General features: G+C 40.6%; 4 protein-coding genes across 6 annotated transcripts in view; 2 read left to right on the forward strand and 2 right to left on the reverse strand.

Moving 5' to 3' along the window:
- LOC131687583 (uncharacterized) overlaps window positions 1–2,347 on the reverse strand; it is a 5,418-nt gene extending 3,071 nt beyond the window's left edge. Inside the window, exon 1 of the mRNA XM_058971673.1 lies at window positions 1–2,347. This exon is cut by the window's left edge and continues 3,071 nt beyond it. Coding sequence (XP_058827656.1) covers window positions 1–2,347 — 2,347 coding nt within the window.
- Window positions 2,348–26,093: 23,746 nt separating this feature from the next.
- Window positions 26,094–75,884, reverse strand: LOC131687922 (uncharacterized). Of its 3 annotated transcripts, XM_058972018.1 has the most exons (6): window positions 74,060–75,884; window positions 73,710–73,856; window positions 72,351–72,532; window positions 71,418–71,911; window positions 68,223–68,493; window positions 26,094–26,480 (listed from the first exon to the last, which is right to left on the reverse strand). In XM_058972018.1, exons 4-6 carry the CDS (start codon window positions 71,653–71,655, stop codon window positions 26,453–26,455), a joined length of 537 nt encoding a protein of 178 aa, XP_058828001.1. In that variant the 5' UTR covers window positions 71,656–71,911; window positions 72,351–72,532; window positions 73,710–73,856; window positions 74,060–75,884; the 3' UTR covers window positions 26,094–26,452. The 3 variants fall into 3 exon arrangements, with proteins under 3 accessions (XP_058828001.1, XP_058828000.1, XP_058827999.1); XM_058972017.1 differs by lacking the exons at window positions 68,223–68,493; window positions 71,418–71,911; window positions 72,351–72,532; window positions 73,710–73,856; window positions 74,060–75,884 and adding exons at window positions 26,770–27,779; window positions 53,337–53,362; XM_058972016.1 differs by lacking the exons at window positions 68,223–68,493; window positions 71,418–71,911; window positions 72,351–72,532; window positions 73,710–73,856; window positions 74,060–75,884 and adding exons at window positions 26,770–27,779; window positions 37,287–37,745.
- Window positions 75,885–81,722: 5,838 nt separating this feature from the next.
- Window positions 81,723–83,288, forward strand: LOC131687584 (uncharacterized). Its single transcript, XM_058971674.1, has one exon. The coding sequence runs from the start codon at window positions 81,723–81,725 to the stop codon at window positions 83,286–83,288; it is 1,566 nt and encodes a 521-aa protein (XP_058827657.1).
- A 14,249-nt stretch (window positions 83,289–97,537) lies between these two features.
- Window positions 97,538–98,798, forward strand: LOC131687586 (uncharacterized protein K02A2.6-like). Its single transcript, XM_058971675.1, has one exon. The coding sequence runs from the start codon at window positions 97,581–97,583 to the stop codon at window positions 98,796–98,798; it is 1,218 nt and encodes a 405-aa protein (XP_058827658.1). The 5' UTR covers window positions 97,538–97,580.
- Window positions 98,799–110,402: the final 11,604 nt, after the last annotated feature.

Genomic DNA, 110,402 nt, shown 5'->3' on the forward strand with positions numbered 1-110,402 from the left:
CAGAATCGGCAATATCATTAATCAGCTTCATATGCCCGAGCTGGGCGTACTCGTGAATGAATTCAGAATAAGCTTCTTTCAGTACAGGATTTGCAGTAAGGCGACGTTCGAGGGAAAGAAAGCGACGAGTAGCAATGGCCTTTGAGTTTCCTAGCTCTGCGATCACTGAACTTCTCTTTGGCAAGGCGACGACGAAACGACCTGAAGAATTTCGAATAGTATTGGTTGCGAAATGTTCTTCACAAGCAGACTTCTCTAACGATAATGTGCTTTTCGAATGACAAGCTTCAATCTCCCAGAAGCGTGTTAATTGTTCTTCTAATGACGGTGTACTACACATATGTGCGAAGCTCGTGAACGACGGTAAAGCAACTACGTTGACTCGGCCTGACACCACCCACCCAAGAGCGGTACTCTGCAATAGAGGTTCCTCATGACTATTTTTGATCTGTCCCTCCCGCAACAGATCGTAGAAATTTTCCACTCCAAATATTAGATCGATAGGACCGGGTTGATGGAAAGTTGGGTCTGCTAAGACGATGTTAAGTGGCCAGTTCAGTCGGGACATGTCAACTGCTTGGGATGGTAGTTCCATTGTAATTTTTGAAAGTACGTGGAATTTCCAGCATGCTTCGAAATCAGCGCGATGGGACTGAAGGCGAACGATAGTAGAATGTTTGGATGCTGTAGACGAGAGTCCAACGCCGCTGATTGGAACGAATTCTCGTACACGTTTGAGTCCTAATTTCTGGATCAGTTGCTCCGATACGAAATTTAGTTGCGATCCTGAGTCGAGAAGAGCACGGGCCCAGATGAACCTTCCGCAAGAGTCAAACACTTTCACGAGCGCCGTCGAGAGTAACACAGTCGAAGGAAGTTGTCCACGAATAATGTCGGAAGGTGACGACAAGTGGTTGGTTGAGAGAGCGGAGACTGTGGGGACTTGGTTCTCAGTAGATTGTGGCAGGTTGCGTGACTGCGAAGGTATTGAGAGCTTGGTCGGAGTGGATGACGAAGGAGATGGTTGCATTCCGGACAAAGAGGGTTTGTTAGGCTGGGTATGGTTAATTTGGCTATTTGACGAATTAGTCTGTTGATGCAGCATTGTATGGTGTTTCTGGTTGCACACACGACAGGCTCCACTTGTGCAGTTTCTCACTAGATGCGCCGGCGAAAGACAGTTTATGCATAATGCGTTCTTTTTTGCAGCTTCGAATCGTTGGATTGCCGTCATCTTGCGAAATGCTTCACCATTAAATGAAGAATGGAAAGAATGTTTGCAGAATGGACAGGTCTTTTGAGGAGGCGAGATTGCAGGATGAGCGGAGTTCAATTTAGTAAATGTGCTTCGAAGTGAAGAGGAAAATGATCGAGGAGTATCAACCGTGCGAGTTTTGGACGCCGCGACAGATTGTAGAACAAGACTATGACTACGCAAAAAATCAGTCAGTTCGTAGTAGGTTGGGACATTTTTTGATTTGCGGTGAGATTCCCAATGACGCATGGTAACTGGATCGAGTCGTGAGCTCAACATAAAAATTAGCAATGTACTCCAATTTTCCGTTTCTTCTCCTACCCTTTCTAGCATCATCAAATTTCTCTCATATTCGTCGATAAGATGGTTCAGTGATTCGTGACACTCTTTTTTCATAGGCTCTACCGCAAACAGGGAATCGACGTAGGACTTAACAATCAAATATTTGTTCTCGTACCGTCTTTGAAGCATCTCCCAAGCCACATAATAATTTTCTGACGTCACATCGATAACCTCAACCACACGTTTAGCTTCCTTGGAAAGCGCCGAAATTAAATATGAAAATTTATCTATGCTGCTGAGTTGAGGAGCGGAATCGATCAATGACTTGAATGAATCTCTAAAAGTTGGCCATTCCTTAACAGACCCATCGAAAAGAGGAAGTCTAATCTCCGGCAGTTTCACTCGGAATTGAGCTGGTTGGGATATGGGTGCCTGCTCAGCATGGCTAACATTTGCTTGGTCGGAGGCACACGAGCGTTTCCGCATTTCTGATTGGAGAAAAGCTTTTAATCTCAAATAGGCTACTTCAAATTCCTCCCGAGAAGTCTGAATTTGATCTCCGGCAATCGTAACATCATTCACGTTAACACTATCCGAGCGTTTCAGCGCAACCTCACTATCGTCTAATAAATCCATCTCAAGCCTAATTTCCTCATACTGACTAAATATCGATTCTAACCTGTCCATCCAAGTGTCCAATTTGTCCCTGTCTGTTTCATCTGAATAATTTGCAACCATGCGCTCGATAATGTTCAAAGAATCTGTACAGTAACGCTCCTTTTTAGAAAGCCTTTTGAGATTTTTCGCCATCCTGATAAAAGACAGCACTAAAATAATACGTTTGATTCGTTCTCGCACACGTGTGTGCCAATATGCCAACCAACCCAAAAATATCTTACGTCAAGCGACTCTATCACACAGAAATGCGGAACACCATTAAGCCAGATGAATTTAATCTTTGATATCTCCGTATATTCAGGTTAGAAGAAGCATGCATTTGTACTTACAGTCTTTACGCTGAACAATGAGAAACCAAGCCACACCACGCTGCGACGCTACAACGCTCGGACCACGCGTTCAACCACGCCACGTTGGGCTAACAATAGCGGGCGCTGACAAAAGGAACAGTAGCCACTCGTTTCGATGACGCCGATATATCCCGCTTATGACAATCACACTTTACATTTGCAATTTAATTATATCACAATCGGTTTTATTTAACTGGCTTTAATTGCTCATATCTATTCACTGCCAGTTTTTATTATCTAGCACCTTTTGCACACCACGAGTTCGTTCGAAGATTTCAGATTTGGCGCATTGGCCAACACAAGTAATAGTCTCACGAAAATCACACCGACCCGCGTAAATCGCGAACACTGTTCTTAACGGTCCTTGATCCGGCTCGAAGGACCAATTTATGATGCCGCGATCAAGTCCTTCGGATTAAGAAGCAGTGCTCTTGATTTTGGAGTTAGAAACGACAAGACTATTTATTGGCTCCGTCGAATATATGACAACGATATTCGATGTGATGCTATCAGTAGTTTATTCGAGACTGACTCGTTTGCTTCGCTTCTAGCAAGTTTTATCAGAGATAGGTAGAAACCCGATCGGTCTGTTCGATCGGATGCTGAGATAGCCTGATAAGGAAACGGTAAAAGAAAGGGTAAACCGTATGTGTCTGATTCGAGCAGATTGCCGTCCCTAATCTACGAAATGCATGAACAGCGTCCATGTTGTTAATTGAATCGTAGGCTTTAAGCTGATCAATCTTATTTTCTACGGATTCACTAACTGTATTTTGTGTCGTAATTGGGGTTTTTGATCTTGTCTGTATTGGAAAGATTGACATGTTTTTAAGGTCTTCAGAATTGATTTCCACACGTGAAAGAGCATCGGCGCCGACGTTGTCTTTTCCTTTCACATGTTCGATATCAAAATTAAATTCATCCAAATCAAGTCTCATTCGTGTCAGTTTTGATGCTGGGTCTTTCATGGAAAATAAATGTACTAGTGGATTATGGTCAGTTTTGACGGTAAATTTTCTTCCGTAAAGATAAGGTTTAAAATGTAGTATTGCCCAATGAATTGCAGTAAGTTCTTGTTCTATTGTGGATTTGTTACTTTCGCCTTTTGTAAATTTTTTGCTTGCGTAAGCGATGGGTAGTCTGATTCCGTTATGTTCTTGTTCGAGTACAGCACCACAAGCTATTTTTGAAGCGTCTGTACTGAGAATAAATGGTTTTTTAAAGTCTGGAAATTGTAAAATTTTTGGGCATAAAAGTTCATTTTTTAAAGTTTCGAAACAATTTATGCATTCATTTGTCCAAATAAACTTAGCATTTTTTATTAGTATAGTAATAGCAAAATGCGACGAAACGTCTAACGTCATCAGCATTTTGGGGTTGAGGATAATTTAAAATTGCTGAGTATTTGGTCTTGTCGGGTTGTATTCCTTGGTCTGATATATGATGTCCTAAGAAAGTTGCGTCTGCACAAAAGAAATTACATTTAGCTGGATTTAATTTTAAGTTGTAATGTCTTAGATTTTGGAAAACTTTTTCTAAATTACTCAAATGGTGTTTAATGGAACAACCAATGACGATTATGTCGTCGATATATAAAAATGCGCTTTCTGGCGGTAGTCCACTAAGGGCTATCGTCATCATGCGTTGGAAACTATTCGGTGAGATATTAAGACCGAATGGTAATCTATTGAATTCGTAATGTCCTGAATTTGTTGAAAAGGCTGTAAAATGTTTTGAATTTTCTTCTATCTCGATTTGATGAAATCCTGACATTAAGTCGAGCGTAGAGAAATATTTAGCTCTGCCTAATTGATCTAGGCTGTCATCAATTCGTGGTAGTGGGAATTTATCTGCAACTACTTTTTTGTTTAATTGTCTGAAATCTACTACAAGACGCCATTTTTTGTCGTTATTCGTAGATTTCTTGGGAACTAATAATACTGGGGAATTGTAAGGGGATGTTGAAGGTTGTATTATGTTATTGTCTAGCATTTTCTTAACATGTTTGTCAATTTCCGTTCTGTGTACTTCTGGTATTCTATAATTTTTTATGTATACGGGTGTTTGGTCATTTAAGTTAATCTTTTGTTTGTAGAAATTGTTGTGAGTTAAGGTGTTATTTTCCAAAGTGAAAATATCGTTTTTTTTTGTGCATAAGTCTTTAAGTTTTTCTTTTGCAAAAGTGGGAGTATTGTCTAACTTAAGTTCTGATATACATTTTTCTTTTCTGTTAGTTTGAGCTGCTTGATTAAGCGTAAAAATATTATAGTTTTATAAGGGTTGAATGAAATCTGTGAAATCTTTACGAATTTTAACGGTATGATTTGTAGTGTTAATGAGTTTAATCATAGGATTACTAGTGTTAAGAATTGAATTTGCACAAAAAGCTCCTGGTTGAATTCCTTTTGATAGTATTACATAGTCTTGGTGTGAGTTTTGTATTGTAATTTGTCTGTATACTTCACAACGTGGTGGTATTAAAATCTCTTCATTTATAGTGTCTTGTATAGGAATTTCAATTTGATGTGAGTTAATAAAACTTGATAGAGTCCATGTATCGTAGTCTATTATGCAATGAAATTTGGTTAAGAAATCACGACCTAATATTCCGTCGGTAGGTATTGGTAAGTTTTCTGGAATGATATGAAACTGATGGGATACTATACAATCCGTAGTTAAATTTAAAGGGTTTTCTATACATCCTAGTGTATCTATAGCTTGTTGATGTATGCCTGTAATAGAGCATTTTTGATTATTGTTGATTTTTTTCTGTGCTTTTTAATTTTGAAGGTTTCAGAACAGATATTTCTGCTCCTGAGTCAATGAGGAATGTACATTCATTGCTAAAATTTTGGGAATCTAAAGTTATAAAATTTGATAGGGCAGTACTTATGTTGAAAACATGTTTTATTGCTGTGTATGCTGAATATTTGCTATTTGATATTGGTGTTGCTGTAGTTGTCTGTCGGTTTGTCGAGCAGTTTGGTATTGAAAATTTTCTTGTCCCCCAACTGGTTCCTGTTGAGGGACCAGCTGGTTTTCCGGAGTCAAGTAATAAACGTTAGGTCCTCGGTTCTTGTTGTAGCTTTGAGGTCTAAAATTATTTTGGTAAAAATTATTATTTCTTTGACCATGGTTCCTGTAATAATTACGATTTTGTCCACGGTTGTAATTTCGATTGTCATTTCGATTTCGATTGTCATTCTCGCGATTGAAATATCGATTGTTATTAGTATTTTGGACATTGTTCCTATGAAAAGAATTATGTCCTCTTTGTGGTCTGCTATCGTTTCTTCTATTATATTGGAAAACGTTAGCTGTGCTCTGTGAACCCTTTTCAGCTTCATTTTCAGCTGCCTTTTCTACGGCTTTGGACAATGTGTCAAATTGTCCTGCCTTTAGCAGTAATTTTGTGTCTTCATGCTTAGTACCACTTGTAAGCGCTTTTATTCCCGCACTTGTGGCTAATTTTGATGCGGTTTCTAAAGGAACGTTTTCGTTAATATAGGCGCGTTCCAATTCTAGCGTAAGTTTTTCGATCCCTTCCGTAAATTTTTCGAAGCTATCACGCTGCTTAATTGCGTTTAGTTTCGCTATTATTGTGTTTGGTTCGATTTTCGTTCCGCATTTTTCTTTTAATTTTATTATAATGTCGTCTAAGCTATTTGCGTTATCTGATACTGCTGCTCGGGCTTTACCTTCGAGTTTCGAAAGTATTGTTTGTATTGCTGCTAGTTTATTTGCCTCCGTGATAAGGGTTAAGTGCAGCAATTATACTTTCTAATTTGTCGCCTTTCCCGTCGTAAGACGGTACAAGGGACGTAATCACTTTTATAATTTCTAAAATACTTGTCATTTTATAACGTTTTCTTAACCTTGCACAAAATATTACGCAGTTCACTGCTGCTTTGAATTTAAAGTTATCTTTAATATTTCTCAATTTTAATTGTATAATTTGGCTTATTTCATTGTAGAGTTGCCTGCTAATTTTTATATCAATTTCAAATCTCGTTACCTCAAGTTCTGACTCATACTCTACTAGTAGGTCAGTTATGTTTTTATAATTAATCTGTAGTTGTAATAGTTTTTTATTAAGTGTATGCCTTTTGTATTTTCGGTAAGGAGTCTTTTCAAAATTATTTTTTAATTTAATAAGCTCGTGTATACTATCTTCTATTATTGCTTCTGCATCCATTTACCTTTATGCTGCTGCTGCTGAGGTGTGTGTGTGAGGTTATCTGTTCCTTGCTGTATATCGAGTCTAGGCACTCCTGTACCCGCTGGCGATCACATAACTTCATTTGGCTTGTGTCCTCAACTGGCAGAATCCTAGAATTTGTCCACCGAGACCTTTCTGAATGGCTGCTTCGTGAGTTAAAATTCCCTCGCTGGTGGATATTAGTAACTGTCCTCCACTTGGCAGTTTATTTGCCCATGCCTTGAGTTTTGACTTTTTGGCATGGCATGGCATGGATAGGCTCCGTTAATCCTACGATGTCTACTACATTCACTAGTAACTGCACAACCCATGAGTTCATAAATTTTTCTTTAATTTCCAGTACTTGCAACGTTAACAGAGTTTTTAGTAATTTCCTTTGGCACTCCCGGTGGGTTTCGATTATTATTGGCACTTTGGTTTCTTTAGATTTCTTCAGCCGGTTTAGTGTACTCATGATTATCATGATTCTCTGTATGGTTTTCTAATGTGTTGATAATATTGACCTGTGGATCACCCTTGTGTTCCACGATCTTTGAATAAGTTTTTCCCATTTCGTCACACTGCTGGTTTTTCTACGACGCGACGCGAGCTAACCTGTCACAGTCGCCATGTAGCAGATTAGCTTTGTGGGCGGAGAAGGTTGTGATACCGTTGGTATAATTCGGTATCCATACTATGGTGGGTTACGAAAGTAATCACCAGTATGGACCGAATATTCAAGGTTCCGATTGCCAAAAGTTAGCTGATCAACTGATCATTTATTTGTCGCAGCGCAAGTGTTTTTATACTGTTTTCCTATTTACATTCTGTGTTTACATTCTTATTCTAGCCCTACGCTTTGGGCCAGCGAGACCGCTGGAGCGCACAAGTGCTAGCCAGTAGGTCAGTTGAGTTGTAGGTTGTGCAATATGAAACCTTTACCACTCGTCGCGAGTGGGTCATAGGAATAGAGTAAAATCGTGTTGTGTGGCAATTGTCAACATATGGTTGCAATTGCTTTCTTAGCATATTTTGGATATTTAACTTGGGTCGGTCGATCGGTTGGTGCTTAGCTAGGGATGCACATAACACTGGGGCACTTTTGCAGTCCTTCGTCATTGCTAACTGCTTTCCTCCGGTGGACTGGCTGCTTGCTAGTACTTGAACGAATACGAATGATGAGAAAAACTGACCGACAGATATTTATATAATCGCGCTAATATGCACTACTATCGCTTTCTCGCTCGTTCTCGTGCCGTGCATGAGCATTTCCTTTCCGTCCAGCTTCTAATGGCCTAACCAAAGGAATATGTCGTCTTTCCCCCACCAACTGCTCTCGTCAAGCAACTCGATACGAATAATCATAGGAACAAACATGTAGTGGACCTATATATAAACTTTTCATTATTGTATTGTTCGGTTGGTCCACCATATTGACGGCTCTGTGCGGGATGGGCTGAAAATTTTCACTTTTCCGAGTCGTTTTCGAAAGATTTTTCAAAACACAATTTTTTGTTATTAGTGCATGTTATACATACTTCAAATTTTAATACAGCATAGAGGAACATATTTTCAACAAATTGGCCTAAAAATCATATCATTCTGTTAAGTATGATAAAAGTTATTCACGTTCAAAATCCGACGCGGCGTCGCAGCCGATATTTTGAAACGGGAACACTATATTGAAAGCTTAAATGTATTCTACATTAAAATTGTATCAAATTCAAGTCGGTTCCGACAGCATGAAGCAACAAGTTACTTTACGCTCGTCCGACATGCCGCAGACTCAGGTGATTTGCATTCTAATGCCAAAAGATCCTAACTCCTGCGGTACCAGGCAAAAGTTTAAGTCGCCGGGAAACTCTAAGCTTGCTCAAATGACCCTATTTTACGCTTTTCTAAACTTTCTTCCTTCAACCCCTTGCTCTCCCTTGAGTACTATGGCTCATAATATTGAAAAATATACTTCACCTTCCAGTGCCTTGCTAATTAAATGCCGTTACAACAACTTCGGGATTTATTTTCACATTGATTAATAAACTATTCCATTTCCGAGAATGAAACGATTTACGATCGGACCGTAGATCTTTCGCCGAAAATACAGTGTATGCCATTTGCCCTGAATTACCTCATATTTTGTCAAATATTGGTATATGTTTACAAAATTTATTCAGCTGTTTGTCAAATGTGCAACAAAACTAGAACATATATTTCTAAGGTTATAGTTTCCTTTAACTATTTCAAGTATAGCCCAACTTCTTTGAGCCAAGTGCCTTGAAACTATGGTTGTCTATTTTATCTTGTCCAAACTTCTACTGGAGGAACTCTAGATACATATATTAGCTGCGATAATTATTAGAGAGTTGACTGCAAATTTCGTAACTCGTACTGGTAAACGAACCTCCGTTGGACAGTACGAGTTACAAAATTTTGCGTCAACTCTCTAATAATATCTTGCCAAATTTGAAAATACAGTGTCATGTCAGTTTGTCGGTGCAATACATTCATATATAATATATGTGGAAATGAAAGTTTGAACAACCTTAGTTACAGTCCTTTGCGCTCACTCTCGTTAAGATTTATCTCTCTACCTTGAACTGTGTACCATTCGAATTAAATAATTAGTACTCAAGTGATAGCGCAAAGGACCGGTCCTATTGCTTACGTTTGGAATTAATTTATGAACTCGCAGTCACGGCGTTCTTTAACCCGAACTTTAAAGTTTCCGGTATCCGTTCTAGTAGAAGTAACTAAGCATTTCGACAAATGATTTGGGGGCTCGTCCGAGAACGGGATTTACTGGAAAGCGCGCGAAAGAGTTGCCGCAAGCAAATGCTGTGGAAAAACCACGCTCTTTACCCATAAATCCGTGTAAATTGGGACAGAAAATAATAGACGGACAAAAGCTCAGTTGGACGTGATTACGGAAGTTCTATAGTGCTTTGGGCAACAGTAGATAACAGAAGAAACGTGGTCAATTAGGTAATCGAATTGGTGATAGCACGGTTTAGATATTTTATTGTTTTTCGTTGCTAAAGGAGTGATCGGTAGAAATTGAATATCTGTTAAGACAATAGCGCCGATATAGTGCGATTGCGCAAACAATAGCTCTGAAATTGTGTGGCCGATAAACAAATTTCAAGAGCAAAGTAGAAACGAAAAGATGATCGATAGTAGACTACAATATATTAGTGAAGCCATGGATGATCGACCACCGTTAACAAATTTCCCACCCCCTCCTCTCTTTGGAAACAGCACTGTGCCTGTGCAATTAAACCCCAATGACAATACGTTCGCGCGACTAATAGATCAGTTGAACTATTCAAATATTACCGCTATGAATTTGAGTCAAATGATCAACAGTTTGCGCTCGGTTATGGAGGCGTTGATTCAAGAAAATGCAAGATTGAACGGTACAAACGGTAATATGAGTAGACTGTCGATTGTTCAACCGACGGGTAGCACTCCGCAAAGCGATCGATTGCGCGACAGGAATGATCTACAAAGTACCGTAAGATGCAACAGAAACGATGAACAGAATGATGACTGGGGTAACAGGTCTGAGCAGAGTAACGGCAGTGGTTGCAGTAATGGCACACAGGGTGGTGCCGGCTATGCTGAGGGTTGCGGTACTGATGGGGGTACTTCTACTGGACACGCTGACAATTATGCCAGAGGACGGCATGTAACTGATCAAGCTGGTGTTGGTCATCAGTGTGATTGCAATGGTGAAGAAAATAGACGAGTTGGGTATGATGTTTCGGAGCAGCGTTGGAACATCACTGAAATAGAGGCGGCTTTTACTGAGCTCAGTGGAACAGACCTGGAACCGGTCAAAAAGTGGATCAGTGATTTTGGGGAGGTTGCAGATTCTATTGGATTGTCTGATCTTCGAAGATTTGTGTTGGCAAAGAAAAAACTGGTGGGATTAGCGAAACTATCGCTGAACACCATGAGTTATATTACTACTTGGAGTTCTCTAAAGACATTTTTGCGGAATGAATTTGTATTCAAGGAGAACAGTGCGGTCGTTCACGAAAAGCTACCCGCGCGCAGAAAGCTTATCATAGTCATAGTCTTATGAGCAGTTTTAAGAGAATCTTGAGCCTCTTCTTAAGACATCGCTTTCCAACCTCCCTAAAACCAAAAGATAGCTTTATGACATACTTGTTGAAGCATAATGTATCTTAAGAATGCTACCATAAAACTTCCTTAAATCTTTAAACGAAGTGAAAATACTCTTGCATAAGAGCGTTCTATAACAAACAAACAAACTGTAATGACTGACGGGATATGTGACGTATCCCAACGGAGAAGACGTGACATGTACCTCAATCATGTATAAACAGCAAACTCGATAATTATAAATTATTCATTTAACTTTGCAAATCTGTAGGTGCTGCATATATAGCGAGATGTCGTAAGTTGTTCATATAGCTCTATTTAACATGCGTTGTTGAAATAAATCAATAATTTTAGATGGAATTGTAATTACCATAATAATTAATCATAGGCATTTTTATTTCAACCTTGACATTTTCAATGTTAAATACTCTTTTTATGGCGATCTTCCATCTAACCTTTCTGTCTTGAAAAAATCCTATTAGTTTTATTCAAGTCCAACAGCTCTTCTTCAAGTGTATCATAAATAAAAATGAATTTACCACGATCTTGAAAAACTCCTATTACTCTTGAGCAAGAATAATTAGTTTTAGTAAGATCTTATGGCGGTTTCAGTTAAATCCAATGACAAGTAATGGCGTCGTGGATATTTTTGAACGCTTCGAAATGGTAGCCATTTGCATAACAATCAAAATAATAACTTTTTTTCATATACTGAACTGATTCTCACTGATTGAAATGCATTTCTGAACTAGAAAAATGTTTATGCACGCGTTTAATCCAAAATATGACAATTATGAACAATTACACATAATATTGAATTTTCGAATCGATTTAATATTTCCTATAAAAATCGATGTTTTAGAGATCGTTTGACGGCGCATTGAATATTTCGCACTTTTATACTGTATATTATCGGAAAACTGGCAATCGCATGCAAATTTTCTCAATTATGAGCTTAAAAAGCTGGCCACTTATATTATCGATTTTTATTTGTATCCATATTGGTAATGGAATATCATATGATGGATATATTTTTTCCCAAGCTTATTCTTTTCATCTATACACCAACCTCTCTATCTAACAAAGTAGTTTCATAGCGCACTAGAAGTGTTCTTGAAGAATATCATAAAACTATCAAGACTTATGGTAGTCTTATATTAGTTTTAAGCAGCTCTTGAACACCACTATAAGAATGTATTGATAAGACCTAAAAGTTTTAAGAAAACCTTGGAAAATACTCTTGAGAACCATCTTAAGAATGGGCCTTTTTCGTCTTAAAAGGGGTTTATGGTTGTCTTGAAGCAGTGTTGTAGAGCAATTGGTTTTATGTTCGGTTTTATGGAGCTAATTTTGAAGATATCTTCGAGTGTACCATAAAACTAAATTTGTTACTTGGGATACGAATGCCTGTAGTAAACCGTATGTTATTATGTGCTAGAGGGTTGTACTGTGCATTAAAAACATACAATATTGTTTGTAATTCAGTCAATCCAAGCAAGGGCAATATGTTATGAGAATTATTAGTATAAAGCAGGATAGTTGGATACATGATTGGCTTCTTGAATATAATTTTAAGGCATCTATTCTGAAGTGTTTGAAGCTTTTTTAAATTGGATATGCTGGCATGCCCCCACAGTGATACAAGATAATTTAAAAGGGAATGGATATGCGCATAGTAGAACTTCAATAGTACGTGCTGTGGGATAAAAGAACAAACCCGGCGCATAGCCCCACATAATGAAGCGATCTTTTTTTCAAGTGATTTTATATGGTCGTTCCAAGAAAGTGTGGAATCAAGACAAAGACCCAGGTATTTGAAGACTTTCGGTTCCTCGATCATGTAGTTTTCAGTACACGGGTCAGGGTGTTGGGCTATAGATCTTCTAAATGAATGGAAAATCATATATTTGGTTTTGGATAAATTTAAGGAAACGGATAAATTTAAGCACTTGCAGCGAAGGAGATGCCTCACGGAGTAATTTTAGGACAAAACCTTCTTCTGTATGGCGACGTGAGTGTTACCGCCGCAGCTGCCAAGCTTAAAGTGAAAGAGGAGCATTTTGCGCTGAGCATTGTAGTAAATGAAGCTGTTAAAGAACCACTAGCGCATATCGAAGATCCTGTTGTGCGCGATGAAGTAAAACATCTTGTGAAGGAGTATACACCCAAGGAATCAGAAAATGTGAAAGTGTCATTGAAAATAGTGCTGAGAGATGAAACGCCCATTCATCAACTACCTCGAAGACTTGCACCACTAGAGAAAAGCATAGTTGAGGAACAAATTAATGAATGGCTGAATGAAGGAATAATACGGAAAAGTTCCTCAGATTTTAGTAGTCCCATAGTACTCGCTCATAAGAAAGACGGCACCCGACGGCTCTGCGTAGATTATCGTCGCCTGAACAGGGTAATTGTGCGGGATCATTTTCGTATTCCATTAATCGAGGATATTTTGGATGACCTACACTCCGCCAGAGTATTCTCCACCCTTGATTCGGAAAACGGATTCTTTCATATTCCGGTCGAAGAGAACAGCATAAAATACACTTCTTTCGTGACAAGTTCTGGCCAGTTCGAGTTTCTCAAAACACCATTCGGTTTGAGTATATCGCCAACGGTATTCCAGCGTTTTGTGTACGACGTGTTTCGCGATTTGATAGATCAGAAGGTCGTTATAGTCTACATAGACGATCTAATTATACCAGCTGCTAACGAACAGGAAGGGCTGGAGAAATTGCGGATGGTTTTGGATGTGGCAAGTAAAAATGAATTACGAATCAAATGGAAAAAGCGAAGGAATTATTCGTCCGTCAGTAGAAAAAACCAAGGCGGTTATGCTGTTTCTGGAGCCCAAGAATTGCAAGCAAATCCAGCAATTCTTGGGATTAACGGGCTATTTCCGCAAGTTCGTGGAAGCTTATTCAGTCATTGCAAAACCACTGACTGATTTGCTGAAAAAAGATTCATCCTATTGTTTTGGACCATCGCAGTGAGAGGCGTTTGATAAACTCAAAACAGCTTTGTGTACTGTGTCAGCACTTAGACTTTATCACCCTGGTAAATTAACCGAACTTCACACTGACGCTAGCAAAATCGGTTATCGGCCATATTGCTACAGACATCTCCGGGAGAAAATGCCTTTCATCCAGTTTATTACTTCAGTAAGAAGACAATGCCCGCTGAGGAAAAATATCCCAGCTATGAGCTTGAAGTGCTCGCCATAATATCTTTAAAGAAGTTACGAGTGTATTTATTAGGCATTCCATTCAAAATAGTCACCGACTGCGCAGCCTTTAAAATGACAGTGGTAAAAAAGGATATTTCCCCTCGTATCGCAGGATGGGCATTGCTTCTTGAAGAGTACGACTACGAGCTGGAGCATAGGTCCAGTGAACGCATGAAGCACGTGGATGCACTTAGCAGAAATCCATCAATATTTATACTACAAAACAATTTGATTCAACAAATAAAAGCGTGTCAACGAAGCGACGAGAAAATTGGGGCAATTATGAAGGCGCTAGCCGCTGGCGATTATGCGGATTACTTTCTTGATCACGAAATTCTCTATAAAGCTATCGGCGGTGGAAAGCTTTTGGTCGTACCACAGTCAATGCATCATTACGTGTGTAACCTTCTAGCATGTTCCAATACCAATTAATGATCTCCAATATATTATAATAAATTGAAATGACTAATGTCACTACCTAAAATAAAAAAAAGATACATTCTTATAGTCTAAATTAAATTTATATTGTATTCGACATGTACATCCCTAATCAATTAAAATTCAAAATCAGTAAAATCCATACCCAACACCCCTCGATACCAAAATCCATCAAATCCCTCTCTCGACCGTTAGCACCAATCTTGACACAGACCGAGTGCGTTTTTGTCTGTGCGTTTCGACATCGATTTCCTCTAACATCTCCCAGCCGAGACGTCAAACTGGATAAATACAGCCGTCGGACGTCAGCCAGCAGCTTTTTGGTAACAGTTAATCAAACCTAACAAAACGTATTTTTTAAAAGTGAATCCTATTCAAGGTGACAGATAATTTCAAGCCGCGAACAGTTTGGCCACACTGTGTGAAAGTCCGCGACGCGAGTGAAAGGTCCCCCACGTCGTGCCAATTAATCAACGGCGAACGGGCACCGAGTCGACGCAACTTTGGACGGCAAGGAAGACTGACCTTCAACAGCGAACGGGCCTCCACCGAGTCGACCCAAAATCGGACAGCGGTAAGACAGGCTGTTTCGGTAGCCATCTAGGGGCGAGCAATCTCACGTGTCGACATTCCGACGGCTGTTCAGGCAGTCCGTTGGTCCACGTGAGTCGTCCATACACGGCATACCCAAAGGCGTAAAGGCGTCAGGAGGCTTTCAGCGGCACCCGACAGTGAGAGACGGTGACTCACGTGTAGATATTCCGGCGAATACTCTTGTTTGTCGGTCCACGTGAGCCGTCCACCTGCGACGGCGCGAACAGTGTCGAATCATCAGATGGCGTCCATCGAGTCACGACGATCAGCAATGAAACACGTGTTAACGGTTCGTAATCAAATTATCCCTCACCTAACTTTCCCTACAAAATATGTCGAAAACTAAGAATAAAATGTTTAAATTACTTTCACCTAACAATCTTTATTCGCTATAATTTGTGAGTCCATTTTAGCATTGCCTTATTGAATTTGACCTGGTAATTACAATTCCTCCTGGTAGTTTGTCCGCACTGAGATAGCCTTTACAAAGAGAAACTTACAATTGGCGCCCAACTGAAAAATAATAAGAAAAGTTTTCCAATTTTTGGGCCAAAATTGGAACCCTTTTCACCCGAGCTGCAGGAGGAATCGTAATTAGTTACTCTAATTCCCATTTAAAACAGGTGGTGAAAGTGTGATTTGATATAATTAATGAATCGTACAGTGATATATTTTAAACAGAAGTGAAATTTCGTTGAATTTTGTATTGGCACGTGGTCACTGATAGTGGCTACCGTTTCGGGAAATTTCATATTGCTTTATTATATAGCTTATTCATAATCGATTACTTTATTTGCTGTCGGTGTATTCGACGATTTGACAAATCTAACCAAATTAATCATGAGTGAGTTGATTCGCAATTACGACCAGCTCGAAGCAATGATTCTAGGGTGGTATCATGATTTGCGCGTGGACCAATAGTCATTCGCGATGACCCTTCACTCGCTCGCAGGCGACGTAGTCTGAGAGAACATTTGAAACTAGAAAAAGAAGAAAACAAATTCATTAATCCCCACTTGGAAGTTGATTTCTCAGTGGAAATCGAAGGATGCGAGAAGAAGTACAACGAAATTTGTGAATTAATCACAACTGGTGATTGGTTAAGCAAGTCCAAATGCAAATCAAGACTACTGCATTTGGGTCGCAAGCTGTATCAGTTTCTTAATCATTCGACTGACGCCGAATACACGGAAAAATTAACAACTCTACTAACAGAGTCCGTTCGTGTATTGCAAAAATATTTTTATCAGATACTCGTTCAAGACACACCAGATAACCCGGATATGGAAAACGACAACGATCTGAATGATCTTTTCGCCGAGACTGATCCAAATGTCCCTGGAAACTCTAACCAAGGCATAATCCCTTTCAAACAAACTTCAAATCTCAGTCGAGATGACTTGGAGTGGATCCGCTCACTGCAAATTAGAATTAATGAACTTGAAAGGGAAAGTTGGGATAGACCCATTCTTCGAGATATGGCAACTCAAACCCTTCCTGATCATGAGCATCACATTCATCACCCACCACCAACAAAACCTATCCTTACGTCTAGTAAAACCAATTTGAATCCAATCAATCGGAACTTTGTAGATACAAATCTAACCAGTACGAACCCAATCACCTGTTGCAATAACCCTGCCCCTGCTGTTCATTTCCAGAATATTTCAGCTTCAAATAGCGTTCCATTGCCATCGGTGGTAGTCACAAATAATCCCATAGATTATCCCACCAACATGCAGCATTGGGAACAGCATCGGGGTACGCATAATTTTCCGTACACTCCAGGAGCGTCTGCGACAACAGCAATTCCCGGAGGTCAAAGTTCTTGGCACACCTCCTCGGGATGTCCTCAGCAGCATCAGAATATTCTACTTACCTCCGCTCAAACTCCTTTTCACCATACCTTACATGGAAGTCAATCTCGACGATCATTGCCAGTGTCAAAATGGTCGATTACCAAATATGATGGCGAGGATCAGGGATTAAGGTTGAATGAATTTCTCGAAGTAATTCAAGCCCTGTCCTTAGCCGAGCAAGTCTCCGAGATCGAGTTGTTCGAGTCTGCTGTTCACCTTTTTGCGGGAGCCGCATTAAAGTGGTACATGACCATGCGCACTACAGGACGCTTGCTAAACTGGCAGCACTTAGTGCTAGAGCTTAAACGGTCCTTCTTGCATCCGGACCTTGACGCTTTAATAAAAATGAAGATATATCAAAGACGGCAGCAGAGAAACGAATCATTTCATGAGTTCTATTATGAAATGGAAAGACTTTTTCGTACAATGAGTTTACAATTACCCGAATACGAAAAAGTACAAGTACTGATACAGAACATGAGGATCGATTATAAAAAACAACTTAATTTTATCCCTATAAGTGATTTACTAACCTTGGTAGCAGCTGGTCAGAAAATTGATGCACTCAATTTCTCTGCATACAATAAAGTATTTGGGACAGAGAAATCGGTGCATATCATAAATAATTCTGGAACACAGAAAAGTAAGAAAGAGCAAAAGAATCAGCCAAATGCTGACACACAATTACAATCGAACTCTTCGAGAAACAGTAACCCCCGAAACCTAGCTTATTCATCGCAGAACACTCCCATTCAAAACCAGCCTACTTCTCAAAGAAGCCACGAACAAGCTGCAGCATCTTCTAACCAAACACCGATACCCACACTGGAAAACTTAATAGACTCTCATCGCCCCCCCCCCCCCTCAAATAATCACTGCTACAACTGTGGCAAATATGGCCATCGGATTATTAACTGCAGAGTCCCAAAAGGCGTGCTCTGTGAAAATTGTGGATTTCGTGGTTACCCCACAAACAACAGTCCATATTGTATAAAAAACTCCAGGCCAGTGAGCGAAAACCGCCGCTTGCTGAATCCCAACAATTGAATGCGTACAACACTTCTCTCTCTAATTTTGAGTTAGCACCAGAAACCATATATTCAGGAGAACCAACCATTTGCTCTATTTCGTATCCTGTTGTAGGTGATAACAGGCCCTATATTTCAGTTCAATTATATGATGTGAAAATTTCTGCTTTACTAGATAGTGGAAGCAACTTGACCCTCATCAATGATTCTATTTTCTCTAAATTAAAGTCAAAAAAAATATCTCCTCCGCGTAAACCGATTGTGTTGCGTACAGCTAACGGCGATCAACTGAACATTTCAGGGCAACTATACTTACCTTTCGCTTTTAATGGGGAAGTAAAAATTATCCCCACCCTAGTAGTTCCAGATTTAGCAATTAATTGTGTCTGTGGAATGAATTTTTGGGAGAAGTTCAAAATAAAACCCACAATCCCCGAGTGCTGTTTTCTAGACACAGCGCAAAATTCCGCAAATGACCCTTCCCCTCCATCATCCGTTCTTTCGGCTGAAGAGGAACAACAGATAATACATGTTAAGCAGCTTTTCCGCGCTGCTAGCAAGGGGAAATTATCCCTCACCCCACTAGCAGAACATAAAATAGAGATTCAGGACGAATGGAGAACAAAACCACCTGTTCGTCAATTCCCATATGTAATGTCACCTAAAACCCAAGGATTGGTTGCAGATGAATTACATAGGTTACTAGAAACTGGTATAATCGAACGCAGCAACTCAGAGTGGTCTCTGAACTGCGTACCCGTAATAAAGCCTCATAAAGTACGCTTGTGCTTGGACGCCAGAAAAATAAATGAGCGTACCGTACGTGAAGCTTACCCCTTGCCACACCCCTGCCGAATTTTGAGTCAACTACCAAAAGCGAATTATCTTTCAACCATAGATCTTTCGGAAGCTTTCCTACAGGTTCCGTTAGATAGGGCTTCTCGAAAATACACGGCTTTAGTGTGCAAGGCAAGGGGTTGTTCCAATACACCCGAATGCCTTTCGGCCTAGTCAACAGTCCAGCCACATTGGCGAGGCTGATGGATAGGGTGTTAGGTCACGGTGTGTTGGAACCTTATGTCTTCGTATATCTTGACGATATAGTCATAGTTACGGAGACATTTGAGCATCACGTTCGGCTCCTTCGCGAAGTAGCTCGCAGACTAAATAAGGCAAACCTATGCATCAATCTAGAAAAATCCAAATTTGGAGTTCAAGAAGTTCCATTCCTAGGATATCTCTTAAGCACCGAAGGTCTTCGTACCAATCCTGACAAAATCAAACCGATTGTGGAGTACGAAAGGCCTAACACTCTCACCAAGCTGCGGAGATTCCTAGGAATGGCGAACTATTACAGACGCTTTATTCCGGACTTTAGTAAAATAACCGCCACCCTCACCGATCTATTAAAGTCCAAAACAAAAATTATAAAATGGTCCGACGAAGCGGAAGAAGCTTTCTGTGCCACTAAAGAATGCCTTATTTCAGCTCCAATATTGGGTAGCCCCGATTTTACTAAAGAGTTTGTCATCCAAACCGATGCAAGTGACGTTGCTGTTGCTGGAGTGCTTACGCAGCATCAGGATGACGGGGAAAAGGTAATATCGTATTACTCGCACAAACTTACTACTCCACAGCGAAACTACCATGCTGCAGAAAAGGAAGCACTAGCCGCATTGCTAGCTATTGACGCCTTTCGTGGATACGTTGAGGGTTATCACTTTACGTTGATCACGGATTCCTCAGCATTAACACATATACTGAATACCAAATGGAAGGTGGGTTCCCGTTGTAGTCGGTGGAGCTTGGACCTCCAGCAATACGACATGACAGTGGTTCACAGGAAAGGGAAAGAAAATATTGTTCCTGATGCTCTGTCGCGTAGCGTTGCTGTGGTCGAAGCCTCACCTAACCCATCATGGTACTCGTCAATGCTCGAAAAAGTTAAAAATCACCCTGATAGATATGTCGATTTTAAAATAGAAGGAACACAGCTGCATAAATTCGTAACGGCGAAAAATGATTTGTACGACAGTAGATTTGAATGGAAACTGATTCCGCATCCCGATGAAATCAGGAAAATAATCATCCAAAACCACAAACAGAACTTTCATTCAGGATACGACCGAACTTTGTCTCGTATCCAGAAACGATTTTATTGGCCTAGAATGTCATCCGATATTCGATCGCACATTCAAAGCTGCTCAACCTGCAAAGAAATAAAAGCACCTTTTGTTTCGGTCACTCCTGAAATGGGAAAAATGCGCTGCGCTAACCGCCCGTGGCAAATCATATCAATCGACTTCGTAGGACCACTTCCCAGAAGTAAAAAGGGTAATCAGCACATCCTGGTTGTTGCAGATTATTTCTCGAAGTGGGTTTTGATACAACCGATGAAAAAACTCAACAGTACGGCCATGTGCGCGACGCTGAGGAATCAGTGGTTCTACCGCAATTCAGTGCCGGAGGTGATTATCTCAGATAATGGTAGCACCTTCACTTCAAAAGAATTTAGATCACTTCTAGATTTTTTTGGTATCAAACACTGGTTAAATTCGAGATACCATTCACAGGCAAACCCTGTGGAACGGGTGAATCGAACGATCAATACGGCCATCCGCACTTATGTTCGAGATGATCAACGACTCTGGGATACTAGAATCCCAGAAATTGAGCTCATGATCAACACGAGTGTACATTCTGCCACTGGCTTCACGCCATATTACATCATACACGGCCACGAACTATCAGAATTGGGATTGGATCACAGCTTAGCACGACATGGTAAACTCCTCTCCGACGAGGAAAAAGAAGAACGTCGTAAACAAATGTTCGACAAAATTCATGAACTGGTTTGTAAAAATTTAACTAAATCAAACGACACTACACGAAATCAGTATAATTTAAGGCATCGTCGTTTCGCCAAATCATTCACCGTTGGGCAATTAGTCTACCGGAGAAACATGAAAGCCTCGAATGCCGGTGAAAACTATAACGCGAAATACGGTAGGCAATACATCCCGTGCAAAGTCAAGGCCATAAAAGGTTCATCTTCGTATGAACTGGAAGACTTGGCGGGGAAAAACATCGGTATCTGGCCAGTCGTACATTTGAAGCCCGGATAAGTGATAAGCACACAACGAATCCTACCCGTGTGATTTCGTCTAATTTTGGCCGTAATTTTTCTCGCCAGAACGCTGAAAAATAGTAATAAAATTAATTAATACCCGCCTACGGTAAATAAACGTTTTCTGCAGCCAGCCATTCTCGTGTTACTTTGACGTTTGACATTAGAAACATTAAAGTCGACATAAGAAGGCAAAAATGAGAGCGAACGCCGTGTGGCCAAACTCGATAAACTATTTTCGTTACGTTTCCAATACCGTAGAAAGCAAAGGTGCGAAACATGATAGACAAATGATGATGATTACCCGGATAGAATTTTACAATAGCATTTACCCTACAAACAATCATAAAATAATAAATATTATAGTTATTACTGTTTCAACATTGTTCGATGCCAAGTTCTCACAGTAGATTTACAATACAATTTCATATAACAATAAATTTCACTGTTCAGCAAAAAACTGATACAGTGCATTCACATTAAGTTTTACTGTTTTCGAGAAAAAAATGTATGGGGAAAAATTGATTTTTTTTAATGTTAAGATACATAACCACCCCCCTTTCTCACTGTAAAAGTCTATTTCACATTGAAATTTACTGTAAAAACGTTAAAGTTTATTGTTTTTGTATTGTAGCATAACACTAAAACTTACTGTAAATTATTGTAAAATTACTGTACTGTCACAGTGAAAATCATGGTTTTGTTACTGTACATTTCTGTTCGGGTAAAGTTTGGAACTTCAGCTCTTGCGAAAGAGTTTAAAAAAAGAAGTTCGCTTAAAACTTGTACAATTAGGGCGCCCTAGAATTATTGCTATACTATTAAATAAAATTTGAGTGAATGTGTATGATCGGATGATTGTGAATTAAATGGTACCAATGATCGAGAATGTGCAAGAGAGAAAAAAATTTTGTCCAAGATGTTAGATAGCTTGCGATAGTAAAGAACTATTAAGAAGATGATGAAAGAAAATTTATCTTCTTGCAAATCATATATACATCTTTCTTGGCAATTTAAATTCACCAGTAATAAAATTCGAATTAGCTGATTGAGATGGCGTGGCGATTCAAGATTCCTTTTCTAACGAATTATTATGCGATGTGCGAACCACTAGTTGAATCAAAATCACACTTTAAAAAAAAAGGGGATACCTTTTTTTATCCCAACCCAGGGAAAATTGTAACCTTCTAGCATGTTCCAATACCAATTAATGATCTCCAATATATTATGTCTTTATTTAATAAATTGAAATGACTAATGTCACTACCTAAAATAAAAAACATTCTTATACATTCTTATAGTCTAAATTAAATTTATATTGTATTCGACATGTACATCCCTAATCAATTAAAATTCAAAATCAGTAAAATCCATACCCAACACCCCTCGATACCAAAATCCATCAAATCCCTCTCTCGACCGTTAGCACCAATCTTGACACAGACCGAGTGCGTTTTTGTCTGTGCGTTTCGACATCGATTTCCTCTAACATCTCCCAGCCGAGACGTCAAACTGGATAAATACAGCCGTCGGACGTCAGCCAGCAGCTTTTTGGTAACAGTTAATCAAACCTAACAAAACGTATTTTTTAAAAGTGAATCCTATTCAAGGTGACAGATAATTTCAAGCCGCGAACAGTTTGGCCACACTGTGTGAAAGTCCGCGACGCGAGTGAAAGGTCCCCCACGTCGTGCCAATTAATCAACGGCGAACGGGCACCGAGTCGACGCAACTTTGGACGGCAAGGAAGACTGACCTTCAACAGAGAACGGGCCTCCACCGAGTCGACCCAAAATCGGACAGCGGTAAGACAGGCTGTTTTCGGTAGCCATCTAGGGGCGAGCAATCTCACGTGTCGATATTCCGACGGCTGTTCAGGCAGTCCGTTGGTCCACGTGAGTCGTCCATACACGGCATACCCAAAGGCGTAAAGGCGTCAGGAGGCTTCCAGCGGCACCCGACAGTGAGAGACGGTGACTCACGTGTAGATATTCCGGCGAATACTCTTGTTTGTCGGTCCACGTGAGCCGTCCACCTGCGACGGCGCGAACAGTGTCGAATCATCAAATGGCGTCCATCGAGTCACGACGATCAGCAATGAAACACGTGTTAACGGTTCGTAATCAAATTATCCCTCACCTAACTTTCCCTACAAAATATGTCGAAAACTAAGAATAAAATGTTTAAATTACTTTCACCTAACAATCTTTATTCGCTATAATTTGTGAGTCCTTTTTAGCATTGCCTTATTGAATTTGACCTGGTAATTACAATTCCTCCTGGTAGTTTGTCCGCCCTGAGATAGCCTTTACAAAGAGAAACTTACACGTGATCAGACAAATACACGACCAAGGCCATTTTGGAGTACAGAAAATGAGAGAGCTGATATTAAGGGAATATTGGATCGACAATCTTTCATCTAAACTGGAAAAGTATGCGAAGAGTTGTGTGAAGTCTAGGGGGAAATCACTCTAAACTTAGCCTGAATTCGAACCCTACCAGGCGAGATTGGAAAAGATTGGGCGGGATTGGAAAAGTTTAATCCGAGATAAGTATAGTTTAGCGAGATTTAGCAAATATTGTCAATTGTTATTATTTGAAGTGACAGTGACAGCTCAAATGACGTTGGGAACCAATTGTGTTTTTCTACCGGTGGATAGTAATTGATTTATTGAACTCTTAAATTACTGATTTTTATTATAAAATTAGTCACCAGTTCGTTTGCCTTTCGACTAAAAAATCTAGTCATAGGTAGATCGCAAATCACGGGCGTCCGCAAGTGTATAAAAGGTCATCCCTCCGGCTCGGCAGTTCAGGACGGTAAGGAAATCAAGTATGTGCTGAGGTTTGGAGTTTTTCCAGCTAAGCCACCAGAAACGGAGGACTCAAGATAGGCGTAATCCCAAAAGTGAATAGCAACATAAGGATCGAAGGGACTGGTACAACTTTTCGTTTATGGAATTGTATCAGGAAACTGCACGAAATGCTATGCAGAAAAGGCCGCATAGAAGAGAGATAAACGTTTTAAAGGGAAGAGTCGAACTCAATCAAGGCCTGTTGATGATGCGAAATGTTATTTCGGCGTGGATTCCTCCGGAAGACCACTTAGTCATGTACTATACAGATAATGAATCCTAACTCCTATGTTACATAATTCGCTATTTAGCTTACGTTAAAGATTACGACCGATTTTACTGTGAGTAAAGTATCAATACCTTGCGATATGCGAATCGGGCAAAGAGGATTTGAAAACCCGTTGTATGTATGCTGTTATTCGAAACTACGGTTGAATTGGTTGTCCGCTACCACCCGAAAGAATAATTACAAGGGAAGGTAAGATTGATACGAGTTTCTCGACTACTACAACAAATTGTAACAGCATTCTATTTTTTTAGCAAACCACTCTTCAGCGGCCGCGGAGAAAGGAATGTTCCCCTTGCAGCGGAAATCAATTGCAAAATGTTATTATCTCTTCAACCAAGGCTATCCGAAAGAAGCTTAAACTAAACGAAAAAATCGCCTCTGCAAAATTTGACTACAGTTCAGTTTCGATTCTAGCTGGAAGTATGTACACGTTTGAATTAAAGCATTTGTGTAAGTGTAAGATAGTACTTTTGTCGATAGTGGGATATGATATTCGGTTCGAATCACTGATATAAGCAAAATAGGATTTGGCGTTAAAGGGAATAGCTCCAGAGGTAGAACATTTTTCAGCACAAGACCAGGAATAGGTGACTGTGGTACCTACTTCATGTTGAGGTGGCATACACTGCTCGATTGTGGCTTATTTCGTGATACAGCACTGCTGTAGATAAATGTGGAGCGATCGCATGATCCTCATGCGTTGGACGTGGATATTTCCTGTTTCTACGCTTGTTTTGGGCTGCCATTTTCGGATAAAGGAAACGAACATTCGTTAGAAAAAATGGAAAAACATGACTATTCGTTAGGTCCGCAGGATCAAATATTACTGCGGGCAGATCATACGTATTCCTGAACCAAGTGTAGATAACAGTTGTCTAATGAATTGAGTTATCATCGCATGGAACTAAGCTGTTGGGCTCAGATATTGAGTCTTAAAATTGAACCACAAGATCTTGCCACCACGATGGTAGTGCACAAAACGTGATTTTTAAGCAGCATCAGAAAATTATTGTTTCGACCATCAAATACCAGTTTTAGCAAGCTTAACATTTTACAGTTAGTGTGCATTGTTGGTTCGATCATCTCTAGGTTAATTATACAGGATCCCTTATTCGACTAAATGATGATATCGTAGTGATGAATGAGTTTGTGGAGCATCATAATTTGAAAATAGTTGACATGGAGTACAATCAGATGAACCACTCGGTCGTACATAATACTGTAGCAGTGTTGCTGAAACTATCCCGAGCGCGGTCTGCCTAACGATCGATGCTGACGTGAGGCACAGTATGTATATGATAATAAATCGAAACGGATCTGCGACAGTGCCGAATTTAAAGGGATTTACGGCGACGTATTACGATGTGTATGTTCTATGGGGTAAATAGTTTGCGACTTGCGGATTTGCTCCACTCGATGCCTGGTACCATTTCGCTTGGATCATTGATTCAGCATGTAGCTAGTCACCGGCCCATAGGAGCATTTGCTGCTCGGAACTGTCGACGCGACTCATTGAAGATCGGAACCGGAATGATTATTAGTTAAGTCATAACTCCGAAAGGAGGTGCGTCACAACGTCCGAAACCGCGTCAAAAGATCTGAAATCATTATTTTGTCTCAATGGTCGAAAATTATACTTCATTATAATATCTGGGATGTTATGGCGTACAATGAAATTGAGAGATTATAAGGTATTGCATCATAAAGTTAGTAGGGTACACTTATTATATGTTGCACTGACGAGTAGGTTCGTTGTTCTGGTTTTTGAATGTAGATGAATACAAATTCGTTTTCAATATATGCTTTTTATTAATCATGCCATTTCAAGAAATCCAGTTCGAATACTTCGTGAACCATTGCCTAATTACTCATGCGAGAAAAATTGAATGGTGCCTGGTCCCGGCAAGCAAACGAGGTCCAATTTCTACACCAAGGTTCTAAAGTTTAAAATATTTTTCAGGTAATTTATTGTTTGTGAATCAAGTTTTCCAATGGAATCGGGTGGAGCGATATGTGTATTGTACATTTTGAATATCTATATATTGATTTTCATTAGCAAAGTATAACTGTTCACTATTTAGTTTATAAAAAGTTCCTGTTACATGAATTCCTCGACCTTCCACGTTAATAGGGCACCGAATTGGTACATTAGTCAGCGTACAAAGTTTCGAGCGACCTGAAATGATAAATATATCAACGGACATTAATAACTTATTTTTCATAATTTTTTTGCATTGTGATAAGACGTCAAAGCCCTGCAAAAATCTAGCTCTACATCCAACGAAACATCGAACGAAGTGGATCGGCGTAAGGTGCTAGTTTAACAGACTTGTCTGTGAGGGAGTGTTAAGTTAATGCAAAAATGGACGTTAAATGCATTTTTTCAATTTCAATTCAAATTTGATGTACATTTCTAGAGTGATCTGCCCCTAGATCTGGGGTCTTTTTCAATGAATGATCCTTACCATTTTTGTACGAAAATCCGTCAACATGGCATATCAAAGAAAGATTAAAGGAGACCCAATCTCCAACGTGCAAATCTTGTAATACGCGATTGCGTTCAATAACGTGATTGTGAAGTTGGATTGCTTGGAACCGTCGCGTTCTATCGTTAGAAATTTGATATTTTCTGTTCCACAGCATCCAAAGAACCGTAGATTTTTTAATATGTATTATCTTGTTGTTCAAATCTTGAAATTTAAATGTATGTTTCGGTCCACTAGTGCAATTTTCCAGATTCAATGTTCCTCCACATTGCTTAAAGACTTGTTCAGCTTCGGTAATGTTTTCCTTTTCACCATCATATAAAGCTTGTTCCAAAAAATCAAATCCAGAATATGCATACATATCTTCATCCTCATTTCTTACTGCAACGAACTCAAATTCGCTTGCTTGAATTGAAGGAGATAAACACATATCCTCACTTTCATCTGTTACATCAACGAATTCAAATCCGACTGGCTGACTCAACGGACTTCTTTGTATGCATATGGTGTCATTAAAATTTGCATGACCAATACCTATTTCTCCCAGCATTTTCACTGCATCTTCTCTAGCATGTTCAATTACCATACTTATGTTTTCGTCGGACGGCAAAAAATAAAAATTTCTGTAGGATCCCATTTCCGTCTTTGGAAAGCATATGACATGTTTCCATTGGTATTTTATTTTGATTTGCATTTGCAAACGTCTCGTTTTGGCATTAAGTTCCGTCATGGTGAAGTTAATTTTTGTTGAGTCAGCAGTTGACATTGCTCGTAGCTCTCTGAAGAAGTGTTCGCTCTGTTGGCTTGAAAGGTGAGAGACAATGAATTGCTCTGGAGTATTCCGATCGCGATATTGAGCAAGATAGATAACCAGTGAATGAGCGTTTATCTCAAGTGAGATGTATACATTAGACGTTAAGCAATGCTGTAGACTTTTATAAGCACTCCGCGACCAGCAGCGCCAAGCACGCAACACAAAAAGTGAATTCCTGAAAAAAAAGTTTTAGTATACTTCAATAAAGTTTCTGGTAATATAAATATAATCCAATTTGACTCCAATTTTGACCATATATTTGCTTGGTGATAGGCAAATTTCCAAGACCGCAACAAATAACTATAACACATATGTACATATACATGTTCTAGAAGGAAAGTGTTCTTCGAATTTTTTTTTATGTCATTAACCCTTCTTTGAAAAGACCGACACTGGCGACTCCAGGGAGGTACACGGGACTACAAGCTGTTCTAGTAAAAAGATATTTGCATTTCCCTACTTCTATATAATAATATTTTAGACGTGATCAACAATGTGATCAGTTTTTTTTTCTTTGTAACATTTTATTTAACCAAGTTAAAGAAATAACTAAATTTGGCACAAAACCAATTTTAAATTTTTGCAAATCAAGGAATATCGACTCATTATTGGAACCGAAGCAAACTGGACCACTGATTTTAACTAGGGGCAATTTCAAGAATATTTGAATATTTTTTTCAAATATTCTGAGCAGAAAATCTGAAATTATGTGGTACTTTATAAAACGACTAACCAACATTCTACTAAATGCTTAATCATTGGACGCAAGTTCATGTTGTAGTGTCTGAAATACCCGATTTATTATTTCTAATTGAGTGAGAAATAGCATAAATTAAAATTTTAGTTGCGACAGCAAAAGTTAGGCTTTTCTGTTGAAAAGTTTTCTTAACTCAGGAATATTATCGTAATCCCAATGTCATGTTGATTCCAATTTAGCACACGTCAAAGAAAACCAATAACTGCAACATTTAATTCATTGCTATTTTGAAAAAATTCTCTCACTCGCCGCCCATCAACCGGCGCACACATTCTACAGTCACGATCTTAGCAATCTAATTCCACCAAATTTATTCTCGAAAACCAATTTTAATCTGCTAGGAATCCAGCGTAGCCTTGTAAAAGACACATCCTTCGAGTTACGTCAACAACTTGCCTTAAAGCTAACGGGCTCTGGTTCTGACCGTTTTTTGTTAATTGAGGCGTTTGTTTGCTTACTCGGTTTGCATTTGTAACCTTCTCTGAGACAGATTGACCGTATAGTTTGTTCAGTTTTTATGCCATGGTGGCATAGATCCTTGATGAATATATTAAAGATTAATTGTCCTAATGAATTTTGTTGTGTGAAGCTTATAGCTATTTGAACTAATTTGAACATTTTGCGCATTAAGGGCACAAGACCTAACTTAAGTTTGTGGTTTTTGTGTTTCGAATTCATCTCGTCTTGAAGGTGGGCTTTGGGAGAATAGACTATCAAAAAATTGTAACGAAAAGACTACTAACTGGCTGGCATTTTATTTGTCAAGTAAAATAGTAACTAGATCTACGCGTTTCTTCGCAGTTTAGCAACAAATCAAGAGTCATATAAGGAAGCAGTATGAGTACATTTCTGTACATGTTCTTCAAGGGTGCAAAATTTTTATGTGGTATTGGGCGTGAAGTAGTATATATATATATATATATATATATATATATATATATATATATATATATATATATATATATATATATATATATATATATATATATATATATATATATATATATATATATATATATATATATATATATATATATATATATATATATATATATGTCAGTCTCTACGCATCGCTCGATCGAGATAGAAGTGTTTTGTTTTCGGTCTGTTGGAAAAAGAACAGTGCAGTAATCCGCGTTCAAGGTTATTTTGCCATTCTCTGCCTCTTCGAGGTTTGGACTTTTATTTTTTTTTTTGTGCGTGTGTTAACCGTTAGGCCACATTCCTCAACCTTTTGTTCGTAAAGCGAGGATTGAACAATAACCAGCTATTTAAGCTGGACTGGTGCGTCGTGGGAAACAAGTATACAGATAAATGAAATCTACCTTTTTGATACAAATACGGCTTTTTCCAGTCTGCGCGGGTGCTGACCCCGTGCGTTGACGGTGTCGATGGCTTCCTCCCCGGATGGCCAAATGGAGATCGAGTCGACTCCTAAGGCTCTCCCCCGACCCAAACAATATCCAGAGCTCTCGACCGGTCCCTTTGTGGTCTTCTTTCGGCCCAAAACCAAAATCGCTGAATCTATTACAGATTTCAAAAGACCTGACGGAACAGTTCTCGGCTGTGACCGAAATAAAAAAGGTCCGCTCAAACAGGCTGAGGGTCGTGCTGACTAACTCAAAGCAGGCAAACGATATTGCTTGCTGCGAGCACTTTACGAAGGACTTTCACGTGTATATTCCAGCTGTAAAAGTACAGTCTGAAGGCGTTGTCACCGATGACAGTTTGACATGCGAGGATCTGCTGCAGTACGGGGTTGGCCGTTTTAGAGACCGCATAATTCAGCCAGTGAAAATACTCGAGTGCAAGCGTTTGCACTCAGTAGTAGTTGCGGGGGATGGTTCAAAAACGTACCCCCAATCAAACTCTTATCGGTTGACCTTCGCTGGTACCGCTTTGCCAAATTACGTCCTCTTGCACAAGGTTCGTCTGCCTGTGCGTCTGTTTGTGCCGCGGGTCATGAATTGCACAAAGTGTAAACAATTGGGTCACACAGCCACCCATTGTAGCAATAAGGCCCGCTGTGGAAAATGCGGGGAGAATCATCTAGATGATTCGTGCTGTGAGAATGCTGAGAAGTGTCCTTACTGTGCAGAGAATCTGCATGATATCTCGGCATGTCCCGCGTACAAACTACGCGGGGATAAACTAAAACGTTCCCTTGCGGGACGATCCGAACGTTCTTTCGCAGAAATGCTAAAGAAAGCTACACCACCAACCTCAACAAACATCTATGATCACTTGCCTCCTAACGAGGACGAGGCTGATGACCCACAAGAGGGAACATCTACTAGGGCGCCTAGAAGTTATAGGAAGAGGAGGAACATTTTCTCTCCTAAAGTTCGTTGTAACGTATCCCTTGACGGGACTCCGAAAGTCACATCTATTGGAAGTGTTGCAACCAAACCGAAGCAATTAGCTCCTGGTCTCGGAGGATTAAACTCAGAGAAGGAGTTCCCAGCACTTCCCGGAACATCAAAAATCCCAAGTGTTCCTCTGTTTCAGTTCGAGAATAATCGCGGCACTGGAATTATCAAACTCTCGGACATTGTGGACTGGATAATAAAAACTTTCAATATAACTGATCCTATTAAAAGTCTTATGTTAGCTTTTCTCCCTACATTAAGAACATTTTTGAAGCAGTTGACTGCTAAATGGCCCCTCCTTTCAGCGATTGTATCCTTCGATGGCTAACTCATCGAACGAGGTCACGGATTTGATCACTGTTCTACAATGGAATTGCAGAAGTATCATCCCGAAAATCGATTCCTTCAAAATTTTAATAAATAATTTGAGTTGCGATGCATTTGCATTATGTGAAACTTGGTGAACTTCGCATAGCTTCCATATATATTCCCCCCAACACCGCGATTGGGCATCGCCGGCTACATGACATCATAGAATCCCTGCCTGCACCGCGACTAGTTTTAGGCGACTTTAACTCACACGGTACGGAATGGGGTTGCCTTTATGATGATAACCGTTCCTCTTTAATTCACAATATTTGCGACAACTTCAACATGACAATTCTAAACACGGGTGAAATGACACGGATTCCACCCCCACCAGCGCGCCCAAGCGCATTAGATTTATCCCTTTGCTCGACCTCGCTAAAGTTAGAATGCGCGTGGAAGGTAATCCCTGATCCCCACGGTAGCGACCATCTGCCGATCGTAGTCTCAATCAACAACGGCTCAAGGCCATTGGAAACAATCAATATTTCGTATGACCTCACACGAAATATCGATTGGAAGAGCTATGCTGCCGCGATATCCGACAACATCGAATCTACTCAAGAACTTCCTCCGGAGGAAGAGTACAGCTTTTTGGCTGGCTTGATTCTCGACAGCGCGAATCAAGCTCAGACTAAGCCAGTACCCGGCGCGAACATACAAAAACGTTCTCCCAATCCCTGGTGGGATAAAGAGTGCTCAGACGTGTACGCAGAGAAGGCCGCCGCGTTTAAGACCTTCCGGAACGACGGGTTACCCGCTAGTTTTCGACAGTACGCGACGTTAGACAAGCGAATGAAGAGTTTGATGAAAGCCAAAAAACGCGGTTATTGGCGCCGGTTCGTCGACAGATTAACGAGAGAAACATCGATGAGCACTCTTTGGGGAACAGCTCGACGTATGCGAAATCGAAACAGTACTAATGAGAGCGTGGAATATTCAAACCGTTGGATATTCGATTTCGCCAAGAAGGTTTGTCCGGATTCCCCGGCACAGAAGATCTACCGCGCCGCGTCCCGTCACGATAACGCGAACGAAACACCTTTTTCGATGGTGGAGTTTTCACTTGCTCTCTTGTCGTGTAACAATAAAGCTCCAGGGCCAGACAGAATCAAATTCAACTTGTTGAAGAATCTGCCAGACTCTGCCAAGAGACGCTTGTTGAATTTATTTAATAAGTTTCTAGAGGCTAACATTGTCCCACACGATTGGAGGCAAGTGAAGGTCATCGCCATCCAAAAACCAGGAAAACCAGCCTCCGACCACAATTCGTATCGACCGATCGCAATGCTATCTTGTATCCGGAAGTTGTTCGAGAAAATGATCCTATCCCTCCTCGACAATTGGGTCGAAGCAAATGGCTTACTGTCAGATACACAATTTGGCTTTCGCAAAGGCAAAGCGACGAACGATTGTCTTGCGTTGCTCTCAACCGAAATTCAAATGGCCTATGCTAGTAAAGAGCAGATGGCATCAGTGTTCCTAGATATAAAGGGGGCTTTTGATTCAGTTTCTATCAACATTCTTTCAGAGAAGCTGCACCAGCATGGTTTTTCAGCGACTTTAAACAACTTTTTACTAAACTTGTTGTCGGAAAAGCACATGCATTTTTCGCATGGTGACTTATCGACATCACGATTTAGCTACATGGGCCTTCCCCAGGGCTCATGTCTAAGCCCCCTGTTATACAATTTCTACGTCAACGACATTGATGAATGTCTTGACAATTCCTGCATGTTAAGACAACTTGCAGACGATGGCGTGGTGTCTGTTACGGGACCCAAAGCTGTCGATCTACAAGGACCATTACAGAATACCTTGGACAATTTGTCTGCATGGGCTATTAAGCTGGGTATCGAATTCTCCACGGAGAAAACTGAGCTAGTTGTATTTTCTAGGAAGCGTGAACCAGCACAACTACAGCTTCAATTAATGGGTCAAACTATAGCTCAGGTCTTCACAGTAAAATATCTAGGGGTCTTGTTCGACTCGAAAGGTACTTGGGGATGCCATATTCGGTATCTGAAACAGAAATGCCAACAAAGGATCAACTTTCTTCGTACAATAACCGGAACGTGGTGGGTGATACTGTCGGTACTGGAATACGGATGCTTCTGCTTTCGATCCGCCGCGAACATACATTTCATCAAACTCGAAAGAATTCAGTATCGTTGTTTGCGTATCGCCTTAGGGTGCATGCAGTCGACCCATACGATGAGTCTCGAAGTCCTGTCGGGCGTTCTCCCGCTGAAAAATCGATTTTGGGAACTCTCATATCGATTGCTCATTCGATGCGATATCTTGAACCCGCTGGTGATTGAAAATTTCGAAAGGTTTGTTGAGCTCAATTCTCAGACCCGTTTTATGTCCCTGTACTTTGACTACATGGCGCAAAATATTAATCCTTCTTCTTACAATCCCAACCGTGTGCATTTCATAAATACTTCTGAATCTACTGTTTTCTTCGACACATCCATGAAAGATGAGATTATTGGAATTCCGGACCACATACGCCCACAAGTGGTTCCAAACATTTTTTATAATAAATTCTGAGAAGTCGACTGTTCTAAGATGTTTTATACTGACGGATCAAACCTCGAAGGGTCCACTGGCTTCGGTATTTTCAATCAAAAGTTCACCGCCTCCTACAAACTCAGTGACCCTGCTTCAGTTTACGCCGCAGAACTAGCTGCTATTGAGTATACCCTTGGAGTCATTGACACATTACCCGCAGACCATTACTTCATCGTCTCGGATAGTCTAAGTTCTATTGACGCTATTCGCTCGACGAAACATGGAAAGCATTCCTCGTATTTTTTGGGGAAAATACGGGAGCTACTGAGTGCTTTATCTGACAAATCTTTCCAGATTACCTTGGTGTGGGTCCCTTCTCATTGCTCCATTCCGGGCAATGAGAAGGCGGACTCCTTAGCTAAGGTGGGTGCCATTGAAGGTGACGTTTTTGAAAGACCAATTTGCTTCCACGAATTTTTCAGTATTACTCATCAGAGAACCCTCGAAAGTTGGCAAACCTCGTGGAGCAATGGGGAGCTAGGAAGGTGGCTACATTCGATAGTCCCTAAGGTATCGACGAAACCTTGGTTCAAGGGGATGGATGTGGGTCGTGACTTCATTCGTGTGATGTCCCGACTCATGGCGAACCATTACACGCTGGATGCACATCTCCGACGTATTGGGCTCGTGGAGAGTGGTATCTGCGCTTGTGGCGACGGTTATCACGATATAGAGCACATAGTCTGGGCGTGCACCGAGTACAGTTCCGCCAGGTCTCGGCTTATGGACACCCTCCGGGCCCGAGGAAGACCACCCAACGTTCCGGTTCGAGATGTGTTGACAAGCCGCGATGTCCTCTATATGTCCCTTATATACACCTTCATAAAAACCATCAATATCTAACTTTAGCTGCCCCTTTTTCCTTATCATTCTCAGAAACGTCGAAACATCCCTGTCGAATGAGCCAACAAACACGGGACCTAAAGCACGAACATCACACGCACAACTCGAAATGTAGCCGTTCAACATCTGAGCCGCACTACGAAATCGTCTGGAGAAACCCCTGCCATCTTGAGAACGACCACCCGGCGTCCCAGTACATGATTCTTCCTGATGAAGGCCACCCTGATTCTGTAATCCATCCGTTGATCTCCCGAAGTCTGAAACTAAAATAATGTTCTCCCCCTGCCATGTTTGTCCACCCTACTTCCCCTGACTCTTATACACAGAAGTAACACCCCTTCCCCCCCCCCCCCAAATATCTTCATGAAGCATTTAGCTCTTCTTGCCTTTTCTAGTTTTAACTATTATATTATATGATCTCGTTGAAAATGCCCAACTCTACTACCACATAAAATAACTCTAATTAATGTCTCCGAATCTTTACAAAATTTAATCACGTCTTCTAATTATTTCTATTTTTAAGATAGTCGTAAAAATTTTCCCCCTTAGTTAAACATTATTTGCTCCAATAATCTCATTGCTAAAAATGTCAAACCATATTGCCATAAAAACTAAATGACCCCCTAATCTTACGAAAATTATATTACCCCCTTGTGTATATGTATAGCTATAAATGCGCCTTAGTTTAATTTCAAAAATCAATATGTAATCCCCTAGTTTTAAGTAATTTAAAATGTAAAACAAAACAAAATTGGCACCTTTAAGCTAACGCAACCTGCCTTATCAAATAAACGAATTGAAAAAAAAGAAAAAAAAAGAAAAAAAAATATATGTATATATATATATATATATATATATATATATATATATATATATATATATATATATATATATATATATATATATATATATATATATATATATATATATATATATATATATATATATATATATATATATATATATATATATATATATATATATATATATATATATATATATATATATATATATATATATATATATATATATATATATATATATATATATATATATATATATATATATATATATATATATATATATATATATATATATATATATATATATATATATATATATATATATATATATCGTTCACTCTTAAAAAGCCTCTAGTGTGGCTTTTCGAAATGGCATTTACCATAATACGATTACCAAATCATGCGTTTTGGTAGATTTAAAGTTTTAAGATACAAAATCAAGACAAGAAAAATTGCCCTATGACATCAAATGGTCGGTGTTAAGTCAGACCGGACTAAGTGACAATGTATGAATTTCGAGAAAAACGAGTTTAAAGTTTGAATCGCAGCATCCTTTACGTTATAATTGGAAATTTATTTTTGCCATAATTCTTGCGTATTGTTTCATATTTTAAATCTAGCCAAATTCGAATGTAGCTGGAGAAATTCTTTATCCAATGCTATCATTATCTCATTTTTCGATGCTTTGCGACTTAGTCCGGTCTGACTTAACACCGACCAAATAGAATTTCTATTTGTGCAACTAGTGAAAGTAAATTGAAAATTTATTGAGATGCAAGTATTCAATTTGGTGCTCCGCCGAAAAGAAATAAAAAGCGCAGCAAAATGAGAACCAGTTTTGATATTTCATTAACTTGAAACTAAATTAACATTTAAAATCGAAACTCTTGTTTTCTTTGTGTGTAATTTTAATGTATGGCTGTGCATAGAAAGCAACACGATTGAAAATGCTTTCAGAATTTGTATCGGTAACAGATCTGCGGCAGCTCAACCCTTCAGATCATCCATTGTGGTGGTATGATTGGTTAGGTCAGATTGGACTTGAGTAACTGGACCAACACAAAAAGATTCACCACACGATGTTAATGGTTAAAAATAAGTGCAAAATGAACTCCCTATAGATTAGCAGAGGAAAAACAATAGATTGCATTCAAGGATGGTGTGATTTGTCGAAATAGTCGCCAATCTGTAAATACGAACCGTGTCAAGAAATGATTTTTCCAAATTTGACACTATTTTGTCAGGAAAGCGTACCCCCTTTGCTAGCCGCCTGGAACCGTCTAGGCGTTATGGCAAATGGCTTTCAAAGCATATGATATTGAAGAAAAATTCTCCAATTGTTCTCGACGAGTCATCCAATGACGTTCAGGAATCAGCAGCGTCTGGCTCAAATGGCATGTTCCCCATGTTGATCGGAGATTTGTGCCTTGCCATCAATCGTCTTTTCAGCATTTCCCTGATAGGAAGGATTGGGGAAGTGGTTAGGTTAAGGGTACGGAAAATAACGACACAGAGCAATTAAAACAGAGCATTCTGCACGCACGGAAGGATGCTGAACGATCTGCAGGTGCTACAATAGCAGGAATAAAACTTCCAACCACCGGAGAGATTAAGAATTTTTATTTAAACAGTGATCCGAATTGAAATTGAATTTTTATTTAAACAGATATATCCGTCTTTACCCCAGTTTTGTGATTAGTTTTCGAAAATGTGTCGAAAAAGTTTGCCGGGACCTTCAAAAATGTGAAAGGCAGGCATAGTAAATGGAACTCTTTCTTAAGGGGACCTTCTCATGAATTCGGCCGAAAATCAAAGCAATATTTGAGAAAAAATGAAGACATAAGAGGTAATTATAGTTTACCAGTTAACCCAAAATGCGCATTTACGTGCGTGACTCGTGGACGCCGGAATTTTGTCAAGATGTGTGTGTGTGTTAATAAATGGTTCCGAGAGGGCTGAAGTGAACTTACCCGGTGAACGATGTGGCCTTCTCTATCGCAACGTTGATGCCAGCGTGCCGGATGACCTTCACGGTGTACGCCTTTTACACTTCTGTCAGCAAAAGTCTAGTTGTGAGTCAACAGCCGTTAGCGTGATCAGGACCTTCTCTCTTGATGATAAGTGATTACGGCTGCTGCTGCAGCGGGATAAAAAACTACTTCTTCCGATTCGCTCGACACTCGGTTCTGCAGTGAGTGCCCTTGCTAGGGCAGTAATTTTGTCGATTAGCTGTTTTTCCGTTCTGCGTTGCTGGAAATGTTACGAAATGGAAAACCGTGCAGGGGGACTTTTCGTGTTGCTCCATGTGGTTCTGCTTCACACGTGATTTGCGCTGCTGTCCGGATCGGTCGATGTTCCTCCACTGCAAACGGAAACACGACCTATGGTGCAATAGTCAATAGTCACTGATCGTTGTCTCAGCAATTTGATTCTGGTCGGAGTCCCAATCTCTCGAGCCTTCTTCGGATTCTTACGCTGCTCGCTGCTTCCAAAATCTGCTAGTCGAAATCCTGTTGCACCAGAATAGAGGCCGTAGGCTTCAACTACCCGCCCAACCGGTCCTTAACCGTCGATCTCAGTGTCTCCGCTCCTCCTATCCCAGGTACGTACTAAAGTTCTGCGAAGCTCCCTGGCACTCGTTTCCAACCGCGCAGGGTATGATTTCTCACGATCGTGAACGGCAAGCGGTCGATTCCCCGGCGCATGGGAATGTACTGCAACCGCAGTTAGGTTCTCCTACTGCTCTTGCATGTGTGTGGTGGCTGATACACAGTGCTGGAATTCAGTCAAAGTCACTCGTTTGCATTCACCACCAATGCCTTTTAAACGACGCTGTGAGAGTGAGACTTCCGGTTAACTATCCTGAGGTTGAGGCATGCAAACGCATGGTAGTTCGTTGTAGTGGAGGCTAGACGGTGTTCTTCAGAAGTCTGATGTGTTGGTCCACAGGAATGCAAGGAATGGCGAGGTTTCACTTCTTGATTTGGGTCCTCTAGCCGCTTCCGTAGAACGTGTTTTGTGACGCATGCGCTCATCGTCAACAGCTCCCTGTTGGCTGTCTGCATAGCTGTATCTGTCTCTCGGACGGTGGCATTTGGAGTCTCCTTACTGATCGTAGGAATCCCAATCACCCGAGCCTTGTTCAGCTTCTCTCGCTGCTTACTGCTTCCAAAATTTGCTAGTAGTAATCCTGTTGCGCCAGAATAGAGGTTGTAGGCTTCAACTACCCGCCGAACCGGTCCGTCGATCTCAGTGTCTCCGCTCCTCCTATCCCAGGTACATACTAAAGTTCTGCGAAGCTCCCTGACACTCGTTTCCAACCGCGCAGGGTACGATTTCTCACGATCGTGAACGGCAAGCGGTCGATTCCTCGACGCATGGGAATGTACTGTAACCGCAGTTTGGTTTTCCTACGGGGTTTGGGTAACATATAATATTATATATATATATATATATATATATATATATATATATATATATATATATATATATATATATATATATATATATATATATATATATATATATATATATATATATATATATATATATATATATATATATATATATATATATATATATATATATATATATATATATATATATATATATATATATATATATATATATATATATATATATATATATATATATATATATTAGGGTGGGGCATTGTTATATGGAAATATGTCATCATAACCACATCAACCGAGCACAACACTTTTGACGTAGGACTTACGTCTTTCTTTACTATACTGGGCGTCATTTCAAAATTTTCAAAACGGATGCGTTACGTACACTTTGAACCTTAATAACTTTTCTCCTACTAAAGGAATTACTAATATTGTTTCATAAATTGAAAGGAAAACGTTCAACGCTTGCTATTGATACCTTGTTTGCTATGTAAAACTTGTTTAAAAAGTTCAAAAACTACTTTTAATGCGAATCAACATTAATGCTAGAACCTATAAATATGGGTGTCACAGTTTTACTTAAAGCCAGACGTGTGTAAGCCACAGAGCAGAACGCACGTACGTGTGCTGCTCAACGAGAAGCTGCATTTTGACCACCAACCAAATCATAGCTACTGCCTTATCGCTGCCAAGAACTGTCGTCGCCCTGCGTGAAATTCATCGCTCTCAGAAGTGGACAGAGTTACTGCTCTTCCAGTGCCTGGTCTGTGAGATTGCACAGCATTTCAAAACCGATCTACTCTTCCGGAGCTCAGCCGTAATGGCCCTCTAAGAAGCCAGCGAGGCCTGCCTGATTAGTTTGTTGGAAGATACCAATCTGTGCGCTATCCATACCAAGCGAATAATCATCATGCCGAGCGGGAAACGGCGAAATAATATTCACAACAAACGGTTCTTATTAGGACCACAAAATCGTTCTCAGAAGAATTACAATTGAAATTTCCATTTCGTGCTTTGGAAAATAACTTCCCTCTTATCGGGTTAGTTATTTTCTATAATAATATCCGAAAAATGTACGATAAAACTAATAAACTGACCAATTGGACGGAAGCAAGAAAATACCTACAAAAATTTGAGTCAGAAAAGTGACATTGACGGAAAAATGCTTCGATCGTGTCTAAGTGTTTGGCAGCTGAAGTTACCGATTTGTTTTCCAACGTCAATTATTTGCGCTGTGCTGTACGGAACAAACAGATATTTGCGCGATTCGTTGGGAAATAATCAAAACAATTGTGTAGTAGATTCCGTAGATTTTACCGTAAATTTTGATAGATTTTGTAAAAGCATTAATTAGCCTGCTTTGATTGGTGTTTTTTGCAAATCTTTCAAGAACATTAGTGAATGTGGCAACCCTGCTACTAAGCGAAAGCCACACCAAAAAGAATGATGAAAATATTTCGATTTGTCGCACAAAAGGATGGACTTCCATCTGCACTAAGGAGTTTATAAAAGAGATCGCATTGCGATATACAATGCTCATTCGTTGTGAGCTGCGAAAGAGGAATGTTCGTGTATGTACGCAGCAGAAACGAATTCGGGCAAGGTTCGAATCGTTAGAAAGGATTCTCGTCTGGTATCACCAAAAATAGTTATCTGCAAACCGTTCTTTTTAGGATGAAAACATAATAGAGAAAGAATTGAATTAGAAAGTTCCATTTAACAACTTGCATTGAGTTTACGCCTGTCAAGTCTGCTGTACTTTATCAGTGACATATATAAACCAATGTTTATCGAATTAATCTACAAACTACTAAGCGAAAGCCACACCAAAAAGAATGATGAAAATATTTCCATTTGTCGCACAAAAGGATGGACTTCCATTTGCACTAAGAAGTTTATAAAAGAGATCGCATTGCGATATACAATGCTCATTCGATGTGAGCTGCGAAAGGGGAATGTTCGTGTATGTACGCAGCAGAAACGAATTCGGGCAAGGTTCGAGTTGTTAGAAAGGATTCTCGTCTGGTATCACCAAAAATAGTTATCTGAAAACCGTTCTTATTAGGATGAAAACATAATAGAGAAAGAATTGAATTAGAAAGTTCCATTTAATAACTTGGATTGAGTTTGCCCCTGTTAATTCTTCTGTACATGTACCAGTGATTCATATAAGCAAATGTTTATCAAATTAATCTACAAACCCGAAGGTTTTTGCAAGTCCTAGAAAATCAGTGAATGTGGCAATCTCATTCGACATGAAATTTCCAGTTAACATTCATTCAAAATTGGCATTGGCTCAAATTATCCATGAATGTCATATGATATGCCCAAGTTTAGTCCTACGTCAACACCGCGGTTATGTCCCGGACATTACCCACTCCTAGTTTTTTGTTCCATTTGAGGTTCCAAATAACTGTGCAAAATTTGGGGTCGATTGGATTTGACCCGGCGTAGCGCACTGCGTTTGAAATTTGTATGGAAATTAGTATGGGAAAACCTGAACATTCCAACTCTACAATGTTTCAGTTAGCTCAGTTCGCATTTCTATATATTGACTCCCCCCCCCCCCTCACTATTCCTCAACTACCTGCGCCCATGAAATTGAGCTAAGGCTTTTGAATAATTCATCCAAACATACCAAAGTGGTAAATCTAAAATATATTATGTTGTTTTGGTATGCTATATGAAATATCAATGGTACATCGGCAGTGTTGGCATAAAAAATGATTTCTAGCGTTTAATTCTAACTATCGAACTTTGAACAGCTATAACTTGTTTTAGAGACATTCTAACACTATACATCCTTCGACAAAGTTGTTCAACATATCCTCGACTATACTTCTGTCTAATTATTGGCATACCGCCGGAAGAATTGTAGTCTGTGGAATTGAAAATGCAAAAACTAGGAGTGGGTAATGTCCGGAACATAACCGCGGTGTTAACGTAGGACTAAACTTGGGTATATCATATGACATTCATGGATAATTTGAACCAATGCACATTTTGAATGAATGTTTACTGGAAATTTCATGTCGAATGAGATTGCCACATTCACTGATTTTCTAGGACTTGCAAAAACCTTCGGGTTTGTAGATTAATTTGGTAAACATTTGCTTATATGAATCACTGGTACATGTACAGAAGAATTAACAGGCGCAAACTCAATCCAAGTTACTAAATGGAACTTTCTAATTCAATTCTTTCTCCATTATGTTTTCATACTAATAAGAACGATTTGCAGATAACTATTTTTGGTGATACCAGACGAGAATCCTTTCTAACGATTCGAACCTTGCCCGAATTCGCTTCTGCTGCGTACATACACGAACATTCTCCTTTCGCAGCTCACAACGAATGAGCATTGTATATCGCAATGCGATCTCTTTTATAAACTTCTTAGTGCACATGGAAGTCCCTCCTTTTGTGCGACAAATGGAAATATTTTCATCATTCTTTTTGGTGTGGCTTTCGCTTAGTAGCAGGGTTGCCACATTCACTAATGTTCTTGAAAGATTTGCAAAAACCTACGGGTTTGTAGATTAATTCGATAAACATTGGTTTATATGTGTCACTGATAAAGTACAGCACACTTGACAGGCGCAAACTCAATCCAAGTTATTAAATGGAACTTTCTAATTCAATTCTTTCTCAATAATGTTTTCATCCTAAAAAGAACGGTTTGCAGATAACTGTTTTTGGTGATACCAGACGAGAATCCTTTCTAACGATTCGAACCTTGCCCGAATTCGTTTCTGTTGCGTACATACACGAACATTCCTCTTTCGCAGCTCACATCGAATGAGTATTGTATATCGCAATGCGATCTCTTTTATAAACTTCTTAGTGCAGATGGAAGTCCGTCCTTTTGTGCGACAAATGGAAATATTTTCATCATTCTTTTTGGTGTGGCTTTCGCTTAGTAGCAGGGTTGCCACATTCACTAATGTTCTTGAAAGATTTGCAAAAACCACCAATCAAAGCAGGCTAATTAATGCTTTTACAAAATCTATCAAAATTTACGGTAAAATCTACGGAATCTAGGTACTACAGTCGTGATTCGCTGATTGGGCCACAGCCTTGTGGAACTAACGAATTTGATTCGCTAGTTGGACCGAATGACAAATGTCAAAAACTCTCCAAAGGAGATGTTGGCAGTTAAATGCATCTGTTCACATCTCTAAATATTGTCAGATTGATTGTCAAAGTAAATTTGACACGAGATTTCGACGTTCAGGTGCTTTTTAGTTGGACAATGGTCCAACTAGCGGAGGTCCAACTAAAAAGCGGTCCAGTTAAAAAGTGTCCAACCAGCGAATCACGACTGTACACAATTGTTTTGATTATTTCCCAACGAAACGCGCAAAAATCTGTTTGTTCCGTACAGCACAGCGCAAATAATTGACGTTGGAAAACAAATCGGTAACTTCAGCTGCCAAATACTTAGAAACGATCGAAGCATTATTCCGTCAATGTCACTTTTCTGACTCAAATTTTTGTAGGTATTTTCTTACTTCCGTCCAATTAATCAGTTTATTAGTTTTATCGTACATTTTTCGGATATTATTATAGAAAATAACTAACCCGATAAGGGGCCATGCATAAATGACGTAGCATTTTGGGGGGTAGGGAGGGTATACCAAATTTGTGACGAAGTGTGACGAGGGGGAGGGTAGGGTCAGAAGTTGTGCGACGTAGCATTAAGTTTAAAACACATTGTTTAGAGAAAACAATTTAATGATCCTACATTTCCAAGAGAAATTAATTTAAATTCAACCAAGTTACTTTTGATGCGGTTTTTCATGAGGTAAATTTTACGATTCGCGGAATTACAATAATACGAAAAGATTTTGTATGCGGATTTAATTTGCTGCATTAGTTAGCTAATGTTGCTAACTAGTAGACTTAGTTTGGAAGCTGAATTAAATTTTCACTTTGGATTCAATCAAACAAAACTTAGTAATTTAGATGAACGTATGGTTCTTAGAATCATACAGGCAGCTGCACGATTGTGAACTGAGAGAACTTGTCTTCATGCTCTCCTTGACATATAAAATTCAAAACAAAACTATCAACACATATTTGTCATGAAATGGGCTTATTTTGCACGCAATTTGCTGTTATAATGAAAATGTTGATAAAAGTCGCCAAACATTTTGAAAGGACATGTATTTAAAATAATTGAAAAACATATGTATTTATTTTCATCACCCGGGCGCTGTGCATGGGACGATGGGGAGGGGGTAGGTAAATGCTACGTTATTTACGAGGGGGAGGTTAGAATTTTGTGACCAAATGCTACGAGGGGGGAGGGAGGGGTCAAAAATCGCTGAAAAAAGCTACGTCATTTGTGTACGGCCCCTAAGAGGGAAGTTATTTTCCAAAGAACGAAATGGAAATTTCAATTGTAATTCTTCTGAGAACGATTTTGTGGTCCTAATAAGAACCGTTTGTTGTGAATATTATTTCGCCGTTTCCCGCTCGGCATGATGATTATTTGCTTGGTATGGGTAGCGCACAGATTGGTATCTTCCAACAAACTAACCAGGCAGGCCTCGCTGGCTTCTTAGAGGGCCATTACGGCTGAGCTCCGGAAGAGTAGATCGGTTTTGAAACGCTGTGCAATCTCACAGACCAGGCACTGGAAGAGCAGCTTGCGAATTAGTAACTCTGTCCACTTCTGAGAGCGATGAATTTCACGCAGGGCGACGATAGTTCTTGGTTGGCAGCGATAAGGCAGTAGCTATGATTTGGTTGGTAGTCCAAATGCAGCACACGTACGTGTGTTCTGCTCTGTGGCTTAGACACGTCTGGCTTTAAGAAAAACTGTGACACCCTTATTTATAGGTTCTAGCATTAATGTTGATTCGCATTAAAAGTAGTTTTTGAACTTTTTAAACAAATTTTACATAGCAAACAAGGTATCAATAGCAAGCGCTGAACGTTTTCCTTTCGATTTATGCAACAATAATAGTAATTCCTTTAGTAGGAGAAAAGTTATTAAGGTTCAAAGTGTACGTAACGCATCCGTTTTGAAAATTTTGAGAGGACACCCAGTATAGTAAAGAAAGACGTAAGTCCTACTTCAAAAGTAGGTTTTCCCATACTAATTTCCATACAAATTTCAAACGCAATGCGCTACGCCGGGTCAAAACCAATTGACCCCAAATTTTGCACAGTTATTTGGAACCAGTGCTGTAGTTGCGGTTAGTCACGGTTAGTCGGCGACTAACCAGCTCCAGGAACCGAAAAAAAAAAATTTTGAGCCAAAAAAAAAAATTCCGTTGGCCTTATCATTCTGGAAGGCAAATTTAATGATCCCAGCTAATTGGAATTTTCTGCAAAACTCATAGGACGCTAGTATGATATTCCGATAGCTCGCAGGGTGCTCTCAGACTCGCAGGGTCACTAGTTTGTCATTTTCAAAGCTCTCAGGGCGCTCTCAAGCTCTTCAGGGTGCTAGTATGATATTCACAAAACTCTCTAATATGTTATCTTAATTTGCCGGGCGCTTACAAATTCTCTGGGGCGCTAGTCTAATATTCTCATAGATTGCAGGGCGCTCTTAGATTCTCTCGAGCGCTTTTACGATATTCACATAATTCGCAGGGCGCTCTCAAACTTGCTAGGGCGCTAGTCTAATATTCTCATAGTTCGTAGGGCGCTCTAAGATTCTCTGGAGCGCTAGCATAATATTCCCATAGCTCGGAGAGCGCTTCCGCACTCGCTGGGGTGCTTTTCACAGCTCACAGGGCGCTAATATGACTCTATGGGGCGCCAGTATGATATTCGCAGGGTGCTCTCAGACTCGCAGGGGCACTAGTTTGTCATTTTCAAAGCTCGCAGGGCGCTCCGAGACCCTATGGGGTGCTATTGTGAAATCCACATAGCTCAGAGAGCGTTTCCACACTCGCTGGGGTGCTATTATGATATTCTAATAGCTCGCTGGGCGCTCTCAGTCTCTCCTGGGCGCAAGTATGACTCTATGGGGCGCAAGTATGGTATTCACATAGCTCGCAGGGCGCTCTCAGATTCTCTAGAGTGCCAGCATAACATTCCCATAGCACGCTGGGCGCTCTCAAACTCTCTAGGACAGCCATATATTCCCATCGCTCGCAGGGCGCTCTCAGATTCTCTCTGGCGCCAGTATGATTTTTCCGTAGCTCGCAGGGCGCTAATCTGACATTCCCACAGTTCGTAGGGCGCTTTCAGATTCTCTGGGGTGCCAGTATGATATTTCCATAGCTCGGAGAATGCTTTCATACTCGCTAGGGCCCCAGTATGATATATAATATCATAGCTCACAAGGCGCTCTCAAGCTCTTCAGGGCGCTAGTATGATATTCACAGAGCTCGCAGGGCGCTCTCAGAATCCCTTGAGCACCAGCATGATATTCCTCGCAGGACGCTCTCAAACTCTCTAGGATATTATGAAACTCTCATCGTCCGCAGGGCGCTCTCAGATTCTCTCTGGCGCAGGTATGAAATTCCCATAGCTCGCTTTCGGACTCTCTGGGGCGCTATATGATACTCGGAGAGCGCATCCTTGGTCGCTGGGGCGCTAGTATAATATTCTCATAGCTCGCAGATCGATTTCAAGCTTTCTAGGGCGCAAATATGACTATGGGGCGCTAATAAAATATTAACATAGCTCGCGAGGCGCTCTTAGATTCTCTCGAGCGCCAACATGATACTCCCATAGCTCGCAGGACGCTCTCGAACTCTCTAGTTCGAGATATTCTCTTAGTTTGCAGGGCGCTCACGAATTTTCTGGAGCGCTAGCATAAACACTCTCAAACTCACTAGGGTGCTAGTTCGATATTCTCATAGCTCTCTAGGGCGCTAGTATAACTGTATGGGGAGCTAGTATGGTATTCCCATAGCTCACAGGCTGCTCTCAGATTCTCTCGAGCGTCAATATGATATTCCAATAGCTCGCCGGGCGCGCCCAAACTCTTCAGGCGGTAGTTCGATATATTCATAGTTAGCAGGGCGCTCACAGCTTCTTTGGGGCGTTAATCTAATATTCCTATAGTTCGCAGTGCGCTCTCGGATTCTCTGAGGCGCCAGTACGATATTTCCCTTAGCTCGCATGGCACTCCAAAACTTACTAGGGCGCTAGTTTAATATTCTCATAGCTCCAGGCCGATTTCAAACTCTCTAGGGCGTTAGTATGGCTCTATGGGGCGCTAGTATGATGTTCCCATTGCTCGCAGGGCGCTCTCAGATTCTCTCTGGCGCAAGCATTTTGTTCCCATAGCTCGTAGGGTAATCTCAAACTCTTGAGAGCGCTAGTCTGATATTCTCATTGTTCGCTGGGCGCTTTTGGACTCTCTAAAATGCCAGTATGATATTCCCATAGCTCAGAGCGCTTTGACACTCGCTGACGCGCTAGTATGATATTCTCATAGCTCGCAGGGCGCTAGTATGGCTATATGGGGTGCTAGAATGATATTCACATATCTCGCAGCCAGCATATCATGGCGCTCTCAGATTCTCTCGAGCGCCAGCATGATATTCCCATAGCTCGTAGGGCACTCTCGAACTCACTAGGGGCTAGTTTGATATTTTCATTGTTCGTAGGGCGCTTCCAGACTCCCTGGGCCGCTCGCATGATATTCCCATAGCTCGGAGAGCGCTTCCATGCTCGTTAGGGCGCTAGTATAATATTCTCATAGCTCGCAAATCGATTTCAAGCTCTCTAGGGCGCTAGTATGACTATGGAGCGCTAGTATGATATTCGCATAGCGCGCGAGGCGCTCTCAGATTCTCTCGAGCGCCAGCATGATATTCCCATAGCTCGCAGGGTGCTCTCAAACTCTGTAGGGTAGTCTGATATTCTCATAGTTTGCAGGGCGCTCTCAGATTCTCTGGGGCGCCCGTGTGATATTCCCATAGGTCGCCGGGTATTTTAAAACTCACATTGGCGCTAGTCTGATATTCTCATAGCCCGCAGTACGCTCCGAGACCCTATGGGGTGCTATTGTGATATCCACATAGCTTGGAGAGCGCTTCCACGCTGGGGTGTTATAATGATATTCTCATAGCTCGCTGGACGCTCTCAGGCTCTCTAGGGCGCTAGTATGACTCTATAGGGCGCAAGTATGATATTCACACAGCTCGTAGGGCGCTCTTTGATTCTCTCGAGCACCAGCATAACATTCCCATAGCACGCTGGGCGCTCTCAAACTCTCTAGATTAGCCTTATATTCTCAGCGCTCGCATGGCGCTCTCAGATTCTCTCTGGCGCCAGTATAATATTTCCATAGCTCGCTGGGCGCTCCCAAACTCGCTAGGGCGCTAATCTGACATTCCCATAGTTCGTAGGGTACTCTCAGATTCTCTGGGGTACCAGTATCATATTCCCATAGTTCGAAGAGTGCTTCCATGCTCGCTAGGGACTCAGTGTGATACGTAGTATCATAGCTCACAGGGCGCTCTCAAGCTCTTCAGGGCGCTAAGATGATATTCACAAAACTCTCTAGGTTACTAGTCTGATGTTATCTTAATTTGCCGGGCGCTTACAAATTCTCTGGGGCGCTAGTCTAATATTCTCATAGATTGCAGGGCGCTCTTAGATTCTCTCGAGCGCTTTTACGATATTCACATAGTTCGCAGGGCGTTCTCAAACTCGCTATTCTAATATTCTCATCATAGTTCGTAGGGCGCTCTAACATTCTCTGGAGCGCTAGTATAAGATTCCCATAGCTCGGAGAGCGCTTCCGCACTCGATGGGGTGCTTTTCACAGCTCACAGGGCGCTTATATGACTCTATGGGGCGCCAGTATGATATTCACATTGCTCGCAGGGCGCTCTCAGAGTATCTCGGGCATCAGTTTGATATTCGCATAGGTCGCAGGGCTGTTTTAAACTCCCTAGGGCGCAAGTCCGATATTCTCATAGTTCGCACGGCGCTCCGAGACTCTAAAATTTTCTAGAGCGCTAGTATGATATTCCCATAGCTCGGAGAGCGCTTCCGCACTCGCTGGGGTGCTTCTCATAGCTCGCAGGGCGCTAATATGACTCTATGGGGCGCCAGTATGATATTCACATTGCTCACAGGGCGCTCTCAGAGTCTCTCGGGCCATAGCTCGCAGGGCAATCTGAAACTCTCTAGGGGACTAGTCTTATATTCTCATCGTTCGCAGGGCGCTCTTAGATTCTCTCAAACGCTTTTACGATATTCACGTAGTTCTCAGGGCGCTAGTCTGTTATTCTCATAGTTCGCAGGGCGCTCTAAGATTCTCTGGAGCGTTAATATGATATTCCCATAGCTCGGAGAGCGCTTCCGCACTCACTGTGGTGCTTCTCATAGCTCACAGGGCGCTCTAAAGCTCCCTATGGTGCTCGCAGGGCGCTCTCAGTCTCTCGAGCACCAGTTTAATATTTGCATAGGTCGCAGGGCTCTCTTTAACTCCCTAGGGCGCAAGTCCGATATTCTCATAGTTCGCACGGCGCTCCGAGACTCTATTCAAATATCTCGCTGGGCGCTCTTCGATTCTCTGGGACGCTAGTATGATATTCCCATAGCTCGCAGGGCGCATTCAAACTCTCTAGGTTACTAGTCTGACTAGTTCTCTTAGTTTACAGGGCGCTTACAAATTCTCTGGGGCGCTAGTTTAATATTCTCATGGATTGCAGGGCGCTCTTAGATTCTCTCGAGTGCTTTTACTATTTTCACATAGTTCGCAGGGCGCTCTTAAACTCGCTAGGGCGCTAGTCTAATATTCTCATAGTTCGTAGGGCGCTGTAAGATTCTCTGGAGTACTAGTGTGATATTCTCATAGCTCGGAGAGCGCTTCCGCACTCGCTGGGGTGCTTCTCATAGCTCACAGGGCGCTAATATGACTATATGGGACGCCAGCATGATATTCATATTCCTCGCAGGGCGCTCTCAGAGTCTCTCGGGCACCAGTTTGATATTCGCATAGGTCGCAGGGCTCTCTTAAACTACCTAGGGAGCAAGTCCGATATTCTCATAGTTCGCACGGCGCTCCGAGACTCTAAGATTTTCTAGAGCGCTAGTATGATATTCCCATAGCTCGGAGAGCGCTTCCGCACTCGCTGGGGTGCTTCTCATTGCTCGCAGGGCGCTAATATGACTCTATGGGGCGCAAGTATGACATTCACATTGCTCACAGGGCGCTCTCAGAGTCTCTCGGGCCATAGCTCGCAGGGCAATCTGAAACTCTCTAAGGGACTAGTCTTATATTCTCATCGTTCACAGGGCGCTCTTAGATCCTCTCAAACGCTTTTACGATATTCACGTAGTTCGCAGGGCGCTAGTCTGTTATTCTCATAGTTCGCAGGGCGCTCTAAGATTCTCTGGAGCGTTAATATGATATTCCCATAGCTCGGAGAGCGCTTCCGCACTCACTGTGGTGCTTCTCATAGCTCACAGGGCGCTCTAAAGCTCCCTATGGTGCTCGCAGGGCGCTCTCAGTCTCTCGAGCACCAGTTTAATATTCGCATAGGTCGCAGGGCTCTCTTTAACTCCCTAGGGCGCAAGTCCGATATTTTCATAGTTCGCATAGAGACTCTATGGGGCGCTAGTTTGATATTCACATATCTCGCTGGGCGCTCTTCGATTCTCTGGGACGCTAGTATGATATTCCCATAGCTCGCAGGGCGCATTCAAACTCTCTAGGTTACTAGTCTGACTAGTTCTCTTAGTTTACAGGGCGCTTACAAATTCTCTGGGGCGCTAGTTTAATATTCTCATGGATTGCAGGGCGCTCTTAGATTCTCTCGAGTGCTTTTACGATATTCGCATAGAAAGCCAACAAACGCTTACTGTCGCTGGTTCGTTGACGGATTAATGAGAGAAACCAAACCAGAAACAGTACTAACGAGGGAGTTGGATATTCGATTTCGCCAAGAAGGTTTGTACGGATTCCGCCCCGGCACAGAAGATCTACCGCGCCGCTTCCCCCCGCGGACGATAATGTAACAATAAAGCCCCAGGACCAGACATAATCAAATTTTACTTGTTAAAGAATCTGCCAAGAGACGTTTGTTGAATTAATTTAGTATGTTTCTTAAGAGTAACCTTGTCCCTCATGGCTGGAGGCAAGTGAAGGTCCACGCCATCAAAAAAAACAAGAAGAACAGCCTCCGATCACAACTTGTATGGACGGATTGAAATGCTCTCTTCTATTCGGAAGTTAATCGAGAAAATGGTCCTGTTCTGTCTCGACAATTGGGCCGAAGCAAATAACTTACTGTCAGATACACAATTTGGCTTTCGTAAAGGCAAAGAGACGAACGATTGCCTTGCGTTGCTCTTAACAGGAATTCAAATGGCATATGCTATCAAAGAGCAGATGGCATCAGTTTTCTTACTGACTCAGGGGGCTTGTTGTCTGAAAAACATATGTATTTTTCGCAAAGTTATTTGTCGACATCACGAATTAGCTACGTGGACTTTCCCCAGGGCTCATGTCTAAGCCCCCTTCTCTACAATTTTTAAGTGAATGGCATTGACAAATGTCTTGTCAATTCCGTCACGCTAGGGCAGCTTGCAGACCCAACAAACATTAGGAGCTGAACTATAAGACTACGTGTTGATTTAAAGCAGATTAAAGGTTATGTAAGCTGAATAAAACTTTCGCTGAACTATTTAAACATTAACAGTTTTTTCAGCCTATTTAAAATCCAGTATTCGCCAGTTCCAACTAGGCTGAACTATACTACTAATAAATGTAATAGCGACAATATTAAAGCTTTTATTCAACCATCTTAATTAGACTGAATTGCGAGTTGAATAAACGATGCTGTTACCAATACTATTACCTTTAATCATTAAGCTGCACTACATGTCTTCAAAAGGTTGTTTCTACCTTTACATTTGCCGTTATACCACCTTTGACTTTTAGCTGAATTATGTGTTTAACAAAGGTAATTGTAACTACTACAAAAATTGGCGCGATTAGCAAATCATGAGGAATGGCAACCGACCTGGGTTCGAGTCCCAATACACACAAATATTTTTTTACTATTAAGTGAAGGATTTTTTTTTTATTATTTCGGTATATTTAAATTGAGATGTTTTGTATATATTACAGTTAAGGAGCAATAGATCAATAAATGAATAAAGAAAAAAAGAAAGTTTATTTAGTTTTTTTATATCTACTGAGTTTTCACCACGGGAAATACACGATTTACAGTTTTTCAATGTACAAGCTTACCAAATCACATGCGCCCTCGTTTATGTAAATTTACGTTTTAATTCGAAACGGTCTGTTTACTTGTGATCCATCGACTTGCAAACAAAGGTACAATGAAATGATTATTCACGCTGGCGAACTTAATTGATATAAATAAATAAACTATTGAATTCGAACAGCGACTTCCGCTTACCAAAAAAAAATCACAATGCAAAGAAAATCATTTAGCAGGGAGTGGTAAATAAATTGAGGAGATTGCCACCTTAAAATTATAAATGACTTCAATCCATCATTCAGTTACCACCACTTTCATATAACACCCATTTTTACTTATCTAAATGTTTTGTGACAACCATAAATCCTCACCTTGGAAACAAAAACGACTATAATCATCATTTTTGAAATAAATTATCTAATTTAAAATTCCCGAATGTTCTAAAAATTAATTAAAAAAAAAATTAAATAAAAAAATTATCGTAGGTTGGGATTCGAACCCAAGCCAACTAGGTTCACTCAAATCTATAGAAGGCTACTGTAGCCTTTGTACAGACTCTATTCAGCAGCCTAGACTTGTCGGTACATCGGTGAAATCTGAAGCATTCGATGTATGCAAGATTGGTGCAGACAGTAAGGTAAGTGCTTAGTATTCAACAGGTTGCTGGTTCGGATCCAGGTACGTGATATGATATCCAACAAGGTAATACAATTTTTCTCTAACTGTAGCGTAACGCTAATAAAAGAATATGGTTTCCAATGAGATTGATGGCGTGTGTAACTTGAAATAAATGTCTTTTTTAACAATTTTCCTATGATAATTCTCTCAGCTGAATAGCGGTAACGAAAAGGTTTATTGATAAAGCTGAACTGTTGTTTTCTTCAGGCTGTATACGTGCTGTATTGCGCCCTATCCAAGTCGTTGCGCCCCAGCTTTAAATTGGCGACTAACCAGCAAATATTCTACAACAACAGCGCTGTTTGGAACTCCAAGTGGAACCAAAAAAGTTCTGTGCTGAAAAACGATCATTTTGCCCCACCCTAATATATATGGGGCATTCCACGCAAAATTTGCCACAAATTTTTTTTTCCCAAATCAATTTTTTTCTCGGTTTAGTAGTCAAAAATATTCGGCTCGTATTTTTTTATTTCAACATAGTAGGCGAGACTTTCGAGATTTTTTGTTGAATTTCAATTTTCAATCGCCCGTACTGTCAAAAGTAAAGAAGATACCAAAAAGTACCCAAAACATGAAATGTGTGCAGCTTTCGGATGAAGTATATAAAAACTTAATCAACGTATTGTTTTCATGGAAAATATTGAAAAGAGTAAAGCAAATCGGTTTTTTGCAAACTTGGACATGTTTTTTTTCTTTTTTTTTATTGTATAAAGTAGTACAATTATTTTCCTTGATACCATAAAAATTTGGGAGTGGGCAATTAAATACTTACGGAGATATGAATTTTTCAATCGCGCCTTTCGTGCGAAAAGCGTACCGCCACGCGCTTCGCTCGTACTCGGGCTTGACTGTATGAGGTTTTACACACCAACAACACACTTGCAATTAACTTCACTATTTATTAGAAATAAGTAAAAATAAATAATAAATAAAAACTATTCAACGGATTGACTTGATTTTTTTTGAGGATGCATAATATGTGTAGCCAGAACCACGGAAAACTGAATAAATTTTTTTCTCTCATTTTTAAGAAAAGTGAGCGAATTTTAATTAAAAATATCAGATTTTTCGGATTTTATAAGGCTATTTTCCGAAATTCAGCACATTTTTTAATATTTTTTGGTCCACTCCAAATTTTAAAAATCTTGTTGAATTTCCTGTTTCAGACAATTTTATCAAGAGTTATCATATCCGCCGTGGAAATGGTAGGACGTCTACTCTTGGAACGCTCGTGTAACAAATGATCAATGATGATTAAATTTCGACCGCAACTGAGTTGTACGAGGTGGCAAGGAAAGTTTCAAGTTCAAATCTCAGAATAACATAGAGCACGTGCCACTCGAATCAATTTATTCTGATGCAAGAGCAGAGAAAAATCCACAGAATTGTTTCGAAAAATGAACACAATCATTTCACTATGTTGAGAAGAACGAAGACTTCAAATTGAAACTGAAGATCTTTTCTTCCTGTGACACTACTGACTGATTAAGTCAATATAAATCTGAAATTAAACATACATCTAAATGCAATGAATAGTAAAGTTAATCGCAATTGTGTTTTACACAACGCGCTGGTGTGTAAAACTTCATACAGCCAAGTCTGAGTACGAGCGAAACGCGTGGCGGTACGTTTTTCGCGCGCAAGGTGCGATTGAAAAATTCATATCTCCGTAAGTATTTAATTGTCCACTCCCAAATATTTATGGTATCGAGAAAAATAATTGTACTACTTTATACAATAAAAAAAAGAAAAAAACATCATGTCCAAGTTTGAAAAAAACCGATTTGTTTTAAACTTTTCAATATTTTTCATGAAACCAATACGTTGATTAAGTTTTTATATACTTCATCTGAAAACTGTGAAAAAGGCGCACATTTCATGTCTTGGGTACTTTTTGGTATCTTCTTTATTTTTGACAGTACGAGCGATTGAAAAACGTAGGTTTTTTGATTAGTCCAGGTGTTTGCGTTTCGACTTCGTCTCTTCAGAACCACGGCACTTGACAAATGCACCGGGCTGACGCTAAGTCCAAAATTGGATACACTACTTGTGAACACACTAAACCGACTCCTAACTTATGATGTCTCATAAGCGAAGAGGTTCTTTTTGCTGACGAGACATACTGAAATCGAACCTTGTTTTCAGCTACGCAGGCGAATGATAAAATTCAACACAAAAAGTCTCGAAAGTCTCGTCTACTATGTTGAAATAAAAAAATACGTGTCGAATATTTTTGACTACTTAACCGAAAAAAAAGATATATATATATATATATATATATATATATATATATATATATATATATATATATATATATATATATATATATATATATATATATATATATATATATATATATATATATATATATATATATATATATATATATATATATATATATATATATATATATATATATATATATATATATATATATATATATATATATATATATATATATATATATATATATATATATATATATATATATATATATATATATATATATTGTAAAAAAAATTGTAAGACTTTCTGACTATCGCACATATTCGTGGGATCACTATTCTTAAACATTAATTTTGACAGCTGAATCCAATTTCATTTTTTTGCCATCCTCTAAACAAAGTAATTATAATGATAAAACCGTGATTAAAGCAACAAATAAAAGAGAGAATAAAATACAGGTAAGTGTTTTGGAAACTTGAGGCTCCTATTTTATAGAATGATTTTTGTTTGAGTGAAAACAGACATTTTCAAGACGCTCGCCACTTTTGTACAAAATGAGAGTACGGGGCTATTCGGACCCCCTATTTTATCAACCACCGTTTAGCGGCTTGCGGCTACACACACGATTTCACACGACACAGCAAAGAAAATACATGATGCGCCAATCGACAGCTGTGACTAACCAAATAAAGTTTTTGTAACGTATTTTATTTCTTTTTTGGCTTCTTAAGGAGTTTCTCCAATAAATATTTCATGGGAAAACATAATTCCATCGTAAAAAAATAATAAAAAATGGCGGTCTTAATTATCCCGTAGGGAGGTCCAAATTACCCCTACATTGTAAAAGCATGAAAAAACGAGTTTTGCAAATCGACACTTAGCGCTGCCATGGAGTGGTGCAAATGAACTTCTTTGGTACCAAAATGTAGCTGAGGTTTCAAACTAACAATTAGGACCTTAGGGACCTTAGACTGATAAATTCTTTCGTAGCTATCCACCTAAAAGGGCGATTTGCTTAGGTAGGTCGGAATAGCACCGGGTTCCCCTACATATATATATATATATATATATATATATATATATATATATATATATATATATATATATATATATATATATATATATATATATATATATATATATATATATATATATATATATATATATATATATATATATATATATATATATATATATATACATATATATATATATATATATATATATATATATATATATATATATATATATATATATATATATATATATATATATATATATATATATATATATATATATATATATATATATATATATATATATATATATATATATATATATATATATATATATATATATATATTTCAAGTCGTCAATCAGAGTTAGACCTGTTTCTTACAATAATTATTAAACTAATTTAACACTAGTTAAAATTTTGGTTTACATTACACTGCTGCTTAAGTGTTGTTTTCAACATAGTGAGGTCAATGCTTTCGCAATGTTTGTTGTAAATATTCATCATTTGGTTTAAAGGGCCAAACTTGGCATAATTAGTGCGATGGCGAATTGTACAAAAGATGCTGCGGTTACGTAGTTGTCGAGAAGGAGCATAAAAATTTAGTTTCGATAAAAGTTCGATTGAATCAATACGATGTGATACAATGTCGTTTACAAATGATACCATAGAAAATTCACGACGATCTTTCAAGGTTTGAATATCAATTAGCATGCACCGTGCTTCATAAGATGGCAAATGTAGTCCAGTCCAGTGTTGCCACAATTAAATCTGTACCGGGAGTTGAAAAATCTTTTCTATCTGTACTGTTGTATAGAAAAATCTGTACCGGATTCTGTACCCAAATAATGACAAGGTTGCTTAAATTTTTTTTCTTAAAGATATTTTTCATTCAGGGAAATCAGTAGCAGCGAGAAGTTGAGATGGGGCTGGTAATATCAATAGAATGCGAGAAACCTGCTTGCAGGAATTCAATTGGAGCATCTCAGAGTAAGTGTATGCACTCCGAGAAGATTTGCTCGGCTTTCACTTAGACATCATCCCTTTGATTTGCTGGAACCAGGTTTCTCGACTCTCGCATTCTAATGTCATGTAAAAAATCTGTACCATTCTGTACTTTTTTACAAAAATCTGTAATCTGTACTGTACAGAATCTGTACCAAAAATGCTTCAAAAATCTGTACCTTTCTAGATAAATCTGTACTTGTGGCATCACTGGTCCAGTCCAACCTAGTTTACGAAGAGCGAACATCAAAAACTGCTTTTGTACTGATTCTATCCGGTTTGCATGCGTTGCTGAAAAAGGCGACCAAACTATACTACTATATTCTAGTGTTGAACGCACATAGGCTACATATAATGTTTTTATTGTGTGGGATCTTGGAAATTATAGCTGAAGCGTTTAATAAAACCTAGTGTGCTGTTTGCTTTGTTAATTATTGTGTTATAATGATCTATGAATGTTATTTTGGAATCTATAATAACTCCTAGATCTCTTATTCTGTCACACTTTTCTACTTGTTGATTTCCCAATAAGATTCTATTGTTCTGTATATTATTCTTTCTACTCAATGTTATGGAATTTCATTTTTTTACATTCAGTTTCAGAAGGCTTTTATTACACCATGTATAAAATATATTTACTTCGTTTTGAAATGTCTGAAAGTCTTCACCATTTCTTATTTCTAGAAATTGTTTCATATCATCAGCATATATAAGAACTTTTACATTTTTTAGAATGAAGGAAATGTCGTTAACAAATAAAATGAAGAATAGCGGGCCCAAATGAGACCCTTGATGGACTCCTGATGTAACTTGAATTAAGATTGATTTTATCCCTTTAAATCTAACAGCTTGTTCACGATTTGTAAGATATGATTGTACCCATGTAAGAAGTCCTGGCTCAAACCCTATTTTTTCTAATTTAAAAAGTAGCATGGGTATTGTTTGCGACTAACAATGATCCACCCTACACTACATCCCTGGTCAGCAGCAAACCCAATCATCGTTCACATCACCGTCGAGAGCTCCAAGGTACCGGTCCAGCCTATGCATTTGTAAAGGCACAATTTATCTACGATGTGTGCATCGATGGAGAGCCACCGTGATTACATTACCCTACAACCACTATCATCAGCGAAAATGCCGAACTGATAACCGGCGATAAGAGAGTGAGATCCCATCATCTCTCACATACCATCAGCCGAATCTAGTCCCCTCGATCATCACCTTCCGATCTACCTAAATGCGATCGAAGAGGCAGTCGAAATTAGATTGCCACCAAGAACGGGCAACAGACCCGCAAGCCTTTTAATGTGTTTAGAATTAAGTCGAATATAGAGTTTAAGTTCAAATCGCATGTCGTTTTTTACCCGTCGAATAAATGTGTGTCATTAATATGTTTCTATTCTAACCCGCGAGTTTTTGTGCGTGAGTGAGCTTGACCTGATATTGGTCATTACCGAAGTTTCCTTCTGTTGGTCCTAATCAACGGTCCGGCAATTTTGGATTTGGTCCCCCCTGGAACATTAGCCCTTCACCACCTAATCAACGGTCGATGTTGGACCTGGCTGCACCACTGCTATCACCGATATCGAAGACCCAGGAAGGTAAGCGGTCAGTCCCCAACATTATGGTCCTTCGAACCGGATTGGACCGGGAAAGGATCAGCGGAAGCTTGTAAGGACGCCGTCGACACAGGGTCGACGTTGCCAATTCCCACCGACGCTCATCGATGCCATTGCGATCGCGGATTGAACAATCCTTTCACCGCGGCAATTGTTCATTATGGGAACAAAGGAGATCAACGCCATTGCATTTTCGGATTGGCGTCGCTTGGCTTGGACATTTTGCGCCGGTTATTCTTCCTCAGGTTAGTTGAATACCACTATATGTCCAGCCGAAGCTGGCAACCTACGTACAATTCTAACACTCGCATCTTTCTAAATTGGAACTGGAATTCGACCGAGATGTGGATTTTCGGAAGTTTCCTGGACCTAGAACCATACTAAGATTGAAGATTAGCCAGTAACCTATTCGACCTGGTAGGACAGCCACTGGACCAGCACCGATTCCTGTTACACAGGTAAATATTATAAGTTCAGTGTGTATGTCCAGTCGAAGTGTTACCCGTCAGTTTACTTACACGCAATTTTCGACCATTTTCCGGAATTTCGACGGAGTTAACCGAGGGCGGTACGGCTGGCGTGTATTGCTGGTTGAAACAACAGCCGGAAGATTGCCATCGCCAGTACATTGTCATCGTGTTCGTACTGAGCACTGGATTCAATAGCAGCGTTTGGACTCAACAAGGGAAAGGAAGAGGACGCGCTAATTAACTGTTGCTCAGATTCCTTCGTCATACGTTTGAGTCCTTTCGACTCATTTGAGTCAATATTGATGATTATTACAATATTATATTGTACCTTTTGGACATCTTGTCTGGGTGAGTCACCTTAGTATATGCCCAGCCGTGGCATTTTTTTGAATACTACATCGTATACCCCCTCTTCACTTCCTGCCTTACCAACGATCATTACTGAGACGAATTTGGATGGTGCTACAGACCGTCGTGCTAGTATAGCTTGGTTATTTTAAAATAATCCCACCTTGGCGCCTTCACCTGTTTTGTCAGGTTAGTGAACCCTACAGTATATGCCAGCCCGCTAGGTCTATACGCGGATAACTACATCACCACACCACCTCTCGTTTTATTACCGGTTAATACCATCATGCCGCCAGCTGCATCGTCTACAAAGAAGTCACCGTCGTTGAAGCAGTTGGCTACAAGGTTGAAAGATACGCAGGCTTCGCTGCTTGATATCTGGAATTTTATCGAGGATTTTAAGGAAGATTCAACAGTATCCCAGGTGAATGTGCGACTGGAGAAGTTAGATGAGTTATGGGAGAAATTTAGTGAGACGTTGGTGGAGATCAAATCCCATGACGATTTCACTGCGGAGGAGGAGGCATATGGCAAGGAAAGGCGAGAGTTCAACAACAGGTATTATGAAGCCAAATCCTTTCTGATGGACAAGGTTAAGGAGAGGGAAGAGTGCCCAGCATTGGAACAGTCTACGCGAGGATTTGATACATCGGTGCATGGTGCGTTGGACCACGTGCGCCTGCCTCAAATAAGGCTGCAGAGTTTCAACGGGGACATCGATGATTGGTTGAGCTTTCGAGATCTATTCACCTCGCTCATTCATTGGAAGGCCGATCTTCCGGAGGTGGAGAAGTTCCACTATTTAAAAGGATGTCTTCAAGGGGAGCCTAAGAACTTGATCGACCCTTTGAAGATAACCAAGGCGAACTACCAAGTAGCATGGGAAATGCTGCTCAAACGCTACAATAACAGCAAGCAGCTGAAAAAGCGACAAGTTCAGTCGTTGTTAGCGTTACCTACGCTCTCCAAGGAATCCGTCGGTGAATTACATGCACTCTTGGAAGGTTTCGAACGTGTTGTGCAAACACTTGACCAGGTGATCCAGCCAGCTGACTACAAGGACCTTTTGCTGGTAAACATCCTTACAGCACGTCTCGATCCGGTGACTCGAAGAGGATGGGAAGAGTTTTCGGCGGCTAATGAGCAGGATATCCTAGCAGACCTTACGGACTTTCTTCATCGACGCGTTCGTGTTTTGGAGTCACTTCCATCAAAGCCCATGGACACTAGGGGTGTCCAGCAGCCTAATCAACTTCCAAAACAGAAGCCGCCGCAATTACGTATCAATTCCAATACAGCTCAAGCGTCTGTGGGACGCTGTGCGGCCTGCTCATCCAATCATCCGCTCTTCCAGTGTAGTACGTTCCAACGATTATCGGTGTCTGATAGAGACGCCATATTGAAGACGCACTCTCTTTGTTGGAACTGTTTCCGGACAGGCCATCAAGCCAAGGATTGCCAATCGAAGTACTCGTGCCGGAACTGCAAGGGACGCCATCATACCTTGGTCTGGTTCAAATCAGGAAGAGAAAGGGATACGAATGGGTCAACGGACAATTCGTCATCCAGTAAGGAACCGTCTACTTCAACTTCCTCCCAAGTGGCTAACATGGCAGCCACCAACATTTCAACATGTAATGCTGCGCACGAATCTTCCTCCCAGGTCCTACTGGCTACTGCGGTCGTCATGGTGGAAGACGATGAAAGCAACCAGTATCCAGCACGCGCTCTTTTAGACTCGGGGTCTGAGAGCAACTTTATCACGGAACGATTGTGTCAGCGTTTGAAGGTGACTCGAGATAAGGTGGACATCTCGGTTCTTGGCATTGGTCAAGCGGCAACAAGGGTCAAGCACAGGATTCGAGCTATGGTACGTTCGCGGATTTCCAAGTTCTCGCGAGATTTGGGATTTTTGGTACTCCCCAAGGTTACGGTTAACCTTCCCACATCAACAATCAAAAATGATGCATGGTCAATTCCAAATGGGATCGAACTGGCCGATCCCGCCTTTTTCGAATCCAAAGGGGTGGATATGGTTCTCGGAATCGAGAACTTCTTCGATTTCTTCGAGACTGGAAGGCGGATCTCGCTGGGAGAACAGCAACCAACACTAAATCACTCAGTGTTCGGTTGGGTTGTTTGCGGTGGTGTGTTTAGTACGCTGGATTCACTTCACATTAACTGCAACGTAGCTTCAACTGAAGGTTTAGACGCAATGATGGAACGCTTTTGGGCCAGCGAGGATATCGGACCTAGCAGGGCTTATTCCCTGGAGGAAAATCGTTGTGAGGAGCTGTTTCAGCAAACCGTTCGGCGCGAAGAAGATGGTCGGTACACAGTCGCACTTCCCAAAAATGATGACGTCCTTCTCCGGCTATGCGAGTCAAGGGACATCGCCTTCCGACGCCTTCAGGGAACAGAACGCAGGTTGGCAAGGGATGCCAAGTTGCGTGATCAGTATAACGCTTTCATGGATGAATATCTTCGGTTGGGCCACATGCGGAAGGTCGAGCAAGCTACTCTAAGCTCGGTGCAACGGTGCTATCTTCCGCACCATCCGGTGGTTAAAGAGGCAAGTACCACCACCAAGGTGCGAGTAGTCTTCGATGCCTCCTGTAAAACTTCTTCAGGGGTGTCGTTGAATGATGTGTTGCTGGTTGGGCCAGTAATACAAGACGACTTACGGTCCATAGTCCTGCGGTGTCGAACTCGACAAATAATGCTGGTTTCCGATGTTGAGAAAATGTTCCGCCAGATCAACCTCAGTCCAGAAGATAGACCGCTTCAGTGCATCTTATGGCGTGCAGCTCCAGGAGAGGAGGTTGAGGTTTACGAGTTGAATACCGTCACGTATGGAACCAAGCCAGCGCCGTTTCTAGCCACCAGTACACTGAAACAGTTGGCAATGGAGGAGGAAGGACGATTTCCACTTGCAGCAAGGGCTGCTAGCGAGGATACGTACATGGACGATGTCATCACAGGATCAGACGACGTTGAAACGGCGCTGGAAATGCGATTTCAACTGGACAAGATGATGTCGTGGGGAGGTTTCAAACTAAGAAAATGGGCTTCCAATTCCTCCAAGGTGCTGGATGATATCTCACCCGAAGATTTGGCGATTGGAGATTCCGAGGAGGTTTCTCTGGATCCAACGGCTTCCGTAAAAACTCTAGGCCTAACATGGCTGCCAAAACCCGATGTACTAAGGTTCCAATTCAACATTCCGGAGTTGGAAGAGGATTCCAAGCTTTCGAAGCGTCAGATCTTGTCAGTTATTGCTACATTATTTGACCCATTGGGGTTGCTAGGAGCAACTATCACTACGGCAAAAATATTTCTGCAGCGTCTGTGGGCACTTCAAGATGAAAATGGTGGAAAACTGGAATGGGATCAGCCACTACCTTCCACGGTGGGTGAGGTTTGGAAGAAGTACCATGCTCAACTACCGTTATTCAACACGATTAGTATCGAACGCTGCGTGATCATACCAGGAGCAATATTGGTTGAAATACACTGTTTTTCTGACGCTTCAGAGAAGGCTTTTGGAGCATGCCTGTATCTGCGGAGCCAGAACTCAAGGAGAAAGAAGTTTTGGTACGGCTTCTCACCTCAAAATCGAAGGTTTCCCCGCTCAAATGCCAAACTATCCCACGGCTAGAGCTATGCGGTGCACTCTTAGCAGCTCAGCTTTACGAAAAGGTCCAAGATTCCATCAAAATGAAGCTAAAAACCTACTTTTGGACGGATTCCACGTGTGTACTACGTTGGCTTCGAGCCACTCCAACAACATGGGTCACCTACGTTGCCAATCGTGTAGCAAAAATACAATCCATCACCGAAGGATGCTTCTGGGGACACGTGCCTGGAGTCGAAAATCCAGCAGACCTGATTTCCAGGGGAATATCGCCAGAAGACATCTTGGAAAATAATTTCTGGTGGAATGGACCGAATTGGTTGGGAGCGGACCCGACGAGATATCCAAAACAACCGGAGAACTCAGCCGAAATCGGAGAAGAAGAAAGACGACACACTATCGTGGCGAATTCTGCTGCATCACTGGCCGCGTTCAACGAGGACTACTTTAAACTGTTTGCATCTTACACCGACGTGATTCGCCGGACTGCGTATTGGCTGCGGTTGATTAAGCTTCTTCGTAAACCCAGGCACGAGCGAAGGGATGGTTCCTTCCTCTCTACCGCTGAACTTCGAGAAGCAGAATACACGCTAATCAGACGAGTACAAGAGGAAATGTTCGCCGAAGAGTGGAAGGCGTTGCGGAAAGGCCAGCATATGCCAGCGAAATCTCCGTTACGATGGTATAACCCATATTTATCCAAGGACGGAATTATCAGAGTAGGTGGTCGAATCAGCAAATCCGAAGAAACTGACTATGCCAAACATCCAATTCCTTTACCCGCTCGTCACGCTTTCACTCGTATGCTATTGAAGCATTACCACGAGCGCCTTCTACACGCAGGTCCCCAGCTTCTATTGGGTACGGTAAGGTTGCGTTATTGGCCTTTAGGAGGGAGAAATGTCGTTAGACAGATCGTCCACAAATGTCTACGATGTTTTCGTGCTAAGCCAACCAGAATTCAGCAATTCATGGGGGAGCTGCCAGCATCCAGAGTTACAGTTACACGTCCATTCTCCCGAGCTGGCGTCGATTATTTCGGTCCAGTTTATCTTCGACCAGCACCGCGACGGCCCGCTGTGAAAGCCTATGTCGCGCTTTTCATTTGCCTGTGTACCAAGGCCGTTCATCTAGAGCTTGTTTCGGATTTGTCGACTGATCGGTTCCTTCAAGCTCTACGTCGATTTGTCGCGAGACGAGGGAAATGTACCGACATATTTTCGGATAACGGCACTAACTTCGTCGGGGCTAGGAACAAACTGCGAGAGTTCCTTATGCTATTAAAGGACAAAACCCATCGAGAAGCGGTGTCTACGGCTTGTGCTACAGAAGGCATTCAATGGCATTTTTCACCACCTAGCGCCCCACATTTCGGAGGCCTCTGGGAGGCAGCAGTTCGATCTGCTAAAAAACACCTACTGAAGGTCATCGGTGAAAATCCGGTATCACCGGAAGATTTTACAACACTACTCGTTCAGGTGGAAGGATGCCTCAATTCCCGACCGCTAACGTCCATGTCAGAAGATCCCAATGATCTAGAACCGTTAACGCCATCGCACTTCCTTGTCGGAGCCTCGCTTCAAGCCCTTCCTGAACCCAATCTTGAAAATGTTCAGCTCAACCGTCTGAATAAATGGCAGTTAATGCAACGTAAGCTTCAAGAATTTTGACGCAGATGGCGCCCGGAATACCTGTGCCAACTCCAAGCTAGGACCAAACGTTGGAAACCACCAGTTCAAATCGAGGTGGGCAAGCTGGTCGTGATCCAAGACGACAATCTGCCCCCAATGCGATGGAGAATGGGAAGGATATACAAACTCCATCCTGGCGACGATCAGGTAGTACGCGTCGTTACCGTCAAAACAGCTGGTGGAATGCTAACACGCCCTGTAGAAAAATTATGCATTCTACCGCTACGAGACTCCGATGATGACGTCGAAGCAGAGGACAACCCATCCAACAGTCTGGTGTAATCATCGTTCCTTTCCCCACCCTGTCGAAGAGGATATTTCTGTTTCTTTATTTTTTCAGAAATCTACAATTTCTGGGTGGGTGAGGATGTTTGCGACTAACAATGATCCACCCTACACTACATCCCTGGTCAGCAGCAAACCCAATCATCGTTCACATCACCGTCGAGAGCACCAAGGTATCGGTCCAGCCTATGCATTTGTAAAGGCACAATTTATCTACGATGTGTGCATCGATGGAGAGCCACCGTGATTACATTACCCTACAACCAGTGATGCCACAAGTACAGATTTATCTAGAAAGGTACAGATTTTTGAAGCATTTTTGGTACAGATTCTGTACAGTACAGATTACAGATTTTTGTAAAAAAGTACAGAATGGTACAGATTTTTTACATGACATTAGAATGCGAGAGTCGAGAAACCTGGTTCCAGCAAATCAAAGGGATGATGTCTAAGTGAAAGCCGAGCAAATCTTCTCGGAGTGCATACACTTACTCTGAGATGCTCCAATTGAATTCCTGCAAGCAGGTTTCTCGCATTCTATTGATATTACCAGCCCCATCTCAACTTCTCGCTGCTACTGATTTCCCTGAATGAAAAATATCTTTAAGAAAAAAAATTTAAGCAACCTTGTCATTATTTGGGTACAGAATCCGGTACAGATTTTTCTATAGAACAGTACAGATAGAAAAGATTTTTCAACTCCCGGTACAGATTTAATTGTGGCAACACTGCCTACAACCACTATCATCAGCGAAAATGCCGAACTGATAACCGGCGATAAGAGAGTGAGATCCCATCATCTCTCACATACCATCAGCCGAATCTAGTCCCCTCGATCATCACCTTCCGATCTACCTAAATGCGATCGAAGAGGCAGTCGAAATTATATTACCACCAAGAACGGGCAACAGACCCGCAAGCCTTTTAATGTGTTTAGAATTAAGTCGAATATAGAGTTTAAGTTCAAATCGCATGTCGTTTTTTACCCGTCGAATAAATATGTGTCATTAATATGTTTCTATTCTAACCCGCGAGTTTTTGTGCGTGAGTGAGCTTAACCTGATATTGGTCATTACCGAAGTTTCCTTCTGTTGGTCCTAATCAACGGTCCGGCAATTTTGGATTTGGTCCCCCCTGGAACATTAGCCCTTCACCACCTAATCAACGGTCGATGTTGGACCTGGCTGCACCACTGCACAGTGGAAGAAATCCAACCAAAAAGGCAATTAATTGGAAGCCGCTGAAAAAGTATCACAATACACACATCAAAAGTTGCGGAATTTTTTAGGTAATAAAATGCAATCAAATTTGTTCACCGCACGCAACTGTGACCGGAGATACGGGGCTTCGAAGATCCGGAATGATACCGCTTTTCTTGAAATCTAAGGCCTAATTCGGAAGCCGCTGTAAAAGTACAAAGAATTATACCGTCAAAGTTGCGGAAAACTCTAGCGATCAAGATGCAATCAAATTTATTCACTGCTCGCATTTGTGACCGGAGATAAGGGGCTTTGAAAATCCGGAACAACAAATCAGAGGCCTAATTCAGAAGCCGCTGAAAAAGTACAAAAAGTTATACCCTTAAAGCTGCGGAAAGCTTTAGCGATCAAAATTCAATCAAATTTGTTCAATTTGTAATTCTTTGAAATTTTTTGCGGCTTCTGAATTAGGCCTCAGATTTGATGAATACCGATAAAGTTCCGGATTTTCAAAGCCCCATATCTCCGGTCACAAGTGCGTGCGGTTAACAATTTTTATTGCATCTTGATCGCTAGAGCTTTCCGCAACTTTGAGGCTATAATTCTTTGAACTTTTTCAGCGGCTTCTGAATTAGGCCTGAGATTTGATGAATACCGGTAGTGTTCCGGATTTTCAAAGCCCCATATCTCCGGTCGCAAGTGCGTGCGGTGAACAAATTTGATTGCATTTTATTTCCTAAATCATTCCGTAACTTTTGGTGTATATATTGTCATACTTTTTCAGCGGCTTCCAATTAATTGCCTTTTTTGTCTGATTTCTTCCACTGTGCACTGCTATCACCGCTATCGAAGACCCAGGAAGGTAAGCGGTCAGTCCCCAACAGGTATGTCGATGCAATCAAATGCTTTGCTAAAATCTGTATAAAGAGCTTCAACGTGGTTTCCGTTATCCATTGCTGTTAATGTGTAGTTAATGAATTCGAGTAGATTTGTACTTGTAGAACGCCCTTTGAAAAAACCATGTTGCACATGGGTAATTCTGTTCTTGATTTGGTGGAATAAATTTTCATTCATTATATATATATATATATATATATATATATATATATATATATATATATATATATATATATATATATATATATATATATATATATATATATATATATATATATATATATATATATATATATATATAATATATATATATATATATATATATATATATATATATATATATATATATATATATATATATATATATATATATATATATATATATATATATATATATATATATATATATATATATATATATATATATATTGGTAGAATTGTTCCTTACCGAAAAATAGATACATATTTTTTTATTTCGTCATTAGGGTGTCGCTTTCCACGTCAGACTGGTTCAAAAAATCGGGATTTCTCAAAAGTTGAAAAAAAGTCAAATGAAAGGTATTTAAGTGTAGTTTCAAGAAAACATTATTGACTTTAGAAAATATAGAGTTTTGTACCAACAAAATGCGCATTAAATGGTTTTCTTGATTTTCACTGCGAGGATCCTTGAATACTCCATGCTTTAATATTTTCATTTGAAAGATCATTCAATTCTACACATCATCTCCAAACTCTACATTTTCTAAAGTTAACAATTTTTCTTGAAACTATACTTAAATACCTTTCATTTGACCTTTAACCAATGAAAATCGGTTCAGCGGTTCAAAAGTTATGAGTTTTAAAAAAAATTCAACTTGAAAAATCTCGATTTTTTTAACCAGTCTAACGTGGAAAGAGACACCCTAATGACGAATTCTGAGAGAGTATAACTTTTTTCATGGAATTGCTGGATATATATATATATATATATATATATATATATATATATATATATATATATATATATATATATATATATATATATATATATATATATATATATATATATATATATATATATATATATATATATATATATATATATATATATATATATATATATATATATATATATATATATATATATATATATATATATATATATATATATATATATATATATATATGTATATATATATATATATATATATATATATATATATATATATATATATATATATATATATATATATATATATATATATATATTATTTTTTCATTGCTCACCATATTAACATAACACGTTGCAAAGCCGGAATGTCAGGAGCGGTATAAGCGGTGTAAATCTGGTCCATTATTTTAAGTAGAAGAATAGTGCCCTTGCTGCCTGGCACGTGTTCGTTCAACAAGCGTCTCACCTCTGGATTCATGATCTTAAGCGTTGGTTCGAATCGCATTTTTTCGTTACTACACAAATCAGTCAGCGTTAATAAATGCTGATCTTTTCCTACACGTTTCAATAAATCCTGCAGATGTGCCATCGTGATCGTATAATTACCTGTGAAAAAGGAATCTTTTATTGGTTTACTCATTCAGATCTAATCTGTTGCATTGGTGTTTCATTTTCTTGCAGAGAGCAGATCACTGGACGTTTCATTCCCACTTCTGCTCAAAAAAGGTACACAAAGGCAATCAATCGCCCCGATGTTTTGAAAAACAGCATGTGCTTTTACCGATTCGAAGGTGCTTTCCAGGATTCATTAGGCTGGCTGTGTTGTTTACTAGATGAATCGGGTCCTGTATACATACTGCTTCATTGTTCTCTTTCATCCGGAACCAATATCCCCATCGCATATTTGGTGTTGCATCATTCAGATTAGTGCGTTTCATCATTGCTTTTAATAATCGTGGATCACCATCAGAACAGTTGCTTATGACGTTAATTCCAACCTCCTTCAATTTGAATTCAATGTATTTCCATCGTCTGAGGACAGTTTCGTGATCAAAATTAGTATCAGCACATGCATAATAAATACAGAACGGAGCTGCTCCCTGTTGCATCGGGGTAGCTAGAATCATATAGGTAAGAGTTCCTACTGGAAAAGTTTCCAAGGCTTGTAGCATGTGTTGTGCCGATTTCATTTTTAATTGACTCATCATTGGCATGTCATTGTAGTCAAAAGAAGGGATTAAACCTGATATGGAATCCGAGCGGGGATCGTATCCTGGTTTTGGGACAATACTAGTCGCATCTTCACTTAGGCACACTACAAACGGCAAACCATACGATTCTAAATAATGTTTTAGCGGTTCTACTAACAGTACTCCTTCGGTCGTATTTGTTGTATTTTGACTTATGTGTTTACGCAATACGGAATGGCTTATGGAATGTTTGTTTGATGCTCGGTACTTGTTCTTTTGTTCTTTTGATGATGCTGAAGGGGGTCGTCTCCAGTGTGGAGACTTTCCCACACCTTCCAACAGCATCGTTATGGTTGTTTCCCATCCAACTGGCTTAGCGGATATAAAGGCGGTAGATTGTCCATTTATTCCACGTGTCACATTTCAGACCAGGGGCCTAGTATTTTGTATGGTCAGGTGGCGCAGTCATCGTTTAATGTCAGCCCACCCCCACACGCCCTCCTGCTCTGAAATGCAGCAACTACCAGTGGGGTGGGAGTTAGTGTTGAGTTGTGTGGCTAAATTATGAAGCAGTTATGTAGGAATGATAAAGTTGATAGTGGAAATGTATTTTGTACTGCGTTTTTTTTTCTTTCAGTCTTACCAGAACAGCGCCGTTTTCTAATCTTACAACTTCCATTGTATTATGTTCACTCCAATCAGTCTCACGTATCGTTTTGGGTTGTTTATTTCGGTGTTAGCTTCCGTCGATGGGATATGGGAAAATAGAAACGGGAAAAGGCAATTAGTAAAGTGGGATTTAACGAGTTGTACTAGCTGCGCAAGCTAGCGGGTTTGTATGTTCTCAGTTGAGGTTATAAATTCGTACTAGATTGAATGTAAGTTGTCATAGAGAACAGACATATGAGCTAGGGTGAGTTACTTTACAATTAAAATGTCAAGGCAAAGGATAGTTAGATGGGGTTAGAACGCAAATATAAGTTATTTTTAGTATGCGTGGATAATGTTAGGGTAGAGTGAATTGATCTATAAAGAGGGAGAATGTAGGTTTACTATACTATCGAGTGAGTGAGAATATATTAGCTACAGAAAGAGATAGGTATAACATGTATCTAGACTACTTTTGGGTGTTTGGCGATGTGGTTCGCGTGGATTGGATTTCTTCAATCCCTGAGTATAAAGATTGTTGACCGAAGCTCACCGCCAGGCCCACGGGTCAAGCAAGGATAGATGAAGATAGAATGCAAGTATGGATTATTTTTAGTATGCATAGATAATGTTAGGGCAGAGTGAATTGATCTATAAAGAGAGAGAATATAGATTTTCTATGCTACCGAGTGAGTGAAAATATATTAGCTACAGGAAGAGATTGATATTACATGCATCTAAACTACTTTTAGGTGTTTGACGATGTGGTTCGCGTGGATTGGATTTCTTCAAAAACTACGTGTTTCAGTTTATTATGTTAGGCTAATTGAGCATTAACTAGTGGCTGAACGGTATGTTTAGGAAAAAGGTTCCATCCATAAGAGATTGTCGTCCCTGTTTCTGAAAACAGCAAATCCGATTCGTTGTAGACGAGTGTTACTCGCCATCTTCCAGAGCGACAGTTCTAGCGAGTTAAGAGATAAAAACACCCACCTTCAGTCTGATCATCTCTTATAAATGATAGTCCATTGATCCGAATCGAATGAATCGATCACTATGCTCAAGATCGAATGAGTTCCCGAACAGCTGAGCCAATGTGTCCCCCATTCGAAAGTGGAAACATCCGCATCAGCTGCCCGCCAAAACACTCGATCCAGTGACTATTATTCATGGGATTCAGAGAACAAAGAACCAGCACTCGCTCTGATCTCCCACTCTTATCCACCAATCAAGAGTACGCGCCCTTAGTAGTAACTATTTCCTACTTTCATGAACTCGTATGCCAAAATATCTTTTTTCAAACTTTGTATACCGCATTCCTTTAGGGCGGTACATCCGAGATCGTAACTGTAGATTTGTGTCCACTTTCAGTAGTGGCGCATCAATCCCAAAATCCAAACTCCCCGAATCCATTGCAGAACCTACAAGATACAGTCGAAAGCGTACATAAATTATAACTATTTCAATATGGGGTGCATTACAAGAAACTAACATAGGGTCTAGAACTGTTGTTGCTTTTCCATTTTTCCTAATGTATTCAAACTAGTGTTCTGATTCTTTTTAATTTTTGTCCTTTTCAATTAATTTCAAAATACTGTGCAAAATGTGTGAAAAAGTACTGTGTATGTTATATGTTATCTGTAATTTGCTGAACTTAAAATAAAAGAGCCCACATTTACACTGTAATCCTACCTTCATTGTGTATTTTCTGATCTTCATCTATCTCCAGAAGTTCATCTAATTCCTCTTCATTATTTTCTTCTACTTCATCGTGTAGTACAGCGGAATCAAACTGTTCTGAACAGGAAGCAAACAGCCTCATCGATTTATCGATCGACGAATTTATTGACTCGTCGGTTTCATGCAAATCTTCTTGCTGAGGTTCAGTATTGCAATGTATTCGATCTTCAATGATATCTCGATTGGACATTTTGATTGACTAACGTTTTCGGTAACGCAACTCCCTTGGGAGTTTGTAGTGGAAGTTATCGAAGTGCTTTACAAAATTTCCAGTCATCCAACAACCGTCGGGGTTCTTTGAAACTTTCAAAAAATTTTGCTTCAATCCGCTACAAATAGGAAATTTAATATCAGCTGAAAATCTTCCACTTCCAACAGCGATAACTGTTGCCTGAATATTCTCTATTTTAGCGAGAAATTCGCGAAACACATCATTGTCAAGTTGTCTGTAGAATTTTTAAAAACAATTAATAGTTACTTTCAAATATTGAGTGCTAACAGGTTGATTATAAGTTGTGATAAAACGCTTTTATGAAATTTTTAAAGGGGAAAAATGCAAGATGTTAGACCGCTACAAATTTGGCCAATTTAAATGGTAATTAGCTGCACACAAACAATATACCAAATATGAGTTTTACAGATAGATGTTATATATATATATATATATATATATATATATATATATATATATATATATATATATATATATATATATATATATATATATATATATATATATATATATATATATATATATATATATATATATATATATATATATATATATATATATATATATATATATATATATATATATATATATGAGCATGAGCATTAGAATTAATTATAGAAAAGAAGTATTCACTTCTAAAATAATTTACTTACGGTAAGTATGATGCGAATTTGTGACGGATTTTGTCTTCCAGTGTCTTCTTTTCATTGATGCAATCCACCGTTGTATTCAAGATGGTGTTAGTGTTCCGAATTGTGCGATTGGCTGTGTTGGCTCTAATGTATTTTTTTACTCCGTTTTCGGCAATAAATTCGCACAGACTCGTTAACTGAATCTTTTCGGAATGCAAAAATTGAAATTTTTTTGTACATCTTGTTCAATTTCATTAAACATATCTGGGGTTATCAATGCGATGCTCCGATTACCACTGTATTCCAGTAAGTTTAAGATCTCTTTAATTCTTTCCGGAACATGGCCGAAAGGGGCAGATCACTCTAATGGCGATTTCGCTTGAACCTGAAACTGAGTCAGGTTCTAACCCCAACCGCTGTCAGTTCATACATTTTGACAGCAGTTGGGGTTAGGAACTGACTCAGTTTCGCCTCAAACAAAACCACATAAGAATGTATAACAAATTTTCATCAAATTAGAAAAAATGCATTTAATTTTCATTTTTGCATCAGCCTTGCGCTCCCTCGCAGAAAAGTTTGTTCAACAAACGTCCTACGCTGATCCACTTTGTTCGACGTTTTGTTAAATGTCGGGCTAGTTTTTCTGTAGGGTTTTGACGTCTTACACGCAACGCAAACAACATTGCACGCAACGCAAAAACATTGCACGCAACGCAAAATACATTATGAATTTCTATTTTGATGGAAATAAATGCATTTAATTTCGCTGATTTTTAAAAATGCATCACAAGTGATCTGCCCCTAGGCCGAAATCCTTCTCTACAGCATCCCAGAATGCGATCTGTTAGGAAAAAAACAATTTCAGAATTATTCTGCATTACAACGGATGACTTTTTTCGAACGAAGGAGGTGGCACACTCAATAAGGTCAACAAAATCAATAACGCAAAACCAATGTACTCCGCTACACCGGTGCACTGCCACTGAAAACGGCAACAGATAAAACAATGAAATGCTCGCGAAATTGTATTTTCATCGTAGACAAATTACCTGGAAATCCATCTTCAAATCTAGTCTCTCTAGAACACTTCTCGATCGTTGCGGAACCGGACACCACAACCGTTGGCCTTCTTCCGTGTACTTCTAGTACTTTTCTCGGTCGTCTTGGCGATGCTCCACTTTTTGGAGGTGAAAATCTGACGAAGAGGAAAATAATTTGGAATTAGATGCGTTTCAATAAAATGAATCAATCTGTAGCAAATCAAACAAGTCGATAATGGGGAATTATACAGCGGTAATCAGAGCATGCTGCTATGGAAGCATAACCATGAATAAAAAAAAATACCTCGACTTCTTCCCAAGCGAATAGAACGAAATATACCTTTTGACGATTGAAGTTGAACTTGATCCGAATGGATTCAGAACTTTTCCTTGCCACAAAATTTGACCAGGTACTTGAGATTTGAAACGAAACGCTTCCCGTGCTTCGGCCGTATTATGTGATGCACCACTTTTTGGAGATGAAAATCTGAGAAAGAGAAAAATGATTGAGGATTAGATTTAACAAAATAATGAAATAATTGAATGCGTGTAGCATGTCAAACAAAAGTTAACATGATTATGAGGAATCATTTCCCGAATGCAGCGGAAATCAGAGCCTCTGCTGTGGAAGCATAACAATGGGAATGAAATTAAACCTCAACTTTGCCACGTGATTAAAACGAAACATACCTTTTGATTGGAGAACTTGGACGTTCGTGTCACTTAACGTTTCCGGCGCACCGTATCACGATCGGAACCACAAATTTATGCGACCTCAAACGAATTAAAAACTAAAAACAAACGCGACTCACTTACCGTGCTTCCGATCTCAGTTACTGTACGATTCACAATGGCTGCCACATTCAATACTATGACATATTGATGGAGTCTTCATCAATATGTCAATCCGATTTACATCATGTCATTCCATTTATTTTCTTAAACCATCAGTACTTTGTCAATACTCTCAAGTACAAACAATTGTAACTTGCGTATCGCTACTGCCTAGCAAATATGAGACTCCCTTTCTCAACGTCTCAGGGTCGGCATACGCTCGTGGCTAATCGCGGTCAAGAAAACACCTGATCTTTATCCTCAAGCAAACACAACTTTTATTTCGCTTTTCGTCGACACTTTTATTCTTTTTCTCCCACTTTCTTACTGGCTATCTCCTACCTTAGCATTTCTTTATTCTTCGGTTTTCTTCGGGGCCCCTTTTCAACTCCAGTCGTTGTCGCTGCCACTCCACCACCGTACTCCACTGCTTCACTCCGTTGATTCTGCGGTTCCACACGGTGTTCTACGGCTGCCGCACGTCGCTCGCTACCGGTCGTCTACGCGGCCTCGAGTGTTTGACGATCTCGAGCTTCGACGAGGGGTTCTATTCGTCGGCTATGCCCGGTTTCCCGCGTGAGTATTCGACGGTCGGACACGGTAGGGCTTTCTGGGTTCACAGGGGTTATACACTAAAACCACGGCTTCAAGGTATAAACTACGGGGTCCTGCGAACATAATGGGGGATGTCAAAATGGCGAATTGGCTTTGGGGGGACGGTCGAGGCATCACATGGGTTAGTTTAGGGGACGGTCAATTACCTGGAAGTCTGGATTCTCCGGTTAACTATCCAGTTCCTTATTTCTGCTTTTTGCCTTTCTCATATAAAGAAAGGCTATGCAATCACTGTAAAAATCGACTTTTTAACGGAGGCCCGGAGGGCCGAGTGTCATACACCATTCGATTCAGTTCGTCGAGATCGGCAAATGTCTGTGTGTGTATGTGTGTGTGTGTGTCATTTAAACTCACATAATTTTCTCAGAGATGGCTGAACCGATTTTCGCAAACTTAGTTTCATATGAAAGGTATAACGCTCCCATAAGCTGCTATTGAATTTTTAGTTGATCCGACTTCCGGTTCCGGAGTTACGGGTTGAAGAGTGCGGTCACACAGCAAATTCCCATATAAACTGGTACCACCATGATGTTCAAATGATGTAAAACATATTAAAATTGATGTAACATTACTCTAGTTTGCGGGTCTGGATCACTAATGATCAATCAAAGTAGCTTTGACCACATTGGCCACCTATGACAGTTCATGACGCCCCCGGGGAACCCGCCAAGTTCCTAAGCTAATATCACACCCATTCCCCAACGAATTCTCTACCGATTTTTACAAACTTGATTTCAAATGAAAGATACAGTAATACCATTGACTGCTGCTGAATTTCATTCTGTTCTGACTCTTGCTTCCGGAGTTACAGGGGTGTTAGTAAGGATGCACTGGAATTTCCCATATAAATCGGTACAATCGTAATACCTCAGAGGCTAAAAACTATTGAAATGGTCACCAAATTACTTCTAATCGCAGATCTAGATCACTGATTGCCAATCAAACATTCTTTGAATATATTGTCCACTATCGACGATTCCGGAAGTCCGGAATTCCGGGCATATTCCACAATTAAAGTCACATCGGTTCATCGGTGAAGACTGAACCGATTTTCTCAAACCAAGTCTCAAATGGAAGGCAAAATATGCAGTTGAGTATTGCGTCGCCGCCCCTCCCCCCCGCCTTGCCCTTACACCTTCCTCCTTCATCACTCCCCTCTTCTTGGACCACTCTCATGCCCGCATTTCCTTCATCCACCCCGTATACCGAAATAAGATGATGGATTTCTGACGCATCCTCCACTCCCACTCTACTAACCCCCATTCCCTACACGTTCAAACCCATTCCACCAACCTTTCCAAATTATAATCACATGAAGATAACATTGAACTCATGCTTATTAAGCTAATTAAATATTATTCTTTTGCCTTTCTTATATAGAAAGGTTACGCAATTGCTCCAAAAACCGACTTTCTAATCGAGGCCCGGAGGGCTCTCATATAACATTCGACTCAGTTCGCCGAGATCGCAAAATATCTGTGTGTATGTATGTATGTATGTATGTATGTATGTATGTATGTATGTATGTATGTATGTATGTATGTATGTATGTATGTATGTATGTATGTATGTATGTATGTATGTATGTATGTATGTATGTATGTATGTATGTATGTATGTATGTATGTATGTATGTATGTATGTATGTATGTATGTATGTATGTATGTATGTATGTATGTATGTATGTATGTATGTATGTATGTATGTATGTATGTATGTATGTATGTATGTATGTATGTATGTATGTATGTATGTATGTATGTATGTATGTATGTATGTATGTATGTATGTATGTATGTATGTATGTATGTATGTATGTATGTATGTATGTATGTATGTATGTATGTATGTATGTATGTATGTATGTGTGTGTGTATGTGCGGATTTGTTAACAAAATGTCCACATCGGTTTCTCGGAGATGGCTGAACCGATTTTTACAAACTAAGATTCAAATGAAAGGTATAATATTCCCATAGGTTGCTATTGAATTTCATTTTCAACTGACATCTTGTTCCGGATTACGAGTTGAAGAGTATGGTTACAAAACAAAATTTGTTGATTTGTCCACATCAGTTTCTCGGAATTTTCTGAACGAATTTTGACAAGCTTGATTTTAAATGTAAGGTCCATAAGCTGCTGTTGAAATTTGTGTGGATCCGAGTTCTGGTTCCTGAATTACAGGGTGATACCTACGATCACGCAGCAAATCCCAATTCTAACGAATTCTGCGATGAATGTAAATAGGTGAAATTTTTACCAAAATGTAAACACAACTGTTGAATTTGTAGATCTAGGTCACCAACAGTCATTCAAAGTCTCTTTGGCTACACTGGCTACCATCGACGGATCCGGAAGCATCCAAATTCAGAATAACGGTTATATTGGTTTCTCGAAAATGGCTAGACCGATTTGATCAACTTATTCTCAAATGAAAGGTGTTGCGTCCCCGGAAACTGATATTAAATTCCATCTCCATCCGACTTCCGGCTCCGGAGTTACGGGTTGTGGAGTGCGATCACATAGAAAACTCCGATTCAAACCGATACTGCGATGAATGCAAATAGGTGCTCTTATATAGGTTGTTTGCGAGTGTACTACTTCACCCTGAAACCATTTATGCACCCCTCGACCGCTACACCGTTTTTTCCCTACTGAGAAGAAATCGCCGGTTCACTGTACTGATGTAAACACAACATAAAGTACGATTACCCAGCTGGCCGAGAAATGTCATCGGTCTACTCACACATCGGAGCCAGTACGAGTAAACAAATGCAGCTGAATTGCATCATCATCATCATCATCATCGGTAGGACTGGAGGGATAATCTCTCGACGACGGAAGCAGAGGAAACGAAGCCCTGGCGCACCACCTTTGCTGAACTTCACCCCCTGGAGCCCCCGGAATAGGAGAATAAAGGAGAAAGGCGCCAGCAGTGCATATTCGGCGAAGAAGCTGCTCGGTCGCAGCAACCAATTCAATGTAAAGTGTAATGTATTGATTTGTCATATTGTGTAAGAATAAATGTTAATTAAATGTGAAAATATAGTGTGAAATGTAAAGTGTTATCGGTATATGGCTGGTGTTAAGCTTATTTATGTACAAGTCCCTGAATCCTTTGCCGATTGCCGGAAGGTATCAAGTGTCTGCCGACAAGCTTTGCCATCGTCAGGAAACGGGAATTAAATTCGGATACAGTCCACTAATCCAATCGAAGGAAGGTAAGGACCAGACTCCAAAACATTGGTCCTTCGAACCGGATCCCGCACGAATCCAACCAAAAACCCATCCACCAAGAGGGCAGAAGGTCGCCATTGCGAATTCATCCAACGAATTCCTGTTCTTACAAGAAGCAAGCCAAGCTGTAACCGCCATCGCAGTTTCAAAAATCCCCTGGGTGCTGGAGCCATAATCATTAGCTGCGCATAGGAGTTTCGAAATTAGGATTACAGTGAAACGATTACTGTTACCTTCACTTGTGACATTTATTGCTACATTGCACATAATCAGGATATTTCACACTTCATTCCGCTTATTCTGTGACCGGGAAGAGTCACCAACAAGATCATCGCAGAATCGAGCCAACTGTATTTCACATCGTCGGCACCCGTCGCAAAAGGAAACCATTCCGGAATGGGCGAATTGCCCTGGTTTGTCCAGGTAATTATACACTAAAGTTATGTCCAGTCGCTGCTGGACCACTCAATAAATGCTACATGGTTTCCTTTCCTATTTCGATGATGTTTTGCCGCAATCATATTGGAGAAATAACACCATCACTGCAAGTTATCAAGGAAAATTAGCTTAGACGAATGAGACGTATTTCAACCAACTTACCATTAAAATTCCCGACTGCAACTACATCCTACGCTGGTTCACTTGGTGCAGGAGCGACCGTTATCCTTCCAGGTCAGTTAATTGAATTGCACCACTTGTATATGTCCGGCCGAAGCTGGAATCTATTGCCATACTACATAGCATATTTCACTCCTCTCTAAACACTGTTTTGATCGTGATCGATGTATACATACATAAAAACATTTACAAGCATATGAACAAGGGGCGCGCATAAGTGCATTATTGTTTCACTGCTTCCTACTTTCGGAGCATCGGTGTGATCACGAGAAAATCCGGCACATCGTTTTTTCATGAAATTTAGCAGCGTTACTGTTTTGTCAGGTCAGTTAGAACAGTATATGTTCAGCCGTAGTTGGACCAACAATTTTACTACATAACCCTTTTCACCTCTCCCGCGAAATCTGGATCCGCATGAAGTATTTAAATTACTCGTACTTCCACAATCATTTGGAGCTGCATCGTTCGAATATTTCTGAGGGACATAACTGTAGAGAAAGCGGAAATTCCTGTTTCTTCAGGTAAATAATAAAAACAGCTCTACAGTATATGCCCATCCGAAGTTAGGAAACAAGCAGAATATTACACCTCCGTATTATCTTCCCGTTCTGTCAAAGTGAAATTGTGTTACAATGCCGCCGACTACATCATCGAGTGCTAAGAAGTCACCGGCGTTGCGGACGCTGCAAACCAAGCTGAGGTCATACCAGAATATGTTCAGGGATATCTGCAGGTTCGCCGATTCTCTTGGGGTAGAAGCTACAGCCAGCCAGATGACAGTTCGACTGGAAAAACTTGAGGAGTTGTGGGAGAAGGTGAACGATGTGATCTTGGACATCGAAACACACGAAGACTTCGAAGCAGAGGATGACGCCTAGGCTGAGCAACAGTCGGAGTTTTGAAACCGCTACTACCAGGTGAAGTCGGTGTTGTTAGACAAGATCAAGGAGCTAGAAGAACCTGCTATCCTGAATGCCTCCATCCGGGGACTCGACATGACACAACAACCCACCATAGAGCATGTGCGACTCCCACAAATCAAGTTGCAAACCTTCGACGGCAACATTGATGAGTGGTTGAGTTTCCGCGATCTATACACATCGCTCATCCATTGGAAAGCAGATTTACCGGATGTCGAGAAGTTTCATTACCTGAAGGGATGTCTGTCAGGAGAAGCTAAGGCGCTTATTGACCCGCTGTCGATTACAAGGGCGAATTATCAGGTCGCATGGGAGACGCTAACCAAACGCTACAACGACAGTAAAATCCTAAAGCGGCGTCAGATTCAAGCGCTGTTTAAGTTACCTAATCTGGCTAAGGAGTCGGCCAACGAATTGCAGTCTTTGTTGGAGGGATTCGAACGTGTTGTTCAGACCCTTGATCAGCTGGTACAACCCGCCGACTACAAGGATCTTCTACTGCTAGACATATTAGCTTCGCGTCTAGACAGTGGAACCAGGAGAGCTTGGGAAGAGCATTCATCCACCAAGGAGCAGGATACGGTGAAGGATTTGACCGAATTCTTGCAAAGACGGATCAGAGTACTGGGAGCATTGCCAACTAGACCCGTTGAACCCAAGGTTGTCGTACCGCAAACGCAAAGGAAGCCATTTGTAGCGCGCTCTAGCCATAGCGTCGTACAAAATACAGGAGGACGGTGCATCGCGTGTTCGGAATCCCATCCGCTTTATCAATGTCCAGCTTTCCAACGTTTAGCAGTATCCGCCCGCGAAAAGGTGCTCCGCAACCACTCCTTATGTCGCAATTGTTTCCGGAAGGGTCATCTGGCTGCGGATTGTTCTTCACGATATGTGTGCCGTAATTGCAAGGGCAAGCACCATATCTTGGTATGTTTTCGGACGGACGGCGAAGGCGGTAAGGAGTCAACCACTAAGGTAGCAAACAGTTCCGGGAATTCCAAGGAAGGGGAATCTAGGACCAGAATGGCCAGCACACCATCGGCTGTTTCATCCAACATGACTGGTCAGCGCAGCTCATCGGTATTACTAGCTACGGCCATCGTCTTAGTGGAGGACGATCAAGGAGGTAGTTATCAGGCAAGGGCTCTACTGGATTCGGGTTCTGAATGCAATTTCATGACCGAGCGGTTATGTCAACTGATGAGTGTTCAACGGCGACGGTCCGACGTATCTGTGTACGGGATTGGGCAATCCAATACCAAGGTCAAGCATAAGGTGACAACAACAGTCAAGTCGCGAGTATCTGCTTTCTCGCGGAAGATGGAGTTTCTTCTACTACCGAGTGTCACAGCAAATCTTCCGATAGCCAACGTGGATATGACGGGATGGGAAATCCCAACTGGTGTGGAGCTAGCGGATCCAGCATTTTTCAAATCCAAGGCGGTTGATTTAGTGCTTGGGATCCAGTACTTCTTCGCATTTTTCCATACCGGGAATGAAGTGCAGTTAGGCAAGGGCCTTCCTACTCTAACCGAGTCGGTATTCGGATGGGTAGTTGCTGGCACGGTTGAAAGCTCGCTAGAAACCCAACGTATAACCTGCAATATGGCAGTCGGTCTGGAGGAAATATTGACTCGTTTCTAGTCCTGTGAGGAGATCGATTCTACCTCAACTTATTCGCCTGAGGAAACACGCTGCGAGGAGTAGTATGCTAGAACTGTACGAAGAGGAACGGATGGCCGATACACAGTCTCACTACCAAGGGATGAAGTCGCACTGGCAAGGATGGGCGAGTCAAGGGACATCGCATTCCGGCGGCTAGAAGCTTTGGAGCGCAGACTGTCGAAGGATCCAGAGCTCCGGAAACAGTACAACCAGTTCATGGCGGAATATCTGGAGCTAGGCCACATGCGAAGGGTATCTGTGACACGAGATGAGGAAGGCAAACACTGCTACTTACCTCATCATCCAGTGGTCAAACAGGAAAGCACCACAACCAAGGTCAGAGTGGTCTTTGATGCATCGTGCAAAACTTCCTCGGGAACGTCTCTAAACGATGCACTATTGGTGGGACCGGTGATTCAGGACGATCTCCGGTCAATTATTCTACGGAGCCGAACCAAACAGTACATGGTGGTAGCGGATGTCGAGAAGATGTTTCGACAAATCAAAATCGATGAAGGGGACATGCCGCTTCAACGAATTCTGTGGCGTGTGGATGGTAACGAGGAGGTCGGGACCTACGAGTTAACTACGGTCACATATGGAACCAAGCCGGCTCCGTTCCTTGCAACCAGAACTCTCAAACAACTGGCTATGGACGAGCAAGCACGATATCCACTAGCGGCAAAGGCCGCATCAGAAGATGTTTATATGGACGACGTTTTATCTGGTGCTGACGCAGCAGAAGCAGCGTTGGAGCTGCGAATCCAGCTGGACGAGATGATGGCCAAGGGCAGATTCCGTCTGAGAAAGTGGGCTTCCAACTGCCCGATGGTTTTGCAAGGCATACCAGAAGAAAACCTGGCGATATTGCAAACGGAAGAAGTCCAGCTAGACCCTGATCCCGAAGTACGGACCTTAGGACTTGTGTGGCTTCCTGTTGATGATGTTCTGATGTTCCGGTTCAAAATACAGGAACTGAACCCAGTTGGTCAACTATCGAAACGAAAGGTGCTGTCAATCATTGCTACGCTATTCGATCCGCTAGGCCTGATAGGAGCGGTAATCACAACTGCAAAGATTTTCATGCAGTTGCTGTGGTGCCTGAAGGACGACCACGGAAAGAGCTTGGGCTGGGATGAAGCGCTACCACCGAAGGTCGATGCAGACTGGCGAACCTTTCATTGCCAATTGCCACTGTTAAACGATCTGAGAATCGAGAGATGTGTGATAAAACCCAGGGCTATCAAGGTTGAGCTGCATTTCTTCTCAGATGCGTCGGAACGAGCATACGGAGCATGCGCATATGTCAGGAGTGTGGATTCAACGGGAGGCGTTCGTGTAGTATTGCTTTCGTCCAAATCCAAAGTGGCTTCATTGAAATGCCAATCCATTCCGCGATTGGAATTGTGCGGAGCCTTGATGGCGGCTCAGCTTGCGGAGAAGATTTCCGCGGCCATTCAGATGGAGGCACTGTTGGTTTTTTGGACAGACTCCACCTGCGTTCTCCATTGGCTCAAGGCAACACCCTCGATGTGGACTACATTTGTTGCAAACCGTGTGGCTAAAATCCAAGCAATTACTGAGAACCATACTTGGCAGCACGTTCCAGGTATCCAGAACCCGGCAGACCTTATTTCACGAGGATTGACTCCAGAGCAGATCCAGTGTAGCAAGCTGTGGTGGAAAGGGCCACCTTGGTTTCAAGAGACGTTCGAAACATGGCCAAAACACCAAGTAAGGACAAGCGTGGAAGACGCGGAAAAAGAGATTCGTCGTACAGCAGCACCCTGCTCACAACAACAGGAAGAGTTCGGTACCTGGTATGTCAGGAAATTTTCCAACTTTATCGATTTAGTAAGGCGTACAGCTTATTGGTTACGATTGATAAAAATCCTCAAACGAACGGGAGATTCTAAAATGTGGAAGGGATTTCTAAAGACAGCAGAGTTGGTGGAGGCGGAGCATGTGTTGATGAGGCTTATCCAACAGGAAACCTTCAGCAAGGAGTGGAAGGCGCTCACAAAAAAATGAAGTGGTAGCTAGAAATTCACCGTTACGATGGTTTAGTCCACAGTTGTCAAAGGACAGTCTTATCCGAGTTGGTGGGCGCTTAAGGCATTCGTCGGAGAATGAGAATACCAAGCATCCAATAGTTCTCCCAGCCAGGCACCAGCTTACCCGAATGCTATTGGAGCATTATCACAAAAGATTGCTTCATGCAGGTCCGCAGCTTCTCCTTGGCACAATTAGACTCCAGTATTGGCCGCTTGGAGGTCGCAATGTAGCTCGACAGATCGTCCAACGCTGTCACCGTTGTTTCCGAGCAAAACCGAAGCCTACCCCACAGTTCATGGGGGAATTACCCAAGGCGCGTGTGACCATTTCACGACCATTTTCCAAAGCCGGAGTAGATTACTTCGGGCCAGTCTACGTCCGCCCAGGACCGCGTCGTACTGCTGTGAAGGCATATGTAGCAGTTTTCATTTGTCTCTGCACTAAGGTAGTCCACTTAGAGCTAGTGACTGATTTGTCCACCGATCGTTTCATGCAAGCTTTAAGACGATTCACAGCGAGAAGAGGAAAATGTTCCGATATTTATTCGGACAACGGGACAAATTTTGTCGGAGCCCGCAACCAGTTGAAACAACTATTAGATCTGATACGGAGTAAGGAGTATCGTGAAAAAATGACACTCGGATGCTCCAAGGAGGGAATACAGTGGCATTTCAATCCTCCAAGCGCTCCTCATTTCGGAGGCCTCTGGGAGGCTGCTGTAAAATCGGCAAAACACCACCTACTACGGGTTCTCGGAGAGAATACAGTGTCATTTGAGGATACGAACACACTTTTAGCCCAGGTGGAAGGCTGTTTAAACTCGAGACCGTTGACAGCCATGTCCGATGACCCAAACGACCTCGAACCCTTAACGCCGGGACATTTTTTAATTGGAACATCGTTACAACAACTTCCCGATCCAGACTTGTCAGCGGTACCGCTAAACAGATTAAAACAATGGCAAGTTGTTCAGAAAAAAATGCAGGAGTTTTGGAAAAGGTGGCGATTAGAGTATTTAGCGCAACTACAAGCAAGAACGAAACGTTGGCAGCCAGCAACTTCGATCAGTGAAGGACAATTGGTTGTCATTCGAGACGAGAACCTTCCTCCTATCCGTTGGAAAATGGGAAGAATCCAACAAGTGCACCCTGCGGACGATGGAGTCGTCAGAGTAGTGACACTGAAAACAGCGACAGGAGTTTTAGTTAGACCAGTGGAGAAAATATGCATTCTACCATCATCGACGGCAGAAACAGAAAGTGGTTCCCAGTAGTTGGAAATATCGACGCTTCAGTACGGTGTGCGAGAGGTTTTTCTTTCTTTTCAGAAATTTCAGCAATTTCAGGGAAGGTGAGAATGTCTGCGAGTGTACTACTTCACCCTGAAACCATTTATGCACCCCTCGACCGCTACACCGTTTTTTCCCTACTGAGAAGAAATCGCCGGTTCACTGTACTGATGTAAACACAACATAAAGTACGATTACCCAGCTGGCCGAGAAATGTCATCGGTCTACTCACACATCGGAGCCAGTACGAGTAAACAAATGCAGCTGAATTGCATCATCATCATCATCATCATCGGTAGGACTGGAGGGATAATCTCTCGACGACGGAAGCAGAGGAAACGAAGCCCTGGCGCACCACCTTTGCTGAACTTCACCCCCTGGAGCCCCCGGAATAGGAGAATAAAGGAGAAAGGCGCCAGCAGTGCATATTCGGCGAAGAAGCTGCTCGGTCGCAGCAACCAATTCAATGTAAAGTGTAATGTATTGATTTGTCATATTGTGTAAGAATAAATGTTAATTAAATGTGAAAATATAGTGTGAAATGTAAAGTGTTATCGGTATATGGCTGGTGTTAAGCTTATTTATGTACAAGTCCCTGAATCCTTTGCCGATTGCCGGAAGGTATCAAGTGTCTGCCGACAAGCTTTGCCATCGTCAGGAAACGGGAATTAAATTCGGATACAGTCCACTAATCCAATCGAAGGAAGGTAAGGACCAGACTCCAAAACATAGGTATACTTACCAAGGGTAATAATAATGAAAGACATTTCCATAATGTTATATTGTACGAATCAGCTATTAAATCATAGTTTGGAGAAATGAGAAAGACACAATTGCACCTCTAGGTGGATTAAAACAGGTTTTTTACTTCACTTCACTCTTTTTTAATTTAACACTCAGCTTCACTTCTCTTTATTTCGACTTTTATTGCACTCTTCTGGCTTGACTTGAAAATTTCAACTTTCCTCGTCGATAGTTACCAGGCAATTGAACTCCGGTTTTGATGGTTATTGACCTCATCTCCTCGACCGTTGACCCTTTGGTTTACCAATGAATTCCGCCCAAATCCTCTATTATCGCCACCCCCAATGGCCACCTGTTTGCTGAATCCGGCACTTGGTGGTGGTTTACGGAAATTGTGGCGAGTTTTCCTGGCTGCGTTCTGGCCTTCTGACGGTGTTCGTCTTTTAGACACTTCACAGATCTTTTCTTGACATACACAGATTCAATAAACGTAAACTAAACGCGACAATCTCACAAATCTTATACAGAAACAAATACACTGGTTACACTCTCCCCCTGCTCGGGTAAAAAATATTAGTGAAGCTGATATTTTTTTAAATATGTTAATACAAAACAAATACACAAGAAAAATCGAAAACACGCCGCGTACCTCTGAACCTGAATTATCACAAATAAAAATTAACCACATATCACACTTCATCATTTTTTTTTAATTTATGAATGCTGTTAAATTATCAGAAATCCAGAAATAAGCGGGGCAAGGGGTAGCATTTCAAACAGAGCTAAGATGAGTCGGGGTCATAAGGCTTCACCGTCGGTTACCCAACTCCGCGCTATTTAAAGGATAAACCCGTACTGACCATCAATATCTTTCGATTCCGGTCTCCAACGAACTCATAACACTGTTTTAATAAACCAACATTGATGAGAAACAAATTAAAATTTTATGAATAACATTATATACAGTTAAATTTACAATAATAGAATTAAAAATAATGAAATAAGTTTGCATGCATTTCTTTATACATGCATAATACTATATAATTTAAAATAATTTCCGGAAATATATACACAAAATTATCACATTACAAATTAGCGCTCGCGTACGGTACGTGATTTATTTCATCACGCGTGAAACGTTTCGTTTGTCGGAGTTGACCATTTAATCTACTACTGCACTCTGATAGCGTTATCATCTTTCATCGGTGTGTGCGAGATACGGAAGATCGAGCTGTCACTATCTTGTCGAAAGTGGCTATTGTAAAACGTGGTAAGTGTGCAATGGGGTTTTATTTAGGAAAAATTTTCGAAAATTGTGCATTTAAGAAGAATTTTATCAATTTTGGTGACTTTTCGTCGACGAAGTCTGGCCAGATGATCATTATTATTATTTTAGTTCTCTTCGGATTGCATTTTTTTCTTGATTTTCCTAAATAGAAGTCCATTGGGCAAAACATGAGGAATATATGCGGCTATGCAGGTAAGTAGCCTATTCACAAAAGGTTTTTTTCTATCCTGTTCTGTATTTCTAATTTCTCTTCTGCTTCCGTGTTGTTGATTTATTGAATGTATGATCTATTGAAGGTCTGAACGCAATCTTGTGCCTTGCTTTCTATCTCTGCCTACACACAACCTCACACTTGCGGTACCTTGCAATAACCAATTGAACTGCAACCTCAACGAATTGTTTACAACGTTGCATTCAAGTTGATCAATTGCACCCGAATGCATTAGAGTGTTGGGCTCTAAATGAATCAACTCCTCAATTCTCTCTGGATTTAGGGTTAAAACTTTTTGAAATCTTCTTAATTCACTATTCTCCTCTGATGTTATTCTAAATTTTCTTTGCATTACATTTGTATGTTGTTTCTGAGAATCCGTTCTCTTCTTGTTCCAGAATTATGCAAACGAGAGCTAATGAGTGTTCTACCCAGGTAACCAACAAGCATTAGTGTATGCAGTAAAGTAGCGTAAAATTTGCATTCCGGATGCTTCTTGCAGTATGCTGGCATTCGTTATGCATAACTGTTGTTAATCAGCATTTGAAAAACTGTTTAAAAACTTCTTGCCAGTAAGCAGCATTCTGAGTGCACAACAGTAGTAAAAAAGCATTTTCATAGCACAGCAGTAATGTAGCCGTATATTTTGCCAAAAGCGACTTTTAAATAGCATTTAAAACGACTTAAGTGCTTATCAAGTAGCCGTTAAGACGCATTCAGCATGCTTATTGGTTACTTGGGTAGACATGGATATTAACGGAACACTATCGTCACCCTGTTTGACCTCCCTTCACTCAAGAACAGAACCCTTTCTTCTAATTTTAGAGCTCTACGCCTTCAAATCAGCCGCAGAAAATACTCCAAGAGATTTGCCATTCAAGTCGGAGACCTCATATGAGCTCGTCCCTTTCTTGGCGACGATAATACACTGAGTATACGGAGGACCAAGCTTCGCATTAAAAGCATTGCCCGCCGATGATTGTTGGAATGATCGTTTGTAAACAAGTTGTCCGACATTAAACGTGGGTGAGTACCTTTTGTGGCGTAAATCGTACTGCCTTTTCGTGCTCTCATGAACCTTTCTCAGGTTGTCTCTCACCAAATCCCAAAGTTTCGTACTCACTCCTTTCATCCTACTCATCCTTTCCTCTTCACTGAGAGTCTCGTCTCTCTCGAAACGATGATCTGATCCACGAGTTGCCATCTCGTGTCCAAAAACGACTCGATGTGGGGTAAATTTGGTTGACGAATGCACGCTGTTATTCAGAATATGCTCCATTTCTGAAATTCTGGTGTCCCATAATCTTTGATCCGTGCGAACGTATGTACGGATCATGGAGTTTATTGTTCTGTTTAAGCGTTCAACTGGATTCGCCTGGCTTCAATGACGAGCGTTCGCCCAATGCTGAACCTCGTATTTCCGCAACAACTCCTGAAATGCTTTAGACTGGAAAGTCGTCACATTGTCAGTTATTACAAATTGGGGAACCGAAAGCCTCCGCAACCATTTTTCTTCGAATATAGTGCACAGACCACTGGACGAGATCTTCTTCACCGGAACAAGTAAGCAGTACTTAGAAAGAATGTCTAAAATGACTAATAAGTGAGCGTTGCCCTGCTTGCTCCGGGGAAGAGACTGAATGTAATCCATGCACAAAATTTGAAATGGCCTGGATGCAATCCGTTGCTTGCCCATCTGTGGTGCAGTAGACACCGTTGAATGTTTGCTTTCTTTGCACATTTTGCAGTTACTTATGTACTTTTTTAGGTCAGCGTACATTCTAGGCCAATAGAATCTCTGTTTCAGATTTTCAATGCACTTTTCAAACCCTATATGAAAATTGTCGTCATGCTTCTGTTTCATTATTTGTAGTCGCTTAGATTCTGGTACGCATTCCTTCCACTCGAATCGATAGTCGAGGATATCGGAACGTGCTGAAACAAGCTTGTACAGTTTCGCATTTTCGATCCGGAAGTCCATAAACTTCTCCGGGCATTGCTCTACCGAACCGTACAAATTAATGTACCACTTATCCTCAGCAATCGTGTCGATTGTTTCTATGGACCGGGACAACGCATCAGGAACTATGTTCTCCTTTCCTTTCCTATGCTTTACCTCCATGTCGTATTGTTGTAAAGTTATGCTCCAACGACTAAGACGTGACGATGACTTCCATTTCGCCTTCATGATGAATGAAAGTGCGGATGAGTCGGTCACCAGCGTGAACCTTGTGCCTTCAATGTAGCACCTGAATTTCTCAATACATCGGAGAGCGGCGAGCCCTTCTTTTTCCGCTGCATGATAGCTCAGCTCTGCTCCCTTCAGTTTCTCCGAATAGTATGCAATTACCCTCTCCTCTCCATTTTGTAACTGGGTAAGAACTCCTGCGAGAGCTGTATCGCTAGCGTCCGTTTGTACTGAAAATGGCACGCTAAAGTCCGGATTGGCCATCACAGGCGCTGAAATCAGCCTCTCTTTGATAGCCTTGAAAGCTTCTCCTGCTGCGTTGTTTCACTGCACTCTCTTCGGCTTGTTTTTAAGCAAGTCGGTGAAAGGTGCAGTGAGTTCGCTAAATTTATCGATAAACCTGTGATAATAGTTCACCATACCGAGGAATCGTCTTAGGGATCTTACCGAGCTCGGGGCCTCATACCCAAGGATCGCTTGAACTCGATCTGGGTTAGGCCTAAGTCCTTCTCGGGACAAAATGTAACCGAGGTACGGTAATTCATGGCAGCAGAAGTTTGACTTTTCAAAGTTAATTACTAAATTAGCTTCTCTCAGTCGTCTCGCCAGTTCTCGTAATTTTTGTATGTGGTCCTCAAAAGAATTGCTGACCACTACAATATCATCCAGATACGCACCGTAGCCTAACACTCGATCCATCAGCTTACTCAGAGTTGCCGGACTGTTGATCAGTCCAAACGGCAACCGTGTGAACTGAAAAAGGCCTTTTCCTGGGATCGAGAAAGCGGTGTATTTCCGAGATTCTCGATTCAGGGGCACCTGTAAGAAAGCCTGGGTCAAATCTATGGTCGACAAATATTTAAATGGCCCTAGATGGCTTAAAATTCTGTTCTGGTGTGGGAGAGGATATGCATCTCTTTTTGTTCGCTCGTTCAGCTTCCTAGCGTCCAAACATAATCGCACATCTCGTTTTTTAACCGGCACTATTGGTAGGGCCCAATCCGAATTGGAGGGTTCAATAATGTTATCTCGTACCATATTGTCCAAAGCCTTGTGAATCTTCCTCTGTATTTAAGGACTCCAAGGGTAGGGATTCTTCCGAACCGGGTCCGTTGCCTGAAACTCCTCCTTCAGTTCTATACGGTGTTCAATTAGATCCGTCTTTCCAAAATTACCCGGACTGGCTACTAAGAACAACTTCTTGACCTCCTCCAATTGCTGAGTTTGTTCCTCGCTTAACGTTTCTTCTTCTTTTTCCAGAGAGTCACTGCATCCATCCTCGATCGCGTCCACGAATTTGTGCACTGTAGGACGAATACCGAATTGCTGCCAAAAATCGTAACCCAATATGCATCTACGACTCAACTTAGGAGCAATCACCACTGGTATGATTTTTGTTTTGTCATTGAATTTTATTGGAATGTCTACACACCCTACAACTTCTAATTCCTGCCCTGCAGCTGTTTTCAAACTCATCTCCGTGGGTCTAATTTTCAATTTTAAATCTTTAACTAGCTTCCTTCCTCCTATCCCTAAAACTGTTCTTGCTGCTCCGCTGTCTAGCAATCCAATTACTGAAATACCCAGCATTTCGACCTTTGCAAATGGTCGAGGATCATTACTGAGAGTTACGAGCATTGTTGCTATCTCGCCATCCTCTTCCTTCTCTTCTACTTCTCCACGCACCTGCGAATAGCCAAGCTGCGTAAGTACTTCCGTAGGATCAGCTTCGTGAGGCCTTGCGGAGTCTGATTCACGACTGACTCGCCTCACTGAGCAGTCTTGTAAACGTTTTTTGACTCACAAAAGGGACACTCTTTTGTTGCATACCCGGGGAATCCGCATCGTTCGCAAAACTCGTCTCGTTTCTTGGCACATTGCGTGTAACTATGTCCATTTTCGTGTCAATTGAAGCAAACACCCCTTTTCACCGGAATGTACGCCCCAACAATCCGCTGTAAAGCACTAGTTCCATTTGGTCCTGGAACTGGCCCATTAGAAGCAGAACTGTGTGGTTTTGGTTTTTCGAATTTCTTACTTTCCTCTTTGTTCCTTTGTTCACCACCTGGTGGTTGCTGTTGCCACTTCGTCCTCTGTCCTTTTTGGTTGTAATCCGTTGTGAAATGATTTCCTCTGCCTTGGTATTTATTTTGGTAACGAGTGTTATTCTTATGTTGAAATTGTCTTTGCTCTCCTACCTCATCAATCTGCATATTCTGCGATGGGAACCTATTTTCCTTCCTTTGGTACAACTGCCAATTGATTGAGTCAAACCTCTTACCCAACTCTTTCATTTTAGCAATGTTGCTGATATTGGCGGCGAGCATCGCGGTACGACATTCCCCGCGTGTGTTCCGGAAAAGAACATCGAACTTCCGTTTTTCATCCCAAGGAACTGACATACCCCGGAAGATCCGGACCATGTCCAAATAATAGTCCTGAAACTTCTCTCTTGCGCCTTGCTTCCGGTTGTTGGCTTGCCGCTCATAGACGTAATCGATATCGACAGGTAAGAACTCACTCTTCAATTCTTGTACTAATTCCTTCCACGTTCCAATTTCATTGCTACCGTTTACTTCCATGTACCATGACCTGGCTTTCTGCGTGAACAGATGGTGTGCACTGACGAGCAACTCTGTTTCTGTAAACCCTTCCGAACGCGCATTAAATTCTACCTCCTTTAGAAATTCGTTTAACTTTCTACCATTATCCATTCCATCGTACCTAGTTGTCCATTTATGCACAGGTAAACGGTTGTTATTCACTTTCGACCTACTACTATCACTAACTGGCTCATCTAATTTGCCTTGCACTTCGCCCTTTTTATTTTTTGAACTTTTCAAACTGTCTACTGTACCATTCCTTTCCTTTAACGAAGCTAAGAAATCTGGTTTGTCCGACTGAATTTTCCCTTCCTTTCTCTTTTCACTGTTACTTTCTTCCATCTGGGTACTATTGCTGATTTTACACACTTTAATCCCTATTTGTTCCGCACATTTTCCCTCAAGTACCTGAATCCTTTGCAACAACTGGTTTACAACCGACAAAAGCTGTTCATTTTCCTCTGCTAGCCTATCATGTCGCTTCGCTTCCTCATTTTCCACCTGCTCACCACCCTCTGCATCTTCGTCGACCGCTCTTTCCACTATGCTTTCATCGTCACTCTCCACATTTGATTCTACCTCGACGGGGATCTCATGTTGGGGTTCATTCACATTCTCTCCGGGACTCTCTTCCAAAATTCTCTCGTTCAAATTTTGGCGGCTCGGTCCTGCCTCTGTGTCTGTTCGGCGCATTTGATTTATGCTCTCGTTGATAATGGTTCGTTCAGCTTCTCTCACTTCTGGGAGGTGGGAGGTAACGGAAAAATAGACATTGAGTAACCTCACACAGTCCCCAGCGATCATTGCTAGGATGTTCAAATCTTCTTCTTCAACGGCATTTGGCTTCATCCGTTCCATTCGAAAAAGAACATGAAGCAACTTAGTCTTATAAATTTGTTCTGGGGCCTTCTTTGCCTTCCTACCTTCCAGACAAGCTTTAATATTATTTAGTTTTTCATCACACTCAATCAACTCATTCACCACCGATTCACCATCAAAATCAAACGCAACATGTGACAAATTCTTTTCCTCTTTCAGGCGGTTTCGCAGTACTCTCTCTAGCTGACTGCGCGGAGCATCGTGGGCTAGCTGACGAATTTTCAACTCATGCTCTAGCTCATCAACAGATAAATGGGCAGTATTCATCCCATGGTACAGCGACATCAAATGCATCATCTCCATCTTGATCACAAAATTCAAGGAAAATCACTGAGCGATAACTTGAAAAAGAAAAAGGTTCGCTCAAGCGAATCAAGAAAAAAAAATCAAACTTTAAAAATTGTATTCAAGTTACGCTAAAATAAACCGAACGTTTTGCCTGGTGTTTTCACTCAACTCTTCCGAAATGCACTTCACCGTTAATGAAAAATGTTCCGGAATTTTCCGCTATATCTAATAAATTTAATCCGAATGAAAAAAAAAACTTTAATCGATTTCTCTCGTTGGTGGTAGCTTTTCTTACCACCACTGACTTCCAAGACCCCTTCAAAAATACAGTTATCAATAAATTTCCCTCTTTTTAATGAATATCAGTGCGACTGAAGTCAAAGTTTGCTTGAGATTTCTGGACGTTTTCCCAAAGACTTCTGCAAAGACGTGTTATCAACTCTTCAAGTGTTTTTCTTGCTCAATTAGCCTAAACTATTTTACTTGGGCGTCAAAGTGTAACTTGCGTATCGCTACTGCCTAGCAAATATGAGACTCCCTTTCTCAACGCCTCAGGGTCGGCATACGCTCGTGGCAAATCGCGGTCAAGAAAACACCTGATCTTTATCCTCAAGCAAACACAACTTTTATTTCCCTTTTCGTCGACACTTTTATTCTTTTTCTCCCACTTTCTTACTGGCTATCTCCTACCTTAGCATTTCTTTATTTTTCGGTTTTCTTCGGGGCCCCTTTTCCACTCCAGTCGTTGTCGCTGCCACTCCACCACCGTACTCCACTGCTTCACTCCGTTGATTCTGCGGTTCCACACGGTGTTCTACGGCTGCCGCACGTCGCTCGCTACCGGTCGTCTACGCGGCCTCGAGTGTTTGACGATCTCGAGCTTCGACGAGGGGTTCTATTCGTCGGCTATGCCCGGTTTCCCGCGTGAGTATTCGACGGTCGGACACGGTAGGGCTTTCTGGGTTCACAGGGGTTATACACTAAAACCACGGCTTCAAGGTATAAACTACGGGGTCCTGCGAACATAATGGGGGATGTCAAAATGGCGGATTGGCTTTGGGGGGACGGTCGAGGCATCACATGGGTTAGTTTAGGGGACGGTCAATTACCTGGAAGTCTGGATTCTCCGGTTAACTATCCAGTTCCTTATTTCTGCTTTTTTTTACTTCACTTCACTCTTTTTTTAATTTAACACTCAGCTTCACTTCTCTTTATTTCGACTTTTATTGCACTCTTCTGGCTTGACTTGAAAATTTCAACTTTCCTCGTCGATAGTTACCGGGCAATTGAACTCCGGTTTTGATGGTTATTGACCTCATCTCCTCGACCGTTGACCCTTTGGTTTGCCAATGAATTCCGCCCAAATCCTCTATTATCGCCACCCCCAATGTCCACCTGTTTGCTGAATCCGGCACCTGGTGGTGGTTTACGGAAATTGTGGCGAGTTTTCCTGGCTGCGTTCTGGCCTTCTGACGGTGTTCGTCTTTTAGACACTTCACAGATCTTTTCTTGACATACACAGATTCAATAAACGTAAACTAAACGCGAAAATCTCACAAATCTTATACAGAAACAAATACACTGGTTACACAATATTAATGAAGGGCCAGAGATGATGCTTATATAAAGATGCGCGATGGTATAAAAAAGCATTTGATTATGTTTAAGTACGTAGAGTGAAACTTTATGCACATACATATGTACTAAATAACTTTTAAACTACAAAAAAACGTAAATTGAAACATCGAAAATTATAAAGCAATTGATCGATTTCTATTCTCTTATTTTGTGTTGGAGACGTGGACATCCCTAAAACTCAACAGGAATTGCTGGGCTCACTGGTGGCAGCCCGCCTGTCACTCAGTTGACGCACCGAACAGCATCCGGTTAGCTAGTCTGAATGTAATATAGTTCAATAGCAGCAACACGCGTTTTAATCACTCTGTTTTGTTCGCGTCTCTATTTTAATAAAGTATATATTTTAACGTGTGGGTCGTGTAATCTTCTCTATAGGTCACCTCCGAACACGGCCCACAACAGTGGCGACGAGAATTTAGTAAAATTGGCGATCGAAAGCCAATATTTATCACCCACGTGTAAATGGAAAGCATGGCGGAATCTAACCTCAATCCGGAGCAGCATCAGCCGGGAAACGGCTTGCCAGGCGGTCCACTACCGCCAGGAGTAAACCCACAACACTCGGGAATGCAGCAAAGTCATCAGCGGCACTCGGCTCCATTTTTCAACGGTCCACCATCAGCGCAGCAATCTTCAAGTACCAGTTCGTCGTCCGCCGAAGCATCCTATCAGCTCTTTCAGCACCTAATGCAGCAGCAACAGGTATTCATGCAGCAGCAGCAACAACAGTTAATGCAGCAGCAGCAAGATTTCTTCCGGAGTGTGATCTCATCAATCAGTATTCAGGTCCCTCCAAATCCTGAAATGATTCTCGATTCACTAGCAAACAATATCAAAGAGTTTCGCTACGATCCGGATGGAAACATAACCTTCGCTGCATGGTACGGCAAATACGACGATTTGTTCGAGCAAGATGCTGTACGGCTGGACGATGAAGCGAAAGTCCGCTTGCTCATGCGAAAACTCGGATCATTTGAGCACGAAAGATATGTGAGTTACATCCTGCCGAAATTGCCGAAGGACTACAAATTTACTGATACAGTTGAAAAACTAAAAATCCTTTTCGGCGCTGCAGAGTCCGTCATCAGTAAACGGTATCGGTGTTTGCAGGTTACCAAACAACCGACCGACGATTACGTCACATATGCTTGTCGAATCAACAAGACCTGCGTTGAATTAGAGCTAAGCACACTTACCGAGGAGCAGTTCAAATGTCTTATGTTTGTTTGCGGTCTAAAGTCGGAAGGAGACAGCGAAATACGAACGCGGCTACTGTCGAAAATTGAGGAACGCGATGACATCACTCTCGATCATCTTTCGGAAGACTGTCAGCGATTGTTGTGCCTAAAGCGGGACACGGCAATGATCGAGTCATCAGCATCACCGTCATCGGTAAATTCCATCAAGCGAAAACAACAATTTTCAAAGCATCAACAGAAACCGCCAGTGGAGACAGCCGGACCCGACAAAAACATTCCCTCAACGCCCTGCTGGTTCTGTGGAGGAATGCATTTCGTTCGAGACTGCACTCATAGGAGCCACAAATGCAAAGATTGTGGTATTGTCGGACACCGTGAGGGTTATTGTTCCACTGCCAAGCGAACATCCAAAGCCAGTCGAAACAAAAAGCACCCGGGATCGTATGCTACAAAAAGCGTAAGTCTTGTGATTAATACCGTCGATAAAAGGCGCCGTTTTGTTACTGTGATGTTGAACGGTGTAAATGTGCGTCTGCAGTTGGACACGGGGTCTGACATAAGCATCATTTCGAAACGGTTGTGGGAGAAAATAGGTAAACCACCCACAGCGCCGGCAAACGAACAAGCCGCAACAGCGTTAGGCGACCGCTTGCAGTTTTTGTTTAAGTTCAGTTGTGACATTTCGTTCAATGGCAAACAACATACCGGTCAGTTTTACGTTGTTGAAAAACCACTTTACCTTCTTGGCATCGATTTGATGGATGCATGCTAATCTCATTCGATTAGCACGTACTGCAACAACGTCACTGTTCCTTCTGTCACTTTGCAGTCACTCAAATCAGCATACCCGAGGGTGTTTAGGAGCGAGCTGGGGTTGTGTACAAAAACAAAAGTGAAATTGGAACTAATACCAGGTGCAACTCCAGTTTTTCGTGCAAAGCGTCCAGTGGCTTATGCGGTACATAGCAGTGTGGATAACGAACTCGACCGACTGGAACGAGCCACTGACGTTTCCGGTGTTCGCTCGTTCCTAGGAGCAATAAATTACTACGGCAAGTTTGTTCCTAGTATGCGCACCCTTCGGTATCCTCTTGATGAGCTACTCAAGGCGGATGCAAAATTTGAGTGGACGGAAAAATGCCAGGCGGCATTTAACAAATTTAAAGAGGTGTTGAAATCCGATCTACTGTTGACTCACTACAACCCTGCGCTTGATATAGTTGTGTCGGCAGATGCGTCGTCTGTTGGTGTCGGTGCAACATTATCACACAAGTTTCCGGACGGTACTCTCAAGGTGGTACAGCATGCCTCCAGAGCACTCACAGCAGCAGAGAAAAACTATAGTCAGCCCGATCGTGAAGGACTAGGAATAATTTTTGCAGTGACTAAATTTCACAAAATGTTGTTTGGTCGTCGCTTTCATCTTCAGACTGATCACGAGCCGCTGCTGAGGATTTTCGGTTCGAAGAAAGGAATTCCTGTTTATACATCGAACCGGTTACAACGTTGGGCTCTTACACTATTGCTTTATGAGTTCACCATCGAGTACGTCCCGACAGCGAAATTCGGCAATGCTGACATACTTTCCCGTCTGATCAACCAGCACGTCAGACCTGAGGAAGATTACGTGATTGCTTCGGTCTCTTTGGAGAATGACTTAAGGTCAGTTACACAAGATACACTAACCGTTCTCCCTCTGAGTTTTAGAATCGTACAACAGTCTACACAGTCCGATCCTATCACCAAAGCAGTTTATCGATACCTGATTGACGGTTTGCCTAAGACCGTTACTGATGCAGAGCTCAAGCGGTTTTATGCACGACGTGAGTCACTTACCACGGTACAAGGTTGCATACTATTTGGCGATAGACTTGTTATTCCTTCGCCCCATCGCAAGCGCAGTCTTCAGCAGCTTCATCGTGGCCACCCTGGAATCCAGCGAATGAAGGCGATTGCCAGGTCTTATGTTTATTGGCCAACTCTCGATAACGACATTGTTGATTATGTTAAATCCTGCCATCAATGTGCGATGGCTGCGAAAACACCACCGAAGTCAGCGCCTTTGTCTTGGCCTAAATCAACAAAACCGTGGCAGCGTGTACATCTTGACTATGCTGGACCGATCGACGGGGAATACTACTTGGTCGTCGTGGATTCTTTTTCGAAGTGGCCTGAGATTGTGCAGACTCGCAGCATCACTACAGCCGCTACAATTAAAATCATCAGAGAACTGTTCGCACGCTTGGGAATGCCAGAGACACTAGTGAGCGACAACGGCTCACAGTTCACCAGTGCAGAATTTCAATCCTACTGTACGGATAACGGTATCGAGCATCTCACAACAGCGCCGTTTCACCCACAATCGAACGGTCAAGCTGAGCGGTTTGTGGATACATTCAAGCGGTCAATAAAGAAGATTAAGGAGGGGAAAACGACAATGCGTGAAGCACTCAGTACATTTTTGCTGACTTACCGGAGCACACCCTGTTTTTCTTCTCCGGATGGAAAATCGCCAGCAGAAGTCATGTTCGGTCGTCCGATCCGTACCAGTTTGGATCTACTCCGTCCTCCACCAGATTCTGTGCAGTTTGAACAGCCTATCGAGAGCCGACCCTTGAAGCGTGAGTTCAAAGCTAAAGATCCGGTATACGCAAAAGTCTTCGTTAAAAATCAATGGCACTGGGCTCCAGGAACAGTACTGGAACGTATAGGTCGTGTAATGTACAACGTTCAGCTCGACAATAGAAGGCTTGTTCGGTCCCATGTTAACCAGCTTCGAGATCGCGCTATATCGGAGGGTCTCAACGTATCGACATCGACAGACAGTACGAAACTTCCACTCAACATTCTACTTGATGCTTGGAATCTTCCGGTTCGTCGTACAACGGATCCATTAGCACACTCAACACCAGTAGCACCTCTTACAAGCTGCTCTAGTTTGAGACCATCGTCAACACCACATACTCTGGTGAGAAGGCCTACCTTATCATCGGAATCATCGTCACAGTTATCAATATCGTCTTCGTCATCTTCAACATCGCCAAGTTCGACATCAGAATTTCAGTCTGCAAATGAAGCCGATTCAGCTGTTCAGGTACCTCGCCGCTCTTTGCGTGTCCGAAGAGCTGCGCAATGGTCCGATCCCTATCAGCTGTATTAGGAGGGGAGTTGTTGGAGACGTGGACATCCCTACAACTCAACAGGAATTGCTGGGCTCACTGGTGGCAGCCCGCCTGTCACTCAGTTGACGCACCGAACAGCATCCGGTTAGCTAGTCAGAATGTAATATAGTTCAATAGCAGCAACACGCGTTTTAATCACTCTGTTTTGTTCGCGTCTCTATTTTAATAAAATATATATTTTAACGTGTGGGTCGTGTAATCTTCTCTATCGGTCACCTCCGAACACGGCTCACAACATTTTGTAATACTGGTAAATGCAAAGTCTAACCCGAGGTCTAAACGTGATAAATTATATCCACTAGTTTTCTGCTAGTATCGTGACATTCCACATAAAAATCAAATTTGAATGACATCTGCAAAGTAGTTAATTGTCTGGCAATGTTGTTATTCATTCTCGATATATTCTCGCGAGATACTCTCTCCAATGCAACGCCAATCATGTACACATGCTCAGTAACGTCGATCAAGGCATTTCCGCGTTCTATATTTTGCGTAAACTTCAAAAAAGGAATTTGTCATGCATACATTCATATTACAAGTCGCTTGATATTTACACAAAATTTGCAAATCTAACAAAAAAATAAACTTATTAAATGTGCAGCCAAATTTACTGTTTTCTGTCCGCGTGTCTTTATATTTACAACATCGTCTTTGGTATGTACCACTATTCAAATGACAGCTACCAAGATTAGTCAATAGCAGAGGGGCCCATATTATTGGCTCGAATCAAAACTCGTCGAAATGTCAATTGACGATAGGTTCATCCGGAGTGTTCATTTGTGTTTACCTTTTGCTAGCGATGCCAATTTTATTTTGTGTCCAGCACCCAATGTGGCTACGCCACGTCGCTTTTGCGCGTGCTGTCCGACTGAGCGGTAGCGAAACTTAAACTAGGGATAGTCCCTATGTTTGAGTAAGCCGGGCAAACGAGTGGATCACAGGTTCGCTTGCTTCCGACGGCGGGTCGGTGGCCACCTCGCCCGGGCCTCGGTTATGCGGCTAAGCCGCATCGAAATGGTACCCCTTAAACATTCTAACTTGAATCGGTTGTGTCACCGGAGCCGGAATACGAATTAGATCCAGCCAGCATTCCGGCTGAGTTAAACTGGGAAGTTTAGTAAAATTTAATCTGGAAATACAATTTTTTTGGCAACGCTCCAGCACCCCGTTGATTTCACTACCTGGGCACCACCCTCTAAGAACGGTTGGTTTCAAAATCGTCCAATGAAGGACGTTCGTTGGACCAATTTGGACAACGTCCAAATAACCGTTCAACGAACGTCCATCGTTGGACCCGTGTTGAACGATTTTGAAACAATTTTTTGGACTTCTCAGTGGGCAGGTTGACGATATGAAATGAACTTTGTTTACTTTCGACAAGTTTTGATTCGAGCCAACAACATCCAGCCATACCAGAGTTTTTAATAGTAGAGTTGCGTAAAGAGGATTGGCAACATTGGACCAATCATTGGTCTTTTTTAAATTTTGGCAACCTTTTATTTTTAGTTAAATTTCAAATGACTTAACCCGAACGCTTCAGTTAGAAATTAACTTTGTGCAAAATTTAAAATTAAGTGTTTAAAAATCAGTACGATAAATAACATCGTATAAAGAATTTAAGCTTTTTCCGGTTCTCAACTGATCCGCAACTAAGAACGAAATGCATTGATTTTTGCCGCTTGCCGTCTGATTGGGGTGTGACAAAAAACAGTCGAATTTGCAGCGTAAGATAAATTTGAAACAGGTACATATCCCAAGTAACAATCCAAATGCTAGTTGGTTTTATTTAGATTTTATGGTAGTTTTATCAAGGCATTAAATAGTGAATCTGGTTTTAACATTGCCTTTGGAAAGGACATTTAGTTTTATATGCTAAACGGGGTTTAAGAGTGCTTCAAGAACTCTTGAAGAAATATCCATAAAACTACATTTTTCATAAGGTCATAGTCTTATGAGCAGTTTTAAGAGAATCTTGAGCCTCTTCTTAAGACATCGCTTTCCAACCTCCCTAAAACCAAAAGATAGCTTTATGACATACTTGTTGAAGCATAATGTATCTTAAGAATGCTACCATAAAACTTCCTTAAATCTTTAAACGAAGTGAAAATACTCTTGCATAAGAGCGTTCTATAACAAACAAACAAACTGTAATGACTGACGGGATATGTGACGTATCCCAACGGAGAAGACGTGACATGTACCTCAATCATGTATAAACAGCAAACTCGATAATTATAAATTATTCATTTAACTTTGCAAATCTGTAGGTGCTGCATATATAGCGAGATGTCGTAAGTTGTTCATATAGCTCTATTTAACATGCGTTGTTGAAATAAATCAATAATTTTAGATGGAATTGTAATTACCATAATAATTAATCATAGGCATTTTTATTTCAACCTTGACATTTTCAATGTTAAATACTCTTTTTATGGCGATCTTCCATCTAACCTTTCTGTCTTGAAAAAATCCTATTAGTTTTATTCAAGTCCAACAGCTCTTCTTCAAGTGTATCATAAATAAAAATGAATTTACCACGATCTTGAAAAACTCCTATTACTCTTGAGCAAGAATAATTAGTTTTAGTAAGATCTTATGGCGGTTTCAGTTAAATCCAATGACAAGTAATGGCGTCGTGGATATTTTTGAACGCTTCGAAATGGTAGCCATTTGCATAACAATCAAAATAATAACTTTTTTTCATATACTGAACTGATTCTCACTGATTGAAATGCATTTCTGAACTAGAAAAATGTTTATGCACGCGTTTAATCCAAAATATGACAATTATGAACAATTACACATAATATTGAATTTTCGAATCGATTTAATATTTCCTATAAAAATCGATGTTTTAGAGATCGTTTGACGGCGCATTGAATATTTCGCACTTTTATACTGTATATTATCGGAAAACTGGCAATCGCATGCAAATTTTCTCAATTATGAGCTTAAAAAGCTGGCCACTTATATTATCGATTTTTATTTGTATCCATATTGGTAATGGAATATCATATGATGGATATATTTTTTCCCAAGCTTATTCTTTTCATCTATACACCAACCTCTCTATCTAACAAAGTAGTTTCATAGCGCACTAGAAGTGTTCTTGAAGAATATCATAAAACTATCAAGACTTATGGTAGTCTTATATTAGTTTTAAGCAGCTCTTGAACACCACTATAAGAATGTATTGATAAGACCTAAAAGTTTTAAGAAAACCTTGGAAAATACTCTTGAGAACCATCTTAAGAATGGGCCTTTTTCGTCTTAAAAGGGGTTTATGGTTGTCTTGAAGCAGTGTTGTAGAGCAATTGGTTTTATGTTCGGTTTTATGGAGCTAATTTTGAAGATATCTTCGAGTGTACCATAAAACTAAATTTGTTACTTGGGATGTATAAGTGGAATGCATACACAAATTTGTCAAAATTATAGCTGCACTTTAACTATGAGAAATACCTTCATATTTCCACTGTCGGTGGAAGATTATTAACACTACCCAGAGCTGTTCCGGTGTTTGAAATAGTGCCAAATTTGAATATCAGTGAACGTATATTTTTTAATAATTGTCATTAAGCGAAATATTAACATTATTTAAATGTTAATATTACATCATTGAATTTTTTCTCATAATGATAATCACATAATAACGATACTCCCCACGCATTCGAGCATTGTTATTCTTCGTGTCCGATAGGTAGACGTTTTGAGTGTTCAATAGGTAGATTTGCTTCAGTCTTTGCGCAACTGTTCTTTATAAACTGTGGTCAATACTAGGTTGGACTTTTGTGGAATAGCAAAACTTATCTAGACTAGAAAAAACTAGGCGGGATTAATCGGGAGCTGCAAAAGTTTACAAATTTATTTTAGTCCAGAGTTTAGTGTGATTTCCCCCTAGTCTCGAGATATTTTAACTTTTGTTTTAACAACACAATTATTTTGTTTTATTACGACCTTTTCATAAATTAGTCGCGTTTCTCCATCAACAATAATAGGTTTTTCAAAAGGTCCGAAAACTTTCCTGCAACTTTCTCTTTGACATCTAGGCGATATTGTGAAACATTTGAAAGTTACATGGAAACATCCAAAATATGATTCAACTATACCCAGGTAACCAACAAGCATTAGTGTATGCAGTAAAGTAGCGTAAAATTTGCATTCCGGATGCTTCTTGCAGTATGCTGGCATTCGTTATGCATAACTGTTGTTAATCAGCATTTGAAAAACTGTTTAAAAACTTCTTGCCAGTAAGCAGCATTCTGAGTGCACAACAGTAGTAAAAAAGCATTTTCATAGCACAGCAGTAATGTAGCCGTATATTTTGCCAAAAGCGACTTTTAAATAGCATTTAAAACGACTTAAGTGCTTATCAAGTAGCCGTTAAGACGCATTCAGCATGCTTATTGGTTACTTGGGTATAGTTTAATCATCAGATCCTATGGTTGAAATATATTTTGGTTGCTTTCATGTAACTTTCAAATGGTTTACAATGTCGCGTTCATGTCAAAAAGAAAGTTGCAGGAAAGTTTACGGGCCTTTTGAAAAACCTATTATTTTTGATGGAGAAATGCGACTAACTTATAAAAAGGTCGTAATAAAACAAAATAATTGTGTAGTTAAAACAAAAGTTAAAATATCTGGAAAACTGCTACATTTTAGAAAATTTTTGTTAAGAGCATTTCGATTTAGAATGGCGTTTAGAATCATATTCAAAAAGAAAATTGTATTTTTGACTGCAAATAGTAAGAATTATAAAAATATGTCAAAAGTTGTTGTTAGGAAAACTTTTTTATTGAAACAACTTCTCCATGTTCCAAATACACTAAAAATGTTGCTTTTACGTCTTTAAAACGATTAACATTTTTCACATTTTATGATGGGGTAACGCGAATAACTTTTAAAAAGAGCATAATTACACGAATTAATTGTTTTGAAGGAGCAAAATTTCAAATATCTCGGAAACTATCGCATTTTGGAAGATTTTTGTTAAATGCATTTTGATTTTAAATGGTGCTTAGAATTATATTCTGTAATAAAATTACAATTTTGTATGTCAATTAGTATGAAATTTAAAAACATGTACGAAGTTATTGTTAGAAAAACTTTTTTACCGATTTTTACCGATTTTTTGCAATCACATTCAAAATGTTTCTTTTCTCTTTAGGTTTTTGGTAACAAAATATAAAAATTTAAAAAATGGGTTTTTCGCCATTTAAATTTTTATCATAAATTTTCGTTTTTTTGAAAAATAACACAACATTTTTTTCAGTGTATATTTTTGACAGACAGAAGTATTCATTCTCTGTAACTTGTTCTCAGAGAGTTTTGCTGTATAAAATACAGCAATCGAACAAAAAAAAATTGAAATTCATACACGTAGAAACGTTTACGCCCTTTTGAAAAATTGCTCTTGTATCAAAATATTCCAATTGCCAGAGAATATCATGGAGATTCATACAGTGAGCACACTTGCAAAGTTTCGTTCGAATCGACAATGGTCATATTTTGCGGTCGGCCGGTTTCTCATGGAATCCCTCAGCGCTATCCCGGTCAAACCATTCGGAATTTGATTCGGAATCCTGAATGGAGTCAGTATGGATTCCAAATCGAATGCAACAACCGATTCTGAGTCGGAATCGGTTGTTGCATTTGATTTGGAATCCATAATGACTCCATTAAGAAATCCGAACCGGTTCCGAAATGAGTTTAACTGGGATTATTTTCGGCACATATCTGTACCTCGTCGGCAGAAATCTATGCCACATCGACACAGCACTATCATCGACATTTGCTTGAAATTATTTTGCAAGCGGATTTTTCCCTGCAAAATAACATCAATATCGGAAGAGAGAAAGAAGACCGTCTTCGCATGTCCCGTCCCAGGGTAAAACATACCCAGGTTGACGTACAAGGTCTGTATTAATTTATGGGTACAAACTCTTTACCCATTTAATGGGTTATTCCACTTTTATTGAAAATGCGTAGTTTTCTACGCATTAATGGGTACTTTATTTTATCAGTGTATATAAGTGCATACACAAATTTGTCAAAATTTTATCTGCACTTTAACTATGAGAAATACCTTCATATTTCCACTGTCGGTGGAAGATTATTAACTCTACCCAGAGCTGTTCCGGCGTTTTAAATATCAGTGCACATATATTTTTTTAATAATTGTGTCTTTAAAATTCCTGGTTTGAAATGGTCGGTGTTAAGTCAGACCGGACTAAGTCGGAAAACATCAAAAAATGAGATAACGATAACACCGGATAAAGAATTTCTTCAGCTACATTCGACTTTTGCCAGATTTGAAAAATGTAAAAATGTAACCATAGACAAAAATTGTTACAAAAAATAATTTCCAATTATAACGTAGACGATGCTGCGATTCAAACTTTGAATCCGTTTTTCTCGAAATCAATATTTTGTCTCTTAGTCCGGTCTGACTTAACACCGACCAAATAATGTTAATATTACATCATTGAATTTTTTCTCATAATTATAATCACATAATAACGATACTCCCCACGCCTTCGAGCATTGTTATTCTATCTGTTATTCGATAGGCATTGCTTATTGCTTTGAAAGTTGGATTTTTGATGCACTTCGCTATTACACTTTTTTCATGGTTGCCAAATGAAATGATATGAAAACGACAATAAATTAACTTTTTCCGTCAAATTTATTGTGAAAACCGGGATACTGGCAGCCATGCTAACCTTCCAGCTACTAAAAGCAAGAAGAAGTTTGTTTTTGACCAACTTCACCTTTGATTCTTCCTATAAGTTGGTGGTGATTACCCAGTATACTGGTAAGTATATTTGAATAGATAATGAATCCGAAAACAAAAAATCGATATTATTTTTAATTTTCATATTAGGCAATTAAGGGCGATTAAATGGCGCGTTCCGTGGGCGATTTGGGGGCGATTTAAGGGCGTGTTGGGTGGCAAAAAATGACGGCGGCAGATCGCCCAAATGTTGCATTTGAAATAGCTCCCTAATTGGCAGTAATTTGCTGGCAAATTGAAGGGCAATTAGCGCATCCGAGTTGGCAAATAGCCCCCCGTTAGCCAGCAACTTGCCCTTTTTGACTGGGTTCTTTATAAACTGTGGTATTTGTCATGTTAGCTGGCTGATTCTACCCAGGTAACCAACAAGCATTAGTGTATGCAGTAAAGTAGCGTAAAATTTGCATTCCGGATAACTGTTGTTAATCAGCATTTGAAAAACTGTTTAAAAACTTCTTGCCAGTAAGCAGCATTCTGAGTGCACAACAGTAGTAAAAAAGCATTTTCATAGCACAGCAGTAATGTAGCCGTATATTTTGCCAAAAGCGACTTTTAAATAGCATTTAAAACGACTTAAGTGCTTATCAAGTAGCCGTTAAGACGCATTCAGCATGCTTATTGGTTACTTGGGTAAGTCGTATTCCGGCTCCAGTGACACAACCGATTTTAGTTAGAATGTTCAAGGGGTACCATTTCGATGCGGCTTAGCCGCATAACCGAGGCCTAGGAACTGAAGCGGCGCAAAGCCGCTGAGGCTCCGCCGGGCGAGGTTGCCACCGACCCACCGTCGGAAGCAAGCGAACTTGTGATCCATTCGTTTGCCCGGCTTACTCAAACATAGGGGCTATCCCTAGTTTAAGTCTAACTGAGCGGTAGCGAAATCGGACAGCACGCGCAAAAGCGATGTGGCGTAGCCACATTGGGTGGTAGACAAAAAATAAAATTGGCAACGCTAGCAAAATGTAAACACAAATGAACACTCCGGATGAACCTATCGTCAATTGACATTTCGACGAGTTTTGATTCGAGCCAATAATATGGGCCCATTGGCTCCGCTCAGTGTCTCCGCCTAGCTATGAGTATAGTAACTATAAGGTTTGTTCCAGTACACGCAGCGATGCCACATGTTTTTGTGAAATGTCTGTAGAAGAATAATGAAAATGTCTGTAAAAGTCTGTAGACGGTTGTTTAAACTTTATTTACACTACGTTATTACTTTAAAAGTAGCTTGAAATTTGTAAACTATTGTGAAGGAATCACTCGTATTCGGATAAAATTATTCAAGTGCAATTTTGTTAAATACTATTACTCTTTTAAAAGTTTGTAGATTTCTGATTACGTCTGTAGGAGACCATTAAAAGTCTGTAAAATACAGACATGTCTGTAAATCTGGCATCGCTGAGTACACGGAACTTCCGTGACGGAAGTCACTCCGGAGTAAACAGGAGCAAAAAATCTTTGCTCCTTTTTACTCTGGTTTGCTACCAGAAGAAGAAAAAAGAGAAGAAGAGAGTACAGGAACGATTTTCTCCGGAGTACTTCCAGTTTCTCCTGGTACTGGAACAGACCCTAGGGGCAGATGACTTGTGATGCATTTTTAAAAATCAGCGAAATTAAATGCATTTATTTCCATCAAAATAGAAATTCATAATGTATTTTGCGTTGCGTGCAATGTTGTTTGCGTTGCGTGTAAGACGTCAAAACCCTATACAGAAAAACTAGCCCTACATTTAACAAAACGTCGAACAAAGTGGATCAGCGTAGGACGTTTGTTAAACAAACTTTTCTACGAGGGAGTGCAAAGCTGATGCAAAAATGGAAATTAAATGCATTTTTTCTAATTTGATGCAAATTTGTTATACATTCTTAAGCGGACCCTACACGAGACAGAAATATTGTCAATAAATTTATTGACAAGACTGCTTCAATCCATCAATCCCATTCAAATTCTACAGGATCAATATTTTTAAGATGACCTTACACCATCAATATATTGATCAATAAATGATTTATTGTCAATATTTCTGCTCGTGTACACGGAGAAAAAGAAAAATGCTAAGTAGCTTATTATATAGGGTGATGAGCCTATTTTGGCACCATTATGGAGAGGGTCGCACTATTTTTTGAACAACTTAAAAAGAAGCCATATTACCTATAACCTTTCTCAGAATAAAGTATCAGTGTACTGTTTCTTAAACATCTGTATAATGCTTATTTGGCAGAATTGTCTCAATTTTCAGCATAAATGAAAATAAATGTTCTATTCTGTGCATCTATTCCCACCTGAACGTTCCAATTATCGCCTCATGGGTGTGCCGATTTCCACCTCATCGAAAAACAATCTAGTTGAAACGCAATGCCTCATATTTCATTTGCGTCGATTCTAACTAGGTATCCAGATCATGGACGCCAACGCGTGATTTGTAAAACGAATTATTCTGCTTTTTTCAGCCGATCAAAACAAACGTAAACATTACGCACACGAAAGAAACTCATCAGCTGTTAGTAGAAGAGCGCCCAGAACTGCGCATGCAGGAAATAACCATGCGAAAGTTAACAACTGGAATATAAAGTTCACATCACACATTACTTCCTCCCGATCCAAATTGTATGTGCAGTTGAAAATAAAATATCTGCGATCAACAATTAGTTGAATAACTTGAAATAATTGATTACTTATACCTGAAATTGCATAACATTATGTTTTCAAGTTCATGTTTTGGTTTGGCCGCACTGGTGATTCTTTTCTGTATGATGGATGCAAAAAGTTGGTTTTGATTGTGGTAGTGTATCAGCAAAACATGCCAATAATAGGAACCCCCGTATTTAGTTTTATCCTATTATAACACTAGGCCTATTCTAGTGTTTGACGAGTGCTTTTAAAGTGAAATAATCGTAAAAAGGTTCTCCAGCTAAAATAAAGGTATGTATCAGTGCAATATTTGATATATTTGTGCCGGAATAACGAGATATGAGGCGGTAAATGCTGGCTCGAAAGTGTTTATTTTGCTAAGCGCCGTTGCGTCCTGTTTCGGTTCACTACGCGAGTGAGGCGGATCAGCAGATATTTCAATAAGGTGATTTTGTTTTAATTAAAAGTTGGATTTAGTGGATAGTTCTGAATACGTATGTGCACAACAAATAAAGAATATAACTTGAGCTTTTTTTGCACACCTGTTTTAGCCAAATCGATATTGTCATTATCTCATATGCTTGGTTCGAAACCAAGGGGTACGAAATAGGGTCACAATAGGCTCTACTGCCATAATAGGCACATCACCCTATCACAATTTTAACATTATTTTCTTTTAATTATTGATATGCATATTAAGTATGCATCGCAAGAATAAATTTTATGCATAGCCATGCATTTCACGATTTTATTATTTTCCGTGCATAAAGCGTTACTAGCGTTACTCTTGGGACTTAACAATTTTTCCTCTTCTTTCGTTTGCTTTGCTGGTAAAGATTCGTCACTGCACTGACGCTTAAAAAAATTGGTTTTTGAAGTGCATTTTTTTCACGTTTGCTCGAGTTGCAGTTTTCCAGTTTCGTTCCGCCGGTATTTGCGGCTAAATTAGGATAAAACGGGTCAAAATAGATCCGAAGTTGCGTGGGATATAGCAGTCATCCGTGTGCGGGAGGTTGAGCCACAGCAAATTAAATCCAATTTGCACTGCAGGTAAATTATACGCATTTAAAACATAAATCTAATACCGGGAAGAATGGATCTGTGGATGTGATAATCCATCATAAAAAGCCCGCTGCTTCTAATACTGCCCAAGTAACCAATAAGCATGCTGAATGCGTCTTAACGGCTACTTGATAAGCACTTAAGTCGTTTTAAATGCTATTTAAAAGTCGCTTTTGGCAAAATATACGGCTACATTACTGCTGTGCTATGAAAATGCTTTTTTACTACTGTTGTGCACTCAGAATGCTGCTTACTGGCAAGAAGTTTTTAAACAGTTTTTCAAATGCTGATTAACAACAGTTATGCATAACGAATGCCAGCATACTGCAAGAAGCATCCGGAATGCAAATTTTACGCTACTTTACTGCATACACTAATGCTTGTTGGTTACCTGGGTGATCTTTCTCTTCTATCTACAGGAACCGACTCTGAACTAATTTATTTCAACCGGCCCCAAATCAATAATCGTACAAAGAACCGTATGATGGAACCAGTATACGAAGAACTTGGGCAAGATGTTGGGAATAATTTGAAAGGTAAAAGTTTATCATTTTTTCAAAGGCGACTTAGTTTTGCGGTTTTTAATTTCGTGGATTTATGCGTCCATAGAGTTCTTTACGGATACAGTAAACTCTATTTTCTTGACGTTTATGAGTGTTGTTTACATGAACTTTGTCGATTCGATTCGGTCGCAGTAAATCGCGAAGGATTGAAGTCGATGTAAATAGTACTAGCAAACTATTTTAATTTATGACGTCACTGTAAAGTATTCAATTCATGCACGATGTTATATTTACGTTGGTGATCAATCATTGAATATAATTAAAATATCCCGTTCTCTACGTTGTAGATACCATTCCATGGAACAGTAGATAAAGTTTTGTACAAAACCCAGTGAGGTAACTCCCAACAAAAGTGTTTCCCGATCAGACTCTATATGACAAAATGGAGTGCTTCGATAAAATTGTATTATAGACTCAAGAGATGTTATAATATTTTCAAACAATTTTAGATATTTATCGTGCAATCGATATTTGTGAAATTTTAGGTATCATGACATAAATCACCCACCCATGGGATCCATTCTTATATCGTTAT

The sequence above is a fragment of the Topomyia yanbarensis genome, chromosome 3, assembly GCF_030247195.1.
Source record: "Topomyia yanbarensis strain Yona2022 chromosome 3, ASM3024719v1, whole genome shotgun sequence".
In the NCBI taxonomy this organism is placed as follows: domain Eukaryota; kingdom Metazoa; phylum Arthropoda; class Insecta; order Diptera; family Culicidae; genus Topomyia; species Topomyia yanbarensis.

Bases quoted from the DNA above. Each gene is read 5' to 3' on its own strand.
- LOC131687922 (XM_058972017.1), bottom strand. From the start codon at position 27,556: ATGTCAACTGCTGACTCAACAAAAATTAACTTCACCATGACGGAACTT. The intron at 26,481-26,769 runs GTAAGGATCATT...TTATCATTTCAG, and splicing joins CGGATTTTCGTACAAAAATG to GTCGCTCGAAACTTTGTACG.
- LOC131687584 (XM_058971674.1), top strand. From the start codon at position 81,723: ATGGTGGTAGCGGATGTCGAGAAGATGTTTCGACAAATCAAAATCGAT.
- LOC131687586 (XM_058971675.1), top strand. From the start codon at position 97,581: ATGAAGGCGATTGCCAGGTCTTATGTTTATTGGCCAACTCTCGATAAC.